Genomic DNA, 144,179 nt, shown 5'->3' with positions numbered 1-144,179 from the left:
TGATTAAATCATGAGGATAGAGTCATCACTGAAACTGCCTTTGCAAAAGTTTTAACAATAAAGGCAATCTAACCTAACTGACTTCATCTTGCTTCTAACCGCATAAGCTAACTGCATTTGTTAAATTTAAAACAAAGATAATAATAGTTCCCTCCTGAAACTGACCCTTCCTTGCTGGGGGACAAAACCACCTCTGTAAGACTAATACAAGACCACAAGTTTAGAATTACAGAAGGGGCCTGAATTCTGCTAAAATGTAGGCATAAACATTAATCAGCTATTGTTTCCTAGCTTGCCTCTTTTCAATAACTCCCCTGATTGCTCCTATAGATCACATCACTATTGTCTAAACCTAAGATTGGTCTTTGAAATATTTTTCAGACTTTGGCATTCTGGCAACCAACTGACTCCAATGGGACCCATGACTCATACCGATGTACTGACTCTACTGTGACCTCCAACCCCACAGGAACTGACTTAGCACATGAAGATGGTTTGTACACTCCTATGGTTTCATCCCTAACCAATAAGTCATACCAAGTCTCTAGACCGCTACCCTCAAATTATCCTTAACATCCTGGCCTCCAAGTTCTTGGGGCAAGGGATTTGAGAAATGTTTCACATCCTTCTGCTTGGCTGGACCTGCAATTGTTAAATTCTTTCTTTGCTGCAAAACCTGCTATCTCAGTGCATTGGCTTTTTTGGGCAGCAGGCAAGAAGAACCCATCAGGCTGTTAAAACAGTAATAGGATTAGTGCCCTTACAGAAGAAACCCTAAAAAGCTCTCTCACCATTTTTTCACCGTATGAATATACAATGAGAAGAAAGCAGTCAGCAGCCTGGAACAGGGCCCTCGCCAGAACCCAACTATGTTGGCACCCTGAGCTTAGACTTCTGAGCTTCCAAAAGTATGAGAAATAAATTTCTGTTGTTTCTAAGCCACTCAGTCTATGGCAATTTGTAATAGAACCCTGAAAGGACTAAGATATGGAGGGATGTCAAATACAAATTCCAAATAAAAGAACTCCTAATGTCCAAAGTGCAAACAATTTGAACAGTAAAATTAAAGAGTATTAATCTATATAATGAATATCCATATATCTGTTCTGATCTAAAGGAAGAATTCAATAAATAAGGGAAATGGAAGCAACAAATCTCAGTTGCAAAAGAATCCCAAATTATTTCTATAGCTATTGTTCCCTAAAGATATTGTATCACAAATCTCCACTCCTTAAGTCTAGGCTCTCCCAAAGAGTCTAGATACGAAAAACTGTCTAGACTTTCTAGAGTCTAGCATTCTAGAGTCTAGACAATATACACAGGAAAAAGTGTACTTCACATTGGGGAAATCTGACAAACACTGCCCCAGCCAGGTGACCAACATCAATATCAAAAGTGTTAAGTCATGTTGATATATGTACCCTTGATACAATGTGATGAAAATGTCACATTACCTCCATGGTCTTCCTACTGGAAGACCATAACCCCAAGATAATCATGAGAGAACATCAGAGAAGTCCAGCTGAGGGGCATTCTATGGATTATCTTACCCCATACTCCTCAAATCATCAAGGTCATCCAAAACAAGCAATGTCTACAAAACTATCACAGCCATTAGGAGTCCAACAAGACATGACTACTAGATGAAACAAGATATCTTTGATGGGATCTGGGGACCAAAAGGGGACATTAGATAAAAACTGAGGAAACATGAAAAACGTATAAACTTTAGTTAATAACAATATATAAATAATGATCCATTCATTATAACAGTGATATATACTAATGTAAGATATTAATAATAGGAGAAACTGAATATCAAGTATGTGGGAACTTTCTATACTATGCTTATAATTTCTCTGTAAACCTAAAACTGTTCTAAAATAAAAAGTTTATTTAAGAAAAAGGCCTCTCGTTTTGTGAACAGTTCCAAAGTTATAGTAAAGTGATAGAAGCAAAACAAATGTTCTCAGATTTTCCTAAGGAGGCTGAATTTAGTGAAATGCACAGTGAAAATGCTGAAGCACAGGGAATCTACCAGGAACTGAGTGGCCATAACCCCAATCCCTCCAGAGGACAGAGGGAAAGGAAGAAGAGAAGTCACAAATGTTTCTGGACAAATGCTTGCAAGAAACATTAAAGAATGCAGAAAAATGATTGTTGTTGCAAATGAGTTTGACCATGACTTGAACAAAAACATCACATTAAAGATACAATTTCAAGTACAGTTGTGTTCTCAGAAATTGTACATTCACAAACAAAGGCAATGCAAATACATGCTGTCGTGTATTGAATTGTGTCCCTCAAAAAAGATGTTGAAGTTCTGATCCCTAATACCTGTGAGTATTTGGAAATAGAGCCTTGCAAATGATTAAGTTAATATGAGGTCATTAGGATGGGCCCAGATATAATATGACTAATGTCCTTATAAATGGTAAATTTGGATTCAAACAGACACACATACAGGGAGAATACTGTGTGAAGCTCAGTTAGACTGTCCAAGCCACAGAACTCCAAAGATTGCCAGCAACCTCAGAGAGCCAGAAAGAAGGTTCTCCCTCACAGCTTCAGAAGGGACCAACCCTGTCAACACCATGATTTCAGACTTCCAGGCTCCAAGGCTGTTAGACCATAAAGTGGTGTTGCTTAAGCCACTTGGTTAGTGGTACTTTGTTATAGCAGCCATGGGGAGTTAGTACACATGGCTCTTTCGTTCCTTCCTTCTTTCCTTCCTTCTTTCTTTCCTTCTTTCCTTCCTTCCTTCCTTCCTTCCTCCCTCCCTCCCTCCGTCCTTTCTTCTTTTCTTTCTTTTTTCTTTCTTTCTTTTCTTCCTTTCTCTTTTTTCTTTATTTTTTCTTTCTTTCTTTCTTTCTTTCTCTTTTCTTTCTTTCTTTTCTTCCTTTCTTTTATTCTCTCTCTTTCTCTTTCTCTCTCTTTCTTTCTCTCTCTTTCTCTTCCTCTTTCTTTCTTTCTTCCTCTCTCTCTTCCTTTCTTTCTCTCTCTCACTCTGTCTTTCTTCTTAATGTTTTGCCAATTGCATGCCTCCAATTATTCACTTCTAGGACACCACATATGATGAAGAGAGATCGCCTACCATTTCTGTGAATTCACATGTGGACCAGCCCCAAGTCATGGACACTCTCTCTTTCACCTGCTTACTCTTGTCGACATTCGCCATCCACCAAACAGCAACAGTGACTACAGACTGCTATCTCTTTCTCCAACAAACCCCAATCAACAATATTTGAATTCATAAAAGAACTTTACTTTAGTATTTCTTTGTTTATACATTTGATTTTGCAAAGTCTTTTTGTATTAATTATGTATGTTTAACATATTTTTTATTATTTTTGTTACACTACATGTTCATTTCAGTGTAGAAGGAAAATATAATTAGCATCTTGATCTTTATGGTATCATTGCATACTGCAAACAAATGCACAATCTAATGAGTTCGTTAAGTGTTAAATAACTAGGTACCTGGTATTTTAAATTATATTGTGGAGAAAGTGAAAGTTTTTTTTAAAAGTCTTTAAGATTTAAAATGGTGACAGTTTTGGTTAGCTGTGATACAGTATTTTGGTCCCATTGTGGCTACACTGCTCTCCAACATGAGTCTTATGAATCAGCAGATCCAATGGCACTCAAAGAATCTGTGACAGGCAAGGCTACTGAACAGGCACTAAGGTCTACTCCAACCAATGACTCAAATCACAGAACCTTAGGTTTCCAAAATAAAACTTCAGATAAATATTCTGCTTTCGATGTACATCTTCCAACATGCTACTGAACTCTCGTAGTCTCCTAGCCATAGGATTGGGTGTCAGCAGCAGGAAATCCATCATCAAGTAGAAACACATGCAAGATATAGGGTGCTGTAGAGTCCTGAAAGCACAAGTGAACAATATGACCATTTGGCACAGATCTCATGGAAATCACTTCCTCTCTCACTCCTGTCCCTCAACTCACACCTATGACCTCATGCAGAGTTCCCTATGGATTAGTTGACTGAGGAAGAAAAATAATACTCGAGCTTTGTATATAGATCGTTTTTACAATATGGTGGCAACAACCAGTGGTTGACAGCTACAACATTATGGCATCACACAGGGATGTCCATAAATGTAAGAGGTGAGGGAAAATTATCCCAGTAGCCAGAATTTTGAGCAATATAATTTGTTGTCCACATGTTCCAGACTAAAAGACAGAAGAGAAACAGCTGTATATTGATTTACAAGCTATGGTTAATGGGTTGGTTGTATGGTCAGGGACTTGGAATGAACAGTCTTTTGGGGTTGAAAGACTAGGTAACAGGTGCATAGAAGGATATTTCAGGATAGGCACAGGCTGTGAAGATGTTTGCAAGCTGTACGAATGTCTACCAGAGGGCATCTCTGCAGAGGAGGAGGCTGTAAGAACCAGGTGAGCTGTTTGTTCATTGTCATTCTTCCTCAGCCACACCAGTGCCAAACCAAAGGGCATGATGTCTGGTATGAGACCATCCATGGGGTCAACAACACGGAATTTTTCCCACCAAGATGGATCTGGGTCCCGTTGCTGTTGAATTCCATTCTGACAAGAGCTCCATGCTCTGGCATGGTCATCTTTCCTTGAGGGGCCATCCAAGTACCTTGCTCCAAGCTGATTATGTGAAACAACTTCTATGATGAAAGGCACAATTTGTACTTCTGAAAAATGCACATATTTTGCATATGAATATGGATATGTATTTGCTTTTCTGATCTTTAATGCTTCTGTCAGCAAAATCCTCTGTGGTGGGGAAGGGCAGGATGAATAGGCGGAGCACAGAGGATTTTTTAGAGCAGTGAAAATATTCTCTATCATACTATAATCATGCAAACACACCGTTATACATTTGTCAGGACTCATGGAGTGTACAACCCAAGACTGAACCTTAATGCAAACTGTGGACCATAGTTAATCCATCAGTATTGGTTAATAAATTCTAGCAAATATACCACACAGGATGTAAATAATAGGGCAAACTGTGTTGGAGAAGAGAAGGGTACAGTGGAACTCTATTATATGATAGATTTTTCCATAAACCTAAAATTGTTCTTAAAAATCTACTAATGTGGCTGGGCGCGGTGGCTCATGACTGTAATCCCAGCACTTTGGGAGGCCGGTGGTGGGCACCTGTAGTCCCAGCTACTCGGGAGGCTGAGGCAGGAGAATGGTGTGAACCCAGGAGGTGGAGCTTGCAGTGAGCCGAGATCGCACCACTGCATCTAGATAAAACGAGTAGAAACATATGCACGAGTGGGAAGATTACACAGGAAATCAGGAGTTCATGGCGACAGAGCGAGACTCTATCTCAAAAAACAAACAAACAAACAAACAAAAAATCTACTAATATTTGATAAAACTGATAACATTGGAGCTATACGTGTTGATGCACAAAGCTAGGGGATGAACCCCACAGAGTAACTGTGTGCACGAGAACCAGAGTAGAGAATGAAATCAAACAAATATCCATAAAGATGAGGATCAACCTACCAAGTCTTTATCGTTGGTTAATTTGGTCTAGTTTTTCATGAAAAATGTATTTGAAACATTCGTAAGGATCTACTGTGTGTTATATGCCAGGTTAGGCTTAATATAATAGAAGTAAGCAAGCCATCATCCAGCCTTGAAGATCTGACCCATGAAAACCCAACCCACCACATTCAAGTGCACTGCAAGCTGCAAAAGAAGCAAAGAATTCTGATGGTGTGGGTGAAAAGCCGTCACAAGGAACTGCGCGCATGCACCTCCTTTTCGTGTTCTGAGATGGTACGGATGACGATGGGAGGCTAGTCATCCATTTGCATATTAAACGAGCTCATAGATTAGACTCTTTTCAGAGCTGCAGGTTGCTTGCATGATTCTCTCCTGGGAGGGCTCTCAGGCACAGAGACAGATCAAGTCCTGATTTGATAAGACATAGAGAGAAGGAGAGCCTGGGCTCACCCAAAATGAAATCAACCCAGGAACAAAGCCTTGATTCTCAGAAGAGATGGAAAATTCCACAAAGGGCAAAGCATCCCCATATTTTGTTAGATGTGGGTCTGAGCTCTATAGAGGGAAGAATTTGCAATGAAAAACAGAGGTCTGTTTTGCTAAAATCACTGCAAGAGAATGAAACGCAGGCCACGTTGCCAGGGGACCCATCTAGCAAGACATCCTGCATGAAGAGCCCAGGGCTCTTACCCCACACCTCATGACACAGTAATGTGAAGCTCTGCTTGCTTAAAGTCTCTGCTGTTGGTAGCAATGAACTGTAGTGCTGGGCAGAGCAGCTGTCACCCCTGGCTAGAGACTACAGTATTTGTGGCAGAACAAGCCACAGCCAGCACCTGGCAGAAATGAGTGTGTCTGCAACAGCACTAAGTCCTATGAAACATACAAGGTATCTCAAAGGGATGCCCAGAAACAGTTGGGGAGGAAGCTCTGCATGGAACTGGAGGGCCCTCATCAGGTTGGAGGAAAGCTAGTAAAATAGGGTTCCCCTAGGCTATGGGGGTCATGGGAACTCTGGTCATCCTTTAATAAATCTGTACTTATTAAGACTTAAAGCCAAGAGATTTTAAATGCCATATACATTTATAATGATTACATGAACAGGAGTTAGGTTAAAAAGTGTCAGGACCTTTCCAATAACACAAAGTGAAGACCATAGGCAGCAAGAGGTAGCTGAATGTCAGAAAGAAGGAATAGGGAGCCCAAAAGTCAGCAGGGATGATTCCAAGAGTGCAGGAAATCAAGCTCCCTCTAGGTCTGGTCTTAAGGGATCAACATCTCTTCTGATACGTCTACTGAAGGCAATTTCTGGGGCTGTCCTTGGTTATCTTTGAAAATCATTGCTTTCTGTGGCCTCAAAAGTACATGATGTCTGTATGGACTAAGTGACCCTGTCACACGCCAGACCATAGGTAAAACGAGTAGAAACATATGCACGAGTGGGAAGATTACACAGGAAATCAGGAGTTCATGGCAGACACTCAATACGACCTGGAAGTCTTACTGGGCCTGAAAAATAGAAATAGAAGTTTCTATTAAGACAACGGTATTTTAGATGCTGCTCTCGAAAAGGCAGAATTTCAGGATTCCTACCTCCAGGGCAGCGTCCCCCTATACTGTGGGATTCGAGAAGGTCCTGGAGCTGCAGCCCATTTCCACGCCCCAGATCCCATTTCTCTCCTCCTCTCCACCTGCTGAGATAGTAGGACAGGTGTGGCTTCCTCTCCTAACAAGAACACCTTTTCCCAACACACACACACACACACACACACACACACACACACACACACATATCCCTGAGTCTTCTTGCGATAGAGAGGGTCACGTGGTGTCTCACTTCGGCATTATTCTTGCCAAAAATGCAGAACCTCAATCTAACCATGAGAAAACGTTAGGCAAACCCCAACTGAGAGAATTCCAATTTAGCAATTCAGAACACTGCCACTGAAAAGAGAGAAAAATGTTTTTCAGATTTCCAGCTCCTGCTGCAAAATACGAGACAGGGTACAACAAATTGTTACATTGTTATTCTAAAACACAATGTTTATTGGAAAAAAAGTTAATAGTTAAATAGGAAAATAATAAAAGAAAACAATAAACAAACTATTAATTCCCAGCCCAAGCGGATGTTATTTCTCATTGTATGGTCAGCCGTAGCAGCATTCTGTTTACTCAAAGATTCATTTCCAGCAACTTCAATTTTGTGTTAGCAAACAGCTGTGACAAAGCCCATGAATTCAAAGCTTTTGAACCACCTTGGAATGGAAAATTGTGCATAAAATGTAAAATCTTTCCCTTTATCTTTATTTTCACTGTCTGCATGCACTCTGTACACACGATGCTTTCCTGTGGGCCACTGAGCTGTGTGTGTGCTCTGTAGCAAATTAATCACAGATTTAGCAACTTAAGACAACACAATTTTATAATTTTACACAGTTCTGGAGTTCGGAAGTCTGACATGGGTCTCATCATGCTAAAATCAAAATGTCGGCAGGACTGAGTTCCTTCCTGGAGGCTTTAAGGAAGCCCAATTCCTTCTCATCCAGGTGGTTGACAGGATGGAATTCCTTGTGATGGGACTGAGGCCCCTGTTCCTCACTGGCTGTCTCTTGGAGGCCACCCACACTTTGTGGCTCATGCCTGTTCCTCCATCTTTGTGGCCAGCAGCACTGGGTTGAGTCTCTCTCACACTTTAGAAGCCTCCAGCTGTTTCCTCCCTCTGGAGATTCATCCCTCTGGGGATTCTGCCTCCGTCTTCCACTTTTAAGGGCTCACATGATTACACTGAGCCTGCACACATAATCCAGGATAATCTCCCCATTTCAAGGTCTGGTACAGGCCTTAATTCCATGTCCATCTGTGATGTAACACATTCCCAGGTTCCAGGGATTAGGACATGGACATCTTTTAGGGGAGCCCAATTCTGCCTGCCACTCCCTCCAAGTGAAGGCAGGATTTGTGTGGTTCATTTATGTCAAAATTCATGCCCCTGTCCTTCCACACTCTTCAGACACAACTTCATCCTTCCTCCCTCTGCTTTTTACATACAGGAAACCTTTATCCCCAGGACACGAGCAAAGGCAAAGCACTCTCACTCTTGCTAATGTGCCATTATTGAAAGCAGAACAAAATCCAGACAGCCCCTTTCTCCTTCAGATCCTCCACAAACTAAAAACTGCTCTGACCTCTGCCTGAATGCTCTCTTACTCCCCCTGCTTGTTGTCTCTTCATGGTTGGGGACAGAAAATGGACAACTTCTCAGTTCAGTTGAGTGACAAGTTGTGTTAGACTTTCTGTGGAGCAGACTTCTTTCTCATGGACACAGGAGATGGAGGGAAGGGCTTCAACGATTTTTTCTTTTTGATGACTGGAGGGTTCCTTCTTTTATATGTGTTTGGAGGACTCAAAGATCACAACTTTTCCTTTCCCAATTGCCAACTACTTATTTATAAAAATCGTCATGACATCACAAGGGAAAGAGCCACGTATACCACAGAGGAAAGGCTTTAGGTTGATGTTTTTGTTCATAGGGTCTTCAAAGCATTTTTCATGCTCAATTATAGCTGGTTAAAGGCAATGCCAGTGACCTACAAGTGTCAAGGAAAAGGAACGTTGTCCATGTTCTAAAACAAAAAGTAAATGCAGTGCAGTAGAAAAAGTAAGGTAAATTCATCACATATGGCTTCCATGCTTGGAGTTTACATGAATCTATGACCTAAACAAGTAAGGGCCACATCATCTAAGCTAAAAGAGGCCTCACAGATTCACATTTTACCTGACCACTAAAGGAGGTAATGGGAATTGGGGGTTAAAAAAACAAAACCTAGAAAATCTTGAGACTCATTAGAGAAGGAATTGGAAGGCTTCAATAAGGAAAGACTCAGGGGAAAAAAATCAGGGGGCTCAGAAGAGACCTGGAAACAGAAGTTTCTATTAAGACAATGGTATTTTAGATACTGCTCTTGAAAAGGCAGAATTTCAGGATCCCTACCTCCAGGGCAGCGTCCCCCTAGACTGTGGGATTCGAGAAGGTCCTGGAGCTGCAGCCCATTTCCATGCCCCAGATCCCGTTTTTCTCCTCCTCTCCACCTGCTGAGATAGTAGGACAGGTGTGGCTTCCTCTCCTAACAAGAACACCTGAACACCTTTTCCCAACACACACACACACACACACACACACACACACACACACACAACCCTGAGTCTTCTTGCGATAGAGAGGTTCACGTGGTGTCTCACTTCGGCATTATTCTTGCCAAAAATGCAGAACCTCAATCTAACCATGAGAAAACGTTAGGCAAACCCCAAATGAGAGAAGTTCCACAAAGAGCCAGATTACTGTAGCCACACCTTGGAAAATGTTTAGCAAGAAGCAGTAGAAGAGTGCTCCCCAAGGCAGGGGTTTGGGGTGTTGTTGCCTTCAAGGCTGCTGCTATTGTTTTTATCCTGACACAAGAATCTTGCCTTAAAGGAGCTGATAGAACAGTCTGGGAGGTAAAGACTGTTCAACTGCATGCTGCAGATATAACCACTATGTAACTCAAAGAAGAGGAGCGGAGAGGTCATCTTCAACTGTTGGGTTGGGAACATTGGGAAGACATTGTTAGATGTGCAGAAGCTTTCTAGGGGGGAGATGAAATGAAATCTGAGTTTGGACAGAAAGATGTATTGTACTGAGTTTGGGGAAAAATAAATATTCTAAGAGATAAAAACACACAGTGGTTTAGCAGTGTGGAGAACAGCCCGTGGGTTTACAGCAGAATGATTTGAATTTAGAAGACAGCAGCACCTCATAAGCAGGTGTGGAACAAAGCACAAGAGTAGTCACCCTCGAGCTAATCATTCCTGCCTCTGAGTCATGCATTCGTTTCTAGGGCTGCTGTGACAAAACTCACAGAGTCTGTGGATTAAAACAACACAGGTTTGTTTATATCAAAATTGCGGAAGTCAGAAGTCCCAAATTAGTCTTAAGGGGCTGAAAGCACTACTCCTTCTGCAGGCTATGGGAGACCATTGGCACCAGCCTCTCCCATGGTCTGCTTCGGTTGTCCGTCATTGCCTCTCCCCCACTGGCGTCATCCCTCTCTTTTATGAAGACACTGTGATTACATTCATAGTCCACTCAGATAATCCCAGATAATCTCGAGCAGCAAGGGTGTTAGGTAAAAAAAATTTTTAGAGGATCTCACAAGACCAGCCCTGTGAGTTAGACTTTCTGTGATAAAAAGCCGGGAGCAACTGGACAGCAATTTTAATAGGAAAGATTTGTTTGAGAGCAAACAAATGTGTGTCTGTCACCTGCAGGTCTCTTGAAGCAAGGACAGACGGGACACCTGGACACTGTTGCAATAACCCAGGCACAAGTAGGAAGGAAGAAACAAAGGGAAAGACAAGTAAGAGGAGAGTCAGCTTGTAGAAGGGGCTTCCGAGGATGTTCATTGCCCCAGATGCTGCAGCAGGCTGGCAGCCAGCGGCCCCAGAGGCTGTAAGGAAGGGCATCTTCCCAGCACAGTTCCGGGAGGTCTGCTCCCAGGCACTGGTATCATTTAATGTATTCTTGTTCCTTTATAACTAATTTGTCGTACTTTTCTAGCTTATAGTTTTTCATGTTTTAATTTTGGAACAGTGTGAAGGGCAACCACACTTCAGCATAGAAACAAGGGATTTTCTCGCTAATGGATCTGAGTTTGTTTTTCGTTTTCATGAAATGAAGGTAGTCTTAAACCAGTGACAGTGAACACTCAAAAAGAAAGTGAAGAGCAGGGCCCAACCCCACCCACAGTACCGGTCCGTGGCCTGTTAGGAACGGGGCCTCACAGCAGGAGGTGAGCAGCAGACGAGCAAGTACAGCTCCATCTGTATGTACAACGGCTCCCCATTGCTCACATGACTGCATGAGCTCCACCTCCTGTCAAATCAGCAGCAGCATTAGATTCTCATAGGAGCATGAACTCTATTGTGAATTGCCATGCAAGGGATCTAGGTTGCATGCTCCTTATGAGAATCTAATGCCTGATGATCTGTCACTGTCTCCCATCATCCCCAGAAGGGACCATCTATTTGCAGAAAAACAAGCTCAGGGCTCCCCCTGAACCTACATTATGGTGAGTTGTATAATTATTGTATTATATATTACAATGTAATATATTCTAGAAATAAAGTGCACAATAAATGTAATGCACTTGACTTCTCCCCTCTAACCCCCAGTTGGTAGAAAAATATTGTCTTCCACAAACCAGTCCCTGGTGCCAAAAAGGTTGGGAACTGCTGGTGTAGAGAATTGTGCCTAGAAATGCTACACATAGAAGATAATTTAAATAGGAAGTTTGATAGAGTTGAAACAATTGTCAAAATTAATAGGTATTCCCTAAAGCCTGTTCCCTGCCCAACTTTCACATGACATTGACTTGCACACACTGTGATCCAAGAGTGAGGTTTGTTCTCTCTTAAAAAAAGTCCTGACAGAAATTTGATGTTACAAAAAAGTGAAACTTACATAATAAAAAATCAGAACATTTGTTATAAAGGCTATAAAACTAAGTAAGAGTTTTCTGAAATGTAACATCTATATTTGCACTTGCTACAAAACACATTTTACTATTCTCATTTGGATAACACTCAATTCTATGCACAAGTTAGCCGGAAAAGTCAATTCCAATTCACTGTGGGATCACATGGTAGATATTTAAGATTACCTAATTGCTTTGATTTGAATACTTTAAAAAGAAATGTTATCACTTTCAACAGCTATCTAAATTGATCACTATTGCATATTCAGATGTTCATGCGAAAAACCAACAAGCAGAATTGCAAAAAAGAATTCTTATTCAATCTCTTGGAAGTAAAACTGATAAACTCAACTTACTTTCATAGTAACACAAATTACTTAGCCAAGCTTTATTTTTCCCCATCTATCTTCTTTTCTGGGTAATATATTTATATGTTTAGTATTTTTTCCTGAATTTTCTTTTCTTTTCTTTTCTTTTTTTTTTTTGAGACGGAGTCTCTCTCTGTCGCCCAGGCTGGAGTGCAGTGGTGCGATCTCAGCTCACTGCAAGCTCCGCCTCCCGGGTTCACGCCATTCTCCTGCCTCAGCCTCTCTGAGTAGCTGGGACTACAGGCGCCCGCCACCACGCCCAGCTAATTTTTTGTATTTTTAGTAGAGACGGGGTTTCACCGTGGTCTCGATCTCCTGACCTCGTGATCCGCCCCCCTCGGCCTCCCAAAGTGCTGGGATTACAAGCGTGAGCCACTGCGCCCGGCCTGAAAATTTTTTAAAACGATGAAAAGAGTAAGCATATTCAGGGAAAGGGCAGGCACGGTGGCTCACGTCTGTAATCCCAGCACTTTGGGAGGCCGAGGTGGGTGGATCACGAGGTCAGGAGATCAAGACCATCCTGGCTAACACAGTGAAACCCCGTCTTTACTAAAAATACAAAAAATAGTCCCAGCTACTCCAGAGGCTGAGGCAGGAGAATGGCGTGAACCCGGGAGGCGGAGCTTGCAGTGAGCCGAGATCGCGCCACTGCACTCCAGCCTGGGCGACAGAGCGAGACTCCGCCTCAAACAAACAAACAAACAAACAAACAAAAATTTCAAATACAAATAAACTTTAAAAATATATTAAGAGCCCTATTTTGGGGAATACCAGCATGAAAATTTTTACCCATGCTATTGTGTTCTTTACTTTCAATTTAAATAGAATAGTTTAGCTCAGTCAGATAAATAATAAAATTGTGAGAAACTCTTTTTGCCTAAAGTGATTAAAATGCATCCATCATTTTCCTGTCCTCTGCTCCTTCCCATTCCCACCCCAGGAAGGGCCTTCAGGACTTTCTTCCATGACCACCTCCGCAGAGGCCAATGGAAGAGGTTCGTGGAAACAGCCCTATTCTTTTCATCCGTGTCAAGAACCCTGGAGCTTTGGCTCAGTAAGAAACATATTGTCTGGTACCTTGACAACCTGAAACACTTTGAAAGCTAATTCCAGTTTTTTTCTAGCTATATGTACTCAAAGTGACTCAGAACCCCCAGGTCGTGTGCTAACAGCAGAAGCTCTCAGAGTAGGTGCAACCTGGAGCAAAATGAAACAAATAGAAACAAGAATGCAGCTCACCTTGTTGGAATAAATCTTAGTCCTCACTTAAAACAAGAAAGCAACATAAAAATGCAACCCTAGGTAATATCTAGTGCCTACACTGAGAAATCCCAAAGCGTTCACCTCTGTCTCTCCTTGCGTTTCCTTTCCAAACCAAGAGCATTTTTCAGAAGTTAACTAATAGCAAAAGTATCTCACTCTTTTTATAAAAAAGAAACTATTTTCCAAAAATAATTAGGAGAAAGGTTAATTTTCCTGTTTTCTCAAAAAAAAAAAGCATTTTAGAGGCATCTTTGATTTCAGTTTTGGATCATAGAGTTTAAATCAAACAGAGAAGCGCATCAGTCCCTGTATCAGTCCCTCAGTGAGTGGGAGACTTCCCAGGGACCTGATGAAGGCAGCCAGTGCGGTGACACCTGCCCCAGACTGCATGTCCAGGAACTAGCCCAGTTAGCAGGACCCAGAGCCTGTAACTCCATCTTCAGAGCACTTTGGAGGAAAACCATAGGCCATTCCTGAGGTCTGGTGGGGCTGTCTGTTGGTGATGGGAGCAGGGCTGAGTTTGAGGCATGGACCTGTGCTGTCTCACAGAGCCCTGCTAAGGATCTTGCACTCTGCTTATACGCCGCTGTTGCCACCCTGAAATTCTCAACAATATAATTGACAAAGTCCTACATTTTCATTACGCATGGGCCCCATGAAGCCTTTAGCCGGTCCTGGTTAGAGTAGAAGCAGGATAACATCAATGAAAAGCATTGGTGTGAATCCAGCTTCAGCCAGCTTTGGCATCTGGAGCAACTAATAGGATTTTCTGAGCTCCATTTAAACCTAGGAGAATCATACTTGCTACCTCAGAGGTGAACAGGCTTACATACGTGCTAAGGCATGTAAAGCATCAAGCTGTAGTAGGCATTTCATGTATGCTGTCACTCTGAGAGCCCATTTACTTGCTAAACTGATCTAAATATTATAAATGTGGAGTGGAGATGTTTGGAAAAATCAAGAGCTTCATTTTAAATCAATATTAATACCTCCATATTTTTAGATCCTGTCTCTAAACCATATTTTTACTTCCATCTTAAGAAATATTCCATCATTTAACCTAATCTAATTGCATTTTTGCTCTCAAATTCCTCTTTAAAAAATAGGTAACTAAAATAACTTTTTAAAATGTATGAAGAAATGAATCATCCAGGCACAGTGGCTCACACCTGTAATCCCAGCATTTTGGGAGGCCAACGTGGGAGGATTGCTTGAGCCCAAGAGTTGGAGGCCAGCCTGGGCAACATAGTGAGACCCCATCTCTACATTTTTTAAAAAATCAGCCAGGTATGGTGGTATGCCTGTAGTCCCAGCTACTAGGGAGAATGAGGTGAGAGGATCACTTAAGCTTGGGAGGTTTTCATTGCAGTCAGCTGAGATCATGCCATTGCACTCCAGCCTGGGCCACAAAGGAGGGCCCTATCTCAAAAAAAAAAAAAAAAAAAGGAAAGGATCAGGGAAAACCCTAAGTAGGCCATTTCTTTCCATACAGGGCTGTAATTTGTTTTCTATTCTGCAGCACCTAGAGCCAATACCAGCATAGATGGGAGTCACAATCCATGGCTTTGTAAGACAAGAGAAAAGATGTGTGGGACAGTGGCTTTTAAGCCTTCCTTGGCCGTGGGTCCAAAGTGAAGGGTGCACAGATCGCTGCCGTCAGTGCACATCACACACGCTCCTGAAAGGCAGGTCATACACAGCGTGGAACCATCCTGACTCTGCCACTGTTCACTCTCCAGTCTGATGCTTCTGTTCTACTTTGATTTTTTACAGGCTGAATTGGGTTGCTCCAAAGTTCATGTGTTGAAGCCTTAATCCCCACTACCTCAGAATGTTGCTGTCTTTGAAGATACAGCATTTAAAGAAGTAATTAGGTAAAAATGGGGTCACTGAGGTGGGCCATAATCCAATACGACTGGTGTCCTCATAAGAGAAGAGACTAGCACGGAGAAGGAGAGGCACCCGGGATGTGCAGGCACAGAGGAGAGGCCGTGGGAGGACACGGCGAGGAGGCTGCCATCTGCAAGGCCAGGAGACAGTTCTCAGAAGAAATCGCACCTGCCAACACCTTGATCTCCAACTTCCAGCCTCCAGAAATGTGCAAAAACAGATTTCAATCGTTGAGGTCACACGGCCTGTGGCACTTTGTTATGGCCGCCAGAGCAAACAGATACCAGGCCCTTCGGATGAAGACGGCTGATTGAACAAGGTTAATCACCTCCCCCTGAACACTCTCTTACATGATGGTAAAAGGGTTAACATGCATAAACCACAAGAAGAAAGAGAACGTGAGGAAAGGTGAGAGCCACGCTATTTTGGAAGCTGAAAAGCAGACGGATGAATGAAACTGCCTTAGCAGCCCTAAGAAAGGTGAAACCTAAGTGGACAGAGTGGTCCCTAAGCAACCCACTATGCCGCAGACCCAGACTCACTCGGGAACTGAAACAGCGTAGGCCAGCTCTTGAGTGGCTCATAGGGCACAGGAGAGCCGTCGAGTGTGGCTATGAAGCAGTGAGCCTCTCGGCTGCCCAACCCAGCCCACATCAGCCCACTCCCTCCTGCTGCCTTGAGCTTATCCATGGCTAAGTCTGCAGAGCTGTCCAGAGGACCTCTGTCCTCCTATGCCAGGCACAGCTGGGCACTGGGAGCTGAATGAAAACAGGAGATCCAGGGAAAAGCCAGGCTGGATGATAGGGAAGATAAAAATATACAAAAATACAGTGCAGAAACAAGAACATTTTTTCAAAAATACATAATTAAAGTCCTCAAAAATAAGGGAAAACTTGGCATTGATTGAAAGAAGGGGCAGAATAATGTCCCATAGTATAAAGATATTTATAAAATATAAATTTATACTTTACAAAGTATAAATGTCCCATAGTATAAAGATATTTATAAAGTATAAATAGTATAAAGATTATTATTTATCAATTAAAAATTAGCTATGGATGAACATTCAGATTATTGGCAGATTTTAAAACTTAGCTTATATTTCAAGATAATTCCAGATTCACACGTTGTTCTAAGGAACAAATTACAAAAACGTCCCCCGTACCCTTTACCCAGTTCCCCTGATGATAATTTATTTTAAAACCATAGTACAGGCTGGGCACAGTGGCTCACACCTGTAATCCCAGCCGTTTGAGAGGCCAAGGCACGCAGATCACCTGAGGTCAAGAGTTTGAGACCAGCCTGGCCAACATGGTGAAACCCCGTCTCTACTAAAAATACAAAAATTAGCCGGGCGTGGTGGCACATGCCTGTAATCTCAGCTAATTGGGAGGCTGAGGCAGGAGAATCTCTTGAACCTGGAAGGTGGAGGTTGCAGTGAGCTGAGATTACACCATTGTACTCCAGCCTGGGCAATAAGAGTGAGACTCCGTCTCAAAAACAACAACAACAACAAAAACCATAGTACAATCTTACAACAAAAATGATGACAGCAATACAATCAAGATACAAAGCAATTTTATTGTTCATTGATCTCTCTTGTTGTCTCCTTTTTTCCAGCTTTATTGTTGTATGATTAACAAACAAAAATTACATATATTTAAGGTGTACACTGTGATATTTCAATATATGAATACATTGTAAAATGATTACTACAATCAAGCTAATGAATATATTCATCAATTCCCATGTTTATGACAGCACTATTCACGACAGCCAGAAAACAGAAGTAACCTAGTTGTTCATCCAGGGATGAATGGATAAAGAAAATGTGGTGTGAATACAAAATGGAATATTGCCAGTTTTGAAGATGCTTGACAATGCTTTGAAATATTACTACACCTGTCTTTCTTTAATCTAAGGTGCTTTTATTGTAATGAGATAGATTCTAAAAATATGGGCTTTCTGGGCAAAGGATATATGTATATAACATTTCAAGAAATATATTTCAAAAAGTTATAGCAATTCTCATCTCAATCAGCAAGGGCTTGCTAGCATTGTTTCTCTCAATCCTTGTCCATGTGGGAAGTTACTGTGATTGTTATGGTTTGCAGATCTGCTGGGTGGGATATATTAACTTATTGTTACTTAAACTTTCATTTATCTTGTATGTTGGTGAGATTGAAGTGTCTAGCTATTTGCGTTTCCTCTTCTATGAATTGTCTTTCTATATTTATTGCCCATTTTCCCACTGTGCTGTTCATCTTTTTCTTGTAGATTTATAGAAGCACTTTATACTGGCTCTATATGATTTAGCCAAGGGTGATATTCAAAATATTTGGAAGAGTGGGGATCGAATGAGCGAAGAGTACGTGATCGCAAAGCTCAGAGAGGTAATGGCTGGTTTTCAACCTGAGTGCAACAAGGAACTGATGTGGGGATTGAGCATGAAAAATAGGGTCTAACTCACCTTTCAGGAGAACCATTCTGATTGCGGGGTGGAGAGTAAACAGAAGGGACAGAAGGGAAATAGAGATGGCTTAGAAGGCAGTTCAAGTATTCTCCTAAATCGTCATGCCTACATGGCTTTTTCCTCTTCACAAATCCATGTGCAATTAAGTCTATGTATTTCCACCCTTTGTGAAACGGTTGTGCATATAGGGAGTTGTCTATTTATCCTTCCACCTTGAATCCACCTCATCAAGATTTTCCCAGCACCTCGACAGAACAACCCTCATCAAGGCCACTGATGACTTCTGTTTTGCTAAGCCCACACATCCATGTTCACCTAACCTTAAATCACCCACAGATGCTTAACTCACCTTACTTAACTCTCACCAGCATATGACACAATTGTGAGGCAGGTTCACTGTACAAAGGTTACCAAGTTGTCTGAATACAGTGAGACAGAACACCCATGCACACAGGTTACATGCAGCAGGTTTATTATTAATACTTCCAGATAGACTGCAGGAACACAGGAGCCTGGGATGCAGGGTGAGCCAGTCTCCCCAAGGCCCAGGAAGCAGCCTGGGGCCAAGGCAGTTTTGACTGTGTGTGCCCTGTGTTCACTGCAACTGAAGGACCCAGGACCTGAGAGAGCAACTCACCCTGGGTTTTATACCCTGAGATGATGAGAACCTCTGGGCTAAAGCATTAAAGTACATCCTGTTTCCAGGGGGCACCTGGAATAGAGCCTGGCCTGTTCCAGCCAGTCTGTCCCTATTTCTGAGTGTTATATTCCCAGCATGTTCAAGTCGTTCTTGAGAACTACAAGCAAAACAGTGGGGAGAAATGACCACCCACAAAACCATGAATCATTCCCTCTGCCTGGAAACCTCTCTCATCCCTTCAATTCTAGAATGCCAGCTCTCTGGTTCCACTCCTAACCACTGGGTGCATCTCTCAGCATCCTTCTTACTCTTCCTCATCTCCTGAACTCCCCCTTTTCAACTGCCCGAAGCCCCTTTCCTCTCTATCCATACTCGCTCCTGCCAATCTCAACCTGATTCCTGATTTTTGACAACTGCCACATTTGTACCTCTACCGCAGACCTCACCCTTGGACTTCAGAGATGGGTTTCCAACTACCTGCTCAATATCTCCACCTACGCATTTCCATCTGTTTCTTGGGGCTGCCAAAACATAATGCCACAAACACGGTGCTGTTAAAAAGTACAGAAATTTATTATCTCATAATCTTGGAGGCCAGAAACCAAAATCATGGAGTTAGAGGGCCCTGTTTTCTCTGAAAGCTCTAGGGGAGGATGCATTCAATGCTTCTCTCCTTGTGTCCGGGGGTTGTAGGCAACCCCCAGCATTCCATGGCTCGTGGATGCATTGCCTCAGTCTCTCCCTCCACCCTCATGTCACCTCCTACCCTTTGTGTCTGCATATCTGTATCTTCACTTGACCTTCTGAAAAGGAACCATCCATAGGATTTAGGCCCCACCCTAACCCAGCATGGACGGCTTCAATTTAGCTTAACTAACTATATCTGCAAAGATACTATTTCCAAAGAAGGTCACATTCCTAGGTACTGGGGTTTATATCTTCAATGTATTTGAGGGGAGACAGCATAATCCAATGCCAGTGATATCTATCAGGGATCTTAAACCTGCCATGCCCAGAACCAGGTCTCCATCTCTTCCCTCAAGTCAGGATCCTCCCCGACAATTTCTGCACCCCAGAAAATGTCCCTGCCATCCTCCTAGTTGTTCAGGCCAAATACCTCGTCTTTATTCATCCCACATCCAGCCATAAGAGAGCCCTGAAGACTCCATCTTCAAAGTACATTTCACTAGCGTGAGCAGAGCTCACCTGGTCCACTGAGACCATCTGCCCCAGTTGCTGCCATTTCTGGCCTTGATTATTGCAGTGGTTTCCTACTTGTCCCTCCTGCCTCCATCCTGGTCCTCTTCAGTCAGATCTGCATCAAGGAGCCAAGCAATTCTTTGAAGCACAACGGCAGAAAATGACATTGGCTTACTCAAAACCTTTCAGTGCCTTCCCATCTCAAAGTAAAAACCAAAGTGTTCACAATTCACTACAATGTGCTGCAACACTGACATCCCACCCCACCCCTCTGTCATTTCCCCGCCCTGCAACCCTGCCCCACCCTACGCTACCCACACTATCTTCCTTGCTCTTCTGCCATTTGGTTATCTCTCTAAAGTATCTTCCAAATTTCTCCTCGATTTGTGACAAGTGAGATTGTGTGAAATAAATAGATAGCTGCTCATGGGTTTCTACCCACTGGAACATAAGTTCCCTGTGGGTGAGAATTTTTATCCATTTTGTTTCTACCCAATCCCCAGCACTTAGAGCAATGACTGACACACACTTGGAGCTTCATAATGATGTGTTGATTGTGTGAAAGGCGCAATCAGGATATTCAGCTAGAATAAGCCCTCTCCCGTGAGAAAGCATAAAATGCTCAACAGGAATCAAAAGCAAGTTACTATTAGGGAAGGCAAATGAATAATTAAGTTGGAGGTTTGGAGACACATATTGGAGACAAGTGAACTCATGCAAGATTTGTAGTCAAGATCCATAAAGGTGGCTGGCATGCCTCCATGGCATCAAAAGCTCATCTACTGAAGAAAAGCCCTGAAGTATTTTACGATGCAAAGAAAGTGATGCTACCTCCTCAACTGCTGTCTGGTTTCAGGCTTCTTGGGCAGAATTTAATGAAACACTAGGAAAGAAAATGCTCATGGAGGTGGGCCAATGCAGGCTTCTCTTCACATTGGATGGCAGGTGGCACATTGGCATTGGGCCTGCCAATCACAAATCAAGGAGTCTTTCTGGAGAAGCGAAGACCAGCCCTGATGTGGCTTTAGGGACTTGGGTTCCTTACCTCCATCCAAGGTAAGGATTAGTCTCCTTGAGAGGTGTATTAGTCCATTTTCAAACTACTATAAAGAACTACCCGAGACTGGGTAATTTAAAAAGAAAAGAGATTTAATTGACTCACAGTTCTGCATGGCTGGGGAGGCCTCACAAAACTTGCAATCATGGTGCAAGGCAAAGGGCAAACAAGGCACATCTTACATGGTGGCAGGAGAGAGAGAGAGAGAGAGAGAGCAACAAGGGAAGTGCCACATTTTTAAACCATCAGATCTCATGAGAACTCCATCACTATCATGAAAACAGCATGGGGCAAATCTGCCCCCAAGATCCAATCACTTTCCACCAGGTTCCTCCCTCAACACGCGGGGATTAGAATTCGAGATGAGATTTGGGTAGGGACAAAGAAACAAACCATATTGAGGGGGAACTACAAAACAGTTTTTATTCTATTTTTAGTGTCCTTTAGAGTACAGTAATATTTCTGAAACTATGTAGATGATACAATATTTTAGAACTAGAGATAAAGACTGTTGAAGTTATGAAACTTTCCTATCACATATTAGCATAGATAAGAACATGCAATCTTGATGTTGATGAAGTAGATCTTTTTCCATTCAATGCAACTACTCTGAAAGTGGACAGACAGAGGGAAAGCAGAGTGGATTGCATGCCATGCAAATGAGAAGTGTCATTCCTGAACACAACTACCTTTCTATTACCGATTACCGGAAGGTACTCCGGGTCCTTACGATTGAGAAACTCATGTGCATGTGCACGTGCATGTGTGTATAAGTGTGTGTGTGTGTATGTGGGTGTAAGCTATGAAGAGTTTATTTAGCAGAGATATATCTTCATTTTGGGAACCATAAAAGAAGACTGCTATATGACCTTAAAAAAGCAAAGATGACTTTTAGAAGGGAACACCGCGAGCCACCAAGTGGCTCACCCCTGTGACTTGGCCAGTACATGCTGGGTGGCTCGTTAGGCTCATCTTCATGACTTGAGGCCCTGGCTTTTCCTGACAGGGTCACTGGGATGGGAATCCAGGCACAGAGGGCTCATCTCACTGCATCCACCCCCACGTGCTCCTGGGTCTGGTTCACAGTCTATCAAGTCTCAGATTCCCCAATGCTCAGTCTCAGTGTGTGCAACTGGACACAGCACATCTGATACTGCACTAAGCAATAATTCACAAATTCAGATTTTCTCTGGGTACATTTCACTCACACTTTCGCTTCCTCAATGATATTCTTTGCTTCTAAACTAAATTGTGTAGGGGGTAGGGTAGAGAGATTGGCCATAAAGATACGGGATGCCATAACTGCAAGAGTTTGCATCGTGAATGCTGGCATGCCACAAGATGCTGTGTTGTTCCACCACTGCACCTAAGCCTAGTGGCACCTGTTGTACCCCGGGCACCAATGAAATCCTTGATAACCGTGTCTCTGCCCTGCCTCTGAGCCTCGACCTCAGTTCCTCCTGTCTGGGCTTCTCTCCCAACAGTGATGGCAGTGGCTGCTGCCATCATGCCGGCTGCAGCAGAGAAGCGCAGCTGGGGCTGCACACTCCATGGAGCCAGCGGGAGATCGGCCTCTTCTGAGTTGGGATGGGAGGTCCCTGATCCGCTGCCGCCACCTAAACAGCAGCTGCAGACTCAGGCTTCCTGTTCTATGGAGTAGCCATGATCCCCGATCTCCTGGGCCGGGCTACAGTCACCTAAACTGCAACTGTGGATCGGGGTCCCCTGTGCTCTTGAGGGAGGGCCGGGAGCAGGCAGGATCTGCCTTCCTGGGTGCAGCTGTGGCCACCCTCCCATGTGCAGGAGCTGGGTGTCTGCAGCCTGAACCCTCGGGGTCCCCAGCAAGGAGCCTCCCCATCCCTGCAGGCTTAGGGGTGTCTTCTCCTGCTGCCTGGCCTCTCTCCACTCCCAGCGCCTGCCCCAATCTCTGAGTGGGAGGTTGGGGCCCAATCTGGGGGCCATGAATGGCAGTGGGAGGCAGATTGATTCCTGGGTGGAAAGGGGCAGGTCCCCAGTAAGGCTCTACCTTCAGGCCAGAGAGGGCTTGAAGGCTGGGGACGAGCTGACGGTCCAGTGGAAGGGAGTGGGGACTTGTAGTGGCTCTTCTGGGCCACCCATGGCCACCCATGGGCCAATTCACAAGCACTTCCTCCCCTCCGAGGAAGAGCGGAGGATGGCCAGTGGATGAAGAGGGCAGAGAGACCGCAGGACAGGACTATCAGCTGCAGAGATGAGAACCTTCTCCACTGAGAACTGCAGAGACCACCTGCCGGCAGAGAGGAGCTACCCTCTCTGCTGAGAGCTTCAGAGCCGTGCAGCACGCCTGAATGACTCGCCTGCGGAGAGGAGCCGCCCTCTCCAGGGCCTCTTCTCTGCTGAGAGCTGAACAACTGAAGGGAAGACCTGCCTACAGACAGGAGTTACCCACTCCTCTGAGCTGTTCTAAAGCTAAATAAAACTCTTCTTCTTCACCCTTCACTTGTCTGCATACCTCATTCTTCCTGGATGCAGGACAAGAGCTCAAGCAAAGGCACAGTGGCCCCAGAGGTTTCCAGCCTAAAAAATTGACACCCCAGAGAGCCCATAACGACAGCACACACCACAACCCTCTTTCTTGCAATCTTTCTTCTCCTAAACCATCTGCAACGGAAATGTATTTTAGCATATTGAATTAATTGAACCAGAAGTGATTTTCCATGACTAATGTGAAAAAAAGATAAATAGGATTATTCTATTCCTGTCCTAAAGATCAAACAAAAAAAATACATTACCTTTTAAATTTACATGGTGAAAAAATTGTGTGTGGTGTGTGTGTATGACCCTCAACCAAAGAGAGCTTCTTCCTTCTTATAGAATGTCTGCATGTTGGATTAAACACTCTTCAATGATAAAAGAGGCCACGTCTGAAGACCCACTTTCCCCTACAGTCTGCGTTTCCTGGCCCATAGCAGGCAGTCATTTAATGTGTCCAACTGAACTGAAACGTTGTTGAGGTTTCTTGTTTGTTCCAGTTAGGCTGCAAAGCCCTATTTTAAAAATTCACTTTCACAGTGAACTAGAGTCTGGAATCGGAAGGAAACAAAAGGCATTCAACCTTTAAAATAGTTTTTCTTTTACATTATATAACGAGTAGAGGGCAGTCCATCTTCACTACTAGTTCAGGGTTTAAGAATAAAAACTTTCTTTAAGGAATTACCGCATTTGGATGTGAGATACAAATCAATTACATACAAATTATATTTCCAGTGCAGTTTCTCACAGGAGAAGAGATTAACAACAAGAAATCAAAGCAGAAGTTTTCCTGTCTCTAAAAATGATGGATGCTGGCAGCCACAGCATCAGAAAAAAGGTTCTAATTGCTATTTCTTGATGTTTTCATACAGCTGCACTGGAGAGAAACACTTATGTTAGAGTTGATAAAATCTATTTCCCCTAGAGTTTTTTATTTTTTTGTTGAAAGAAATGGCCTCTAGTTAATGGACCTGAGTGTTTACTGTGCAGTTTGCAGAGTCCACATGTATTCAACAAAGACAACTTCCACATTTCCCTCTTGATTGGGAAAATTACATTAACCTTGTGGAGGACAAAAAAACTGTTGTTGCATAACTTTTAAGAGCAAAAGAGAATCTAAGAGCAGTTTAATTTGTGAAAACAGAAGATAATGAAGCTAAAACAACCTAATTTATCTCTAAAGCAGATAAAGTAATTTTAAGGTTGGTGTTTTTGTAATCAGCCAACTGTTGGAGCTGTTTTATGATTTTCGAAGTTAAAAATCATAAAATTTGATTATGCTTCTCAGAAGCCAAGAAGCCAGGCAAAACCTTGGTTCTGATCCAGGGGAAAACTGACTTTGCTGAAAACTGGCTGATATAGTTCAGTTGCCAGACTAAAAACACTTTCTCAAAGACACATTTTCGGGAATGCCTATTTATTCCCGTGGCCATCACATCAATCAGTGAAGACTGCCACTAGAAGGGTTCCGCCGTCCTTGTGCCTGTTCCTCCCAGGCGCAGCATGGCTCTGCTTCCAGGCAGCTACTGGTTCTCCCTTCACTGTGTGAGGGCGATCAGATCGGTGCAATTATCAGCAATTCTGGGTCCTGGAAGAGACTGAATGTCTTGGGTATGACTGGTGTCTGCTTTGGAAACTCAAATAGCTAGAGGTATTTGTCAAGCTCTACAACACAGTACAGAGCAGCGAGATGAAGCAGGCTTCCCTCCATCATTCACTGTCTAGTTCCATCTTGGGGACTGCTGCAGGTACACGAGCCTGCCAAATAATAGAAAAATTGCTCTTTCATTACCCAGGCTCTCTAATCAAATGGCAGACCTATATTTTCAGGGTAAGCTACTCTATTTTAAAATGGAGAAATATCTACAAGAGTCATTACTTATCCCAAATATTCTGAGATTTATTTGCTTATGTGTACTTTCAACAGCATTGCCATAAAGATACAGGAACACTGTAAGACTTTGCTAAACATAAACTGCAGAGCTTGATAAATTGTCAAAAAATCAAGACTCTTTCCATCCTCTACTTTGATTTTTTACAAAATAGAATGTTACAAGCTTCCTGAAAGTACTTCTTATGTCCCTTCTCAAAGCCCACCTGCCCTCCTTCTGAAAGGTTACTATAGCCTGACTTCTATCACCACAGATGATTTGTACCTAATTTTGAACTTCATATAGATGGAATCATTTGGTTGGTAGTTTTTCTTAATGTGGAGTCTTTTATCAATATTATATTTGTGAAATTCATTGATATGGTTGCATACAGTAGTAGTTGAATTTTCATTGCTTTGTAGTATTTCTTGGTATGAGTATAGCATAATTTATTTATCCATTCCACTGTTGATAGTCATTTGAGTTTATTTTAGTTAGGTTTACTATCAATTATATTAACATTAATAGTACACACGTTTCTTTTGGTATACACGTGCAGGTGCATTGCTGGGCATTGCATTACTTTCTGATGCTACATGGACAAAGAATCTCCCCAAAATGTAGTATGTTGAACAATCGACAGTAATCACTTGTTACCTCTCACAGTCTTGATTGGTCAGGAATTTTGAAAGGGCACAACTGGACAGTTTTTGCTTGTGATCCCTCCTGTGTTTACAGGCAGATGTTGGCTGGGACTGGAGTCATGGCTCACATGGCTGGCAGGTTGTTGTTGGCTGCTGGCTCGGGGGCTGTGTTTCTCTCCACCTGGGCTTCTCCATGTGGCTGCTTGAGTGTCCTCATAACTGGCTTTCCCCAGAGCATGTGATCCAGAAAAGCAGGAATTTCCTACGGATCTGCTTCTGTTTTCTGTTTTACCTGTTGGCTTTTAGTAATTTGTTTCTGCCTCCTGCTAGGCCTGATAATTGTTTATTGAAGGTCAGACATGAAGTATGAAAAAGCTGTATGAATAACTGGAGTCTTGTGCTGCAATCACTTTCCTCTAATGAATATTTGCTTTTTAACTTGATCGATTTTCATAAATTTACAAATGAAAGTTGTATATGCTTATGCTACACAATATGATGTTTTGATGCATGTATATATTTCAGAATTGCTAATTCAAGCTTAATAACATTGTATTGTACACTTGACAATTGCTGAGAGTAGATTATAATTGTTCTCACTACAAATAAATAAGTATGTATGGTAAAGATCTGTTTTTCTTTGTTTAGAAGGCATTTGGGTGATGAGGAGGTTACTTTAATCAAGTCTGGGATTAAGCTGCTAGACACTGGGCTGTCATTTTCACAAAAGGGCGGTTCTATTTCTGGTTCTAGGGTTCTTCCTGGAAATCTGGAGGATTTATGAGGGCACCCCGTTTTTTTCAGGCCCTGAACTCCAAGTTTTGTCCCTTCTGATCTCTTCCCCTGACCATGGCTGTCTGCCCAGAGCTGCTTAAAAATCAGCAAGTGCCTGAGGGACACAAGAAGTCATGTTCACCTTTACACACTTCCTTCCTCTCTAGATTGTGGCCCCTGAAATCTTGAGTGCCTTAATAACCCTTGACTCCACATGTTGTATCAACAGCCAACCTTAGCTCGGGTTCTCAAGCATGCGTCTGCTGCTTTCTGTTCAAATCCTTAGCTCACGAATTAACAAGTGCTGTGAAGAATGAAGCCTCAGAGAATGTTGAACTCATCTCATGAGTTCTTCTGGGAAATTGTATTGTAATTTCTAGCTACCGACGCAGTTCTCTGATGCACTTAAACCCATTCAAGAGGATTTTTATCTCAAGATTTTCTAGTTCTCAGGAGGCTGGTTGGTCTGAAAGAGGTTGTTACATCATCATAAGAAGCAGAACTTGTACAGATTTTTAAACGAGACAAGCATTTGGGATGTAAGGCTTTCAAAGAAAAGAAACATAAGGGTATGGTAGGTAGGCAGATTAGTGTCCCCACCCCCACGAAAAGATGTCCACCTGCTAATCTTCAGAATCTGTCACTATGTAGCTTACACGGGAAAGGGGAATTAGGGTTTCTAATCAGCTAACATTAAGGGAGGGGGAACATCCTGGATTATCTGGTAGAGCCAATGTGCTCAAAAAGGTCCTCAGGAGACAGGAGAGAAGTCAAGCGTCAGAGAGCTTTGTAGATGCTACACTGCTGGCTTGGAGACGAAGGAAGGGGCCATGTGCCAAGGAATACAGGCAGCGTCTAGAAGCTGGAAACAGCAAGGGGACAGATTCTTCCCTCAGCCTCCAGAAGGAGCTCAGCCCCACCACTACTTTGATCTTAGTCCAGGAAGACTTTTGATCTCTGGAACTGTAAGATAATACATGCATATACATATGCATATATATATATATATATAGAGAGAGAGAGAGAGAGAGAGAGAAAGTCTTGATCTGTCACCCAGGCTGAAGTGCAATGGTGCAATCTTGGCTCACTGCAACCTCCAGCTCCTGGGTTCAAGCGATTCTCCTGCCTCAGCCTCCCCAGTAGCTGGGATTACAGGCACCCACCACCATGCCCAGCTAATTTTTGTATTTTTAGTAGAGACGGGGTTTCACCATGTTACCCAGGATGGTCTCGAACTCCTGAGCTCAGGTGATCCAGCCGCCTCTGCTTCCCAAAGTGCTGGGATTACAGGCGTGAACCATCACGTCTGGCCATATATGTTGTTTTAAACCATGAAGTTTGTGATTGTTCATTATAGTTGCAATAGAAAACTAATACATGCATATCTTTTGATGTGTTATTAAATGTAAGGTTTGTTTTTTTAATTCCCCCCCCCAAAAAAACAGTGTAATTCAGCTCTTATTCCATAGAAAAATGCATGACATAGCATCCAGGCTAGCAAAACTAAGGGTATATTTAGTTAGTGCTGCAGAGACACTAAAAATATGAGAGGACCAAATAAGAAGTCAAGTTTCTATTAAAATATCCTAGAGGTAGAGCATCATAGTATTTCTTTTCCAAGATGATTGGATGGAAGGGAGAAGGGGGTAAAAGTACATTCATCTGAGAATTAAGGCCATCGCTTTAGGTCTTGGCTCAGACACTACTTCCATAGAGTCCAGTGGTGGCTCATCTAAGTCCACTCAGGGTGCTATAAAACATACTCTAATCTGGGCGGCTGGTAAACAACAAGCATTTATTTCTCACCGTTCTGGAAGCTAAGTCCAGGATGAAGGTGCTGGCAGATCTGGAAGTTCCTAGACGGAGACTTCTTTCTGCCTCCTCACATGGGGTGGCAAGGGTGAGGGTCTCTCTGGGTCCTCCTTTTAAAGACACTGAGTCCATTCATGAGGACTCTGCCCCTGTAACCCAATCACCTCCCAAAAGCCTTACCTCCTAATCACATTACTTTAGGGGGTTAGGATTTCAACATATGAATTTTGGGGAGACACGAAGATTCAGACGGTGAGACAGCTCAACCTGGCTCCATGTGTGGCATTTTATTGCAGTGAATCCTAAGTGAACATTTTCCAAATCTTTTCCAGTCGTTAAACTTGTAAAGGGCATCCCTTTAGAAAGGATGACATTCTTGGTGACGTGTTTCAACTGTGGTGAGAGCTACAGAATGGATCATCAATAAAGCTGAATTGAATTTAATTAAGAAGAATGGAATGGATGGAGGAATTGAAGACCTTACAAGAAAATCGTTAGGGAAACTTAGTAATATTTTGTGTTCACCACATTAAATAATAAAGACATAAATCACATGAAAAAGAATATTGGTTACAGTTCACTTTTAAAGAGTAAACCCTCTGCTAATTATATTAATTATGATTACTTTTACAAAATTATCTGCGCACCACTTACTGTGTCTGTCTTCCAATGCCAATGCCTGGATCTGCTTCCCAGCCCCTCTCTCCACCATGGACTGAATTGCAATTTGAAAATGTCAAAATTAAAATTCTCATAGATTCTGGAAATTATAGAGGCAGAAATTCATAAATGCTAAAATATTTTAAGGAGAAAGGAGCTCTTGTTTGAGGATATATATTAATATTTAGTATATTAATATATATTGGGGAATATATAGCAATATTTTATATATAGAGAGAGAATATATGTATATACTGGGAGTATATCTCCCTCTATAGATAAATATAGCTATACATATAAGTATATATTATATATTATTATAGTTAATATATGATATAATAGATATTTAATATTATATTTAATATATGATATATAATAAAAGTATATATAACATTTTTGTATTATATTTATATATTATGCATAACATATTATGTATTATATATTATATGTTACATATAACATATTTAGATATTATAAATATATGACATATAATATATATTAAATATAATATATCTTTATGTTATAATATCTTAATACGTTTCTGTAATACATAGTATACCTATGCAATATTGTTGTGGACTAAATGTTTGTTCCCTCCCAAATTCATATGTTAAGATCCTAACCCACAATGTGATGGTATTAGGAGGTGGGACCTTTGGGATGTGATTAGGTCATAAGGGTAGAGCCCTTATTAACAAGATTAGTGCCAGAGAGAGACCCCTCATTCCTTCTGCTCTGTGAGGACAGTGCAAGAAGGCACCATGTGTCAACCAGGAAATGAGCCCTCACTGAACACTGAATCCGGCAGCCTCTTGATTTCGGACTTCTAAGCCTTCCAAACTTGAGGAAAATTTTCTGTTGTTTAGAAGCCACCCAGTTTAAGGCATTTTGCTATAGCAGCCTGCATAGACTAAAACACTTATGTTTGATACCTGTTTCACGGACCCATTTCCTACCTCAAGTTTAGGGTAATTAGGATGAAAAGAAGGAACATTAGGTTCATAACAACCAATTACTGCGGGAATGAAATGAAACCAGAGAGGACAGTGGAGCATGAAGGTAACGTGTCCCATGGGAAGTGGGGGTGTGGGATATTTAGCAAAGGCTGGGAATGAATAAGCGAAAGTCGGAAGTCAGAATGAGGTGAAACAGGAAATGCAGTGCTAATTGGGGTCGAGACAAGTGTTAGGTAGTAAGTGAGGAGGAAAACTCGTTCTAGGAACATGTAAGGACAAGCCACAGCCCGGCAAGGCAGGAAATGAGCAGGAGTTCCCGAGAAAGGTCAGCAAGGCAGGGGGCCTGCATGACCAAACACCCTTTCCTCTGTACGCCATGTTGTAATGTCTCCTGCTGTGGTAGAAATCAATTTTTGCAAGGCTAACATTCGCTCTGGGGAAGGAGAGTGAGCAGGTATCTGGCAATACCTGATACGGTTGAGGCAACACGTTTGGGAGAAGAGATAGGTGCCCTGGTGAAAGATCCAGGGGCAGTGACCCCAGGTCGAGGAGCTGCTGCTCAGAGCACCTTGCAAAACTCACCGTGGAGACCCATGCAGGTGAAGAGTCTAAATTCTATGTTGACATGTTTTTAGGACAACGGAGATCTCAATAACAAAATAACGTTCAAGATAAGCAGAGAGAGACCTGGCATGTAAGCAACAAAAGGACATTTCACCAGGACAAAAAGCAAGGAGCACATAAGGATTTTAGGCTAGACATAAAATAAAATGACCATGTTCACTCTGCAATGAAACATTTAGAAATTGCATTTCAACCAAGACAGTAAAAGAACTAAAAGATCGTGGTAAAATACAACAGATCCGAAGTGCCTGAATTTTTTTCTGAATAAAATAGGCAGAAAGTCTGTAAAGTAAAAACTGGTGTCAGCAATATTTGCAAGACAGTATTATGAGCTCTTTGATGGGAGTGTTTCTGCAGTGGCTTCACATTAATTAGCACAGTTCCATCAAAGCAGGCCACATAATCACATCAGTAGACAGACATGACAATATTTTTCTTTCTTAGATGTCTATTCATTTTGAAATAAACTTGTGGTAAATGAAAGCAATTTGTGTTAATCCATGTTCCATCTATAATTTATTTTTGTCAGCTTATTGTAGAATTAAACATTCATAGCAAAGTTGCCATCATTGTGTGAGCACATTAATAGGCAATTACAAACTTTTGTCATTGGAAACCAGATCTGTTTCAATAATCAACCTTTCCTTGGCAAAATTTAGCTCGGTGTTACTTGCATAGCTGAAGAAAGAGACATGACACTGTATCCCCCGGTCTTTTCCCTCTTCCCTTCCCCTCCTAGTCTATCATGAAAGGCACTTGAAAAATCCAGTCTGATTCTGAATGAGACAGCCCAAGAGGCAGAGCTTTTTCTTTTCAGATGCAACTCACATTGATGATTGACAATTCTTCGGGCATGCTCTTGGCCACATGGCAAAATTATCTCTGTGCATGGTATGCCAGGGAGACTTTCTTCTATCTGTGTTATTTCTCCACTGTGGGAATCTTACTAATCCAGAGTTAGTGATTGAATTGGAGCTAACACTCAAATTTAATCTCGTGCTTTATTTGAAGAGCATCTATTAAATAAATGTATAGTAGAAATAATATTTTAAGTAAATACTAAAACTATTTCCATGAACACAGTTTTCAAGCACTTCCAAGTGTCTAGAAGCATCTGTTTACTTGTAAAAGCTTGACACACTAATTGGAAGTCACTCTTGTTTCTTTATTAAGGAAATTTCCTTGTGAACCACTTTCAGATAAATTGTTTCCAATGAGGCTGTTTTTAAAATCTGTACACATGAAAGTACCAAAATAAGTTTCTTCAAAAACTTGCAATTCCTTCCATAAGTTGACTTCCAACTGGATACAATTAAGGCTATTATACAAATATGTATTAATGCATTCCATAAATATGGGCTGGTGTCTGCTGCGTATACAGGGACTCTGTGTATACAGGGACTTGGGCAGCTGTTGACTTCACTGTCTCCTGGTAACTAAGTATATAATGTTTAAGGCTCCAGTGGTGATGCAGAGAAGGAAGTGAGAAAGTCTCTTTCCCTGAAGAAGGCTGTAATCCATGAAGAGAGAAAAATCCACATGTACAAATGATTCGAACATGGGCTTGGCCTTATTTTTTATAAACATTTTTTCCAGCACACACTATGCTCTAAGTACTTCCTACCTTCAGCTCTTACAGGCCTTCGACAAACTAGATGAGAGCGATACTCTTAGTTTCTCATTTTCAACATCAATACCTGAGACCAGAGAGGTTAAGAAACCAGTACAAGATCACACAGCCAGTAAATTCTAGAAAAAAGCCAGAGTCCAATGCAGGTGTTTTAACCTTCATATGAAGTTGCCCATTCTTATGTGATAAATAATTGCAGAGACTTTCACACATTATGTTCTCAGGACCTCTCCTTCCCTTCGCACATCTTGAAGATCCCCTAACTTCATTTATGCAAATAAAACTGAGCTAAACTTTGCCAAAGGAATGCTCATGATTAAAATTGATCTAGATTTTAACTACTACTGCTAAGAATTGTTCTTTATTATATTAGTAATTAAAACTGTGACATTTTAAATTTAAATTAATTTAATATATAAAATTAATTTAATTTATAAAAAGTAGGTATTGACACATTTTAAAATTGCAATGTAAAACTATTATCATGTTAACATAAATAACAACTTTCTGCTAAATAAAAGTACATTTTCCAAAACCAACAAAAATTAGTCAAAGATGGAATTGTTTTACATTTTTGCAAATTTTTTTATGGCCTGGCTTAATAAAGTCAGCTGGATTCTCAAAAGACTTCTGTAGTTAATCGATTGAGATACAGCAAATCATGCAGCCTCTAAACATGCCCACTGTATACTTCTAAAAGAATGATTTTTTAAATGTAAATATCACCTTACTATTATTATGAAAATGATTTTAACCTTGCAGTTCCCTTGTAAAGGTCTCAGGGCCACCATAGGGTCCTTGGGTTGCGTTTTATAAACCACCCATTTATTGATTACTATAGTGCCTGATATGGTTTGAATCTGTGTCCCCATCCAGATCTCGTGTGGAGTTGTCATCCCCAGGGCTGGAGGTGGGACCTGGAGGGAGGTGATTGGATCATGGCGGTGGTTTCTCACGTTTTAACACCACACTTCCTTGCTGCTGTCATTGTGATGGTGAATTCTCATGAGATCTGGTTGTATAAAGATGTGTAGCACCTTCCCCTCACCCCCTGCACTCTCTGTCTCTCAGTCCCGCTCCTGCCATGTAAGACGTCTGCTCCCGCTTTGCCTTCTGCCATGAGTAAAAGCTCCTTGAGGCCTCCCCAGAAGCAGATGCTGCTGTGTTTCCTGCCTGCAGAACCATGAGCCAATTAAACCTGTTTTCTTTACAAATTTCCCAGTCTCATGTATTTCTTTACAGTGGGGAAAACAGACTAATACATTGCCTTAGGCACTGTGCATTGGGAGCTAAAGAGCAGTCAGGAGAGACATCAGAAATCTCAAACTTAGTGAAAGAAAAGAGCTGTAAAATTTTATTTCCCAAATTCTTATTACAAAAATTCCCCAACATACAGCAAAGTTGAATTTTATCATGAATGTCCATATATCGACAAACCTCCTAGAGTCTACTACTAACATTTTACTGTATTTGCCTTTTTCCATATCTAGCCATCAATTCATCCCTCCCTCCATCCGTCCATTTTCATGCATTTCAAAATACACTGCACAACATCATCACATTTTTCCCTAAAAACTTCAGTATTTATAGGATTAATTGAAATTTAATATTCATATACACATTTTTTCTCTTGCTGTAAATTTAAATATAATGGAACACGCAAGTCTTAAGTATACATTCAATGAGATTTGATAAATATATGAACTTGTGTTACCCAACCTCTCTCAAGGTACAGAATGTCACTATCTCTCAAGAAAGGCCTTGATGTTGCTTCTCAGCCAGCCCTCACCTACATCCCAAGGATGTAACCACTATTCTGATTTTTCTATCATAGATTAGTTTTGCCTGCTATAGAAACTTCGTATAAAATGTACTCTTTCGTGTAAGACTTATTTTTCACTGCATAATGTTGTTAGCCAATCGTACATGTTTTGCATATATCAATAATTTGTTTCTTTTTTGCTGAGTAAAATTCTATTGTATGAATGTATCAATTTGTTCACTTCTTCTTTTATTGATGATCACTTAAACCATTTCCAGTTTTTGTCTATTTTGAATATAACTGTTATGAGAATTCTTGTGCAAGTGTTTTTGTGAACATACATCTTCATTTCTTTTGGGTAAATGCCTAGTTACAGAACAGCTAAGATTGTTTAGTTTCATCAGAAAGCTGCCAGAACATTTTCTTGAACTCCCAGCCTCAAGTGATCCTCTCACCTCAACCTCCCAAAGTGCTGGGATTACAGGAGTGAGCCACTGTGCCCAGCCTCAGGAATTTTTCTAAAGTAGATGCACCATTTTTCTAGCACATCAACGAGGTATGAGAGTTTCTGTTGCTCAACATTCTCACAGACATTTTCTATTTGTGGTCTTTTGAATTTTTGTTATTCTAACAAGTATGTAGTGGTCTCATCATAATGGTAATTTGCAACTTCCTGATGACAAGATGCTGAGAACTTCATGTGCTTGTTTGCCATTTATCTGTGGGGAATTCTGATTTGTTTCTGCCTAAAGGGAGTCTGAAAAGGCTGCATGGAATAGTGGAAGAGGCTTTCACAGGACAGACCAGCCAGGAAGACATCCATGCAGATGAGGACAGATGAAGTGCTAAAGCCCCAGGTGTGTTCAGAGAGGAAGAAGAACAGGATTTGGCTGGAGAAGAAGGTCCTTGGAGGTAGGTCAATGATCTATAGAGTCATGAACTGTATTAAATGGGAAAATTAAGAAACATAAGTTTATTCAGTCATTCAGGATGAATTAAAATCTTGAACAAAAGAAGTACACAGCTGGATTTGTCTGTGTACAAAATAGATGGAGGGAAGAGAGACTACTAAGTGGCCAGGTAGGAAATTAACGCAGGAGTTCAGGTGAGAGAGGTGAGGGAGAGTCTGAGTTAGATTTAAGCAGGTCTCAGCATCTGGAGTGGGAGGGAAGTGATGGGTCATCTGGAGAACTTGACTCTGTTACTGGGGTATTTGGGGCAGAGATGGAAGTAAAAGAGATAAATCTGAGTCTTTTATTCTACATGTCGGGTTCAACAGTGGTATCATTTCCTTAAACAAAGGAGCAGAATTGTTTAAAGCAGAGGACCTGATTCAAACCCTGCTCTCCTTTCTGGTTGGGTGGCCATGGGAAAGTTATTCAACCTATCAGTGCCTCAGTTTATTCACTGTAAAATGAATGCAATTAGAACATCTACTTCATAATGTGATGGGGACTAATTCATTTAGTTCATTTATTCCTTCAACAAATATTTTTACTCCTGAAATGTAGAGAGGAATACATGACATGTTATAAGCAGTCAGTAAACATCAGGTCTCATAATAATAAATAGGATATTAAGACACGGTGTTGAGGGGAGTTCATGCATATGCTGTAGGACTTTCTCCTTATTTCAGCTAAGAGCTGGGTCCTTCTCACACAGCCATGAAATACTAGGCTCGCACACACTTTGAAAGGTGAGAAAAATGGAATTTATTGGGTGAAAAGGGAAAAAGGGGGAAACAGGGACTCTAGCAGAGCAAGAGTCCTGCTAGTCTAGGCTTCCTGCCTCACAGATTGAATCCCAGGTTCCACAACCTAACAGGAGAGGCCGGGCTCCTCCCCAGCCGCAAAGCGCAAACTTCCCGAGGCTCCACCCCAATGCACACTCCTCCCAGTGAGCAGGCCAGTTGGAGTTTCTCCAGGGATCCTTTCCCACCTGGCTGTCTCATTCCCCCTCTAAAGAAGGAGATCTGACTGCCCGTAAATTAAGGGTAAGCGCAAGGACGAAGACCAGTCTTAACTGCCTTCTGCGGGTAGGGGGCGCTGTTTTGGGGGAAATGGCAGTCAGTGTTCCCTCTGAGGTTGATCGAAGGGGTCCCGGAAGAAGGCGCCATTGTCAGAGGCTTTGGCTGCATGACCGTTGGAGTTCCATGGCCTGAAGGCGAGAAGAGACAAGCTGGGTTATTAGAAAACATATACCAAACCAAAACAAAACAAGGCGAGGGGTAAGGACAGCTCGCAAGTCCCGAGGCCTTTTACCAGTCTGCACAGGGAGGGAGAGGCCAAAAGCCCACCTGACAAAAAAACAAAACAAACAAAAAAAAACCTTTGCCCTTTAGCCAGCATCTTGGGCTTCTTGGTTTCCTTCCCCTTAGCCCAATCTTAAGTCAACCAGTTTAAGGTTTGGGAAATTAACTCTTTCTAGTTTGAAAGATGCATCTGGGAGTAGTGTCCTGTAGTACAGGGACACAATTACCTATTAGTGAAAAGAGAGCCAAGGAGGAGAAAGGAAAAAAAAGAGGGCATTTCTCAAAGGAGCCCCAAGGGTTCAGGATGCATTTGAAAGAGGTACAAATTGAAGATGAATGGCTACCCATCTAGAAAGAGGGGAGCAGTCATCCCTGGTTGCCTTCTCCTCCTAGCAGCTACATGAGGGGGACAAGGAAGAGCATCCTCTTTCCCTCTTCCATTCTTGCATCCCTGAGTCTGGGTGACCTTGGTAGGCACCTCCCATGGGTGCCAACGTGGCTTACACCCATCAAGCAGGAGGGCCTGGAGAATAGGAATTATCTGCTCTCACCTATGTCTTTATCCCTCCTACTGCATTTATGCCATGGGTACTAGCATGACTTTTACCAAGGAAATGGGAGGCTTGGCTTAATCTGCAGTAATTAACCATACTCATCTGTGCTGTGCATTTTAACCTCTATTATCATCTGCCTCTGGATCACTTAGATCCAGTTTTCTTCCTAGGGCTTTGACCCAACGCTTGAAATTGAGTTTGAGACAAAAATGCGTCTCCTGGGGGTTGCGTGGACTCCTTATCACAAGCTGAATGCTAAGGTGAAGCTGTGGGATTAAATCCTCCTCCAACAAGGGAGAAAAAAGATATCTTGTGACACACCCAGATAACTGGTGGCTACAGTTATGCTTGCTAGGACTTGGGTGCATGGTGCTTGGCTTTGGTTAGTTCCCTTGATCTTACCTCCCCAAACGAAACCTCCAGGTGATAGGCATCCTATTTATACCCATCACTTGGCAGGATTTTCAGGAAAATTGCACAGTACTAGAATATTGATCCAGATTTTTACATTACCCATCCTTCTTTTTCTTTCTGAGCTGCAGCCAGAGATTGCTGGTAGGTTCACAGGAATAAGCAGGGTTAGTCTAAAAATGTAAGCAAAACTTAAAAAAACAACTAGTGAGTTTAGAACTTAATGACAAACATATGGTAAGTTTTGAAAGATAATTTTTCTCTCTCCAGTCCCCATTTTTGTTAAAAAAAAGAAAAGAAAAGAAACAAATCATGACAGGACTGAGTCATTTGCAAAATAGACTTTAGTCTTAAACTTGGCCTGTTTATTTGTATAAAGTGCAGCAAGAATAACTATTTCTACATAGGCCTTTTAGATTGGCTTTGATGGAACTCTGTTCCACAAGGAGTCTCAGGTAAGACCTTTTAAAGCTGAGCCCAGCCATGGGTTTGTATCTTCAAATACCTGTGATTTGGGTGATCCTCTCCTCTTGAGGTCCCAAGATAAACATGGAGCTCCTAGGCCTATTAGAAAGTGACATTCTTTATTGAACACAGGTCAGGAACCCTGTACAGGGAGTGTGTAGGCAAGGGTAGGAGGCTGAGGCTAGTTTCTCCTAAGGGGCTCTTATCAGCTCTACAAGTCAAGCTTGACTCCTTTAAGGGGAAGCATACACTTCCAGTCCAAGCCTTGATAAAACAACCAATTTCTCCAATTGCATCCTGTTGAAAAAGAAAAGTGAATTCTTACTGCATTGATGCAAACAACTATATTTCCGTAAGTGATGAATACTCACAGATAGTTTCCAAATTCTGGAGAAGCCAACCAGAGACAGAAAATATGCTACAAATTTTGTTCACAAGAGTATACCTTACTCAATTATTAATGGCCATAAATAGTTCAAAATAAGTTTCCTTGACTCTGAAAATCAAAACAAGGATCAGCAATACTCCAAGAAAAAGTCAAAGAGTTTGCTTCAGCTTTCTGAGTTCAGTCCATTTAGTTAACACTTGTTTTGCTTGATATTCGTGAACATTTTAGCTTTCATGAGTCCTGTACATTTTCCTTTATTCCAATGTCACAACCTCCAAAGTTACCAGAAACCTGTATTTGAGAGTATGTTTCAGAGTGCAATCACTTATTATAAACTATCTTTTGAAAAGGATTAAAACAAAACACCAATTGTCTGTGAATAACAAAACGTTCAGGGTAGTCACAGTTAGAAACACAATTGACAAGTTTGCTTATCTCTGTGGCTTACAATAACTTAAAAACCTTAATTGTGTTTGATAGCATATACTCAGAGATTAGAATTTTAGAAATCCCATACAATTTTGGAACATATATTAGCCTTATTCACAAAAATATAACCTAAAGAAGATTGAACATCATTTTGGCAATCTCATGTACCTAAACATCTCAAATAATCCTGTTTACATCTCTTTTCTGGGCACTCCAGGGGCCCTTCTGGAGCTTCCAAAAAGCAGGTTTCAGGAAAGACTATTTTGAAACTGCAGTTTGATTTTGGGAAGGCTCTGAAATGTGTTAGAGGTTTAAAACACTTGATGTAATGAAATAGAATTCCAGATTGCCATAAGTTATTTATTCTGCCAAAACGATGACTCGGAAATTTTAAAGAAGCAAAAACCTTTTATAATCCTTTACAAATTTTGCTAAAGAGCAGACCAGTGCCTTAAGAAAACCTTGTTGTGCTTTTATTTCAATGCTCAATTTACAGAAAAACTATATAAAACCCTTTTGAATTTAGTTAATGTTTACACACAGAATTTCTCTGCAAGACTAATTTTTAGAAACCTTTCAAGAATGTGTTTGAATCTTCAGCTTTATCCTAATTCAAAACAATTCTTAACCCTAGGTAAGAATTTACATTTTCATGCTTTTTTATATTCTCTTACTAAAAACACATTTTACTGTTTTTACACACTTTGCATATAAATCTATTTTCAGTAGTTTCAATTATATGTCATAATGGTAACTTTTACCAATGTTAACTTTAATGTAAAACCTGGTAAGTTGTTTTAATTGAGTGCTAAGTACAGCCAAAGTTTGACTCCTTCCAGCGTAATTAAGGATGTGGTTAGTTCCGTATGTCCCTAGGCCTTACCAGTTGTGGAGCTAACAAGTTAAATAGTTCTCAAAACCCAAAAGGCAGCCGGGCACGGTGGCTCACGCTTGTAATCCCAGCACTTTGGGGGGCCGAGGCAGGCGGATCACGAGGTCAGGAGATCGAGACCATGGTGAAACCCCATCTCTACTAAAAATACAAAAAGTTAGCCGGGCGTGGTGGCGGTTTCTGTAGTCCCAGCTACTCGGAGAGGCTGAGGCAGGAGAATGGCGTGAACCCGGGAGGTGGAGCTTGCAGTGAGCCAAGATCACGCCACTGCACTCCAGCCTGGGCGACAGAGCGAGACTCTGTCTCAAAAAAAAAAAAAAAAAAACCCAAAAGGCAGTTTATAACCTTAAAACACTTAGCAAATCTTGCATCTGACCTGCACAATTTAAGCCCACCTGTTTACATTTTGATGGCGTCTGCATTTTACCAATAATCTTTAAGGTTGTTTTTATTTCTCAGAGATTAAAGTCCCGTGAACGGAAAGGTACCACAGCTCTTCCTTTTAAAAAATATTCTATCCAAGCACATGTCTTCCTTTAGGCCAAGTTAATTAGAGCTCTTTTTACAGATATCATTATGCACAACACATGTGTAACTACACAGACAGGCAGAAGAAAACCCAGTTGCTGCGTGGAGCCCTTTAAGAGAAGGGGCTAGGAAAACATGCAGATATTAAACCAGAAAGGAATCATTTCCTAAGGCAGGATATCTAAACAAAACCTTGCCATGGGGCTATAGGCCATGGCCCCAGGAAGTAAAACAAGATGGAGGCCTGCAGTGAAGTTTGCTGCAAACCATATAGACATGCAAAGTACACCAGATTGACTATAGCTTAAGACCAGCCTCACAAATCCTTTTTCACAATTAAAACTTTACAGAGGATATAACAGTGATTCTTATCATTCCTAGCCTAGTAAAATGTCTTCTAAAAGGAAAAACCTTGCTTTTTCCTTTTTAAAAGTTAACTGCTGACAGAGTGGAGAAAGGGATGAAAAAAAAATGCCTGGGGAAGAACTTCTTATTCTTATGCAACTGGTTTCTCCACCCGGGAGAAAAGCTTAATTGCTTTGGGATGGAGCTGGCCTCCCTGGCTAGGGAAAGTGGAAACTCCATGGGCACGGGGGAGAAAACACCAGCCAGCAGCCTGGGGTGCCTTGGGCCATGTGCCCCAGCCCCGGGAGGGAGGAGAGAGTGGTAGGGAGCTGCTGCTGCTCACCTGGCCATTCCATAAAAGGAAGAAAAAGGTCGTCGACAGGCCCCCAATCCCCAGTGGAGGTGGGGGCATGGTTTCCTCTGCCCTCAGATGTCCAAGGATGAAAAGACTTAGAAATGGGAGGGAAAAAGATGTCTTGGTTTACATCTCACTCACCCTTCTCAAGTTCCACATTATGAGCACCAAAAATGTTGTAGGACCTTCTCCTTAGTTCGGCTAAGAGCTGGGTCCTTGTCACATGGCCATGAAATATTGGGCTCACAAACACTTTGAAGGGTGAGAAAAAAAGAATTTATTGGGCAAAAAGGGGAAAAAGTGGAAACAGGGACTCAGCAGAGTGAGAGTCCTGCAAGTACAGGCTTCCCACTTCACAGACTGAATTCCTGCTTCCATCTCTGAACAGGAGAGGCCAGGCTCTTTCCCTACGGCAAAGGGCAGGAACTTCCCAAGGCTCCAACCCAGTGCACGCTCCTTCCAGTGTGCCAGTGTGCAGGTGGGTTGGAGTTTCTCTGGGGTCCCCTTTACACTTGGCTGTCTCACGTACACATTCTGCCTTTAAATGCGCTTTGCTGTTAACAAAACACTTCTGCACATATTATTCCATTTACTTCTCCTTCAAACTGTAAGATCTGGATATTGTTATCCAAATCTAACTCACCCAGGGTAGAAGCAAGAGATGGACCTGTGAAAATCATCTGAAACCAGGACCCAGAGGAAGCCCAGATGTTGGGAATGTGGAAGCAGAAGAAAGAACCTGAGGAGTTCTCCAGGTGAGAGTGTAGGAAGCTGGGATCTGAAGACAGAGTTCAGGTTAGAGGGATGCACAGTTTCCTCCTGCTACACAGGCGACCCTTGCACATTAACATTTCCCAGTTCCACCTCCCCATCCCTGACTCCCCTAGCGAGATCCAGTCTCTCTTCACTGGACCCAAGAGTTTCTTTGTTCCTGCATAGATTTTTCCTCTTGAGATCTCCTTCTCCTTCTCCACGGATGCCTGTGGCATGGGGATATATTGACATTCCTAGGAAGACTGTAAGATCCTGGCCATGTGATACTAACTAATAAAATAACCACATAATCTACTAAGTGAGCGTGCACTAGCATTACCCAACTAGGCAGTCGATGTAAAACTGTCAAAGAAAGTTTTATTCAATATGAAAGAACTTCAGCACATAAAATAAATTTATGTAATCCCTTGGATTTTATAGAAGGCAGTTATTAAAATAGAGGTTTCTGTAAAAAAAAAAAAAAAAAAAAAAAACAACTTTTCAAACCTTAGGTTGGAGCACACCAAAGAGGACTCTAAGACAGACAACCACTGATAATGACTCAAATGTGCCATTCGTTATTTATGATTTCTGAAAGCCAGAATGGTATCCTCAACTAGCACTTTGAAATTGAATTCTCTGAAAAACAGAAAAACAGAAGTCCCAGTTAGTGTTTTCCAGGAAATATTGACTGAGATTCAGATTTAGAAAAAATGGTTTTGTACAACATTTATTTGACAATTAAATGTCTATATGTCTGTCAGGGAGAAAGTTAAATATTTGTTTACCTGTTCAGATAAATGTTACTTTCTGCCTCAACTTGGAACACTGACATGCATCCTTATTTCCTGAGTGGAAGTGATGTTTCTCCAATCTTCTGCCCTTCATGGCAGGAGGATTTACTGGGAAGCACATGACCTTTCTTTCTTTTCTCATCTGCCTTCGAGCCTTGTAATCAGCAGAATAATTATCCAGAAATAGGTTGTGTGATCTTGCATCTTTCATGCAAATAAAAAAGATTTATTTTTGCAGTAAACTTGACTTACCAAATAGAGCTGCCTTCGCCTGCCTTGGGATTCTATAAAGAGAAAATTGGCCTCAAGTTTAAAGGAAAAGCATCTTTATCAATTTCAGATACTATTATGATATCATATTTCAATATTTCAAGTTAGATTAGATTAAGGATCTTGAAAAAATTACTACTTAAATGTATATTCAAGCGGTCTCTTAAAAATTAAGATTTTAACTTCCTAAATATTTCAATGGGATTTAGACCTTCCTTCTGGGTCCCAGAACTTGCAGCTTGAGGTCATACATATTATTTTTCCACAAAAGTATTTATACAGTGGGCAATGGAGGAGGCACATTTTCAGCCTGCCAGCATTGGAACTACTTTCATCAGCGGATTTGCTGCCGGTGGACAGTGTCCAGGTTCTTGGCATCTTGAACAAAGAATTGGACAAAACACACAAAGTGAAGAAATAGTTTTTAAAGGAAAAAAATGAGAAAGATTACATACTAGTTATGAAATAATTATCCTCGGCTACAAAGATGAATAACAAGAGTGACACCAGTCTGAGGTTGGACGGGCAGTTGTTGGGTGGATGTCCTTCCAGAAGTATCATTTGTGTGAGGTTGTGATGGCCTTTGTGCAAGTTCGTGATTTTTGCAGTTTTTTTTTTCTTGCAAGAAATTTTGTTATTGAGCATATAAGCGTAAGAACTCTCTCTTCATGGCTTTTTCTGGGCTCTATTTGTCAGGAATTTTTAAATGAGAGTGACTCCATTTTTATTTTGACAACATTCAAATGAGCTTACTTACCCACCTGGTACCTGCTGTGAATTTGTGTGCCCTTCTATTAAGGGCCACCTGCCCCAGACTTCAAATGGGGTGCTGGCAATACTTCTGTCTGTTATCTATTGGCATAATGATGCCGCATGGCAAACAGCCGTGAAAACTCAGAAAGACATAATAGCATTTATTAGCGCATGGGCTTGTGGGTTAGTGAATTAGAACTTCAGCTGGGAAGTTCTGATCTTGGCTGAGGTCACCCAGATGTGGAGTTAGTGAATGAGGATCGGCTGAGGAAGAGCTGGCCAACTCCATGCTGTTCCCTATTCTTCATCCTTGGAAAGGCCAGCCCCAGCACATTGTCCTGAAGACAGCAGAGCAGCAAAAGCCAAGTGTGAATCCAAATGCACTTTTCAGCCACCTGCACACATCAAACTCCCAACAAAGCCATTCCCAAAAGATGGGGTCTTTCCCGGTTGGGTACCACAAAGCCAATAGACGAAAGTAAAAATGAGCACCAGCAGTGCAGGCTTTATTCAATGGCCATGGCATTGAAAAGAGGACACATGGCTCACATATCAACTTCTAAGCTCATGAGAGCTGGAAAGTTATGGATATTGGGCAGCTTTATTGAAGGAGTTGGGTGTTAGAAGCAAGGGGAGCAATGTTTATGTCTTTTCTGGGAACAGATAAAGAACTTCTTGAACTGAGTGTCATTCTCTTTTTTGTCCTCTCTTGGTTTCTTCTTGCCATTGTAGTGGTGACTGTCAACTGTCATGGCTCTGGAGGGAGTGCCATTTTGCATGGAAATTAGATTATGATAAAGTTAGGTGTTCTTTTTTTTTTTTTTTTTTTGAGACAGTCTCACTTTGTCGCCCAGGCGGCTGGAGTGCAATGGCACAATCTCGGCTCACTGCAAGCTCCACCTCCTGGGTTCACGCCATTCTCCTGCCTCAGCCTCCCGAGTAACTGGGACTACAGGCGCCCACCACCGCACCTGGCTAATTTTTTGTATTTTTAGTAGAAATGGGATTTCACCATGTTAGCCAAGATGGTCTCGATCTCCTGACCTTGTGATCCGCCTGCATCAGCCTCCCAAAGTGATTGGATTACAGGCATGAGCCACCGCGCCCAGCCTAGATGTTCTTTAGAGGTAAAGTGAGCTGCCACTTTGGATCTCACCAGGGGAAACCTCTGACCTCAGGCATCCTGTTTCCTAAAGATAAGCAGAATGAAGGCAGGTTAGAAATACACCTAGGTCACATAGACATCACACTGGGTAACAACATCTGCTGACATTCCATGACCTGAACAGCTCATGGCCAGAATCCAGGGGTATGGAAACAAATGAAATACATTGTGCCCCTTTAGCGAGAGGAAATGCAAAGTTCCAGGGTAAAGGACTTGAATACGGGGAGGGGTGTGGAAAGGAAAGACCAAGGCACTCAATATCCTTAGTTCACTCTCTGATCAAGGCTATTCACATACCTCCTGTCTTATGTAGGTTTCACCAAAATAGACTCTGAGATACCAATTTGTGTTCAGGAGATTTCTGGGGAGTGCTGTCCACACTGGGGCTCAAATAGGATACCCCAATATGTGGTGCCTTGGCATGCTGAGTATTTAAATGAAGGACATTGAAAGAGCTCAGAAGAAAGGTCTCTATGACCTTCTTCTACCTCTAGCCGTTCTTTCTCCTCCTAAGCAAGCCATGACCAAAATTTCTCTTCCCCTAGGTGGGCTATACAAACTAGTGCTCCTCCACCCCACAGCAAGCCATAAAACCTAGAGAGGTCACTCTCTCCCTTTCTCCTTCTCCCTCGAAGACCCTCATTCCAGAAAGACCCTGCCACAGATCTAGGCAGAAGGAAGGCTGCACAGAGAGGCCAAGAAGAATCTGGGCAGACAGGCCTGCTGGGTTTCTTCGTGGTCTATGACCGTCAGATCACACACTTTTGTCGAATCCACGTCTACACAGGTGTCCACTCTTCATTGAACCTAAGCATAAAAACCGACAATGTTTGCTGGGTCTTTCAGTCTTCATTTCTGAAGGCTCCTGTGTCTGTCCTGTCAAACTTTGATTAAATCAGTACTTCATGCTTTTCTCTTGTTAACCTGTCTTTTGTTACAGGAGTGTCGGCCATGACCCTTATGATGGGTAAGGGAAGGCATCACCCTTTTCACCCACTCATCAGAAGCAGGCCCTGAAGGGGAGTGAGGGAAGTGAGGGAAGCAGGGCTAAGAGAAAGAAAATGCAAAATGCACTGCATTTTCAAAACGGTTACCTGGGGATAGGATGACCCTTCAAAGCTGTCTCATTTCAGGGAAGGGAACATGGCCTTTCTACCTCCTGGGTAAAAAGCTCCCTTCGGGGGAACTCCTGAAGATTAATACATGTGTGAGCCAGCATCTCACACTCCAGGCGGCTGAGTAAGGACTTCACCCCTGATGGAGAAATGGAGACAGTGGACACAGCATCCCCTGCAGCCTCCCTCCTGCCCTACTCAGATCACTTGGCTCTTAGAGCAACTTCACCCCCATAATCTGAAAACAGCTCTTCCAGATTATGGTTCATCTAATTTCCCAAGGAACGTGATACAGGAGTTAAGAAGAAATTATTTAGGCAGATAGCGAGGGTAGGGAAGTCCTTGGAAAGGCTTTTCTTTTAATGAAAAGCAGCCCCCAAAATCATTTTCTTTTCTAACAAAGAGCAACCTGTAAAATCAAGCTGCAGACATAGACAAGCAAGCTGGAAGCTTGCACGGGTGAATGCTGACAGCTGCGCCAATAGGAAAAAGCTACCTGGGGTCTAGGCATGTCCAACACGATGGCTGCATCTTCCCCTTTCCTTGTCAATCACGTGCACAGTAAGGAGCAGGCAGCATGGTGTGGGCCAAGTAAAGACCCCGTTTGCATAATAATATTAGGGTGAGGTGGCCAGCTTCCTGATGCTATGAAAAGGTCACACCTGGTCCAACCAACCTTTGGGCCCTATGTCAATCAGACATTACCTCCTCAAGCCTGTCTATAAAATCTGGTGCACTCTACCATGGTCCAGAGGTCCCACTCAGGTGTCCCTCTCTCTCACAGGAGAGAGATCTGTTCCCTTTTTTCTTTCTTTTGCGTATTAAACCTCCACTCTTAACCTCACTCCATGTGGGTCCATGTCCTTGATTGCCTTGGCATGAGGCAACGCATCCTGGGTATTTATCCCAGACAGTGATGCAGCTTCAAAAGTAGCACGACCAGCTAAACCCCAACACTGTAGCAGGTCTAAGACCACACTGATACTTTCATCTCTTTCTTCTAGTCTAGTCCTTCCCTGGGTGGCTTCCTCGGAGTGTGAGCAGACCCTCCTGTCCAAGGCTGTGACGTGTCATGTGGCTGTCTCAGGTTGTGGCTGCTGTAATTAATTATCTGTTACCATTAAAACCGGGCAGAGATGGGTGCCTCTGGAAATGGCAAAGCAGTCATGTGAATTCCTTGCAGGTATCGATGGTAAAACAGAATAAAATAAATAAAACAGCTGCTTCAGGACACTAGAACTCACCCAAAAGCAACTGGAAGAAATGGTGGAATTGCAAGTTCATGGCTTCCTGTCCAAGAGTGCTGTCCTGGCTGCAGAAAGTGATGTGGGGAGTAGGGAAATGGGGAGGGACAAAGACGCAGCTGATCAACTGAAGGTGATAGCACTTGGAGCTTAGGGCCGGGAAAGCAGCTGGAAATAGGAAGAGGAAATCCTGGCAGCACAAGAATCACAGGAGTGAAACCTAAAATCAGAGCACAAGCTGCCCAAATCCCTGGCTGACAGCTAACACACACACACACACACAGAAATGACCTTCCACAGGGGTGGCAGAAAATCAGGCAGTAAAGAGAAACCTGCTATTACAAGACGGAGAAATGCCAGCCAGATCTGTGAGCCATATGTGTTCCTTAGTGGAGCTCATCCCCCACCATTGCACTGGATAGTCCTCAAGCGGCAGGAAGCTTGAGGAGTCTGAGCGGAGCGGCCAGGAAATGAGGGGTCACCCTAGGAGCAAGGCACTTACAGACAGCGTGAGCTCCCTCTCTGCCCAAATCCTTGACTGATCACCACATTTCATTTCAAAAAGGAGGCTAAAAGGTGACAAGGGGTCAGGCTAAAAAAAGCAGCTCCAGGAAGTACTAAATCTGTTTCAGGACACCTTACACATAGCTATTTGCAATGAACAGACTTCTACCTCTTTTGTTGGTCAAAATAAAGTGCTTTCCTTTCCTTCCCAACTATTAAAAGAGCTTTTCGTCACTCCTAAATCATATACCTTACACTCAAATCTGCATTGCAAAGATTTTTTAAAAAAAAGAAGTCTAGAAATATATTTGATATTTTTAGAATATTTAGTATGTACTAATCTAGTGAGTCCAGCAGAAACACAATGCTAATGATATATGTAATTTTAATTAATTAATTTTACCTCATTTTACATTAATTGATAAAATGGTACATATTTACCATGTACAACATGATGTTTTCAAGTCTATATACATTGTGGAATGAATAACGTACATACATATTACCTACATTGTTACCTGCATTCCCTTGATGGTTATAATTTTAAATGTTCTAGGAGCCAGATTTAAAAATTTTAAAGAAACACGGGAAGTTATTTTCAAAAATTGATTTTATTTAACCTATTCCAAATATTTTCATTTTAACACAGAATAAATATAGACATTATGCCTATTTTATATACCTATTTCTGTTCTAGGTCCTCAAGATCTGTTATGTATTTTTTACACTTGCAGTTTTCTTTTTTAATTGAAGTGAAAATGCAGTTCCTTGGGCACACCAGCCACATTTCCTGTGCTCAATACCCGCGTGTGACTTACAGCTACCACCCTGGACGGTGCGATGCCATTCTGTGGCATATTTAATTCGCTTTAACGGGGGAAAGGTGGGGTTGGCGAAAAGTGGGTGCTTGCTGCTAACTGGTTGGGGTGGAGATGAAATCATCGGGGGTCGAAGCTGTCCTCTTGAGCTGAGTTGCTCTTGGGTGGGGCCGTAGGAGCGGGGTTGGCAGTTCCAGGGGGAGGCATCAGGTCCAGGTGGAGTCATGGGTGTCAGACATGAAGAGAACCTGAAAAGACCTCTCAGGGGCCAGTCAGCAACAGAGATATCATCTGCAGGAGTAACTGGAGAAGCTGCGTATCTTGTGACCTGTCCATAGGGTCGCAGAATTCAGGCTCCTCTTCTCCCCCAGCCTAGTGGTTTCTTATTAGCTTTTCAAAGGTGGTTGAGTTTTGGGGAAGAGCTATTTTCGTTTATGATCTAAATGTCTTCCAAAATTAGCTTGGCCCAAGCTCAGGAATAATTGAGACAGCTTGAAAGCTAAAGGCGAGAAGGATATTGGCTTGATTAGATCTCCCCTCCACTGCCATAATTTTCTCATTGATATAATTTTTGCAAAGGTAGTTTCAAAGTTGTGTTTTTTAAAATCTTTATAAACATAATTGCTTTAAGAGTAGTTTGTACCTCCATTCTTTATTTCTTGCCTGAACTAAAAATCTATTTGAAACTAAAATCTTGGCCACGGGCAAGGACAGAAGAAAGGCCCTGTTAAATAAGTAGAGGGGAAAAAGAGGCTCGGGCCCTTGAGGCTGACAAAGAGTTTTACAAAGGCCTAAAGACAGGTGTGTATTAGAGGACCAAAAGCAAAAGTTCTTTAAGATCTCAAGCAGTTGAAGGAAATTGAAATGAAGAGAAAAATGAATCCAATAATCTGTGAGCTATATAATGGACTAAATGCAGGGAGGAAAAAGAATAAAGGCTACAATTTGAGTGACTGAGAGGACAGTGGTGTCAACAACTTAGGTAAATCAGGGGAAGAACTGATGAGATCAAGATTTCATGAGGGTCTACTTATTCAATCCCCATTCTAATAGATGAGCATCTGGCCTGCCTGAAAAACTTCCCCACCCAGTTGACTCACAGGAAGCATTATGTACCTTGCTTCACTCAGGTTTAAAAAAATATATTTTTCCTAGCATCACTGGCAATTTCCACTTTGATGGGATGGATGAAAATACGTCACTCCCTTCACCTTCCCCTTCCTAGTGTTGTGTCATGGCACCCAACTTCAAAGTACCAAGAACTACGTGCAAGATGATGGAAACTTGTGTTCCTTGAGCATTGGCCTGCACAGACATAAGCTACCTGTCACATGTCTGAATGATCCCTTCAGCCCAGCAGCTCCTAGCACTGAGGTACCTCACTCAGGCTCTTTTCTCACCTGCCTGCCCCTATCCAGGCCTCCTCAGCCCACATGTCTCCTTTGCTACTGGACAGTGGAGATAACCCTCAACCATAGTTTTCTTTCATACTGATGGGCTGCGTGATATTGAACAGTCATTCTACCAGTTTGTTATCGATGTATTATGTGAGCAAGTTACACATAATAATTTCCAAATTTCTGTATCTAATCTTTTTTTTTTGAGACAAGATCTCGCTCTGTTACCCAGGCTAGACTACAGTGGTGTGATCATGGCTCACTGCAGCCTCAACTTCACGGGCTCAAGAGATCCTCTCACCTCAGCCTCCTGAGTAGCTGGAAGTACAGGTGCACTTCAGTGACTGGCTCATTTTTAAATTTTTTGTAGAGATGGGGTCTCACTATGGCGCCCAGGCTGGTCTCAAACTCCTGGGTTCAAGTAATCCTCTTACCTTGGCTTCCCCCTCATAGTGTGTGCTAGAGCACACACTATGACACATGCTAGAGCACATGCTACACATGCTAGAGCACACACTATGACACATGCTAGAGCACATGCTACACATGCTAGAGCACACACTATGACACATGCTAGAGCACACACTATTACAGGCTGGGGAGCTGCAACTCCACTGCTTTTCACTCCCAGTGTTTAGAAAAGAGCAGAAGACCCATGTACAGTGGCAGAAGGGTGGTTAGAAGGACCCTTAGAGAGAGAGGAAAGGTATCATCCTCCCACTACAGCTGAGAAAACTGAGGCTCCCAGAGTTCTGCTGCCCAGTGTCTCACCACAGCAAGGCAGATGTGTGAGACCAGGACCTAAGTCTTACTATGGGTCTATCGTTTCAAATCAATGTGAAGACGAAGTCATATGTGCAAAACAACGTGCAGGCTTTTCTTTCAGCTGCTACTAAATGTTACTTGACTGAAAATATAATGAAAATGGAAAACTTACTTTAGACACCAGAAAAAGTAGAGCGATTTGGAAATTTCAAAGATTTGCATCTTAAAAATATTTATATCTCTATACCCAAGCACACAAATATATATATTTTAATATAATTTCTAGATATAGTTTCACCCCATCATATTTTACATAAGAAAAAAGTCCTTGAGGCAACCCAAAGTGTGTTGAAGACTTTCTGAGGCTAAAGTGCTTGAAGCTGCTTCAAGATCAGATGCCCCCCAAGGCCCTGGGCTTCAAGGCCTTTGTCCTTGCTGAGCCCTCTGCCCAGAAGGCTGCTCCCCGAGGCAGCCTCAGCACCCACTCCCCACCTCCTCAGGGAGGCGTTCCCTGCCACCTGCGTAAGACCACGATGCTTGCCATTCCCTTTCCTTGCTCATTTTCCTGCTTTGCCCTTGTCATGATCCCATACTTCATATTTTATTAATCTTGCTTATTTCCCCTCTCACCCTACTCGAGTGTAAGTGCCATGAGAGCATGAAAATTTATCTGTTTTTTTCCTTTTTTTATTCCCAGCACCTTAAATTGTGCCTGACATGTAGTAAGTGTTCTCCCAATATTCGTTTCAATTAATAAACCCCAAAAGAACAAAGGCTTTAGAATAGGACAGACCTGGGTTTAACTCTGTCTCTCCTTACTGCCTCTCTGAACTTAGATGCACCACTTAGCCGAGCTCCCTGAGCCTTAGTGTCCTCATTTATAAAACAGAACTAATAGCACTCTCATCTGCACATCGTAAAGAGGAAAAATAAGGAGGAGGCGTGGGTCAAGCATGGGTTGGAGAGCTGCAGTAAACAGCTGTTCTCCTCTTTCCCAGAAGGCCCCGCATGACTCACAAATATTTCCTCAACATCTCCTAATAAAGGTCCAGAAACCATGATGCTAAGTAATAATGGACCTAAAAGTGCAGGATCCACAAATGAACCAGGGGTGCAGCCCATGGCCAAGGTATGTTCCAGAGATGGAGACCTCTCGGGGCAATGCTTTGCCTTGCACAGGCACCAGGCCCACCCTCCCAATAAAGAACTCACCTGTATCCCAGGGGATTCTGTGCTGTCTTTCAGAAATCACTGTGCCTTTAAATATATACTTGTTTCATATGTATAGATTTCATGACATGTAAATTATATTACATGCATCAGTTTATATGTATGTATAACAGGCAAATACACAATACACTACCAAATGCAGGCTATGTAAGTAGCTAAACAGCACTTAACCTAAGTTAAGGCCCACAAGCTTTAACTGCGCTAATTCTCAGAGGGACTCCCTCTGACGCCATCGCTTTCTACCCGGTGCAGTTTCCTTGGCCGCATTATCTGTAAGAGGATGTTATTTAATTCGTGGGTAGGACTATCCAGTTTGGTAGAAAGACCCACAGCCCTACTCCTTCACTGAGGACCTCAGAGCCTCTGTGGATCATGGCCTTGGATCTTGCCTAGTGGACTGTGGCTGCTTTCCCAGAATCTTCCTTCCTTGTAAATCATGGACTACAGGAAATGTTCTGATTTTAAAAGAGCAGCATTTTATTAAATTTGTCTGTCTGTTCTTATCAGCCTCATCATGTGTTAGCCTCTAGCATTCAATGTTTCCTGCACAATGAAAAATTTATTGATATTAAATTTTATCTTAAATGCTAGCTGGCTAAAATGATCTGAAGGAATACTTCCCTAGCTAAGAGCCCAGTGGATTCTACGAAAAGAGCAAATTTTTAACCTCTTGAGTAATTGACAGTAACATGTCAGCATCCAGTGAGCTCACTTTAAAGGAAGTTCACATCCAGGCGTATGCAACTTGTTAAGGAAAACAAAACAAAACAAAACACCTTTAATTCAACTTACAGATCATCTGCACAAAAATTCAGAACTATATCCCATCAGAGTTATACGCCATTTCATTTATTAGAGGAGCTAAAATCATCCAACCATTCACAAAGAGTTTGCAGAAGTCTACAACATGAAGGTCGAGGTGTATGAGCATGACCACTTGGTCTCGTGCCCACGGTCTACTGGGAAGCATGTATGTAGTGTGAGACACTGCGGCTCTCCTCCTGGCCTAGCATGAGCTGGACTGCATTCGTGAGTCCTGTCATCCTCCCCATCCTTCCCATCCCTGGCCTCATATTCCACAGAGAACCTGGGTCAAAATAGAAGCTGCACAGAAACTGCCCATGGAAATTAAAACATATTTTGTTTGAATAGGCCAGATATGGTTTGGCTGTGTCCCCACTCAAATTCCATCTTGAATTGTACTCTCACAATTCCCACGTGTTGTGGGAGGAACCCGGTGGGAGGTAATCGAATTATGGGGCTTTCTGGTGCTGGTCTCATGATAGTGAATAAGTCTCATGAGATTTGATGGTTTTAATAATGGGAGTTCCCCTGCACAAGCTCTCTCCTTGCCTGCTGCCATCCACATAAGATGTGACTTGCTCCTCCTTGCCTTCTGCCACGATTGTGAGGCCTCCCCAGCCACATGGAACTGTAAGTCCATTAAACGTCTTTCTTTGTAATTTACCCAGTCTTGGGTATGTCTTTATCAGCAGCATAAAAACAGACTAATATGACACCTTACACTTTTAAACTAAGGAAAAACAGTGGTGAGTTACAAAGCTGAGACTTCAAATGCCTGATCCATATTCTTCCGTTTTCACTGAGCATTTTAAGGGAAAGATGGAATTTTCAGTAGATGTTCTGTTGCCAGTTACTGGAATCATGAAAAATATAGGTAGATTCTTATTTCTGACCCAGTAATTGATTTGGTAAATGACAGCGTATAAGAAAAATGAAAAGAAAAATGAAAAAAAAAGTCTTTAAAAATGTCAAATGGCTAACTATAATTTAAAAACGAAATATAGTCCTTTTTAAACTTTTTAAACTTAAATTATGTTATTATTGTTGAGTTTTGAGGGTTCTTTATATATTCTGGACACAAGGGCTTTATCAGATATGAGATTTGCAATATTGTCTTTTAGTTTGTGGCTTTTCTTTTCTTTCTCTTCAGACTGCCTTTCAAAAAGCACATGTGTTTGATTTTATGACGTCCAACTTATTAATTTGTCATTTTGCTATCATGCTTATTGAGTTATATCTTAAAATATCTTTGCCTAATTCATGATCATAAATGTTTATTTCCTAAAAGTGTATTGTTTTAGATTTTACATTTAGATACAATAAAGAGAGTATCATTAACTATTACTGTGGGACCACAGGTGGACGCTGAGGTATTTGCCCAGGAGAGGTTGAAGGATGAGAAGGATGAGAAAGATAATGCAGGTCAGTTATGTTCTATTGAATTCATTTTTAATAGGGTACAAGGCATAAAATGTTTATTTTGCAGTATTATTATTTCTCTACTGTGTCACCTTTGCACCTTCGTTGAAATTTATTATCCATGTACGTGTGGGTCTGCTTGTGGACTTTGTTCTGTCCCATTCACCTGTTTGTCTACCTTTACACCAACATCATACTGTCCTAATTATTGTATCTTTATAATGAGTCTTTGAGAAAGGTACCATTTCTTCTCCAACTTTATTTAAAGAAAACAAAAACAAAAACGAAAACCTTCTATTTGCGATTCTAGATCCTTTGAAATTCCATATGAAATGTAGAATCAATCTGTCGATTCACACAATCTAAAAAGACGCATTGATTTTTATTGGAATTAAGTTGAATCGACAAACCAATGTGGGCAGAACTGACTTCTTAACAATTTCTGACCTAAGGATATAGCCTAGACACCTATCAATTTCTTTAGGTCTTTTACAATTTCTGTCAACCATGTTTTATAGTTTTAAATGCAAAGGTATTTCACATCATTTTAGGATTTATCACCAATTTTTTTTGCATACAGTTTTTCTATTTTGAAATTTTATTAAACTTGTGTATTTGTTCTAAAAGTTTTCTGGGGCTGGGTGCGGTGGCTCATGCCTATAATCCCAGAACTTTGGGAAGCCAAGGAGGGGGGATCACTTGAGGCCAGGAATTTGAGACCAGCTTGGCCAACATGGCAACACCCCATATCTACTAAAAATACAAAAATTAGCCTTAGCTGGGTGTGGTGGCACATGCTGGTAATCCCAGTTATTCAGGAGGCTGAGGCATGAGAATCGCTTGAACTTGGGAGGCAGAGGTCGCAGTAAGTGGCGATCGTGCCACTGCACTCCAGCCTGGGTGACAAGTGAGATTCTGTCTCAAAAATTAAATAAATAAAATAAAATAAATAAAGATTTCTGGTACATCCCATCTAATTTTTTACACAGACATGACATTCATGAATAGAGACATTGTACTCTTCCCTTTCTAATCACAATGTATTTTATTCATTTTTCTTGCCTTACTGCACTGTTTTAGAACCTTCAGTACAATGTCAAATACAAATGGCAGAAGAGGACACCCCAGTCTTGTTCGTCAGTTTAGGGGGAAAATATTCAGCCTTTTTCTTCCATTAAGCATGATGCTATCTGTAGGTAGATAGATAGACAGAAGATAGATAGATAGATAGATGATAGATAGATAGATGATAGATAGATAGATAGATAGATAGATAGATAGATAGATAGATAGATAGATAGACAGATACATACATACATACATACATACACATATACATACACACATAGCTGTATTTTATCAAGTAAAGAAACTTCCCTTTATTCCTAATTCACTGAAAGATTTTTTTTTTAATCAGGAATACATGTTGGATTTTGCCAACTAGATTTTCTATATCTGTTGGGATTATCACATATTCTTTCTTTCCTAGTTGCTTAACATGACTGATGACAAACAAGCTTTGCATTCCTGGAATGAACATTACTTGGTTTTCTGAGTAATATTGGCCTCATACAGCAAGTTGGGAGAGATTTTCTTCTTAAGATATTTAACAGACACTTTCATAAAAATTATAGATGTAGGTAAATGAACACATAAAAAGATTTTCCACATCATTAGTCATTAAGACAATGCAAATTAAAATCACAATGAGATACCATTTTTACTTATATTAGAATGGCTAAAAGTTAAAAAGACTGGCCACACCAAGTGCGTGTGAGGATATGGAACAACTGGAACTCTTTTTCACTGCTGTTAGTGAGGCAGGATGAGTAAGGTTGGGAGGCCATACTGACTTGTCCCCTTGCGTGAAGCCCCTTGGGCCCCTTTCCCATGCAGCAGGCTCCTTGCACTTGCACCCTCATGGTGTGTCGGCATCTAACTCTTTTGCAATGTAAGCAGCCCTGCAGGACACCAGGTAAGCAGCCCTGAAGGACACCAGGTAAGCAGCCCTGAAGGACACCAGGTAAGCAGCCTTGTGAGACACCAGGTACGCAGCCCTATAGGACACCAGCTATGCAGCCCTACAGGACACCAGGTAAGCAGCCCTACGGGACACCAGGTATGCAGCCCTGTGAGATACCAGGTATGCAGCCCTGAAGGACACCAGGTAAGCAGCCTACAGGACACTAGTCAACCGCCAGATGGTTGCACATTCCTGATATCCAATAAGGGCCCAAGAAAGAGAACAAAAATCCCTTATTTCTGATTTAGCTTCCCCAGTATCTAGCCAATCAGCGCAAAAAGCTCAAAGAACTTTTTGCTATAAATTCCTATCTGGGGGGAGGGTGGGGGCAGGGACTTCTCTGGGTCCCATATGTGCAGCTAGGCTCAAGGTTTAGCTTATAGTAACCTTTTCCTCATCTTAGTAGTAAAAAGCACACCCATAGGTAGGGATTTTAAATGCTAATGATATGTGTGATGCATCTTAGAGTTTGTAGTTACTGAGCACATGCACCAACTTCAGGTCCACCTTTGCATACTTTGCACACTTTGACCTCACAGGAATTTTTTGAATATATATGAACAGCTCCCATAAAAGGAATTCCTCTTAAGGCACTAGCTGCTGCCTCTCACCTTAAGCAGCTTGCTCTGTCTCTCAGCATTTACATTTGTTTTGCAATAAATTTATTTGCTTACTCTTACTTTGGACTCGCTCTAAAATTATTTTGTGTGGCAAAGTCACTGGGTAAACAAGCTAGCCATATGCCAAAAATTGAAGCTGGACCCCTTCCTTACACGTTATGCAAAAATTAACTCAAGATGGACTTAAATGTAAAACCCCAAACTATAAAAACCCTAGAAGAAAATCTAGGAAATACCATTCAGGACATAGGCATAGGCAAAGATTTCATGACGAAAACACCAAAAGCAATTGTAACAAAAGCCAAAATTGACAAATAGGATCCAATTAAACTAAAGAGCTTCTGCACAGCAAAAGAAACTGTCATCAGAGTGAACAGACAACCTACAGAATAGGAGAAAATTTTTGCAATCCATCCATCTGACGAAGGTCTAATACCCAGAATCTATAAGGAACTTAAACAAATGTACAAGAAATAAACAAACAACCCCATTAAAAAGTTGGCAGAGGACATGAACAGACACTTCTCAAAGGAAGACGTACATCCAGCCAACAAACATATGAAAAAAAGCTCAACATCACTGATCCTTAGAGAAATACAAAGCAAAACAACATCTCACACCAGTCAGAATGGCTATTATTAAAAAGTCAAGAAACAACAGATGTTGGAGGGGCTGTGGAGAAATAGGAACGCTTTTACACTGTTGGTGGGAAGGTGAATTAGTTCAGCCATTGTGGAAGACAGTGTGGCAATTTCTCAGAAACCTAGAGGCAGAAATACCATTTGGCCCAGCAATTCCATTACTGAGTATATACCCAAAGGAATATGAATCATTCTATTATAAAGATATATGCACTCGTATGTTCATTGCAGCACTATTCACAATAGCAAAGACATGGAATCAACCCAAATGCCCATCAGTGATAGACTGGAGAAAGAAAATGTGGTACATATACACCATGGAATATTATGCAGCAGTAAAAAGGAATGAGATCATGTCCTCTGCAGGGACATGAATGAAGCTGGAAGCCATTACCCTCAGCAAACTAACACAGGAACAGAAAACCAAACACCGCATGTTCTCACTTGTAAGTGGGAGTTCAACAGTGAGAACACATGGACACAGGGACGGGAACAACATACACTGGGGCCTGTTGGGGGTGCATGGGGAGGAAGAGCATCAGGATAAATAGCTAATGCATGCTTGGCTTAGTACCTAGGTGATGGGTTGACAGGTGCAGCAAACCACCATGGCACACATTTTCCTATGTAACAAACCTGCACATCCTGCACGTGTATCCTGGAACTTAAATTAAATTTTTTAAAAAAAGAAACTCAACTGGCCTACTGACAACAGTAGAAATATAAAAAGGTGCAAGCCCTTTGGCAACAAATGTGGAAGTTTCTTAAAAGGACTGTACAACTTCCATGTGATTCAGCCCTTCCATTCCTAATATTTACCCACGAGAGCTGAAAGCATATGAAGATTTATGCACTATTATTGATGCTAGCCTCATTTGTAATGAACAAAATTTGGAAATAACTCAAATGCCCACCAAGAGGAGAAGGGACAAATAAACTGGTGTATTCATGCAATAAGACACTAGTGAGCCATAGAGAAGAATGATCTATTAATGCATGCCACAACTTGCAATAATCTTGAAATAATTATACTGTGTGAAAGAACATAGGCAAAAGAAGCACAATACTGTACGGTTCCATTTACATAAAATTGTAGACAATGCAAACTAGACTCCTGTGACAGAGCAGCAGGAAGCAGATCAGGGATTGCTCAGACATGGGGCTGGGGCTGCATAGGGAGATGGGAGGGAGAGTGCCGATGGGAGTGCAGACACTCAGCAGTGATGGATGCACTTGTTATCTGGATTGTGGTGATGGTTCCTCAGGTATATATATTGGTCAAGACTTCACCAAATTGTACTCTGTAAATATATGCAGTATAATTAATGTCAATAATATCCTATTAAACATAAATAAATACTATACATAAAGAAGTTTATTTTCTGTATAAAATCTATTATTCTTCGCTAACCAAATTTAATGCTTACATATTATAGACTGGAAAAAAAATTAGAAAGTTCAAGAAAGAAAAATGAAAATAATCATCAAACTATCCCAAAATAATCACTTAAAAATTCTGAACGTTCTTTTTTCTTTGATGGCATATGCACTTTTCCTACAACTTCCAGAATGTAAAGTACATACTGTTATGTAACGTGCTCTTTTAACTAAAAAAACTATGCTAAGAATTTTACTGTATCATTAAGTCTTCTCCTGCAATGCATTTTTAATTAGTTTATGATGTACTACTAGTTATTTAATCAGCCCTGTTAGATCTATATATTGTTTCTAATTTTTGCTTTGTAAAGACTGTAACAATTATCTCTGTGTGTACAATTCGGAATATGCCTAATTACTTTCTAGAGTAAATTTTTAAAACATTTCATATTTAAAGAGAAAATAAATTGTTTGGTCAAAATATGTGTTAGTTTTCAAGTCTTTCTGTTCATGTTGCCAAATTTCAGGAGGATTTATTTTTAACAACCTAGTACTTTCCTGATTAAACATCCATGGATACATGGCCATTATTTATATATACTCAGTAATAGACACGCACATAGCTCAGAAATAAATACAGAAATTTATTTTTAAAAAATAAAATTGATTTAGGTTCACTGAGATTATTTTATTATTTAATGAAAATCAACATAATATGTTAGAAAAATCAACAACTTTTTAAAGAATTACTTACCATAGGCCCAATTGCCAAGAAATTGTTTCAACATCTAGTTGTTGTTCTTACTGCTTTTTTCTTTAATTTTACTTGACATATAATAATTGTACATCAACAACTTATTATATACTGTTTTTTCTTTAATGCTGTAAAGCATTCAGAAGTCTCAGTGCTGTCCATACGACTTTGTGAAAGTGTGCCCTGACTGGTGGATGTAGGCCGTAACCTCATTTCCTCCAGTCCGCTGTGATTTTCTCAGGACCAGGAGAGAGTGATAATTGGTCCTTCCGGGGAGCACACAAAGGGATAGCCTGGGATCGCACAAGTTAATTAATGCCAAGGCCACAGGCCGAGATGATAACTGACGTGGGGGCTCTTTCTTCTACACTGGTGCCTCACACCTGACCTCGCTGGACTGGAAACTCTCAGAGTCCCTCATGTCCTCGAAGGAGAAGGCAGAGAGTTAGGCTGCACCCTCTTCTCCTTGAAGAGGTACATTTAAGTTGGTGTCTTTGATTTGCCAAGAGGCAGAGGAGGCCCAGCAGGTGACTGGAGAGAAAAGGTGAGTGTGCTGCCTCGGATGTGGTCACCTGCTTCACTGTAGCCTTGCTCATGGTCTCTAAGACGTGTGAGTCTTGGAGGTGGAGCCTGGGACTCCCCGGCCAGTAGCCTCCTGGAGGAGGCACGCACAGCAGGTCCTCTCCCTGCCTGGCCAGCCTCCTCATGCCACCAGTCTCTGCCCCAACAAAGTTGCCCATGACAGCCCACCAATGATCTCAAAACCTTCACCAGTCTCCTCTGTGGTTCTCTTCACTCCCCCAGAACATTCCTCACCAGAACTTGGGCTGCAGGCGTGGTGGTCCAGTGTGCACTGGTTTCATCTGAACGTTCTGAGCAGGGAGCAGGACCATGGTATTTCATCATCCACATCCAGAAATAACTTGTGTCCATTTGCGCCTAGTGCACAATCCAGTTTACACTGATGCCTACAGCTCTCATAGGCAGGAGGCACTGAGGAAGCGAAGGCAGAGCAAGGGCCTTTGTGAGGCGAAATGAAAGGCGTCCAAAGCTAACCCTCAGGTGACATGAGAGACTTGCTCTGCTTGTTGCCTGGGCATGGGAAGCAAAAGTGAAGGCCAGTTTGGGAGAGCCCAGGGAGGTCTCTACAGGAGCTCAGGGAGGGTGTCCTAGCCTTCAGCACCATGGACGTTTCCTCGAGAAAGTAGACACACCAGGCAGGAAGATGGCATTGCTGGTCCTCCACGCAGCACTGCCTCCCGAAGGCTGGGTCTCCGTAGCCAGGCAGCAGGCCCCTTGTTGCTTTGCAGTTGTAAAGGAAAATAAAAAAAACTTCAAGACTCGCAAACTTCAAAAGGGAAGCTTGAGCCCGGAGGCTGAGTCATGCAACCCTTTCTTCCAAATGAATGACTGTTACTAACATCATGCTTCAGCCAAATCTCCAAGGAAAGGAAAAGGCCTTGGGCATCTAGAAGGGCGGCCCCATCAATCATTCATAAGCAAATGCTTTGCTGGCCTCCCATAAACAGGGCATACCAAGTGTAACTTTAGGCCTATAATCTAAGTCCAGATCCTGAGAGTAAAGTCTGTTGATTCCACACTGAAACTGTTGATTACAAGCTTATTTTTCCTTATTTTGCAGAGAAAAGACAGGATGTGATCAGTCATTCCTCCACCTACCCAGAGACATCTGCATGATTACCTCTTTCTTTATCCCCTTTTTCTCTTCAGACATTCACCTTATGTAAAATTCACTGGGCAGTAACTAAAGTCTCAGAGGAATGTTTTACTGCCTACCAGCCTCTCTTCTTACATTCCTTTCCCCCCTTTAAGGAAATGTATAAATAAATACTAAATCTCCTGAAAACCTCTTCAGAAAAACAGCCACAGATGTGTCTGCAGCTCTTGTTTTTCCCAGACGCACCCTAAAGCAGGTGTCTTCATAAACCTCGATAATTGAGACTTACGTCTCAGTCACTCATTTTGGTTGTCACAGTCAATGGAGAAAAGACCAAGCAGAGTTTCTGCATTTTCTCCCGGCTAGACTCAGGTGACTGCAGCCTCCAGACACAGATGTTAGGCTTACGGTGCCATGTGCAGATTTTCACCTCCCAGGAATGATCATTTCCCCGATGTTGGTGCAGAGATGTACATTTCTATTTCCTGTTCTCTGCAGTCCCATGGGGATGCCGACACAGGATGCAGCCTGCAATTAGGCAGACGAACACAAGCCCTCTTTGCCCCTTTCCTTCGGGCTGTCTGGCCAGCCTTTCTATTGAGCACTCAGAAAAAGCTCTGATTGTTTTTTTTTTCCATTTTGAATCATTCTGCTCTGTTGAGTTCATTTAACAACTTTATCTGACTCTTTTATAGAAGGTGAATTAGATTGGATACTTATGCAACTGTAATAGCCCTGAATCAAGTTTTTTTAAATTTGCACTTGAAAAGATGTACAGAAATTCCTGGCAGTTCCATAGAAGATTTCCATTGTATGAGGTGTGCAATTACAACAGGAGATGATTTGAGACGGAACCCAAAGACAGCAGTAAAGAAAGGCCTTATGTCTGAAAAAACAAGAAGAAAAGAGGTATTGGGTAATTTAAACACAGGAAACTTCAGCGCCATATTTATATGGTGTAACAGAAAGCTTAGACACATTGAAATGGAATAAAGTAGGCCAAATACTGCCCTTAGGTATGCGTGCTCTGCTGACATTAACTTTCTAGAAATCCCGTTTACTTCACTCAGGCAAATGCAAGCTGAATTGCTTGGGTCTGAACTGGAGCACACTGGCAGAGAGGCAGCAACCAGACCCTGGAGCTTGACCTAGATGGTTTCTCAGTCATCATCACGCTCAGCAGCTGTGGCAATCTCAGTCCAGTGTGGTCCCTCACCCCTCAACGGTACCGAAACAACTGAACTGAAACAGACCCGACACTTGGCGCTGTCATACTCATTGCCTTGGAAATTCCTTATCGTCAGCCCATGCCTTGGTCCCTCCACCTCCTGCAGCTCCTTGTAGCTGGGTGCAACTGCAGGCTAACCTTCCTCCTTGCATCCTGAGTGAGACCTGGATGTGGATGAAAATACATCAGCAGCCTAAACCTCAGTAACAATTTAGGCCTTGCAGAGCTTCAGTTGGATTGCCTGCAAATGAAATTTATCACACAAGTGACAGGGAGAGTCACTTAAGTTCTCATCCCATAAATTTTACCTGGTCTCCTAACCCAACACTCTGGTCCCAGATTTGGAGGTTTAAATTTAAAGGCCTGCATGCCTCCACTCCTGGCTCCTTGCTGAAGCTCTGAAGCTGGAGGATCTCTCTAGAGCCCCACCCACTGACAGATACAACATTCTTGCACACCTCCCAGGTTGGACTCTGGGCCGCAGGTATCTTTAATTCAGGCTTTGCTTATAAGCTGGACCTCCCAGAGCTGGCAACAACCTTATCATCACTCCTGCTGCCCACTGCCAGGGCAGCCTCCAAGCCATGGGCCCCCATCCCTGTCATCTCAGGCCTCTGCCTCCCTTCTACTGGCCCTGTGAATATCAACAGGGGCCTGGCAACGACCGTACCTGGATGACAGGATTTACCCTAGGACCTCCTGGCGACTTGGATGAATGCAACCTTGGGAATGGCAAAGCCAGGCTTTGTAAATTTTGGTATCAAGTCAAGGGTGACCACTAGAAAACAATCTCAAGTGAAAGGGCATTTTCTGGTCCACTGGTGGACCCAGCCTCGGGCTGCCTGGCTCAATTTTAGCAAGAATCCCGCTAAGGCGGATTAGAGAGGATCCCCATGCCCTTGATATGTGATCAAGTTCCTCATCTCCCACCCTTGATGACTAAGTCCTTGGTCCACCTTTAGCAAAAATCCCTGCTACTGAGGTCTCCTCTTAGTCATTTGCCAGCCACTGACCCCTCTCTCTGCTCCTTGGCCATCAGTCTTTAGCTGGCTTTGCTGTATCTGGAGGTGAGCTCAGTTAACAGAAGTGTCTCTCCCTACTGCCATAACACCAGGTAAAATTTGTCTTTACTGCCTTTAACTGGCATGTGGCTCTACCCTCTCCAACAGTAGCTATCTCACCCTTTCTGCCTTCAGAGTCTCTCTGCTGGGACAGAGGCAGCCTGGGGGACAGGCCAGGGAAGAGGAAGAGGCAGCACCCCTTCCAGCCCCAGTTCCTTCCTCCCAGGAGGCTGACCTTTCTTGTTCTGAATCTGCTTCTCCTTGGAGACAGAATTCCACGTTCCTGATGCGAGCCTGGTGTCCACTCCTACTCCCAATAGTTCCTATACACCTTTGCCAATCCCTCTGATCTCTGGCCTGTACTAACTATTCGATGAAGCTGAAGCTCAAATTGTAATTATTCATTGCCTCCTACTGAGTACAATTATATATTCCTCTTCCCTAATTAAACTGTATCTTATACTTTTGTAGTTTCAGTTTTCAGAAAAAAAAGTCTAAAATAGTGTCATTAAGGGACTTATACTTGGTCACCAATTGATTTTATTTTTGTTACAGTGGATTGATGTCCCTAAATTTTTAAAAAATGGAGTCTCAAGAAGGGTGAAAAATAAAATTGTTTTAGAAGCTACAAAAAGAAAGTAACCTGATTCCTAATTTTTGCAAGTGAACCAGCTAAGCCTGTCATTATGTTAAAAAATAATATTGTATTTTAAAGGTATCTGTAATCCCAATGCTTAGAAATATATAGCATATTAATGGAAGGGAACAAATGTTTCTCCTTTAGCATGTATTATGGTAAACCCTGTTCACTTTCAATGCAGGCTATGAGTGGAATGCAGACAACCATCAAAAAGTATTTAAAAGGTACAAATAAGAAAAGAAGGCTAAAAAGTGACACAGTCCACAAGGATGGCCAACTTAGCTTGCCAATCTCGGGATGATCCACATTAGGAAGAATTAGCATGCTTTATTACCGGCAGAAGTTGAAAACCTGACATGGAACCGGAAAAAGAATTAAGGAATTCAGAAACAACGTAAGGAGAAGAAAAGTATAAAAATAATAAAATTCCATGCCGGGTGCAGTGGCTCACACCTGTAATCCCAGCACTTTGGGAGACCGCGGCAGGCGGATCACCTGAGGTCGGGAGTTCAAGACCAGCCTGGCCAACATGGTGAAACCCCATCTCTACTAAAAATACAAAAATTAGCCGTGCATGGTAACATGCACATGTAATCCCAGCTACTACTTGGGAGGCTGAATAGAGTGAGACTCTGTCTCTAAATAAATAAGTAAATAGATAATAATGAAATTCCTGTTCCAAATGTACTACCAGGAGAATTTTACTGAAAAGAGAAATTCAAGAGATTCCAAACACCAAATTGCTTAGCATAGATAAAAATAAAATTAATAACATTTTATATTACAACTGCAGTCTGCACAATATGGGAAGTATTTATTCAAGAGAAGGATACATTAGAACATGGTCATAACAACTGTTTAGTATTACTTTTATAATAGGTGGAATAAAATATTAACAAAGACTCAAGCACATAGGTGTAAAAACAATAGTTTATGAAACACACACCAAGAGCCTGTGAATTTATATACAAATGCATATAATACAACTGACTAAAACAGCATTCTCTATGCTTTACTAACATGCAGAGCTGGTTTGAAACATAATTTGTAACTGTGCAGAACTCACAGCTTTTTTTTTTTTTTTTTTTTTTGCAGCGGAGACAGCATCAGGCTTTGTAAGATTTTCTAACTGAATAGTTAAGATTCACCCACAACATAAGCATTTACTAAGCACAAGTGATACACCAGTTTCTACAGTTATTCTAAAGAACTAGAAATCATAGTTTCTCCCCTCCTGGAGTTTACAATGTAATAGCACAGTCATCATCATAGAATAACATCAGAAGTGAAATAACCACATTTATTTAGGGCCATACAGGATCAGGGCCTTGGTGGTTTGACAGCAGTGGGTGGGTGCCAAAAGGCAATTCTGCCTATAGGACAGGTCAGTAGGAATTTCAGTTGAGGGGTCAGTGAGGGAATGAGTGTGGACCAGCAGTTCAGGGGTTGGGTTGGAGGAGGAAAGGAACTGTGTGCATTGTGTAGATGTGTGCACATGCCCCCTGTCTGTCTTCTTCAGGGTTGTGTTCCTGGGTGGAGGCTGAGCTGACTCCAGATTGAGACAGCAGAGTAGAATGAGTTAAGGGGGACTGGGAAAGGGGAGATAATATTTTCCAGTGGAATGTCAAAAAGATTTCATGACCCCAGTGTTTGCGTAGGCCAAAAGGATGGACACTCTGGGTATCCAGGAGAAAAGTCGAAAAGGAGTCTAACCGTAAAACTAAAACAGAGGGAGGAGGCCAATAACAAGAACAATTTGGAAGCTAAACCAACATCCTTCAAAGCAGCAGGTCCTTCAATCGGGGCTGGAATTTGGGAGACAAAAACAAAATGCATTAATCTTGTTCTATAGGTCCATCCAGTCAAATGCTGTTGAATAGAGCAAGGAGGTTGGGGTAGAGGAAGAAACCTGGGCCATCCTAGAGAGGAGCAAGGGAACCTGCAGTAAACAGTTGGGTGGTTCAGTAAAGTGCCAGTGCCAAGCGTTGACCCTGTAGATGGAGACAGGCAGCCAGGTGCAACAGGCCGACGCAGCTCCAGAAATCCTAATGATGCAGGGAGTCACGCCTTTCTACCTGAACACAGTGGCTGGGGTCATTGGCAATGGGTGGTATCACACCTGAAAACAAAAACGGAGGATAGGACTTCTGGAGAAACAGACACAGCACACGGGAAGACAAGGGGAGATTGGGATCATCAGGAAACCAATCCTGGAATAAGCATTTTGCTAAACCCAGATAAGAAAACAGGCTGTCAGTTAGAAGGGGCTGGAGAATGTCCTGACCTGACACCTCGGGGCACTGTGACACATGCCTGAGGTTGGATCTGGGTCCTGCCATTGGCCGGAGTTAAACTTCTGCAAGTTACATAACTTCTGAGCTTCCATTTCCTTGGCTATAAAGCTTTATAAGACTAGGAAATTATTATCCCCCATTTATATAGAGGCTAATAATTCTGCCCATAGTGTTATTGTGAGAATTAAATGCCTGTTTGCACAACACCTAGCCTATAATGAATGTTCTATAAATTCAGTTCTTAAAGAAACTATGGCATAGGAAGAGAATCAGATCATCAGCAGGAAAGAAAATGCCCAGGAACTCAGAACCCATTCCAACTCAGCCAGCTGACGTCCATCTCCCAGGCTTGGTGCTGGCCTTCCCTGCACAGCCAGCCTGCTCCCCTCCTTCGGGGCAGCTACAAAATTTGTGAGGCTCAATGCAAAATGAAATCACATGGCTCCTTATTTAAAAGCATTTTCAATTTTAAGATGACAGAGAAGCAAGTCCAAATATTTGAATAGAGTTAAAATAAATGGACTAAACCCAACAGTGAAAATTAAAGATCGCCAGATTAGATTTTTAAAAAAATCCAATTGTATGCTATATGTAAGAGATACATTTGAACTTACAGGCACAAAGAGCATTAAAGTAAAAAAAAAAAAAAAAAAAAGTACATTTGGCAAATGCTAATGAAAAGAAAACTGAGATCACTGTACTAATATCAGTTAAAATAAACTTTAAGGCACAAAGAATTTTAATCATAGTCGCTAAAAAATGATTTCTAAAAATAATTCAATAATAGAATTTAACAATTTTAAACCTCTGTGAAGTCTGTCAACAGTTACTAAATACCTGAATTAAATATTGACAGATATATAAGGAGAAAATGAACAATGTATCATCCTAGTGTGATCTTTCAACACCTTCTCAATTATGGTATGTCAAACAGGAAAAATTATCAAAGCTATAGAAGTTTTGAGCCACATCTTCAGCATGTTTTAATGGACATATATAGAATTCTGCATCCAACAGTTATGGAATCACATTGGTCTCAGAAACATACACGAGACATTTACCAAAATTGGCCATGTTGGAAAATGTAAGACAAGTCTCAACGATTTCAAATAATTTGTATCCTACAGATTATATTGTGTGACTATGATGCCATTAAGTTAGAGATCAGTAAGAGAAAGGAAAGTAAAAGGGCTCTACCTATTAGAAAATAAAAGACCCACTTTTAAATTATTCATAAGACAAGGAAGAAATTGAAATGGAAATTTAGAAATATTTAATGATAATGAAAATACTACATTAAAACTTGTGAGATGCAAATAAACTAACACTTACAGGGACTATTTTAGCCTTACACTCTTTTATTTAAAAGAAGAAACTCTAAATATTAATGAGTTAAGCATACAGCTTAAAAAGTTAGAAAGTGAATCATTGAATAGACCCAAATAAAGTAAATGTAAGGAGATAACAGAGGGGACTGGAAATCAATTAAATAAATATTCAGTAGAGAAATAGAACCAAAAGTTGGCACTTTGAAAAGGTTAATGCAATAGACAAATGTCTAGTAAAACTGATCAGGAGAATAAAAGGGCAAAATAAGCAATACTAGGAATGGAAGTAGACATGACTGCAGATAAAGCAAAAGTGAAAATACAACATGAATAACGTTTTTCTAGTCAATTTGAAAACTTAAACAAAATGAAGACATTCTAGAAAAATATAACTTAGCAAAACTGAATCTACAGAAAATTCTGAATAACATCAGAACTAGCAAATATTTTGAGGCATCAGTTAAAAATCTTCCTGCAGAGAAAAATATCAGGTTGTCATGATTTTATAGGACACTTCTACCAAACTTTTAACCTTATACAAATTCTCCCAGTGCATAGGAAGGAAAAGTATTCCAAACCTTTCTATGAGATCAGTATGCCTTGATACTCAAGCCAAACAAAAATAGTACATGAAAGCAAAGCAAACAACAAAAGGAAAAAAATATTACAGGTCAGACTCACTCCTGAACACTGTTTCAATATCCTTTAAATAAAATATTGGCAAACTGAATCCAACAGTGTATATAAAAAATGATAATCCCAGTGTCTACATTGCACTTATTGCAGGAATAGAAATAGGATTTAATACTAGAAAGTGTATAAATATTATTCTCAACATTAACAGGTTAAAGGACAAAAGCCCAACGATTTTCTCAACAAACTGTAAAAACCACTCTGTTTTCTCGTAAGAGCTATGCAAAGAAATTCACCTTTTTAAATACATATTTTTAAGGTTCTGTTAGATTTAAAATATTAACAACTGCTGTGGGAATAGGGGTAAGGATCATTTGCACTCCTTTTGTGTTAATGTTATTGATTTACAAGATTTTAATAAAAGCAATGCCTAGTGCAAAGAAGATAATTAATACTAATTGATTCCCTGTCTTTGAGATACACGTGCTCTCTGTTTGGGTGCTGGAGAGCCCAAGACCAAGCCTGAAATGGTCCATGCAGTCCTGTACCCTTGCACCCATCCCTTCCCTGCACCCACCCAGTCACTGGGTCCCTGGCATCTGCACCCCATTGCCCTGTGCATATTCTCATGTCCTGCACTCTCTGCGTATCAGCCCTGCCTCTGCCACCATGACCCTCGGCCCCTGCCACCATCACCCTCGGCCCCCGCCAGTAGCTGAAATGAATGAAATCTCAGCTCCCTATACGGTTTCTTCTGCCTCTCCTGCATCCATAATGTGGGTGGTCACCAAGCAACCAAAGGCCCTCAGCTGTGCCTTTCTGTCCCAGGACGGATGGGGGAAACCCCACCTCCCTTGCTCCAGGGTATCACTTTAGACAGAGAGTTTCCCGGCCCTGCTGAATCACGGAATTGCTTTCTCTGCAGAACTACGCACAATGGAATGTCGCCAGCCACAGTCTATGTACAGTTTATTGGATAAGACCACAACTAGGGCAGAAATAATCAATATCTAGTTATTGTTAGGCTGATATATAAAATTAAGGGTAATGACTAAGAGAATAGAAAGGCATCGCTACAATAGTACTACCAACAAAGCTTTACCCGTCAAGCACAATGGTTTTTCTTGCCAAGAAGGCTGGGAAATGATAGTTCAGCAAGATTGCTATACAAAATATAAACATATAAAAATCAGTTGCATTTTTGCTTTTACCAGTAATAACCAATTACAAAATGAAATAGAGAAATTACATTCACAACTACTAAAATCATAGCATGTCTATGACATAATCTAGCTGATAACGTGCCAGGCTTCCCTGGGTTCGAGAGAGGCTGCCTTCCCAGCAACACTGTGATTCAGAGGCACAGGCAGGATCTCAGATCCCTCAAGTATTTCTGGAATGGGTGACGGGGTATTAAATGTGTTCAGAACTCAGACAGGACAGCAAGACTAAGCCACTCCATACCCGCTCAGGGTTTTGCTTTTGTTTTTGTTTTCTTCCTTAGCCTCATGTTGAGCTTCAGCCTTTTTCTTCTGGTCACCTGCACAGAGCTCCTCTGCTTGTATCTTCTCCTCTGACATTCTTGAAGCTTCCGGGTCAAAGCTACAGGGTATCTTCTGCAGGGAATGGGAGGGAAATTGTTCCTTTTAGCATTCTCCTCAGCTAGCTAGCAATATCGAGACAAGCAATAAAGACAAAAGATTTTTTTTTTTTTTGTAGAGCTGCCCTTTTCACTGGTGGAACAGAAGAGCATTTTACACTGTCAAACAGAATACACAATATTAGCACCTGAATATCCAAAATGAAACTCAAGGGTAAAATTACCCTTTCTAATAAAGGAGTCATTGGTTTATGAAATGACAGCAGGGCTCCTTTGCAAACATTTATTTTGAGATCACTAAATAGAGCAAGATATTAAAAGCCGAATATTCCAAACTGCTGTTGTTCAAGTATTATTCAAGTTCAATCAAGAATTATGGTGAAACAAAAAGTTAGTTACAATAAGAAGGAACACGACTCTCTAGGGTTTGGTTTGGTTTTGTTTTTCCTCGTTTTCATTTCATCGGCACGAGTCTAAAATACCAGACTTGCTGCTTCAAAGTAGAGGTACCTGATAATGCAGTCGGACGATTTTATTTTTACTTTCACCATCAGCCGTGTCCTCCACAGGGTTCAAACAAAGCGAATTGGTTTTAGCTGCATCAAAAAAAAAAATCAGGTGACAGGTGCTGGTGCAGGACAGGTAAGCCCCCAAATTGGGGCATAGCCCAGGAAGATTCTTGACTTCACCCAGGAAAGGAATTCAAGGGCAAGCCAGTGACATTAGACAGCAATCTTACTGAACGGCACTGCTCCTCACACAGCAGGGCTAACACATAGTCACTATTCCCACAGTCAGCAGTGTATGGGCTCTTGGCAACTGTATTTATACCCAGTTATACCCATTTTCAACTACATGCAAATTAAGGGTGGGGTTATTGCAAATTGAGGGGTGGGTTATTTAGAATTAGCTAGGAAAAGAACAGTAACTTCCTGGTCGTTGCCATGGCACTTGTAAACTGTCATGGTGCTGATATGAGTGTCCTATGCTAATGAACAATGAGGGCAACTAGGGATAGCTTTCATTGCTACCTGCTTATTTCTGCTGGTTTTTCACTTTATCCCATAGGAACCAGGAAATTACTCTTACCAGTCTCTTACCTCCACACCAGAGTTCTCAAAATGATCTAACCTCTGTGACTATAGCGCCCTGGTATTGGGTTGAGCCAATTAGATTAATCTGGAAGTGTTAGATTAACTCTCTTTTCTCTTGGGAAGAGCTCCCACTCGGGGGCTCCTCAGGTCCTCCTGCAAATGGCCTCCTTACAAGTTCTCAGGGGAGGATGAAATATCTTCACCGTAAATTTTGTCAGCCCTCTTCTGAGCCAGTGTTGTCAGAAACCCAGGTAGGCTGATCAGATGGCCATGATCTTAGATGCCATCAGAATCCACTAAGAAGAGCATGGCAGCATGATTTATTTTTATTCTATCCTTGCTGTTTCTTGAGTCTTCTAACTAAAATAAATACTTTTAGAGGCTGTAATATCAGGTTCTATATAACATTTACTGGTAATGCAAACATAAATAAGACACAGGAATTTGTCTTAAATTCATCATATAGAAAAAATAAGATGCCTAGGTTGCAATACTATGTTACAACAGAGGCATGTTCCAGAAACACGGGGGCCCTGCAACAAAGGGCCCAGCTACGTGGGAGACCTGCGGGGCACTCAGGAAAGATAAGTAGATGGGAAAAGAGAGAATGATCTTCTAGGTGGGGTGTCCACACATTCATTCATTCATTTAGTCATCATCCCTTCAAAACACATATTAAGAGCCAGGCACTGTTCTGGGTACTGGGAATGAGGCTGTGTGGACAGGAAAGGGCTTTGGCTCCTAGACCAATGCCTCATAGGTGTTTCCACCTCACAGTATCTTCTGCTGATCTATTGATTCCTCCACAAGGACAGAAACCCTCCAAAGGACACAGTAGCCAACTTAAAGGGGGTCTTGCTGGCCAACCCTGGGAAAATTTGTCAAAATAAATACTACTAGTTACAGATTGTAGCCCTTTGGATAAAATAGAAATCCATCAGTCTATAGCTTCTAGGCAGATGGAATAGCAATGCAAAACCAAAGACTAGAATGAGTTTGATGTGCTTGAGAAAAACTTAGAGAAAAAAGTACTATATCTGATGAAAAAAGCAAAGGTCAGGATCATGAATATATCAAGACTTCACCCAGGTCTATAGAAAGCAAGCAGGATAATCCCCCCAAAATATAGATAAAAATAGGTCATCACAGAGGAGAAAATAAAACAGGAAGATGAAACATAAAAGGATGTTCAGTAAAAATAATATCAGAAACAATCAAATCAAAACAAATTTTTACAAACAAATTAGCATTTGGGGTTCTATTTTAATTAAATAGTTATTTTGACATCAGAAGCTTTTTAGATAATTTCAATCTTTTAGAGGTAGGAGGTACATATGCAGGTTTGTTACAGGAGTAGATTGCATGATGCTGAGGTTTGGGGTATGGATCCTATCACCCAGGTGGTGAACACAGTACCCAGTAGGTAGTTCAACCCACAACCCCTTCCATCTCTCCCGCCTCTAGCAGTTTCCAGGGTCTCTTTTTTCCACCATTATATCCATGAGCACTCAGTGTTCAGCTCCCACATATAAGTAAAAACATGTGGTATTTGGTTGTCTGTTCCTGCATTAATTCACTTAGGATTATGTCTTCCAGCTGCACCCACGTTGCTGCAAGGGACATGTTTTCATTTTTTTATGGTTGCATAGTATTCCATGGTGTATATGTACCAATTTTCTTTATCCAATCCACCATTCATAGACACCTAAGTTGATTCCATGTCTTTGCTATTGTGATGAACATACAAGTGCATGCGTATTTTTGGTAGAAAGATTTATCTGAGAGGGAGGGCATATACCCAGTAATGGGATGTGTCTTTTTGGTAGAATGATTTATCTGAGGGGGAGGGCATACACCCAGTAATGGGATTGCTGCATTGAATGGTAGTTCTGTTTTTAGAAATCTTTGAGAAATCTGCAAACCGCTTTCCACCGTAGCTGAATTAATTTCCACTCCCGCTAACAGTGTATAAGCATTCCCTTTTTCCTGCAGCCTCGCCAGCATCTGTGATTATTTGGCTTTTCAATAATAACCACTCTGACTGGTACTAGATGCTATCATTGTAGTTTTGATTTGCATTTCCCTGATGATTAGTGGTGACAAGCATTTTTCATACGTTTCTTGGCCACTTGTAAGTCTCCTTTTGAGAACATGAAAACCTAAACAAACCAATGAGAAGTTCTGAAATGGAATCAGTAATAATAATTTTAAAAACCCTACCAAATAAGAAAAGCCCTGAGCCAGATAAATTCACAGCTGAATTCTACCAATGTACTGAAACTATTCCAAAAACTCAAGGAGGAGGGGTTCCTCCCTAAATCATTCTATGAAGCCAGCATCAGCCTGATACCAAAGTCTGGCAGAGACACAACAAAAAAAGAAAACTTCAAGCCAATATTCCTGATAAACATAGATGCAAAAATCCTCAACAAAAGACTAACAAACCGAATCCAGCAGTATGTCAAAAAGTTAATACACTATGATCAAGTAGGCTTTATTTCTGAGGGAAAAGCTGGTTTGACATATGCAAAGTAATAGATGTGATTCACCACATAAACAGAATTAAAAGCAAAAAACACATGATCATCTCCATAGATCCAGAAAAATCCAACATTCCTTCATGAGAAACACCCTCAACAAACTAGGCATCAAAGGAATATACCTCAAAATAGTAAGAGCCATCTCTCAAAAACCCACAGCCAATGTCATACTGAATAGGCGAAAACTAGAAGAATTGCCCTTGAGAACTGGAACAATAAAAGGATGCCCACTCTCGCCACCTCCTATCAGTGTAGCACTGGAAGTCCTAGGCAGAGCAATCAACCAACAGAAAAAATTAAAGCCATCCAAATAGGAAAAAAAGAAGTCAAGCTATCTGTCTTCACTGATGATATTTTATAACTGGAAGTATTAATATATTAAGAGTATATGATGATCTTCCAGATACCTTGTGCTTGAACTGTGCCACATTTGCAGAGAGAAAGAGAGAGGCAGAGGCAAGGGCAGGGAGAAAGGGAATTTACAAATATTATACTATTATTGGCAAGAATTTTAATGAATTGAAAGCCTGAACTGTCAGAAGACTGAAATGCATTGTTAAATACTTTATGAAATATAAATTATTAAAATTGTTTGTCAATTTGGGAATATTTATCAAATTTTTAGATACAAATACACTTCCTTCAGCAATTCCACATCTAGGATTCTATCCTAAAACAATGCTCATAAATCATTCCAAATAGCAAATGTGCCAAGATTTCATTACACTAATGTGCTAACAGCCAAAGTCTGGAGACAACCTGAATGCTCTCCAGGAATCTGCTGTTTAAAATCCACTATGATACCAACATCATAATGAGATACGACTTCACACTCACTAGAATATTTTTAAAACAATGGAAGATAATATGTGTTAGCAAAGATGGGGAGAAATTGGCCAGGCATGGTGGCTCACGCCTGTAATCCCAGCACTTTGGAAGGCCAAGGCAGGTGGATACCCTGAGGTCAGGAATTCGAGACCAGCCTGGCCAACACGGCAAACCCTGTCACTACTAAAAATACAAAAATTAGCCGGATGTAATTTTTCATGGCAGGTGCCTGTAATCCCAGCCACTTGGGAAGCTGAGGCAGGAGAATCGCTTGAACTCGGGAGGCGGAAGTTTCAGTGAGCTGAGATTGCACCACTGCACTCCAACCTGGGTGACAGAGCGAGACTCTGTCTCAAAAGAAGAATAAAAGAAAAAAAAAAGAGGGGGGAGAAATTGGAACCCTCAGACATTTCTGGTAGGATGGTAATACAGTGCATACAGAGCTGGCAAGTGATCCAGTAATCCTACCCTTAGGTATGTACCCCTAAAGAATTGAAAACAAGTACTCAAACAAATACTGGTACCCAAATGTTCATAGCAACATGATGCACCATAGCCCAAAGGTGAAAATAACCTAAATATGCATCAGCTGATGAATGGATCAACACAAAGTGGTATATCCTTTATGTCATAATACATTTTGCCCCCCTCAAAGACACTCTTATGTTGAAGTCCTACTCCCCAGTACCTTAGCATGTGACCTTATGTGGAAATAGGGTATTTGCAGGTGTCATTAGTTAAATGAGATCATGCAGAGGAGCATGAGTTTCTAATGCAATACGACTGGCGATCTTACAACAAGAGAAACCTGGAGACAGACGCACACACGGGGAGAGTGTCGTGTGGAGATCCACCTTGTGCTGCCACAGGCCGCTTCCAGCAGACCCCAAAGCTGGAGGGAGGCTTGGCACGGAATCCTCAGAAGAAACCCACCCTGCTGGCACCTTCATATGGGGCTTCTGGCCTCCAGAACATGAGTCAATAGGTTTCTGTTGTCTAAGGCACCAGTTTCTGGCAGCTCCAGAAAACACGCAAAATACACATACAGCAGACCGGTATCCCGTCATAAGGCGAATGAAGTACTGATACATGCTGCAGTGGTAATGACCTCAAAAACATCAGCACTCTCCAAGTTTTTTGGCACCCGGGACTGGTTTTGTGGAAGACCATGTTTCCATGGGCTGGTGTGCGGGGCGTGCTATAGGGATGAAACTGTTCTACCTCAGATCATCAGGCATTAGTTAGATTCTCATAAGGAACACACAACCTAGATCCCTCACATGCACAGTTCACAATAGGGGTTGCGCTCCCAGGAGAACCTAAGGCTGCGGTTGATATGATGGGAGGGCGGAGCTCAGGCTGTAATGCTGGCTCACCACTGCCACCTCCTGCGTGCGGCCAGGTTTCTAAACGGCCTCAGACTGGTACCCTTGGCAGCCCAGGGGTTGTGGACCCCTGTAAACATTATGCTGAGTGAAAGAAACCAGACACAAAAGGTCACATATGGTATGATTCCATTTGTATGAAAGAAATATCCAGAGGAAGCTAACCCTTGGAGAACGAAAACAGATTGGTGGTGGCTATAGCTACGGGGAATGGGAAGTAACTATTTAATGGATGTGAGACTTTCTATCGGGAGAGTGTGAAAGATACTACGATGAAATCACTTTTCTCACATCCAGGCAAAATCAGGCCAGAAAGGCAGGAGGGAGGGGCTCACGCTTGCGTGTCTGGGATCAGAACTGTTTCCAAGCATGTTCTAATACACCACAAGAAAGCCTCTCTTTTGCATCCTTCACACGTCTCCTGCAGTGTATGGCTTGCACATTTCACACATATAGACATATTATCACTAGACATTCTTGAGGACTGCAGTCATTCAGTTAAGATGCTCTCAAAAGAACACGTGCCCAGGAAGGGCACCTCCACCTGTGAACCAAAAGCGACTCTGGCTTTGGGCCTCCAGAATGAACTGTGCTTCTAAGCAGCCTGGCAGAATTTTTCCTTTTTGCCAATAAAAGCTCCCCTTTCCAGATCATGAGGTCAGGAGATCGAGACCATCCTGGCTAACATGATGAAACCCCGTCCCTACCAAAAAAATAGAAAAAATTAGCCAGGTGTGGTGGTGAGCGCCTGTAGTCCCAGCACTTTGGGAGGCCAAGGCGGGTGGATCACGAGGTCAGGAGATCGAGACCATCCTGGCTAACACGGTGAAACCCCGTCTCTACTAAAAATACAAAAAATTAGCCGGGTGTAGTGGTGGGCGCCTGTAGTCCCAGCTACTCAGGAGGCTGAGGCAGGAGAATGGCGTGAACCCGGGAGGCGGAGCTTGCAGTGAGCCAAGATAGCGCCACTGCACTCCAGCCTGGGCAACAGAGTGAGACTCTGTCTCAAAAAAATAAAAAAATAAAAAAAACTCCTCTTTCCCTTTCTGTCACTAGCGCACTTGTCACTTGCCACTATGTGCATCCTGGATTAAGAACCTCTTTCCTCATTCCCAGATAAATTCCACATATTTGGAGACATTTCTTTCTAATGTCTTTTTTGTTATATTGATAGGGGATGAAAATGTGTTGAAACTAGGCAGAGGGGCGGGTGATGCAATATTGTGAAGGTGCTAAATACCACTGGACTGTTCACTTTAAAATGGCTAATTTTGTGTTATGTGAATTCAGTGTAAAAAAAAAAAAGACTCACATTATAGGAGACTCCCAATTTCATAAAGTAGTGGCCAGTTAGATAAGAGAATGGAATGTCTGGATGTATACATATGGAGAATACACAGCCTGCATTCAAGGTCAGCTTAAACCAACCGCATGGTATGATACCGTTTATAAAGGATGCACGTGTGTGTGTGGGTGTGCACATGTACACATATTTACTTAAAACATCTATATATGAGCAAACACACCAGACTTTTAAGAAGTGGTTACCTTGGAAAATAGCCATCAGGAATATTAGAGGAATCCAGAAGGGACTTCCCCATTTTATCTGGTTGATGTTTGTGATGTTTTTTACATCATACTTTACTGTGGTTTTAAAACCAATTTTAAAAATTAAAAACTCAAAATCCAAAACCTAAACAGCAGCATTTGACATCAGAAATGTAATTCACCTATAGTATACATAAAAACATGTATAATTTTAAGTAAATATTGCTTCCCATGTGGAATGAGCCTAATTCTCTTGCTCCCCCTTGTCTGTCAGTAGCAAATAGAGAACATTCTCAGCATTGAGAATACAGTTCCTCCTCTGTATACCACAACTACCATGTGACCTTCTGTTGCATGCCAGGAATGTATCTGTGTTTATATGCATCACTCTCACCCTAGGCATTTAGATACCTGAGGGCAGCATCCGTTCCTTATTCACGGTTGTATTTTCAGGCTTAGTACAGAGCCTGACATCTACCACATGCCTGGCAGCATACACAAAACAAACAGGCAAACGCACAAGTAAGTAGATAACATTTCATAAAAGTCAACAGTATAGAGTTAGAGTTGACCAGCTGTGACTCTCCAGTTTATATGCTTACAATACAATGTGCCAATTTCTAAATTTCTACCAAACGGAGTAAATTTATATGTTGTAGTATTTTTAAGAGTCACAGCTGTCATTCTAAATAAAACTAGAACCTGTAAGTATTGTCCATAGAACTTTGTAGCAGAACTTGATTACTCCTGCAGGAGAGGCTTTTAAAAGAATCTTGAGTCAGCACCCCCTATTATCCTATTATTCAAAATAGGCCTTTTATTACTGATTTGGTAAACAAATGAACAGCACATAAACAAGCCTCTGAAAAGTCACGGTCTGCATTTGCCACTGGCCACAGCAGAGCTGGTGCCTGACAACTCTTACCTGCAGCGGCCAAGCCCTTATCCTCACTGCGGTGGCTTCTTCGTGATGCCTCGGGAAAGCTCTGCCCCTGGAGATTCGAGGCTGCCAGGCACTCTGGAGCCCTGTCTGAGAGAAGGAATGTGATGTGAACAGCTCCTTTCATTTGGCCCTTTTCCTCTCCAGCAGCCAACAACGTGAGCCATACTCTAGGGCTGACAAAGGAGCCACAGTGAAGCGCTTCTGTTTCCCAGAGTTCATTGTCCAACAGAAATAAAGCTCTTAATCTCTGCCGAACCGGGTGATGCCAAGGTAGGTGACTGTTAGGACCTCTGGCCAAATTCAGCAGGAGAGGCCTCCAGTCACAGCTGGGGCATCAGGGGTTTTCATGGAGCCCTCCTCTGGCTTGGCAATGGCCTGGGTACTGAATGCATCCTTGTGCCACATTCAGCGTTGGGTTTATCATTCCCATTTTACAGATGGAGAGACAGAGCCTAACACAGTCCATGTAACTTTCCCAAAGTCATCTATGTAATCAGCAGTGCATGGAGCTGAAACCCTGAGCCCAAGACCTCTGAACACCATGTATTATCTTCCTGCTACTTGGTGTTGAGCCCAATAGGGTGCAAGATACCTTTTCACGAACTGTTGTTTGCTGGGAACCATTCTAGCTCTTTCTAGAACTTTCTGGTCTGCCATAATTGCTTTCTGTGTGAATAATAATACTAATCACGGCTTATCGATCCCTCCCTACCTGTGTGATCCATTGGGAGGTGGGAAGCATTAATGATAGGAGGCGGAGCAATCTATGATGAAGAAAGAGAGAAACAATATTGAGTTAATGAGTAGAAATGAAAGAAGTTAATAAACTAGGACTAAACTGTTTAAGTCAGCTGGATCTTGAGATAAGAGACAAAAACGGGGAGAAACCATTCATTTACGAACAAGATTGAGTGTGGACGCAAAGATAGCAGGAGTGTAATTAAATGGAAATAAAGGTCTAAGACAAAGCTGACCTCTGCATTTTCCACTCCCAAAAAATCCCATCAGCGGGACTTGGGGCAGAGTGGCTGTAATGAGAAATCACACACACAGCATGGAAGGAGGCAGTGATGGTGGACAGACCGTGCTTGGTGTCATTGACTCTGCCCACACAAGGTCAAGGAGGCACTCTAGAGCCCTTTGCACCCAAGATAATGAATGATGGCAGAACAAGGAAACATGAGGCTTCTGTGTGCTTGGAGAGCCCTGGGTACTGCAACCTCGGGCTCTTTCTGCTGAGGCTGCTCCATGCCTGGCTTGAGTTTTGAGCCCTGCAAATCATCGGCACCTACCGTGCCCCTCCCTGCTGCGCGGGTCTCTCAGGTCAGGAGCCCTGGACTTGAAGGAGCAGCTACTCATGCTCTGGGGGCTTTGAAAGAGCAATAGCCCTAGTGAGCCACTGCCTGGCCACCACTCAGCTCAGAGGGCCTGGATGGGAAAGTAGGGCATCTCCAGGCGTGTGACCTCAGACTACAGCGTCATTACACCCTTTACAGATGAGGAAGCCCAGGGAGGTTAACTCCACCCATGTCACGAGGAAGGAAATGGCAGCGCCAGGAACCACAGTGTGTGCTCTTAATACCCAGGTGATAATAGTAACAGCAACAACAACAGCCAATATCACCACGGCTTACTCCGTGCCAGGCACTGTTCTGAGTATCCTCCCATGTTACTGCACTTCACAGCAAGCGTCTGCAGTGAGCCTGTGGTTATTAGCACTCACAACCACGTCATAGACCCGAGACCTGAGGCATAGAGGAATTAGCCTGCCTGGGGTCACACACAGGTAGTGGTCAAGCCAGCATCTGCGCCCCAGAAGTGTGACTCCAGAACCCATGCCCTTGACCACCATCCCTGCTGCGCCTCATCAGCAAGGCGGAAAAGTGGCTGTTACAAGGCATTTCCTTGCCCTTTATTGTTCAGATAGGGTTTCTGACCCACTAAGCCCTTCCATCCACGCATAAGGGTCTTCGGAGAGGGAAGCTCATCTCCACCCAGCAGAAGGAGAAACTGAGGCTCGGAAACATGAAATTGTTTGAGCAAGGTCACCTCACCAGTCTGCCAGCAGCACTGGGCCTTAGACCCACACATTCTGATTTCAGATCCTGAGTACCTTCTGTCATCATTTTGTCTAATTTTTAATTTCAGGTGCAATGTGTGTCCCACATGCCCAAGGGCTGTGGCAGAGACCAGCAGGAGTCCTGGGCCATGTAATTCCTGCCTTGAGCCATGCAGAGTCTAATGTAGCACAGAGACTGAGCTTGGCCAAAAGCTAAGTACGCAGTTGCAGAGAGGCACAAGAGAGTCTATCGAGTCCATAAATGGGACACTGAGAGCTGACTGGTTGGGGGGAAATCAAGAAAAGCTCATCAGAAAAGAATAATCCTCGGCTCAGTCCTGGAGGATGAATAGATATTGGCCAGGGAATAAAAAAAGGAAAGTGTATGTCAAATAGAACAATACTTTTACTCAAAAGCATGGATAAGAGAGAACACCAGAGGATGCAGAGAAGGTGGTGAGCATGAGTTCAGTAGAAGGACTAGGCTGGGTGAATGAGGAGAGGAAGAAGAGGCATGGTTAGTCCATTCTTAGAGCATTTGTAGAGTATGTTAAAAAATTTGAACTTGATAGGTAGGCTATAGTGAAGAATTTCAAAGAATGGTGTAGGGTGGTCTAGGGAAAGTTGGTATGAATAAGAATAAAGACTTCAGGTGAGCTAAGAGGTTGTTGTAACAATGCAGGCAAGTAAGGGATGACTTTGCCGAAACTAAATTGACCAGAGAGAGGGATGAATTGGAGACACATGAAGAAGGTGCGTGCAAAGGTTAATTTTACGTTCAACTTGACTGAGCCATGGATCCCCAGATATTCAGTCAAAAGTTGCCCTGCGTGTTTCTGTAAGGGTGTTTTTGTATAAGATTAGCATTTAAATTAATAGAGTCAGGAGGATCATCCTCTATAATATGGGTGTCCCTTGTCCAATTAGTCTAAGGCCTGAATAGATAGAAGTTTGATCCTTTCCCAAGTAGGAGAGAAATCTTCCTCTCTACCAGATTTAGGATTCAAACTGAGATATCAATTCTGAAAACTTTGGACTTGTCAACCTCCATAATCATGCGAGCCAATTCCTTATAATAAATCCTATTGGTCTGATTCCCTGTAAAACCCTGAGAAAACAGTGCAATTGACAGATGGAGATTTGGTTTCTCGTGAGATGCTGGGGAGACGAAGGGAGGGTGGAGGTGGTTCTGATGGTTTGGATGCTGTTCAGGCGAGTGAGCTGACACCCAGCTTGGTGGTTCTTCATGATGGGCAGCTTGGGAAGAGGAGCACGTGGGTACCAAGTGAAAGATGATTTCAACTTTGTCAAGAAGCTTGCAACTGCTGAATGTCCTCACATGCTTCCTTTACTTGTAGGGCCCCAGAAATTTGCTAGGTGACTGCAGTGATATCAGACAGTATATTTGGTTAAAGCACAAAATTAATTGTTCCGTATACAGGCTGTTATGTTGGCTCCATGTGGAAAAACACCCTTCTCCTGGGCTACCAGATAAACCCATCCACAGTCAATATAAGATAGAAAAAGAGAAGAAAGGTTTACAGCCTAGGACAAATCTATTTGTTCCACAGGGAAATGCCCATAATCAAAATGACTCAATGAAATGAGTTTAAAAGAGCTGCCCAGAGGCCTTCCTTAGAGAAAAGCTTTGGCATCAGAAGACCGAACTTTCCAGCTCTGCCAGGAAGGCAGGTATCGATGGCTTTGTGAGTCACTTTCTGGCCCACAAAGTCTACCCAGCAAGATCTTCTGGTCCTGCGGGGCAGCCAGCCCTGCCACAGGCATCCTGACCCTTCAGTTTTCAATGATCTTGGGGTTCACCACCTGCCCCTGGCAGAAGGAATCCTCAATACAAAGGGAGCATTTGCAAATCCCCTTGCATAGGTTTGGCACTCTCCTGCTCACAACCCTGGCATGATCATGCCACCTGGATTGGGTCAGGACAGAGGTCATGCGTTATGATGTCCTTTGCCTCCTCTTCCCCCAAAATCTTCAACATCATTCTCAGCTCCATTAGCAGGAAAGAAGCCTTCTCTTCTTCTACTGGTCAACCTCTGTCCTCTCCACACCTCTATTTAGATATAGCATCTTTGGGATGTTCAGTGAGGAGTACCCTCTTATTCTTTCTCACCACAGGTGCCCATCTGGCCTGTCCCTCAGGGTGACTGCACTTCTGCATAGGATTTACAATAGCTATTGCCTGGGCAAGGCAGAGGGTCCACTGGGGGGCTACTCCTGTCGGTGTTCCCACCCACTGGAGGTGACATGCTCTCTTCTCAAGATAGAAAAGATGTTCTTGCTTCGTTGGCCCCATGTCTCCACTGACTGCCCAGCTCTCAGCCAAAGGCCTGCAAGTAATTATCAACATTTGCCTGGTAACCTTGCCCAATCTTAAATGGGAGGACCTGTGGGTATAAACAGCTGTGGGTAGGAATTTGACTGATTATCTTCTTATCTCATAGAGTCAATGAATTATAATCTCACCATCTCTGCACCTTGCTTTCCTTTTTGCCAGGAATGATCTTACAGTAAATTACTCATAATCTGCTGTAATTATTTGTAAAAGAGGAGAAATAAATTATAACATGGAGAACATATAGGGAATGATTTCTTCCTCCTTCTAAGAGTTCATTAGATGTTTAGTTTCTGCCTTTTAAGAAAGATTTCCTCATCCAATAAAGATATTAATATAATCTCATTACATTTATTGCTCCCAAGGATAAACTAACAGGGGAAGAAAACCTCTCTAGCAGATGCCCAGTGATAGAAGCGCCTGCCAAGAAAAGAAACATAAATATTTTCATCACTTTTCCAGGGGCAGGAGCCATTCTGAAAGGCGGGTAGCCATTCTCCCCATAGTCAAATATTGGAAGAATTTTTGGTGGCTATTTGTTGACGGTTTTTACTCTGATCTCTCAATTTTCTATAGTCTCCTCAAGGCATCTTTAAAAAATCAATCTCTGTGACTAAGACTATGGTTTGTGTTGGCAGGGAGGGGCTGCCCCTCGCTTTGTACCTGATTCAAAAAGGAAAGTCTGGTACTCAACCCTAGGAGCGTCTCATCTATATTCCAAAAGGTCAAAATGTCACATGGCCGTAGAGTTGGGAGAGAGCCCTGCATGCCACAATAGAAGCATGGGCTGTCTTTGCACAAACGAGGCAGAGGCCCATGTGCTGTCCCCAGCTGTATCCCCAAAGAGCATTGTGACTTTGAGATACAAAAGATGCCAAGTGACTGACATCATGTCTGCCGTCTGGAATCGTGGGGTAACAATATTTGTCACCTACACTCCTCCTGGGGATTTGGGGAGGAATTAACGAGGCGGTGTTTATGTGAGAAGTTTCCTCCATGGCTTAGGACTGTGCTACTTAAAATAGAAGAGCTGAGCACTGCTGCCAAATGTTTGCAGGCGCCCATTCGTGCCCTGTCTCCTCTGTTTTCCAGCCCTAACAGATGAGCCATGGTGCTCATCTCTTGGAACCTAGGGGGAGCTGAGCCCATTTTTATCCGTCTTAATGGGAAGCCATTTGCACAAGATCGAGTGTGGTTTTCCTGAAGAGAAACAATACCAGGATGCAGCAAATAACCCTCCAAAGGGGCTGTGCTCTGGAAAAAGGCTGATTGGGCTTGGTCTTCCATGTCATGTGCTTGTCCCGTACTCTACACCAAAACTAAGGGCAATAAGAACAGAGAAAAGCAGGAGAGGACTTTAGCCCACACAGTCCCCTCGATGTTCGCAGGCGATCATGATAAGCACAAAATCTAGGTAAAAACATTGCGCTCAAAGCTTCACAAGGTCTAATCCTCTCTCCTACCCTTCCACCAAGACAAGCCTCCATTATACAGAAAATCTGGAGGCGCCACAAGGAAAGGAGTTGATTACTAGACTATCCAGCTGTTTGGGAGTTTGCCGGGAGGAAGATATGTTAATGCGGGGAGGAAGTAATTAATATGGTTAATTACTAGAAAACTCCTTCCATATGGAAAGGGTGACTCTGGGTCAGGAGGCTGGGATAACAGAGCGGGAATGAATGTATCCTCGTCACACGCTGCATGTGCAGTGCGTATCCAGAAGGGGCCAAGTGTCATCCACATTCTGTTCTCTGTCCTCAGTGCCACATAGTCTGTCACCTTTGGAGAGAAGGAGCATTAGAAACCCTGGGGAGGTGCCATATCAACTCTGTGCCCTGATTTTTCCAACTGGAGCACATATTCACACCTCCACCCACAGAAATGACGATTTACAAGTCAGTGGCTCCTGCTGAGGGAAACCACACAAAACTCTGGGCACAGAAAGCCAGATGATAATGTGTTCATTCTCTCCGGTCTTATGCCATATCTAATAATACTGGTGTCTAATTACTGAGAGCATTCTCAAGGTAACGTGCCATGTAGATGTGCATGAGACAATGCAAAATTTAATTAAAGTTCACATTGTCTCATGCACATCTCATAAGAGACCCAGACAGGTGAAGAAATATGCACAAAGGTGTATAGTTTTTGTGAGCCAGGGTTTTGGATTCTAAAAACCAAGATTTCCTTTAGGCCAATGAGAAGGTGTCACTCAGATGAAATTGTTCGGTATGAGATCAAAAACTATAGTTTCTTTCTCCATCTTAAGGTTTTGTTCTCTGTCCAAGTTTCCACATTGGCTTTGAATGTTTGCACTTTATATTTCTGGTTCTTGAGTCAACCCCTTGTTTTTATAATCAGGCCTGGAGACTGCTCTACCACTCTCTGAGGTCATGTTTCCACCAAAGTTGCTAAGCTCACGTTTCCTTATGAGTGCTGGGGTGTTCCGTGTTTATTAACATTATTTTCTCCCTCAGGAAGAACTTCATGGTGATCTCTCCTCATTTAATTTAGACGCTGACTTCCTAGCACTTAATCAAAATCAGTTCCCCGCTTGAATATTCCTTTCAGCTTAGTTATTTTTGGGGTCCTAAGATTTATTTTCCTTTCACATTATTTACTCATATAATTCACCCTTTCCATTCTTCTGCATTTCTTTCTGTACTTCCAGGCTTCCATCTGTGATCAGCATTCTTCTCTATGAAGAATTTCCTTTAGAATTTTTTTTTTATTATACTTTAGGTTTTAGGGTACATGTGCACAATGTGCAGGTTTGTTACATATGTATCCATGTGCCATGTTCATTTCCTGCACCCATTAACTCGTCATTTAGCATTAGGTATATCTCCTAATGCTGTCCCTCCCCCCTCCCCCCACCACACAACAGTCCCCGGAGTGTGATGTTCCCCTTCCTGTGTCCATGAGTTGTCATTGTTCAATTCCCACCTATGAGTGAGAACATGCGGTGTTTGGTTTTTTGTCCTTGTGATAGTACTGAGAATGATGTTTTCCAGTTTCATCCGTGTCCCTACAAAGGACATGAATTCATCATTTTTTATGGCTGCATAGTATTCCATGGTGTATATGTGCCACATTTTCTTAATCCAGTCTATCGTTGTTGGACATTTGGGTTGGTTCCACGTCTTTGCTATTGTGAATAGTGCCGCAATAAACATACGTGTGCATGTGTCTTTATAGCAGCATGATTTATAGTCCTTTGGGTATATACCCAGTAATGGGATGGCTGGGTCAAATGGTATTTCTAGTTCTAGATCCCTGAGAATTTTTTTTAGCCTGTAGTCCCAGCTACTCAAGAGGCTGAAGTGGGAGGATCACTTGGGCCCAGGAGTTTGAGGTCGAGGCTGCAGTGACCCATGTTGCACCACTGCACTCCAGCCTGGGCAACAAAGTGAGACTTCAACTCAAAGGAATGTCTTTTAGGGAGGATCTTCTGGTAATTATTTCTCTTCATTTTTGCTTATCTGAACATATATTTATTTTGCTTTGTTGTTGAAGGGTGTCATCACTTGGTCTATAAATCTAGATTAGGAACAATCTTCTTTAATCTATTTAAAGGTAAAGTTGTTATTCCACTATTTCTTGCTCCAACTATCCCTGTTAAAAATCAGCTTTACTCTTGCTCTTTTGAAAGTAACGTGTTTTTTTTTTTTTCTTTTTTCCCTCTTTGGTTGTTTGTTATATGCTATATTTTCTTTTTTTTTTTTTTTTTTTTTTGATGATGTTATATCTAGATGCTTGTTTTGATTGTTTTTTTTTTCTATTGGTATAGTTAGAGACAATCTCTCTCCCTCTCTCTTTCTCTTTCCTTTTTTTTTTTTAAACTGGGAGGAGGCATTGGTTTATCTCATTTTTTCTTGTTTTTTTTGTGCGTGTTTTTGTGCAGATAATTGAATCTGTTGATTAATGTGTTACATCAGCTTTAGAAAAATTTTTGCCTGGATCTTTTCAGATAATGCTTCTCTGCCCTATTCATGGCCTGCTCTTTTTTGGGGAATCTCAATTATATATTTGATAAACATTTTTACTTTGCTCACTTCTCCTATGCTCTCTTCTTTATTTTGTAAGCTTTTTTCTCTCTTTTATTCAGTCATTTTTAAATGCTTGTTGGTGGTGGTGGTGGTGGCGGTACCAGATCAGAGATAACAGTTGAATGCAGAGGTGCATGCAGGGTTTAGATGTAATTCAAGCACACAGTCTTCTGTTGGTATAGTCAGATGCTATCTATCATCTGTCTGTCTGTCTGTCTGTCTGTCTATTTATTTCTTGCTGCAGGGAGGCATGGTGTCGCTAATGTTGTTGTGCTTCTCTTGTGTTTCTGTAAGACCTTGCTTTCACCTCTTGCTTTCCTTTTTTCTCCGCAATCAGGTCTGAATTCTGTCCCCTTACTTCTTCGAAAGTAGTTTTTGGTATTTTTCCAGCCAGGGTGGGCTTTCTTTCCTAGACTTCCTCTCTTCTCCCTACTTTTCTACACACCCTCACCGGATTGCTTCCTCAGGGATGAGCTCAAGCTCATGTCCTGAATCTGGCTGTGTACATGAGGTACAGAGAATTCCTACCTCCTAATTATACTATAGATGTGTATTGCGGGTAATGGTATTTGCTTTTCTAGTTTGACTGTATTATTTTGTCAGAAAATGTGTAAGGAGATTTGAATTTCAATGGCCACCGACATTCTATGGACTTTCTTCAACGAAGTACTCAAGGTGGCTATTAGAAATTATTTTGAATGGAAATATTCCTACCGTATTTGCATATAAGTGTTCTTATGACGGATTGCCGTTTTCATTGTTCTGATTGTAATTATAATCTCTAGAGAACACACATGTTACTCCTTCCAAACTCCTGCTCAGGACAAGTCGCTGGTCGACAACTCTTCTGTTTTATGTGTCTTTGTCTCAGATGCCACTTTCCGTATATAACCCAGTAGCTCATACCCTGGCATGGACACTAATCCCAGTGTGATCAACAGCTTGTTTAAATGCCAGTTCCAGGAATGTATTTCCAGAAATTCTGAATCAGGGAGGCTATTGGAGAACCCAGGCTGTCTGCATTTCTAATGGGCATCCCACATGATCCTGACACAGGTGCCACTGGGACTACCCTTCCAAAAGTGCTGACATAGACTTGTGTCTTGGGCCCATCCTCAGGGAAGGAGGAAGCCACCTGTGAGGGATTTGTGTTAGGACTATAGAATGACCTCACGGCAGTCAGGAGTCAGGGCACCCAACAGACAGGAGGGCTGGGTACATCAAACAGGAGAGCTCTGACTTCTCAGAGGCCGATCAAAGTAACGCAGACCCCAAGTTCTTGAAGGACTAAAATCCTGGGAGGGCGCTTTATAAACATTTTTATAATATATCACCTCTTCTTCTCATGTCAGAGCCAGGTGTAATGACCATAACAGATGAAGGCATTGACACAGGAGAAACAACAGGAGGCAGATTACTAGACTGGAGACTCAAGATTCTAACAGTATTACATCAAGTCTAATAAAATTCTTCTGATGAAGAGGACCAACCTCAAAGCCAGAGATGTCCCAGAGCCTCAGGTCAAAAGAGGTTTCCTCTGTGTCTAGAAGACAGAGGAAGGACCTGAGGAGGACATAATATTAGTTTCCTCTCCATTCCGTGGGGATTTTAACCCATTTTGTTTGCAAAGGGATAACTTCTTTTATGACCTCCTGAGATTGTTATTAAGCTCTAATAACTTAATGATTGCAAATGTTCACCTGGTGGTAGGAAGTGCCAGAAAAAAAAGAAAATGGATCAGTCATCCTGAGAGGTAAAGGCCTTTGAGTAAAACTTCCCTTCCTTGAAAAAAAAAAAAAACGGAAACAAAAACAAGAAACAGTAAGATTATGTATTTCTTCTGTTCTAAAGACATGAAACCTATGTTGGTCAAGCAGCTATTTCAACTTCCCAAAACCACACACTGTTTCTTGCTCTTGAACATGAGCCAACACTATCAAGGCAGCACGTCTGGAGCTCCTTGTGCATGCTCACCTTCTGTTGGTATACACACTGACTTCACTCATCCTTTGGACACTGCCAAGCATTGTGTAAGGAAGACCAAGGCCTTTGTTTTTAGACCTGGGATGGAATGGTTTAGCAATTTTGTGATGGTACCTAAAACCAATTTTTCAATTGCTTTGAGAAGTCAATGCTACCATCTAGGACAAAAATTACAAAATGTATCTTCATTAGCAGTTGAAGGAACTGTCTTCAGCTTCTTCTGTTGATGTGTAATGTGAAGTGTGCCTGCAGAATCAGCAAGGATCCTTTTAAAGAGAGAACAAAGAATGATGCTCACAGTACTTGAGCAATCTTGAGTAGCTGCTCATGAACTACTGTTTATCCATTAATTTTACCAAGAAATTATATTTTACATCTCTTAGACTATGGGAACAGTTTTTATTTTGGAACTGAAGTTTCCAGGCTGGGCACGGTGGCTCACGCCTATAATCCCAGCACTTTGGGAGGCCACCACGAGGTCGGAAGATCGAGACCATCCTGGCTAACACAGTGAAACCCCGTCTCTACTAAAAACACAAAAAATTATCCGGGCGTGGTGGCGGGCACCTGTAGTCCCAGCTACTCAGGAGGCTGAGTCAGGAGAATGGTGTGAATCTGGGAAGTAGCTGGCAAGTAAGTCGAGATCGCGCCACTGCACTCTAGCCTGGGTGACCGAGCGAGACTCTGTCTCAAAAAAAAAAAACAAAAAAAACTGAAGTTTCCAAAGTTCCATGCACAATTTTGGAATCACTTCAATTAGCTTTTATTAAATTACAACGTCAACTTTGGTCTCTTCTTTGTCTCTGCCAAGAAATGGTCATTTCTGGGATTTGATTCACTTTCTTCATGAAGGAGCCTGTCTCTAAAAATGAGGGCCAAAGGCCTAGAGCATTGGGAACATATCAACTATATTTAATTGCACTACTGTTACTGTTATAGCATGGTGATAGAATTTTAAAAAGCAGATTTAGTTATTCATAATGTAAAACTTTCAGCACACTTTAAATATTTCAGTAAGTTAATTCCTGTTTGTATCATTATAAGGTTGTATTTTCTCTTTTTGATCTTCTAAATAGAGATAAAGGCATTGTGACCCAGAGAGAACAAGAAATTTGACTTCAAATTGTAGAGTTGCATTTATAACCCTTTTTCTTCTAGTCTTTGGATAAACCTACTCACATCATTGATTCTTGGAGGACATAACAGCTCTGAATATTTTTCACTCCTCCATGGCCCAACTTGGTCCCAATTTCAGCTATAAAAAACTGACAACAAGCACTATTTGTATATGATTAACTAGCAATTTTAGCAATGCTGCTTTTTGTTACTATTCAAGGTGCTATAATTAATACCATTCCAGTATATCAGTTTTAACTCATATTTCACTCCAAGCAAAAACTTGGCAGCCATGGTAAGGGCATAAAAATAAGCAAAGGGATAGGTTATTTTTAGAATACCAAGGAGTTTGTGAAGTAAATTCCAAAATGATTATGTAAAATACACGGCAGCAGTCACGACCACCAGATCCTGTGCTCAGGAGATGTATCCTGAGTGCTTGAATGCAGAGGCCACAGCCAGTGAAAATAACCCAGGACAACAGAGCAAAGGCTGAACTTATCTCCCAGGACACAATCTTCACAGATAAGCTTGGTGGAGCTCCCTGAAAGGCCACGATTACCAGTAGATGTGGTCTGTGCAGTAAGCAGGAGCATGCCAATTAAGTAATAAGTAATTTACTGTGTCATTTATATTGTGTTAGGTGGAGGAATTGGAGCATGGAGAGGTAGAATGAATTACTAAAGGCTACACAGGGAGGGAAGTGGCAGGATGGGATGGACAACCCTAAAGGGATCCCTGTCGCATGGTAGGCACTGGGAGACTCAAATTAGTGATTAGATGGAAATGAACTGGGAAAGGTCTAGAAAGACTTGCTCAGGCCTGGATGCTCTCTGGAATCCAGCAAGAGGCCACTCTAAATGGATGGGTCGGGGGTAAGGGTAGGCTCTAAGGACAGCCCAGGGTCCCGTGGAGTCCAGATGCTATCTGGAGGGGCCCCAAATCTAGGCACAACACAGTATCGGTACCACCTTCAAGGTAAGTATCCCCTTGGGTTCTTGCCAACATCGATTTCTAGTCCTTTAAAGATGACAAAACTAAAACCAAGCTTAGGAATGAAGCAGAAAGAAAGAGAGAGAAGGAGAGAGAGAGAGAAAGAAAGAAAGAGAGGGAATTATCCGTCTGGCCCTTAGCCTCACTCTAGCCAGCTACATGAGGTATTGCTGTATACCTGGCTGTCATTCTCAAGTATCCTATATGTCCTAAATATGGCATACACTAAAATGGAGAAAAAATAAGGAAGCAAGGCATTTTCATTTATTAAACCTAAGTCCTCTTTTCTTCCTGAAAATGTCTTTAATAAACATTTTTTAATAAAAATTGAGATTTTAAAAACCTTTAAGCACTCTTAAGATGTAGACATTCCTTTCTATCCATGGCAAAATATGGCTCACCTACAGAATAGCTCAGCTTTGTGTTTCTCTCGTCCAGATGGATTTTATGTAGCATCTGTGAGTAATTCTGTTAGTAGATATCCACCCCTCCATCTGGATAAAGCTTCATTATTACCAAATCTAGTTACACAATGATATAGAGACAAGGAGAAAAGGAGGGAAAAAGGGATATTTTATATCACACATTTTGAATTTCAATCTTTTTTCAGCAATGATATGTTTAGGTGAGCAAATAAAACTAGATTAAAACCAGGTGGCCAAAGTGAAAAAGACTCTTGAAACTAAACATGAAATTATTTCTTCTTTCAAAGAATAAGATGTTATCTTTGAAGCACATGAGGCATTTGGTTAAAATTTTCACATCTTACATGTGTGTCCAGATTTCATACTGCCCTTTACGGAAAGCATGCTAGAAGGTATTTATTTTAAATATGAGCGTAAGTTTTATCTTCTTGATTTTTTTCTAAATCAAGTATAAGTCCCTAAACTTCTAAATCATGTCTATCCATGTAAAAAGTTTTCTTTACACACACACACACACACACACACACACACACACACACATCATTGATTACATTTAATCAACCTTGGTAGCATTGACATTTGGGGCTGGATAATTCTCTGCTATGTGGGCTGTCCCAGGCATTATAGTATGTCTGTCAGCACCCCTGATCTCTACCCACTAGATACCAGTAGTACCCTCCAGTTATGACAAACAAAAATGTCTCCAAACATTGCTAAATGCCCATGGTTAGCAAAATCGACCTTAGTGAAGAGCCCTGGCTCTAAATCAATGTCCCTAATAAGAGATCCTTTGGATTTGAGAATTAAAATAATACTAAGTTCCCCAACTGACTGAACAAATGCCCTAGGGACCAAGGGGACCCCAGAGAAACCTTAAAAACGGAGTTCCTGGCCATGACGGGAGGAGAGGTTAGATACGCCTCCTTACACCCCATCCTTTCTGTGGTTTAGACACAACTGACCAGCATTAATGTTAAAATAGAGATCATAAGACTAGCAGAATAAACTCTTGTGGCAATAATATATCAAACTATACACAAGACTCAAGGCCATGCCAGGCAAGGGTTAAGTCACGCACCCCTACACTTAGAGAATAAACTATGTTCTAACTGCACAAGGTTTCTTTTCTCTAGCAGCTAAACAAGAATCTGTTCTGCATGAAGCTCCTGCCCCAACCCCTCCTCCTTCAAAGTGCCTTCCTTCTGGGCTCTGCCAGAGGCTACAATTCTCAGCCTCTCCGAATGGCAACCTTGCAGGCCGCAGCCCTTTATAAGAAATGAAATCGCCTATCCTAATTTATGAAGACTGTCGTTTTTTAGTTGACAGATTGAAGCTCTCATTCTGCTCTGGGGGAAGCTGAAGGCCACAGTCCATGTCCCGTGTCCTGAGCTAGTGGCAGAAGCCTCTATCCATTATTGAGGTTTCTGGTGCATGAATTCATCAACTGTATTATTACCGTAACAGTTCAGGACCTGGTTCCTCACCTGTTTCCTCTCCCTCTCCATTCTCAAAAATAAAACTCCAGAAGTCAGTATTTTGTGAGAAGAAATTAAAAATCAATAAAGTAGCCATACTTGAAATGATGTGATAAGCAGTGTCATTCACAAAGTGCATTCTACGATGACTCAGCCATGGTGTGGGGGCCTCACATTTATTTGTAGATGGTGTCTTTAATCCCCACAACTCTGCCATGCATGTTTTATTGTCCCCAAATGGTAAAGAGAGAAACTGAGGCTCAGAAAGGGGCATAACTGACTCCAAACAGCACAGAACACAATGGTCTAAGCCAGAATTTGAAGTCACCCTCAGGTCTCGAAGCCCCTGCCTTTTGCTGAGCATCATGTCGTAGCCATTGAGCTCCATGACTTTCTCCAAGCCCTCAGTCATGGTCGCTGGAGGTTTACAGGAAACACAGGTGCTTCAGCACGGCCTTCAGCCTTAAACTCAACTCGAGAGCTGAAATCCATCCTATTTTCTGTGCATTAATTTCCATGTTCTCCTTTTGGCTTATACTTCTATTTTCTCTGAAAAGGTTGATTTGGTTTAGGAAATACTCTTTTCCCATTAATCTGTCCTCCTTGAAAGATTTTTAAATGCTAAATAGTGGACATGTGGAATTCCTTAAGAGTCTTCTACAGGTATCTCTGGAACACCCAGTGGCATGAGCTCCCCACCTCGTTCTCCAGTAAAAAGGTAAATGTGCCCAGTTCCACTTGCCCAGCCTTTGAAGCGCCCAGTTCCACGTGCACCCAGTTCCACATGCCCAAAGTTCCACATGCCCAGCCTTTGAAGCTGGGACTCAGGGTCCCAGTTCCACATGCCCAGCCTTTGAATGCACCCAGTTCCACATGCCCAGCCTTTGAAGCTGGGACTCAGGGTCAATGGGAAGGTTCAGGGAAAGTTAAGGCTTTCTTATAAGCATTCAGTCTATGTCCCTGCAGCCTCTGTCTTATCCCATTTTTCCAGAAGCTAAGCAAAAAGAAAAGAAAACCCACTTTGCTGTTGTTTCCTAGCTCTCTCTCGAGGAACGGTGCCAGGCAGTTCCAAGCACTCTATCTGGTGAAAAATAAACACCCACATAGAAGCATATGCCGTGCACACCTGTGATGGCTGCAGGCTTTTGTCTTGACAGTGTCTATACACTGACAGAGAGAGGAGGACAAAGCAGTGTGCGTTCCCAGAGGACTTTCTCAAAGACCCTGGACAATCACTGTTTTGCTTATGCCCTCCCTTGGATGGTAGGAAGGACCTGCTAATTCCCGCAGTGTTAGAGAGGGGCGTGTCAACCTCTCACCATTACAGTGGTCCTCAAGGTATATTTCAAGGTGTTCTTTCTCAGGCGCTCTTCTCTCTCTCTCTCTCTCTCTCTTTCACACACACACACACACACACACACACACACACACACACAACCCTAGATGCTATATTATAACATATTCCGCCCTTTGCCTTTCCATGTGAAACTTTGAAGAAAATGACTAAATAGCAAAGAATACAAAACAGGCAGAGGTTTTCTACCAAGCCACACAGGACTAATAAAAAAGGAGCCAAGAACCAACGTGAGTGGCAGCCATGCAGCTCTTCCAAAATTATAAGGTGGACCCAGAGCCACAGCTCACATGGTCCTGAGAGCTGGGAGGGAGGTTGATGATAAACCCTTTCACATAGGAAAGCCACCCTGATACTCTGTCTGAACAGCACAGGGCAGGACCTGAGGAAGCTCTGGGTCTCCAATGACAGAGTTAACAAGATGACAGAAACTGCTCACCGGGAATTTACCTTCATTTGACTTTCAATATTCCTATTACAACTTTTAATTCTTTTGATCAAGAGCAAAAAAAAAAAAAAGTCTTTCGTTTAGGTGACAGCATGAACTGAAAATGAGAGAGAAGGGCGAATATCAAGTCCGGGAACAACTACGTCGATGTCTAAAATGACTGTCATCATTCACAAAAATCTGGAGATAACCCTAGGTCCAAGGTTCAAATTTAAAAATTGGAGTTAAAAAAATATTTTCTCTTCACCATTCTCTAAAGTATCAAGGTGAAATCTCTTCTAACATTTGGGGGCTTGCTTACATAAAATGACAAAGCCAGGGTGGTAAGTGTGGGTGGGTGGGAAACAGAATGGGAGATTAAAAATAAAGTGTGATGAAATTATAATGTAAATTGGAAATATATCTAAGTTAAATTCAGGAAAAGAATTCAATTTATAAGCACATTTCCAAGTACTTCTAATTTTAGACTTTCTTCACTACAAAGTCAAACTCCTTGGATCTCCCAGGCATCTTTAGATGCAAATATTTGCACAGTGCTGGGGAAGTCACCTTGACTTATCGCCTAATTGCCCTAGAAGTGCTTCTCAAGGCTTGCTCACCACTCAATGGAATTTGCTGAATAGAAAAACTTAAAATGATGATAAATAGTTGGCATAAAGAGAGCTATAGACCTTTGATGTGAAACAATGTTTAAAAAAAAGTGTATGTGACATCTCTGCCCTCCCTCTGGTGGATTAAGGCTCTGTGTCACCAATGTCATCCACACTTGACACCTGAGACATCCTATTTGAAGCTCCAAAGCTTTTCTGTAGCTATCCCTTGTTTTACCGCAAATTCCTACCCGAGCAGCCCAGTGTTGCTCAGCAACCTTTAATCTACCAAATACTGAGTTTCTGGGAGACGTGTTCCATTAGCTGTTGCCTATGCTACTCTCTTTCTATTTACTGTGATCCCATCCCCAATCCCTTCATTCTCAAATAGTCTTAATTTATACTTCTTAGGAACAGGAGTAGGAATTTCCCTGCTTCTCCCCACTTGTTAAACTCATTTTTATTCTCATCCTCCCTTCGCTTATATCCTTTCTCCTCTTTCCAAAGAAAGAACAGTTCACCTCTTTTCTCTGTTGAGTTTATCTTTATAGGACTTAATCCAACCAATCGTCCTCTCTTTTTAGTATTCTTCATTTTCTCTCTCTTTCTATGGAATTGACTCTCTTATTTGGTAAATATGCCAAATCTTCACATCCCTTAAATTAAATAGAAAGCTTATCTCATCTTTGCCATAGTTCTTGAGTTTTATCTGAAATAATGTTCTCACCAATTTAAAAAGATTTCCTCAACCATATTTCTACGTGATCCTCATCTTCATCCCGACATTTATTTACAAGAATGCTGGGTCACTCAGGATCCAATTAAGAAAACAGAAAGCATGCCAGTTATTTTAACAGTGAGAATTGAGTATAGGGAATTGATTGACTAGGAATTAGAGGGCTAAAAAGACATAGAGACACAGAGGTGGTAGCTGCAGAATCAGTTAGCCTTCAAGGGCTGAGGAGACAAAGGGAAGTGGTTGGATTTGTTAGAACAGAAAACTTGGGTGAGAGGTCCTGCAGAGCTGAGACCCAGGTCTCTGAGGAAAGGGGGCTGTTCTGTAGATGCTGGTGCCACAAAATCTTGGAAGGGATCCCATAAGGCTCAGGTTATGGGAAAAACTGGAAACTGGGATCAACTCATGCTGAGAGTAGGTCATAGACACTGATGGGAAACATAAACAAAAGGAAGGAGCGAGTAGTCACTTCTCCCCCTCCAGCCTTCTCACCTGTCTCTTGTCCTTTGGGTGGAGCCTGAACGGGAGCATATGGCAAAGGTAAAAATGTCATTTACAGAGTACAGAACCTGAGCAGAGTAGCTTCATCACAGACCATTCTTAAGCCACTACTCAACATCTCTACATATCTTTCAAAGTACATGTGAACTGGGATAAACAACACTAACAACTTCATGTCTTTACCCAACAAAAAAGAGAGGAATCAAGAGTTTTTTGACCCTAAGGTCCTCAAAATGGAAAAGATAAAAGATCATCTTCGAGGTCTAAAAAACAATGATGAGTAGAATTTCACAGATGAAAATAAAATAACAAAAAAATGTAAGCATGCAGCCTTAGGATCCAGCCTGTTGTACTTTCTTTTTTAGCTAAAAATCTCACAGATTACTTCACATTCTGCAAAGATGGAATATTCTGGATGACATTCAAGGGTGGTGGGAAGTGTAAGCATCAACCTGAAAGACATGTCATGCAATCTCAATAGAGCATGAAGAGCATGAAAGAAGAGGAGGTCTGAAGGAAAAACAATTTAATCCATTTGGGGACCTATTATTGTGGGGAGAGGGTGTCGTGAAGGTGGATGAGGCTCTGGCACTGCCCTAAATGCTGTGTCCTTGTAGGAAAGTGCATGATAATGAGTCCAGCTACCTGCTCAAGGGCTCTATAACACCCTCCTTCAATCCTCCTCTTACTAGAAAATCCTGGGAATCATTTAGGAAGGGTATTTGCTCATGGAACGAAAACAGTTGTTTAGAACAAACATCAGGAGACACAGTGATGACAATAGCGATGCCACTAAAATACCTGCCTGGGGAAATTGTGAGAGACCTTCTTCCATAGGCATTAAAGCAACATCAGAACAATACAACTTGTGCCAATTTAAGCAAAGTCTAGCCTCGGGCATGGCATCCAAATGAGCTGTCTTGGTCCATTTCAAGCCTAGGCTCCAGACGAAGGTCGTGCTTTCAAATGAACAAATCATGTGGAGTCATTTGTTGGAGTTTCCTTCATCCTAAATCTAAACAGTTAGGCCAGCCTTGTCACACTGCACCCTTAAGCAGCAGGGCTCAGAGAGGCTAGAAGTGGGTGTGGCAAAGAGGCCAGAAGTGAGTGTGGCAAAGAGCTCTTCAAGGTGAGCCATCTTTGGTTCTTGAACAAAGTGATCTCCTATTTTTATAGATGTGATTGAGAATGCCACATTATGCCACATGGACTCAGGAAATGAATGTAAAATTCATTATTTGTTATTAAAGGGAGTCCATGAAGATTCATGTGTCTGTACCCACAGTCAAGTCAGAGCAGGTCTAGGAGTTAGGCCAAGGTCTAGACAAACCTGCCCTTACACCACGTAAATTCACCCACATATAGGCACACACACAGCAATGTAGATATACGCACACTCACACATGCAAGCATAAAGACATGAATACACACAGACATGCATATACTCATGAACACATACACATCCCCACATACAACACACAATGCATGCACACATACATATCACACACACATGCACACATATATACCACACATGCAGGCACATATATACAGAAATACACACACCGCTCACCCAAGTGAGCACACGAAGCCACATGCATGTGTACACATACAGGCACTACTATGTTCAGGATGACAGTTGGTTTAAATGACCAGGAGGCAAGGGCACCTCCAGTTCCCTCCCATGCACCTGAGGAGCTTTGCACACCCCTCAGCCCTGCACTGTCACAGGGCACTCATTGGGTCCCCTTATAGGACTATCCCCTGGCCAGCCTGTGTGGCCCTGGAGGGCAAGGCCTGCCTTTACCTCTGCACCCCTAGCTCTGGCCAAGGCTGCCCTGGCTCTTGTAGAGCTGTCTTGTGTTGGAGAACCCCTGAAGGTGGATGTCACCAGACCCCTGGAAACTCCTTTCCTTCTCAAGAAAGCACAGTAAAAGTAACTCAACCACTGTTCCTGTGCAGAAGGTAGGAGGTTGAGGTAGCCCAGGACTTCAGCTGTGGCAACTAGAAAAGACAGACCAAGTTTAAAAAAATGTATTTTGGGGGCTAAGAGAGCTGAGTTGATGTAAATGCCCAGTATCTTTGTTAAGAGAAAAAGACATGAGCATTGTTATTTTTCAGTAACTGAGGAAATGCCCTTCTCCAGGCCTGATCGTCACCTGCTAGGTAGGGTAGAACTCCCCGAGCTCTTGCCTCTAAGCCTCACTCCCATGCAAGGTTCAGCCACTGCTCTTGGGTGCATGTTCTGACCTGCGAAGAGCTCTATGTTGCTTTGGATCGTCTTGCCGTTTCCTTCCCCTGGCTGCTCCCTGCCATGGTGCAAAGATTTATTCAGCTTGCCTGGTCTCCCTGGATGTTGAGGACACCAGATGCCTGATGGGACCTCAGAATCAACACTGTAATAAAATGTATCATCGCTGTCCCTGAAGCAAAGCAAATTCAAGCCCCAGCTTCCACCAGCATCTAGAGCTGAGGTCAGCCAAGGATGCTAAGTGATTTCACCTTTGCTGTCTCCTTCTCTGCAACGTTTGCATTTGTTGGGTGCTTCTGGGGCCTCAAGAATGTCTCTCGTGAGGCCCTGGATCCTTTTAATCAATGTGCTAAGTGACAATTCCTGTGGCACCGGCCCACATTGCAACAACCTGCCACATCAACAGCAATTGAAGGTGCCTGGCTAGAAATGTGTGACTCAACCTCATGAATTTCTTGTACAGAAAATGTTGCCTTACACATCCATCCTCCTCAGCCAGCCACATGTTTGTCTTTGTGCTCTCTCGTGGCTGGTTAGGAGAGGGCAACAGAAGGAAGGGAGAGAGCTTGCACGGAATGTATCCCCACAGCTTGGGTGAGCTGCAACTTTATTTGAAATATACAACAGTAGAATACTTAATTTTCATTGTCATCACAAAGACTTATACTCACAATACCCAGATTAAATTTCCTCATAATCAGAAGAATGCAATACATATTCAGAAAGAGACCATGGGGTGCCAGAGTGGATCTCATGTGTACATTTGCGTGTCTATGTATGCTAGGATGAGACACTATGTTGTAATAAAGGATGACTTGGCCACGCTGCTGGAGGAAAAGGTCCCCAAAGTCCAGGGTTGCGGAGTCCTAATGGGTCTCTGAAAGGCCTTGGGTGTCTGTGCAAGCTCCTCCAGCTTTGTAATCGCACATTCTGACGGGCATAGAGAATGAATGAAGTCACAGAATTGGTGTCTGTGAGAAAATTCACACCTGAACTGAAAACCACCACTCTAAGGTGATCACAATGAAGCATGTGTTTGACTGTCCTAGAGAGTCAGAGGAAGCCCAGGCACCGTCGCAGTTGCGAGTGTCAAGAGTCAGCTCACAGGCTCACGCTCCGCTGCGGGGAAAACTGCAGAAGCAGCCATCTGCACTTGCTCTAATCCTGTGCTCCCCTGCCCAGCCCGGCACTGCACCCCGGATTGACCATCAACCCAGGCAAAGAGTCAGAGATGCTGGAGCCTCTGGCCAGAGTCTGGGAGGTATTTGGGGGTCAGAAGGACTCTCCACCCAACCACTGGGTGGCCTTTTTATTCACCATGCGTGAAACATGAATTCAAAGGGTTAAAAGCAGGGATGAGGGGAGAATGGAAAGGCAAGAGGGAGGAAGGGAAAGCTGAGGGAAGGACAAGGAGAGGGGTGGGAAGCAGAAAGAAGGCGGCACTCGGGTTGGGCACAGTCATTTCCCACATGGGGCCTCAGTCCCTCCTTGGACCACTCCTCCCTCCCTTGCTCCCTCACCCAGGCTGTGGAGATGAAGGTTCACCTGGACTGCATCTCCTCCTGTTTATGCTCAACATTTTGGCTTGAAAATAATCCTGAGGGATGACGGAGGAAGCATTGCTGAAAACACGCATGTGTTCTGGAGGCCGGACACAGGCTCAGGCTGTGTCTGTACAGAAAAGGCCCTCTTGTCCCTGGGCAAGGCAGAAAAATGGTCCGGGCCTCACACATGTCCATCTTTCCCTCTTTCCTCCTCTGGCCTCATCTCCCTGCATACCCACCGCCTGGATTCTCCTGTGAATTAGCCCTCATCACTATCTCCTCCTCCTCCCAACCAGCTGCTCAGTCTTAGGGCACTAGGACATGTGAGAAACAATTGCAGTGGAGGGCTGCAGCGGTGCCACACAGAGGCAGAGTCCTCGGGCACACCAGGGAAGGGAGGTCTCCCGTGGGGGTCTGCAGAGGTCTTGACTGTGCCACCCCACGGCCTTCCACTCTCCTCAGTCCCTTCTGCTCCCTCTGCTGAGCCTCCAGAATGCCTTTTTGTTTTTTTCTTTATAATTTTACATAGACTTTATTTTGTAGAGCAGTTTTAGGTTCAAAACAAAATTGAGAGAAAGGCCCAGAGAGTTCCTATTTACCTCCTGCCCCCAGGCCCTCCGCTATCAGCATCCCCTGCAGTGTGATGCCTTTATCATGAACAGTGGACCTGCACAGACACATCGCTATCCCCTGGAGACTGTAGTTTACACCAGGCTCACTCATGGTGCCGTACATTCTGTGGGTTTGGACAGATAGATAGTGACATGGATCCACCATGAGGGTATCATAAAGGGTAGTTCCCAAATCCCTTGCACTCTGCCCACTCACCCCTCCCTCCCCACTCACATCCGGCACCCACAGACCTTTCTCCTGTCTCCATAGTTTCTCCTTTTCCAGAAGCCATTGTCTGGATGTACCACAGTTATCCACTCACCTACTGAAGGGCATACTACCAAGGTTGATTCACAGTGACTTTTAACAAACCCAGATTTGTCTTTTCACTCTCCAAGTCCTTAAAGAGCATGCAGGTCTCTGCCCTTCAGCGCCCTCCTGTTCCTGCCCCTCCGTGGCTGCAGCCACACTGACCTCCAGCCCCCCCATCTTCTTCCAGCAGCCTAGAAGTGACCCCCACCTTGTAGGTAGCAGAGGCCTTTAAGTCTCAGCTTGAATGGGCTTTCTTAGCAAGGCCTTCCCCAACTACCCAAAGGAAAGTCTCCCTCAGTTTCTCAAGTACCTTCTTTGTTCCCTTCACCACACCCTTCAGGGTTTGTATTCACACACTTGATTCCTGCTTGCTGCTTTCAAGCCTCTCTCCCTGTGCCATAACTCTGTGCAGGCAGGTAAGGACCTTGCCTGTCTTACACACACTGTGCCCCATGCCAATCACGATTCCTCACACCCAGAAGCTGCCAATAAATAATCGTGGAATGTGGAGGGAGTCTAAGTTTAATCACGGACAAAGGGAGTTGTCATGGCCGGGAGACTGCGTTTTCAATAGGGATTGTTGATGAAAAGGATAAGAAAGACTCATCTAGTATAATGCACACGTCAGTATTTTATAATATAAAATATTAGCAAAATCTGTATGAAGGTACATAGATATACAGTTGTATAATGTATTTCTGACATAATGAAAAAAGAAAGAACTCTCCCCATTAGATTTTCATATAAAGTTTACTCATTTTTATTTGTTACCATATTTTATCGTACCTAAGATGTATTCTAACTTCAGAATTGCTAAAATATTTAAATTTTTAAAAAGACACAACTGATTGTAAGACTCATGTTAATCCAGAGCTGTTGTTCCATTTATCCAGCCTGCATAACAAACCATCCAACACTCAGGGGTATAAAATAACCACCATTCATTCTGATCTTGGATTGTGTAAGTCAGAAATTTTGATAGGGCACAGCAGGGAAGGTTTGTTTCTGCTCCACAATGCCTGGGGCCTCAGCCAGAGGACATGAGATTCTGGAGGTGATTTCAACAGCTAGGGGCTAGACTAACATGGAAAATTTTTTATTTGCCTGGAGCTCTCTACTGCGTGGTTTTAAGCTTTTCAAAGCCATGGAAGCTGGGCTCTGAGAGGGATCACTCCAAAAGGAAGTGTCTTAATCTGTCCAAGCTACTATAATGAAAATACCATAGACTTGGGAGCTTAAATAACAGTAATTTATTTATCACAGTTCTGGAAGGTGAAGTTTAAAACCAAGAAGCCAGCAGATCAGTGTCTGTTGAAGGTCCTCTTCCTGGTTTGCAGATGGCCATCTTCTGGTTGTGTCCTCACAAAGTGGAGAGCAGAGAGAGACCTCTGTAAGGGCACTAATCCCATCATGAAGGCCCCATCCTCATGGTCAAGTCACCTCCCAAAGGCCCCTCCTCTTATCACTTTGGGGTGAGGACTTCAACAAACGAGTTCCAGGGGACAAAAACAGGCAGAGTTCTGACTTATCCTTAGAAGTGATCCAGTGTCACTTAGGCCGTCTCTATTGGCTACAAGTGAGTCTCTAAGGCCAGCCCAGATTCGAGGTTTGGGCAAGGAAGTCAGCCCAGTTCATGATAAAGGTGAGGAGAGGGGCAAAGTCACCGCAGAGGAGCACGTGGAATGGGAAGTAGTTTTGCAGCCATTCTTGGGAGATTCAATCTGCCACAAATGTTAAAATGTGAAATAATGGTAGCATAAAATTGATTACATAGGGGTTTTACACAATGGATATTTCAAGTGTGTGCATATGTGTGTGCATGAACACATGCGTTTATGTATAATTATTTATTTATAACATATTTGAAGCCTACTGTGGCAGATGCATTGACTGTGCACCAAATGTGAATGTGCTTTGCCACATTTCCCAGGCTCCTGCCAGGTACTCTGGGCTGTGAAACGATTTCTGGCAAGTAGGGTATGAGCAAAAGTGACTGTTAATTTCAGGTTGATGCACTCAAGAGCTGTTGCACAGAACTCCAGATCTCTTTTCTCCTGCTGTGGCTACATTTTCCACATGTGCACCTACAAATTAGTAGATTCCAATTCAACAGGTGACCCCCACACACTCTGTCCACCTCACCATCTCACTGTTTTTCCCAGTGAATGTTGTGGAAGCAGAACATCAAGTTTCATGTTATTAAACCAGTGCAACTTGAGGATTTATCTGTTACCACAGCAGAGGATCACGTGATTAGAATAATAATAAATACTGTGCAAAGTTGGTGAAGTCCTACTGAAATAAAAACCCAAAACATATGGCATTGATTCAATGAAAGAGTGTGGCAAGAGGACTGATTTCAGAAGCTGAAACAATGCAGATCCATATTGTAAAATGGCAAAGCAGTAGAGTGTACAGTTTATTTCTGGGATTCAGAAAGGTATTGCGAGAAAGACAGATGGGCAGAAAGCACTGGCCAGTCTGCAAGCACAGATGAGCAAGAACAGAGAGAGCCCAGAATGTGGAGCCCTTCAGTGTTAGACAACCTGATTATTTCTAGACCCCAAATAACACATGGGATGTTAAAATACTTGGAGTGATGAAAATCCAGTAAAACCTCAAAGCAGCCAGCACTAAGGAAAGAGAGATTTATGAGAATGATAAAGAAATACAGCACACCTGAGAACCATGTCTTGCCAAGAATATCCTCCTTGACCAAACTTTAGTCAGACTCCTCTGAGCCCCCTTGTCCTGAGTCTGCTGAGTCAAGTTTTAGCAAGAATCCTAGGTCAGGTTAGCACAAATGCCCTTACCCTTAATATCTAATCAATGTCCTCTTCCCCAACACTGGTATCTCATCAGTTCCTCTTAGTAATTTCTATCCACTGACCCCCTCACTCTGATACTTGGCTATAAATCCCCAGCTGTCCTTGCTGTATTCAAACTTGAGTTCAACCTCTCTCCTGTACTGCAATAGTCTCGACTCTATTGCAATTGTTTTGAATAAAATTATTATTTTCTCTTACATTCTGTCTGATGTAGTTTTCTATGATAGCCTAGAAAGGAATTGTGTAAACTCTATTTACAGAAAACAGACAAATAGTCTAAGTTTTCACAGGAATTATGTTGCCATATGAATTGTGAACTAGCTCTTTTAAACAACCAGATCTCATGTGAACTAACTTAGCGATAACTCATTTATCATCAAAGGAATGATGCTAAACCATTCATGAGGGATCCACCCCCATGATCAAATCACCTCCCGCCAGGCTCCACCTCCAATCCTGTGAATCACATTTCAAAATGAGTTTTGAAGAGGAAAACACCTAAGCCACATTGTTCCACCCCTGGCTCCCCAAATCTCGTGTTGTCCTTCTCGCATTTCAAAATATAATCACACCTCAGCAATAGTCTCCCAAAATCTTAACTCATTCCAGTATTAACTCAAAAGTCCCAAGTCCCAAGTCTCATCTGGAGATGAGTTCTCTCCACCTATGAGCCTCTGAGGCCAAAAACAAGTTATTTACTCCCAAGACACAATGGTGGTATAGGCATTTGGTATACATTCCCATTCCAAAAGAAAGAAATTAGCCAAAAGAAAGGGGCAGTAAGTCCCACGCAAATCTGAAACCCAGCAAGGAAGTCATTAAATCTTAAAGCTGCAAAGCAAGCTCCTTTGATTCCATGTCTTGCATCCAGGACATGCTAGTCCAAGGGGTGGACCCTCAAGGCCTTGTGCAGCTTTGCCCCTGTGGCTTTGCAGGATGCAGCCTTGTGGCTTTTTTCATGGTTTCGAGTTCAGTGCAAACCATGCAACTTTTCCAGGCGGAGGGTGCAATATGATGGTGAATCTACCATTCTGGAGTCTGGACGGTGGTGGCTCCCTTCCCACAGCTCTATTAGGCAGTGCCCTGGTGGGGACTCTGCATAGGGTTCCAACCTCACATTTCTCCTCTGCACTGCCTTAGTAAAATTTCTCTGTGGGGGCTCCACCCCTGTGGCAGGCTTCTGCCTGGGCATCTGTGCTTTTCCATACATCTTCTGAAAGCTAGATGAAAACCACCATGGCCCTCCTTCACTCTTACATTACGTGCACCTGCAGACTTAACACCATGTAGAAGCCACAAAGGCTTATGGCTTGCACCCTCAGGAACTGCAGCCTGAACTGTACCTGGGTCTCTTTGAGCAAAGGCCAAAGCCTGAGCAGCCTGGATGCAGGAAGCAGTGTCCCAAGGCTGCACAAGGTGGTGGCACTCTGGGCCTGGCTCCTGAAACCATTCTTTCCTCCTAGGCCTCTAGGCCTATGATGGGAGAGACTCTCCCAAAGACTTCTGAAATGCCTCTGAGGTCTTTTTCTCATTGTCTTGGATATTAGTACTTGACTCCCTTTTAGTCAGGCTACTGTCTCTAGCAAGTGGTTGCTCCATAGCCTGCTGGGATTCTTTCTCTACCACAGGGCCAGGCTGCAAATTTTCCAAACTTTTATATTCTATTTCCCTTTTAAATATAAGTACCAACTTTAAGTTATTTCTTTGCAGGAGCAGCCTTCTGATAGTAGGCTCTTAGAAGCAACCAGACTATATCTTTAATACTTTGCTGCTTAGAAGTTTCTCTGGCCAAATCCCCTAGGTCATCACTTTTAACTTCAAACTTCCACAGATCCCTAGGTCATGGAAACAATGCAGCCAAGCTCTTTTCTAGGCATAACTGGGGTAACCTTTACTCCAGTTCCCAATAACTTCCTCATTTCTATATAAGACCTTGTCAGCCTGGCCTTCACCATCAATATTTCTATCAGCATTTTGATGATGACCATTTAACCAGTCTCTAAGAAGTTTCAAGCTTTCCCTCATCTTTCTGTCTTCTTCTGAGCCCTCCAAAGTCTTCTAACTTCTGCCCATTACCCAGGTCTAGAGCTGCTTCCGCGTCTTCAGGTATCTTTATAGCAATTCCTCACTCCTCAGTATTAATTTTCTATAGTTGGCCCTTCTTGTGTTGTTATTAAAAAATACCTGAGGCTGGAAAATTTATAAAGAAATTTTATTTTTATGTTTATTTTCACTCACAGTTTTGCAGGCTGTTCAAGAAGTGTGGTGCCATCATCTGCTTCTGGTGAGGGCCTCAGGAAGCTTGAAATTATGATAGAAGATGAAGAGGAGCAGCATGTCACACAGTGAGAGAAGGAGCAAAAGAGAGAGAATGAGGAGATCCCAGGTTCTCTTAAACAATCAGATCTCATGTGAACTAAGTGAGAACTCACTTATCACTGAGAAGATGGTGCTATACCTTTCATGAGAGATCCATCTTCAAGATCCAATCACCTCCCATCAAGTTCCACCTTCAACATTGGGAATCACATTTCAACATGAGATTTAGAGGGGACAAACATCTGAACTATATCACTGGCCTAAACAAGCATGTAAAACTTGAGGTCCAAACATTTTGTAAGCAGAAAGTGACCTGACAAAGCTATATAACTCTCAAAATAGATACAGTCCACAAAACCCACATCTGATCTAGTCAAACAGAATAGTGTACAAGAAGGTCTTTCCAGAAGATGGATTTAGGAATGAGAGAAAACAAGGAACAAGAAAAGTTCTCCCAGAGATCAGGATCCAGAGCTAATGAACAAATAGTAACACTCCCATCTCCAGAATAAGGGTGTTTGCAATGAGACTGTCAAACATTACTATACAATTGACAGGAACCGTTAACTTCTGTTTCTCTCATCAATTTTTAAATAGGATTGTTTACTGTGGTTGACTTGTGGTTCCATTATTGTTCATTGAGTGTGGACAACCTCCCTTTGTAGTTCTTAGTGTGGGCTAAGAGGAGCCATGTCTTGACCTGATACAGGATGCACTGTGTATCCTGCTGAGATTCTGGACTTAGAACTGACATCAGCACTTGGATGGGACTTGTGGTTGTCTTTCTTGGGGAGGGTTTGGTGTAGTTCTATGTATGAGAACAAAGGAACTATGTCAATTAGAGCCCCAGCATGAAACATATGGAACCCGCAAAGGGGCAATTTTAAAAGGTCAATTAAAATGAATAAAGGCATGGGCAATGTTAAATAATCCTACCAGAGATGGCTATCAAGGAAAAAATAGCAACAGTGGAAATCCATGACCTACTCTAAGGCTATAGAGGTCAGAGGATATCCTAAGGAGAGTTGTAGCTATAACGAGAGGATTCCAACATGACTTGGTCAAATCAGGGTTTGCTAGAGAAAATGTTGAGTGAGTTAATACCCAGCTTTGTGATCTTGATGGTGCTTTTTTGGTCAACTCCAGCTGGAAGCCAAAAGGTAGAGAGTACAGATGACACAGCCCGTGTGCTGCCCTTCCTCTCTCTAGCTTGGCTAATGAGTTGGAAGGAAAATGAAATGTGACTCTGCTGGACAAAACATTCGAGGGCAGGCACATGACCCTCAAGCTGCAGCAAATGAGAACGATGCAGATATAAGATGTTGTCACTCTTGTAAGCCTTGTTCCCTGAGTTACTATGTGGAGTATAGTGTCCTGCCATCATGTATTAGATATGTAACTATGGTAGAAATAAACTATTGTTACACTGTCTTTGAGATTTCATAGTTAATTTGTTCCTGTAACACTTTACATAAATATATCATAATTTTTTTTTTTTTTCTTTTGAGATGGAGTGTCACTCTGTTGCCCAGGCTGGAGTGCAGTGGTGTGATCTCAGCTCACTGCAACCTCCACCTCCTGGGTTCATGCCATTCTCCTGCCTCAGCCTCTGGAGTAGCTGGGACTACAGGCACCTGCCACCACTCCCAGCTAATTTTTTTGTATTTTTAGTAGTGATAGGGTTTCACTGTGTTAGCCAAGAAGATCTCGATCTCCTGACCTTGTGATCCACCCACCCTGGCCTCCCAAAGTGCTGGGATTACAGGCGTGAGCCACCGCACCTGGCCATATATTTCTATATGTGTATATTTATTTCTACATATGCAAATTTAAAAGAGTTATATATATAAATGTATTGATTATTATATTTCTGGAATGTTATCATGCTATCAATTGGCCTGTGTTTGTGTGTGTGTGTGTGTGTGTGTTTTCTGTGTCTTGGGATATAGGAGAGAAGTAGACTGCGGATTTAGATTATCCTTGGAACAAGCTTCCCCTAGAACCTGATACTCAGCACTACTCAAGCACTGTGATCACAGAGTAATAAGTGGAAATGGAGTCATGAAAAAGATGGTGTTATAAAAGATTTCAGACAGGAAATACATTTCTTGATCATTGGAATACATCTGCAAGTTCATCTTGCCTTCACACTCAAAGTGTATTGCATGCAGCCCTCCAAAGGAGGTGCTCCCTGAGGGCCCAGAGAGCCAGTGTTCTCCCTCTGTACGCCGTCCTGCTCACCCACCCTCTGATTAATTCATCAAATATGCTCTTAGCACCTTCCATATGGCAGGCACTCTACTGGATAACAGGGACCCAAAGGTGAGTCAAATCCAGTACAATCATCGCCTGTGAAGCCTCAGTCTAGGAACAGTGACACGCCTAAATCAAATGCTCATTGAAGGTTTCAATAGATTGCTCACAAGTATTTCTGTAATGGGGCTAAGGAGGTCAGCGGGGGAGGGGGAGCATAGCCTGCCAAGTCTTGTGGGTGGGGTCCCAGTTAGAAAGGAAAGGTCCTGATTATGCCTGTTGCTCTGGATTCCCATTTGACTTAACATTTGTCTTAGATTTTCTCCATTTTTAGCAAAGTATCTTTATTGCCAGTTTGCACCAAAAAAAGGCAAAATGAGTTCAGTAGTACCCTTTTTCATAGTTCCAGCTAAGGGCATGATCTTGTCTAACAGTGAATGAGTTTGGCATGACCTTGCTTACAAGGACAGCATGCAGGGCATTCTCTGATAAAAACGCTTAGACAAAAGTAGCTACAAATAGCTAAGTCCTTTTCTCTCAAGTACTAATGAGAACATTTTTAAATCAGCTGCCCCTGCGATCTATTGATTTGCTAGCAAATTTTGCCACAATACTTGCTGAAGCCTGCAAGATACATTGTATCATCATGCTACAATCAGCAAGGTTAGTGGCAAATGTGGGAAAGCATAGGCTTGGAGTGCAGGAAATAGAGGCAGAATAGAATGACTCAGAGCATCTGAATGCTTTTGCTACTGCAGCTCCCAAATACATTATTTTGTAAAAATTAAAATTTTTATTTATTTGACATCTTTTCATTAAACACATTCAGCAGCAATGAGCGAATAAATGAAAGTGCATGTTTAATGAAAAATTATTTCTGTTTTTCCAGAATGATGATGATAAATGTGTGACATGTACAAGATACCCATCAATTTTGCTATCCATCCACCAAGCACATATAGGACACTGTGACATCACAGAGCTCACCCAAGTCAAAAGAAATGAACCTTCTTTGGAAATATCAGTGATTTTTACTGCGATGATGATGGCTGAAGGTGACAATATAACACAAGTCGCTGCAGAAGGTGAAGTTGCTTTCTATTCTGAGTAGCTTGACTTTGAATGAAATGACTATTTCTTTTCATCTTTTTCTTTTCTTTTTCTTTCTTTTTTTTTTTTTTTTTGAGACGAAGTTTTGCTCTTGTTGCCCAGGCTGGAGTGCAATGGCGTGATCTTGGCTCACTGCAACCACCGCCTCCCGGGTTCAAGGAATTCTCCTGCCCTAGCCTCCCCAGTAGCTGGGATTACAGGCATGTGCCACCATGCCCGGCTAATTTTTTGTATTTTTAGTAGAGACGCTGTTTCTTCATGTTGGTCAGGCTGGTCTCAAACTCCTGACCTCAGGTGATCTGCCCGCCTCGGCCTCCTAAAGTGCTGGGATTACAGGCATGAGCCATGGCACCCAGCCGAAATAACTATTTTCTAAATTATAGTGGCCTATTTTAAATTTCAAGGTTTCTTGTGCATGTAAAAAAAGTGAAGAAATAGCTATTAATAAATGGCTTCATAATAGAAAATCTTTGCAAACAGATGATGCAGATCAATATCATTGGTTGCTTCAAATAGAAAACCAGATCATTATAATTGTTGAATACTTTATGTAATTAATGGAGCCAAAAAAAGCGTTTGGAAGCTTATTTTAATGAAGGTGGAGAAACAGTTTTGTTAATTTCACTATTGTTAATTGTATATTCAGCTAAAAATTCCATATGGAACATAGAATTATTTGTTTTGTGTAATGGTGTGAACACAAATTTCGGTGGAATAAAATATCATGGCAAAAGTAATATTCTTGCTGAATTAAAAATCTATGAATCGGAATCTTACTTGGAATTGGCTATGGTACTTCCACAATTCTTGGTTACATTCAAACCAGCTGAGGTATTCCACTAGTCAAAATAGAAACTTTATTATTTTATGTACAAATTTTTAACATATGCCCAGACATGGAATAACTAAACCACAGTTTTTGGCTGAAAATGCTGTTAAATGCAAAAAGGTACTGATACAACAAACAGTGCTGGGACAGTTAGATATTCATAGAGATAAAAATAAACCTTAACCTCTACATTATACCGTATAAAAAAGTTAAGACAGCTTGTAGACTTGAATGGAAGCTGAAACCATAAAGCTTCTAGAACAAAACATGCACTTTCATCTTCAACATAACTCTTAGAACACTAAATAAAGCACTAACCAAAAAAAAAAAAGCAAAATGATGAATTGAACTTCAGCAAAATTATAAACTCATGCTCTTCAGAAGACATAGCTAAGAAAACAAAAAGGCAAGAGAAGGCAGGGGAAAATATTCACAATATGTATATCTGACAAAGAATATGTATCCAGGGATGAAAATCCCAAACAATGAATAGTAAAAACAATCTAATCTTAAAAAGAGGCAAAAGATTTGAAGGAAAGCTCACAACAGAAAATATGTGCTGGCCAATAAACCATAGAAAGGAGCTCAGCAGTCGTGGGTTAGCAGGAAGATGCATGTTAGAATCACAATGAAATATCACTTGACACCCACTGCAATGGCTGCCATTAACATGACTGGCCACACCAAGTGTCATCAAGAATTTGGAGCAACTGGATCTCTCATACTTTGCTGGTGGGAATGCAAAATACAGGGCAATCACTTTGAAAAAGTGATTGGCTGTTTCTTAAAGGGTTAAGTATACTTTCGCCATCAACTTCGCAAACTCCTTCTGAGGCACATATCTGAAAAAAATCAAAGGATGCAACCAGAAATGACTTGTAAAATAATATTCGTATCAGTTTTATTCATTATAGCCAAAAAACTGGCACCCCTCCAATGTCCACCAACAGGAGATTGGATAGAACATTATGCTAAGCAAACAAAGCCAGACATCAAAGAATACATACTTATGATTTATGATTTCATTTGTAAGAAGTTCAATAACAGGCAAAACTAATTTATGCTGATAGAAATCAGAATAGTGGCTGTCTCTGGAGGTGGAGGCAGGACTAGCTAGAGACTAACACAGGGAACTTTCTGAGAAGAGGGAAATACTCTGCTGATTGGGCTGCGGGTTACACAGGTGTCTCTATCTTTGTCAGATCTCATCAAATGTATGCTTATGACTTGTACAATTTGATTTAAGTCATACCTCAACAAGAAAGCAAAAGTAGATCAATTTAATAAATGAGGTGTATTGGTTTCCTGGTTTTCTATTTTTGGTGTAATAAATTTTCACAAATTTAACGGCTTGAAACAAAACAAATTTATTCTCTTACAGTTCCAGAGGTCAAAAGTCCAAAATGGACATTCCTGGCTAAAAATCAAGGTGATGTCAGGGCTGCCTTCCTTTCTGGAGGCTTTAGAAGAGAATGCATTTTCTTATTTTTCTAGCTCTTAGACACTGCCTGTACTTCCTGGCTCCCGGCATTCTTCTTATCTTCAAAGCCAGTCGCAGCCAGTCGAGTCTCTTTCATAGGGCATTACTGCAACTCTGACTCTCCCTCCCTCTTCTGTCTTTAAAGACCTTTGTGATTACACTGGTCCCCACAGATAATCCTGGGTAATCTCCCTCTTACAGTCAGCTGATTAGCAATTTCATCTGTTACCTTAATTCCTCTTTCCACTTAACATCACATATTCACAGGTTCCGGAGATTAGGACATGGACATCCTTGGGGACGTTATTTTGCCCACCATGTGGGGATTGAGGTCAAATAGGGGAATGACATCATGGGAGTTTTGACCACAAGGGGCATATGCTGGGAAGGGACTCAAAAATACGCTAAATCTTTAAGTTATGTTTATATGGATATGTCACCTTTAAAAATTAATTAAGATTAAGCTGCATAGATTAAATGTATGCACTTTAAGTACAACATATGTCAATAATAATTTTTCAAAACAAAGGTAAGTGCCTGTAATCACTATACTTGTAAATCAGTGAGTGTCCTGAGAAAAGACTGAATGTTTTGAAGTCCTCTGAATAATACTGAAAAACTCTAAATCCAAATATTCAGTAAGGCAGGACAAGAAAACCTCAGCTTTGGAAGCTTTCGGCAAATTTCAATTATCTAAAACAAAGCTAGCAAATAGATAATGAAATTTGGCCCTAAAGAGCTATTAAGGAACTAAACAAATCAAAAGATGAGAGCTTATATGGAGCTTAGAATATAATTTTGAAGTGTTATGTCTCAGCTTTTGTGAAGAATTTTGGTGGAACTTTACGTTTTAATTATGTAAGTATATATTTGGCACGAGAATAGGGTAAATTGAGGAGACCATGATTTTCAAAATCAAAATTTCCCTCTTCTCAGAAAGTTCCATTTGTTGCTCTCTAGTTAGTCCTGCTTCCGCCTCCAGAGACAGCCACTGTTCTGATTTCTATCACCATCAATTAGCTTTGCCTGATACTGAACTTTGCACAAATGAAATAATAAATCATAAGTATGTATTCTTTGATGTCTGGCTTTGTTTGCTTAGCATAATGTTTTATCCAATCTCCTGTTGGTAGACACTGGAGGGGTTCCAGGTTTTGGCTATAATGAATAAAACTGCTATAAACATTATTTTACAAGTCATTTCTGGTTGTATCCTTTTATTTCTTTCAGATACGTGCCTCAGAATGAGGTTGCTAAGTTGATGACGAAAGTATACTTAACCTTCTAGGAAACCGCCAATCACTTTTTCAAAGTGACTGTCCTATATTTTGCATTCCCACCAGCAAAGTATGAGAGATACAGTTCATAAATAGATAATTTAATAAATTTTATCTTACAAAAATATTTATCAAAGATGGACACTCTGAATGGAGGTTAAAAGTCAGAAAGTGTGAAGAGATTTGGCCTAAAACATGTATGTATTTCAATATAAAAATTAGAATTGAGGGGCCGGGTGCAGTGGCTCACGCTTGTAATCGCAGCACTTTGGGAGGCCGAGGAGGGCGGATCACGAGATCAGGAGATCGACACCACGGTGAAACCCCGTCTCTACTAAAAATACAAAAAAATTAGCCGGGCGTGGTGGCGGGTGCCTGTAGTCCCAGCTACTCGGAGAGGCTGAGGCAGGAGAATGGTGTGAACCCGGGAGGCGGAGCTTGCAGTGAGCCGAGATTGCGCCACTGCACTCCAGCCTGGGTGACAGAGCGAGACTCTGTCTCAAAAAAAAAAAAAAAAAAAATTAGAATTGAGGGGTTCCTTCTTTAGGAATTTAGGAATCAGCGCCTGTTAAGAATATTCTCTCAGTTAAAAATGCTACGATTGTACGGAAGAGTAAACTAAAGACATCAGTAACTTCAAATTTGTTAGCCATGAAATTCAACTTTGTAGAATATTACAGCTAATTTTGGAAAATATTATAAAAAAATAAGACCTTATTAAAAACATACTCTATGGGCTGGGCAAGGTGGCTCATGCCTGTAATCCCAGCACTTTGAGAGGCCAAGGCGGGCGGATCACCTGAGGTCAGGAGTTTGAGACCAGCCTGACCAACACGGAGAAACCACGTCTCTACTAAAAATACAAAATTAGCCAGATGGGGTGGCGCATGCTTCTAATCCCAGCTACTCAGGGAGCCGAGGCAGGAGAATTGCTTGAACCCGGGAGGTGGAGGTTGCAGTGAGCCGAGATCATGCCATTCCACTCCAGCCTGGGCAACAAAAGCGAAACTCTGTCTCAAAAAAAAAAAAAAAACTCTCTGGAAAAATACCAGTGGCTTAATAGTAGATATAAATATGCTAAATACCTGATAAAGTTTATAAACATGTAGCCAAAATGACCATTCTGCTTATTTTATTTTAATATTCAGATTAGTAATGTGAAGATTAAATATTGCTTTAATGTATGTGTTATTTTCATGTTTTAGGCCGTCTTTTAATCACTTTTATTGAACTATTTTAGAGGTCTACCAATGTAATAATGTCAACCTGTCATTCAGCAAATAAACATTTCAAAAATTGTATAAGATGAAATAATTTTTTGTTCTCTCTTGTACTTCCTAAATTGTCCTAATATGGCTGGCAAATCTGATGGTCAGACCACATATCAGCCACATGAAGGAGGCTACTCTTTGTCTCTAAGAACAAAGTTAAAGCAATGGAGGATTCCAAGAAGGGATGACATGATCAAACTAGCATTTGGCAAGTATCACTCAAGCTACGTTTTAGAAGGAGATAAGGGTCAGATTTTTTGAGATGTAGACTCCAAGCTGAAAGTAGGGTGAGTCCTGTGAGGCACATTTATTGTTGCAGGCTGGGTTCCCAGGGAGCCGGTTCTGAGGTAAAGATTAGCACAAAAACAATTTCTTAGCTAGTGCTCCTGCAATCACAACTCATAGGAGGGATTGGGCAGAGAAAGAAACTGGGCTATGCTGCAGTGTCTCTAGAAGCCCTAGCCCACCTGTGGGGAGTCCTGAAGCTGGGATGAGCCTTCAGCATTTTTCCAAGTTGGGACACTTATCAGTCCTTGAATACAGGTCACAGCAAGAGGGGCATGACCTCTCTCAGTTAAGGCAGTCTCCAGGGAGGCTGACAGCTGGGCACTCTATCCCAGCAGCATCCCCAGCACCTGAGGAAGGAGGTGCTTCATTCCTGAAAGTGGCTCTGAGCAATGCATCACAACATCCAGCTGTCCTGTGCTGGGTCTTGTGCTGGGCATATACTTGCCTAGAGATGGGCAAGTGTGTGCCAAGCCTAGGACCAGGTTCTAATGCAGGGGAGATTGTTTCTCATTTACATACAGGCACCACATCAACTAGAGGCAAACCTATTTCTATTCAAGAAGAAGTTAGGAGAAACAATGACTGCACTGCCTTCCAATGTAGCCATGCTTCCTAGCTTCTTGATCTGGGAGGGCACCCAGATGACAGCCTCCTAGGAGGAGCTAACAGCACCTAGGACTTGCATGGGTACTGCTAGGCTAGGAGCACTGTTGGGAATCTAGCTCACCCCAAGAAGACAGGAGGGTCTTCAGTCTGCCTGTGTCTCTCTGAGCTCTGCCTTCCTTGGTCCTGGAGTCTTTATAGACATTGGAGGGGAAATGAAAGCTGGCGACCCACGCAGGTGCACAACACAGCCACCTCCTGGGTGGACGTTAGCCAAGAGCCAACTAATGCCAACTAATTAGGACTACCAACTAATGCTAGCAAGTTAGTGGTCAATAAAAACCTCTAGCTCTTCATAACGCCCTGCCTCTTGAATAATAAAAATGTTTGGTGGGTTATAATTCAGGAAATTCATTTTGTAATCACACTGGAGGCCAGCAATTTACCAAAATGCTATTTAACAAAATGCTGTGCACATTAGAAAAAAAAAAAAGAAGAAAAATGATGAATTATCCTCACAAAGGGAACCAACCAAATTCCCAAAATAGCCTTCGCTGTAAAAGCTTCTTTCTGCTTTATGTGCTTCCTCTGCTGATTCATTCTATTCTCAAGGTCTGTTCTTTCAGTACGTTTTGGTGTGAAAGACAAAAAAAAAAAAAAAAAAAAAAGCCCAATTCTCTAAGGCGAAGATAATAATTTGGTAAATACCATTTTCCAAAATTCAGTACTATAAATCCTATTTATCAATCACAAGCAATCAAAAGCATTTACATTTTCAAGTTCTACTCCCAACTCTGAAACTGTGTCTAGTTTTTACTTATAGATATTTATTTTTAGACCAAAATTGCCAATCATCATAAAGAGTGATTCTGGATCAGAGTCTAAGGAAGAGTTTTATGTCAAAGAAAGAAGTCAGGAAAGCAATTCATAAACTGTAAAATCTAGGGAATATATGGCATTAGTGTTCCTCTCTCAATTAACAGTAATGACAGTGGTAAGACGGTTGCCTGCCATGGTGTAAGGGCAGAGAACAACTGTAAGCAAGTCCAAGAGCGTGACATTGCACACACATGGTGTTCCATGAATGTTCAACTACGTCCACTTAAGTGCATTGGCAGGAACTGAATGGAAAAGGCTCAACTCTCAAGATCTCTGCCTAAGAAGCTCCGGCCCAGCCAAAAGAGAGGGGTAAATTGAAATGCTCTCATCTGCCTGTGAGAGCAAATCAAGGAGGCTGTTGGACCAGTAAACTGGACTGTCAGGCCTGAGGTTCCTGGTTGAAAGTGAGAGCAATCCCCTACTGCTTTTGTGCCCAAAACAAGGCCAAGAACTGCTGCCCTGCCAGGCTTGGGTGCAGGTGGTGACAACACCAAGGGGAGCCCAGCTGTGGCCACAGCCGCTGGAGACGTGAGCTCTGAAATGGGCAGAATGGAAGCCACAGGATCTGGAGTTGCAGGAGCCTTGTCTTGGACTTAGTGTATGACCTCAGACTCCTACTCAGACTCTCCTGAACCCCTGACAGGAGCTGTGTCCATGTGCCTCCAGAGTCACTGAAGACTGAAGAATGAATTGATAGAAGGCTACCAGCCAACACTTGGCAATTAGAAGCTCTCAGTAACTCTTAATTCCTGTCTCTTCTCTCTCCTTGGTTATAAAACCTATCTAGATAGCATATTTTCCATCATGGATACCTTGCTATCTTCCTTGTTTATTTCCTGTCTCTACACTTGCTCTTAAGTTACCCACAGAAGCATCACCCCCTCACAATCCAGTCACATCTTCTGTAGGTCACGCTCCTCACACAAGCTCTCTCTGGACAAAAGGAAGGTTCTTACTTAGTCCAGCGAGAGCACTATGCTTCTCCATCTGCTCAAACTCCATCAGTAAAAGCCCACACTGAAAGATAACTCAAGGAAATGTGGGAGGGCTGGAAAATTAGTAACAGGTTCACTAGCTTAAATCCAACACGATTAAATTTCAAGCTGCTTAAGTAATTAGGATACTCTTTGGAATATGCAATAATGGGTTTGGTATATATATATATATCAAATTTATATATAAATAATAATTGTCTAAATCTCATTCAGTTAGTTTAGTGAACCAGGGATTATCACTCTCTGAGCAATCATCCAGTCCATTGCTGTGCCTTAGAGTGAAAAGACATTGAAGTTCTTCAGTGTTGCAAAAATCAAACATGAGACACTGTGCTTACAAAGAATTCATTCTTACCCAGAACTTTATGCCACACAGCCCATCTGCACACTGCTCCTGGCTCAGCCCCCAGCTGCTTTTAAGAGCAAGCCATTGGGTCCACCTCAGTATGTGGAGGATGAAAAAGAGACTCTGCTTCAAGCTACCAGATACACCGCTGGATGTCCCTACCCACTCAGGGCCGCCGTGGGGGGTACTCACGTCCTCCAGGAGGTGGCTGGATCCAGAAATGGATATGATTTATTTTAAGGGACATCCCTAAGTGAGATGCTTTGTCTCCTTCCTCCAGCCTGAAGGAAAATAAATATTTACCTTATTTGTGTAACACACCCTGCCATGCCAACCCCTTACAACTTGATTCAGAGACACAGACCAAGCTAGACCACTAGTCCAGTCATATCACTGAGATGCTATGAATTCACACAGCAGAGAGAAAAAGTAGCCCATGCCATGTGCCAGGCGAAGCCTCCTCCTGCCTCCTGTAGGAATGCATGTAGGAAAGGCTCACCCGCAGCCCATGCCATGTGCCGGGGAAGCCTTCTCCTGCCTCTGGCAGAAATGTGTGTTGGGAAGACTCACCCACAGCCCAGGTCTCCATCTGCCAGCAGCAGCTTCCTCTCTTCTGCTATGGCAGCAACTCCCTGAAAAAGTGGGCCTGGGCCACCAATGTCAGGTTCACAGAACCCCCAGCGTAGAAATGAGATGGTTGGACTAAAGGGGGCCAGGTGGATTCAGAACCTTGGGGGCCCGGTGCTCCCAAAATGCCAGTCCTTGCTTTTTGTGCTGTGTTCACAAAAAGAGAGAGTAAACTTAAAGAGTACCCTTCCCTCCATCTGTGGCGCAGGGTGCAAAATCAAATATTTTTTGCCATGGCAGCACTTTCAGAGAAGCGGGTGGGAGTTCCGGGAAGAAAGGACTGTGTCTGCAGTATAGAGGCTTCCAGAAGATTCTGTGTGATTCCTAGAGCTAGGTGGTTTCCACAACATAAACAGCAAAATAACCTCATACCCGTGGAAACAATGTGTGTCCAATATCACACAGAAACTCAGCTCATTGTAAAGGCTACTCAAACCAATACAAAGGAACCGTGTGGGCTTCTGTAAGGAAATAGAAATCGTGATGTTAGCAAGAGTGTCCACCAGTCAGTGACCACAGTAATGAGGTGAGGGGGCCATGAGCGAGACAATGAACTGTGCCTTGCTACTCATCAGTGCTCTGCTGGCCAGCGATGGGAAGGTGTCATAGAAATCACTACTCAATTGTCCTAACTGCAGTAGACTCCTTATTCTCCTATGCAGAATGTTTTCAAACATGTTACTAGCACCTCTTTCTTAAGGGAAAAATGTGCATCAGGAAACAGAGCACATTTCAAGAACCACTGATCACATTGCCACCCCAGCCACCACTGTGAGTCACTCAGATTCCCAGGTGGTGCGGGGGTTCGTGACCATCCCTGCATCGAAGAGATCAAGCAGAGCCCCTGAGGGCAGCAATAGAAAGGAGGATGGCCAGTATTAGGATTGCAGTGACGCACCTGCTTAAATGGCAAGGAAAATCTTTGGCACCACTGTGAATAGATCTATGTGGAAAATCACTACAATACGTGGACACATTGAGTGTATCGTGAATTAACAGCTTCCCTTTGAAATTAATATCGCAGATACCCAGGAGAGTGGTCCACTGGAAGCAAAAGTGAAGGAAGGCCTTCTTGGCTCATTTCTTAGTGCCCTCAGCTGCCTTCTTGTTTAAAATGCTTGCTTCTCATCCTTTGAAGTTAATTTCATAGTGGGCCTCAAAAAACAACATGAAACAAATCTTTTAATTGGTGAATGACTGCATGATTGCATGCATACATGGCTACAAGTAAGAATGGTTATGTTTTTCATTTAAAAAATGAAAGAGTAGACCCATTGTTCATAATAGGAAGCTCCTCTTCAAAAATAGAACTAGCCATGAATATTTGTCTCTTTGTTCTTGGTTTTAAAAATACCTTTAGTTCTTATTACAAAATAGTATATGTGCATTGCATAAATTTTTGCACAAGCAGACAAGATAATGAAGATGAGCTGAAGATATTACAACAGACTACTGTTTAATATCATTGCCTTTCTCATCTTTGTTACATTCATTTGTTTCTTTTCATTTCACAATATTAAATTCTATTTTACCTGCTATTTGGTAGACTTTATTACTTAGCATAAAACAAACATGATATTCCTATAATTAAATACTCTTCTAGTGAAAAAAATGTAACTGAAGGCATCTGATTAAAATACATATAAAATCAGCCTATGAAAGTTACAAAAGTAGTTTCTGGAACAATGAGCATCGTTATGGGTAAGTCAACTTGGACAAGTAAAAAATATTTAATTGATTTTGGAAGGCCAAGGCAGGTGGATCACCTGAGGTCAGGAGTTTGAGATCAGCCTGGTCAACCTGGTGAAACCCCGTCCCTACTAAAAATACAAAAATTAAATGGGTGTGGTGGCACACGCTTATAATCCCAGCTACCCAGGAGGCTAAGGCAGGAGAATTGATTGAACCCGGGAGGTAGAAATTACAGTGAGCCAAGATTGCACCACTGCACTTCAGCCTGCGTGACAGAATGAGACTCCACCTCAAAAAAGAAATTAATTAGTTCTAGGTACTTCAATTCTATTAACTCAGACTAGGAAGCTAAAATTGGAGAATACTTTCTACTTTGCAGTAACACATACACATATGCCAATTTCATTTCGAAGCAATGACATCTTCTAGAACATAAACTTTGTCTGGAAGGGAATTTGTTTGCTGCTATATAGGAATAATTCTAGAACACAGTAGGCGCTCAGTTAAAACTTGTAAATGGACTCATTGATTGTAAAGTTGCGGACCTGGTCGGTAATTAATCAATGATCACATGTTTCAACCACAGGAAATGCAAATAAGCTAATAAGCAGATCCAGTTCTGTGAATTTTTTGAGAACTCTGAATATTTTGGGCTTCTAAATTTCCAATGAACCATCAACTCTATGTCTATACCATCCGCTCTCAATTCCAGCATCCCTTTTGCTGCATGTGGTTGTAATTCATTCACTCATACTGCTGTGTAGTATTCTGTGGTGTGAGTATGCCAGGTATGTTGATCCATTCTGCTTCAGGTGTATTGTCTCCAGGTATAGAGTACTGTAATAGTGTACATGTCCTACATAGTGTTGGGGATGGATGTGGTCAGAGTAGATCTTGATGAACAGATTTGCAAAGTGGTTCACATTTGCATTCCTACCCTGAGTGTGACAGAAAGCCAGTCTTCACACACTTCTATCAAACTTGATACTGCTTTGTCTTTTAAAATTTTAGCATCATGATATTTGTTTTGCCGTTTTCATTTGAAAAAGAAATAATCAGATTGCATTGCATCAAACACATAGATCAGTTTGGGGACTGATATGGTTAGGCTTTGTGTCCCCATCCAAATCTCATCTTGAATTGTAATCCCCATAATCCCCATGTGTCAAGAGCAGGACCAGGTGGAGATAATTTAATCATGGGGGCAGTTTCCCCCATGCTGCTCTCATGACAGTGAGTGAGTTCTCACAAGATCTGATGGTTTTATAAGCATCTGGCGTTTCGCCTGCTTGCACTCACTCTGTCCTGCAGCCCTGTGAAGAAGGTGCCTGCTTCTCCTCAGCCTTCTGCTATGACTGTAAATTTCCTGAGGCCTCCCAAGCCATGTGGAACTGTAATCAATTAAGCTTTTTTCCTTTATAAATTACCCAGTCTCGGGTATTTCTTCATGGCAGTGTGAGAATGCACTAATACAGGGACTATTGACACCTTTATATCTCATCCATCCATGAAGATGGCATATGATGTTTATTTAGTTCTTCTTTAGTTTCACTGAGTAAAGATTTACAAATATCAATGTACATATCTGACACATCCTTTGTACTTTCTTCAACTCTGATGGTTATGTTCCTTGTCAATAGAATATAGTTCAATCTTATTTTTAAATTTTTATTTGTTTATTTTTTTTTTTGAGACAGGTTCTCACCCTATTACCCAGGCTGGAGTGCAGTGGCATAATCAGAGCTCACTACGGCCTCTACTCACTTGAGCCTCAGCCTCAAGCAATGCTCCTACCTCAGCCTCCCCACTCACTGGGACTACTATGCCAGGTTAATTTTTGTATTTTTTGTAGAGATGAACTCTCGCCATTTTGCCCGGGCTAGTCTCGAACTCCTGGGCTCAAGTGGTCCACCCACCTTGGCCTCCCAAAGTGCTGGGATTACAGGCATGAGCCACCTCGCCTGGCCAATGGGTTTTTTATTTAGTCTGAGAAAGCAAGTCTTTTAATTGGAGTATTTAGTGCATATATATTTAAAGGAATGACTGATATATTTGATTTTATGTTCTATCATCTTACTGTTTTAAAATTTGAACAATGTATTTTATGTTTCTTGTTCTCTCCTTTATTGTCTGCTTCTGAATAAATCAAATGCTTTAAATTTTTTCTTTTTTTCTGTCTATTTGATTACCAATTGTATACTGTTTTAGTGGCCACTGCAGAGTTTATAACATGCATCCTTGATTTATTATACTTTTAACACCACCCCACAGTGCTAGAGTCTTAACTCTTTCAACCCCTTCCGACTGGTATTGCCATCTTGCATTTAATTCAACATATATTAAATTCTATAATATAATTACTATTACTATTATTTTATTCAGTCAAAATTGATTTCTACTTGTCCAAATATTTACATTTTCATGTGCTCGTTCATTTCTACATTTGCATCGTTATAATTTTAATCATTATCTTTCTGCTTGAAAAACTCTTTTAGTATTTTTAGTGCATGTTGTTGGTGATAAATTCTTCTAGTTTTTGTTTGTCTTAAAATATCATCACTTTACCTTCCTTTTTCCTAACATTTTATTATGAAAATGTTCCAACCTGCAATAAAGTTGAAAAAAAATGTTAAAACAAACACTTGTATGCACACTATTAGCTTCAACTGTAAACATTTATTTGGATTTTATCACATATGTAAATTTGCATGCATACATTTCAATATCAACCTATCTTATTTTTGACATATATTACAGTAAATTTTAGACATCAATACGTTTGTTTTGAAATACTTTATCATTACCCCAGCACTATTTATTGAAGGGGGAGTCCTTTCCTTAGTCACAGAAGTCCTCCATGCTAAGATTAAGGGTTAAGATCAAGGGTTAAGATCAAGGGTTGTATCCTCTGGTCCAGGCATTAGGTTGACTCCCTTCTTCACTCACGGAGCAAGCATTGATTACATCCAACCACAGCCAGAATCCAGCAGAATAAGGTGCCTGCTTTCAAGATTCTTCCAGACCCACTGTGGAGACAGACAAGACCATGCACAACCACAGGGCAGAGCGTGAGAGGCAGCTAAGAGCAGGTACTCTTCTAAGTCAGCCTAGCCAGAGAGCGGGTGTTGCCATAGGGGCTCCCCTAGCCATGCTTCCTGCAGAGCTGGGACTCCGGAGTTCTAAAGAACAGTTTTGAGTGAACTGATGGAGGACGAGATGGAGGCGGTGCCAGGGGAATGAGGATGGCTGAGCCCACATGTTCAAGGAGCAGGAACCAGAAGTGGCACAATATGATCACGTGGTCAGAGTCAATGACGTGTGGGAGAGGGGCCCTGTGACCCTGCCAGTTAACTCTCGGAAGAATGCTCCATGAGAATACTGAAAATATGGAGGCTGAGTCACCTCCTGAAGCCACACAGCTGTTACGTGACAGAGGGAAGCTCGGGTAGCCTGTGACAGTGACTCAGAGGCTCCTTCCGTGACCCGAAGGACAGTGGCCATGGATGACCCTGGCTGAGACTTTTGAGAAAAGATGCTGCTATTCTAATTCCCTACTGGAGAAAGGTCAAGGAAGTGGGGTCTTTTGCCTTCATCAACAAGATTCGTTTATCCCATCTAGATCATTTTTCATAGCATTAATAATTTTAAATGATGAGAGAAAATTGAATCTTTAAAGTTTAAATAAAAGATACATTTCTTAATGCAGGAATTCTTTGAAAGAGCAGTCATTTTTTCCACCTAACATATGATTAGCAAACACATTAGTCCTCTATTTTCACAGCAACTCCTAGAAAGTAAGTGAAAATATCACTGTTAATGTCTTCCTGCAAGAATCTGATACTAAAGACAGTTTAATTGGCTATTACATTCCTGAAATAAGATGTAAATTATATAAACAATTATAATCCTCCAAGTATATGCAAATCATTTTAAATGAACTGTTCATAGTTAAAAGGTCTAGTTCCCCAGCAAGGTTCCCCAGTGAAGTCCACTTGAATAATCCAGGATAACCTCCTCAATCTCAAGGTCCTTAAATAAATCAAATCTGCAAAGTCTCTTTTGCCATGTAAGGTAGCATATTCACAGGTTGCAGAGATTTCAATGTGGATATCTTTGGGGGCCCTCATTCTACCTGCTACAGAGGAAGAATTGAGTTTCATGAAATCTCAAGATTCAGTTGCCAATTTGCAGGAAATACAGAGGACAGAGGAATATGTTGAACCGCAGCAGGAGAATGCAATTCTCAAAATCCAGATCAATTGCAAGGAAGTAAAAGATTGATGGTGGGGAACCCTAAGATTAAGAGAAATTTAAAATACATTTCAAAAATCCTTCGTACCCAGATATGCACATGAGTAATAAGCTGGGGAGAAATGGAAGGAGCTGATTCTTATAAAAAGTCAAGGAAGTAATTACTTTAGAAAGGAAGGAGAGATTGTGTTTGGAATGGAGAAGCTTTGGGGGAAAATGAAGAGGTTCTATTGATTGGGTGGAGATGATGGGCTACTGGTCTTATAATAATTTAAGATTTAAAAAACACAAGTGCAGGACCCAAAACTGAGCAAAGTGTTCTAACTATATCATGCTTCATTTATTGCAGTTAAAGATCACGTTTGATTGTTTTCACAGCCATATTATACTGTTGACTCAAGATAAAATTTCCTGTTGACTAAAAGATACAGGCTTTGTCTAAATACTTATCTTCTGCTGTCTAGAAAAATATGTTTGTATTTCACATGCAAAGGAGTCAAGCATTTCCTCATTCAGAGCATACTACCTACATGATCATGGCACTTAATACGTACAGGTTTCTTGAAAAGAAAAGAGAAATTGTGTTTTCTTGTCATTTTGTCTGTAACAGAATCTACTCTTCTTCTTGAAACTTTTATTAATCAGAAATACATTGATTAATAAAAGATGAAAAGAAAATATCAACTGCCAAAAATTCATGTTTCTTTTTTTCCAGAGGCTGTGCCTGTGAGGTTCCACTACTGGAACCTCACATGAAAGGAATGGAAACCACCAACACCTAAGGCCAAAACTAACAAACCAAAACACTCAAGTACCACTACAATACAGCACACAAACAGAAAAGTCCACGTATATTGAAGAGCTAAGCCTCGTTTCTCACATTTATCAATAATGTAGACTGAGGTCCAGGGCTTCCTCTTCAAAACAGCTGAGCTCGCTCACACATCTACCTTTGTCTCTATCAAAATTCTACCAAATTAAAGAGAATATATCAAAAGTAAGAATAAATGCATATCAGTAGTGGAAAATAAAATGATCCCATTAGAAGACCAGAACATTGAAGAATTTCTGGAAACTGAGCCAATTGTGATGAGATTGATGGAGAAAACCAACAGAAATAAAGAGCTCCCTACACAATATAAGCATCAAGCAAGACCATTAAAAAAGTGGAGTTTTCCCAGCAGTATTCCAGAATGACCACCTAACCTGAGGCATCATGAATGATTATGGGGCTGTCCATGGAGAAGTTAATTAAAGACGTATTGAACAGCCGCTCCACCTCCTGGCTCTTGGACAGTTGGGCTAAAGCTGGAAGAATTATTTCCCATATGCAGGGGAGATCTGCTTTGGGAGACCCAAGAATGAAACTTGGCCTAAGGTGAGACATGGGCCATTGTCTCAGTATTCTCTGGTAGTGGACAGGGACTCCTCAGAGCCAGAAGGTAAGCTTCCTAGGCACACAGAAGAAACACTTGCTCACACAAGCTGGTGTGATGACCATCTACCATCACAGCATGGGGATCAATCATTGTTACCCACTTTAAAGAAAACCCAGTATTGATAAGTCCTAGAAGAGCTGTGTTGGGGCAAGGACTCTTTCTTCCGTAGACCCTACAAGAAATAAGGCAGAGTTATTCCAGCTTTGCCTTCCCAACTGCAGTGCTGGAAAGTAATCTTATCTCTCTCAACCTCCATATCTATAAGATGAGGTCATCATACCTATCAACAAGGTTACCATGAAGAAAGCAGGCAGCTCCATGACTGCATGTGGTGCAGTCTCAATGCAGAGCTGGTAACCAGCATTTCCCTTGCTATGCTTAACTTCCCATTCACCGCCTGGGCCATCTCCAGCTGCAGCTGATTGGACCTGGGCAGGCCAATGCCTCATCATGAGCCAAGATATTGCCTGGGGAGCTGCCAATCAGATTCTGTTCTTGAGGATTGGAACTAAGAGACCCAGAGACTGAAAGAGTTAGAATTTGAATTGTATTCTCAAAGATATATGAAGACATTCATGATGGTGAAATCCTGGAGACATCTTGATTTCCAACTTCCCTGGGACAATTTTTAAGCCATTCTTTGGATTTGATGAACTCAGAACTCTTTTCTTGCTCTGGCTTAAATGGCTTTCTGTTTCCTACAGCTGACCAGCCCCAGTTCAAGATCACACTCCTAGATGTCAGTTTCCTCCCTGTCACCATTTGATATGAAACCCACAGGGGAATGGAGATGGATGTCATCTTCCCAAGGTCTTACAGTGTGTCAGGAATGGGTCTGGGCATGGGACCAAGCTCTTCTGACCTATAAGCCAGACCTGTTGGTAGATCTCATATTTATCTCCTATGTTTAGCTAATAAGAAATTTCATTCAACAGGCCATTAATTATTTTACACAGCATGAGTATTGAGCAATTGTATCATCTTACCAAAACAAATGAATATGGGCCATTTGAGAACTGACCTTGTCACTGTTAATTGTGCCTTTCAACAGTACTTAGTAAAACTGTAATATTTTTATCTCAAAAGATTTGTTCATACTCAGCATCTTGAAAATCACTATTAAATAGTAAATAACAATGCCAACAAAATAAATAACAATAATAATAAAAGCTAACATTATTGAAAGTTTATTATGTAGCACTTTATAGATTAGAGCACAGAGATGAATTTGCCCAATTTACACTACCAGTGTGTGATGGAACTAGAATTTGAACCTACAATGTGGGTGTAGTGCCTCATCCATATCCTCTCTACCAGGCTGGTACCTGCCCACCAACTACCGTGAGTGTTGGCTGCTAATGGCACCTCACCTAGGAAGTTATATGGCCCATCACCAATGGTTCACAGATATGAGGTACAAAAGACTGGCCCCAGCCTCATCCAGGTATCAACTTGGTATGATCTAAGTTCCAGAGCCCTCTCCACATAAACCAAGTACTACAGACTGAATGTTCATGCCCCTTCAAAATTCATATACTGAAATCTAATCTCCTGTGTGATGGTATTGGGAGCTGGGACCCCTCCAGGACAATAAAGTAACAGAGGTGGTGCCCTCATGAGTGAAATTAGTTCCCTTATAAAAGAGACCCTAGAGAGATCTCTTGCCCCTTCTACCATGGGAGATTACAGTGAGAAGATGGCCATCTATGAACTAGGAAGCAGTTCCTAACAAGATACTGTATTTGCCAGCAACTTGATCTTGGACTTTCAGCCTCCAAGACTGTGAGAGATGAATGTCTGTTGTTTGGAAGCCACCCAGTCTATGGTATTTTGTTAGAACAACCCAAATGCACTAAGATACCAAGAGAAGATTTCCATAAGAACATATCCTTGTCCAGCTTTCTCCTTCTCTGTCCTGAGTCACTCTGTGCTTTGCAGGTATTTCCTGAGGAGCATTGCCTCCGCAGTCATGTGTACCTGAACCTCTGTCTCAGACTCTGCTTCTTAGAAACTCAACCTAAGACTGTTGGTACCAAAACTAGACCCAAGAAGCAAACATTAAGAACTGGATGTTGATGTGTGATCACCTTCCATCCAGTTGGCAACAGTGACCCCATCACTGTTGGTTGGTGGATTAATGATAGTGGCACACAGAAGCAGTGAAACTGCTAAGGCTTTTCACCTGCAGTGAACTGACATGAGACACAGGTAAAGAGGGTTGTTCTGATTTGTGCAATATCTTTGCCATTGGGAAGACAACGGAGAGATTATAATTAGAAGACTATGGAATTGAGTGACTATTGCTGAGTGCCAGTGATACTCTGAAAAGAGAAAATGACAGTCTAGGACCGTCAGTCACTTAAAGCAATGTGTGAGAGTGAGAGGGCCTTCTGGGCATCATTGCAAGAGATCTCCACCTTCTACAGCAAGAGGACAAACAGAGCTGAAGCCCAGGCACAGGACTTGATTGAAAGAATGACTGAAGGTAAAGATGGGTATAAATCCACAGACAGTGGCAAATGGCTTAGCTGGTTGGCCAGGGTCCTGGAAGAAGAAATATTGGAAGACTGGGGACCAGAAGGTCAGAAAGAGACACGTGTGAGGATCTGTGAGAGTGGGGAAAGTGTGATGATCTTCATACTCGACACCAGAGACAACTGCTGAGGAAGAGACCTTCAACAGCCAGTGGGCAGTATGACTCAGGCAGTTGATGGCAGTCAGCCCATGCCCTTGACACCTGGTGCTTGTGCAATGATGTCAAGATTGGAATAGCCATGTTGTAGAGACAGGGGCTAGTCATGGAACCAGGCACATAAGGGCCTTCTCACTAAAGCTGATCTACCTATCACCATTGCTGAATGTCTAATAGAGTCAGCCACCAAAGCTGATTCGAATCCCCTGATATGCACCTCTCTCAAGAAGACCACCACACCATTTTGGGGGATAGTCTTGTATATCATACCCAGTCTTCCTAGAAGAGCGGCAATTCATGCTAACTGAGTTTGACACCTACTGGGATTGGATTTGCCTTTCCTACCTGCAGGGCTTCCCCCAGCACAATATCCAAGGCCTCACTATGAGTCCGATTGACCGACATGGGATCATGGGTAACGTCATCCTAGTCCAAGGAATCCCCCTGACAGCAAAAGGTCTGTGGCAGTAGGAACAGGACCTTGGGTCCACTGACCCTACTACATACAGCCACCAGGAGATGGAAGCCTGATGAAATGGCCTCTGAAAGGTTGAGCTGAGGTTCCAGCCTGGAGATGATGGCCTGTGAGGATGAAACACCATCCTTTAGATGGGATGTTCCCATTAAACCAATGGTTTTCACATGGTGTCATGTCCTCAAAGGTACAATTGCTGGGTCTGAAAAACAAGGAAAAGATTAGAAGTGGCCCCACTCTCCACCACTCCAGTGACCGACTAGCGGAATTAATATTTCCCATCTCCAGAATTTTAGCTCTGTCACCAGTCTTAGTTAAGAGTCTAGGGGCTCTTTTACCGAGGGGCGGTGATGCCGCTGGCCAGGAAAATGAAAAGAATCCTTCTCAATGTGAAGCAATGACTGTTGCAGATCACTTGGCGCTCCTCATGCTAGAAAATCAGCAAGCACAGCAGTAGCTAATTCATGAAGTCCATGTCATCCTGACCGCCATGAGGTCCGTGCAGCACTCCTGCTAAGTGACGCCGCCCTCAGGTAATCCACCTGGGCATCTCTTAGTGTCCAATGCCCTGTTTTAACGATAATAGATGGATAAAGAAATCAGAGCCTGCTCAAGGTTTGGTCACCAGGGTTTCAGATCCATCAAGGTTGAGAGCTGGGTCAACCACCAGGCAATCCACCCAGACCAGCCAAAACACTAGTGAAGAGTACAAGGAATTTAGCATGGGTCATAGAGGAGGGAAACATTTGCAGTGCTGGCCTCAGGGCCATCTGTGACAGTGGTGCATAGAATTCCCCACCAATCCTCCTTTCATGTTTTCCTGAGACTTGTGAGCATGGAATCATGGGCAGTGTGAAGTTAATAAAAGGAATAAGTGGATTTGAACACTGCATTAGGTGGAGTGTCATAGACAATGTGATACCCCACCCAGTTTCCCTTCACAAGGCTGGCAGCCCCACCCCCAGCTGTTCTGTGTGCTGGCTGTTAGCTAAGAGGGAGGCGGAGCTACCCTCTTTCTTTGACGAATTGTCCTCTATTGATAGAAACTGCATCATTGGGAAGTCACACAGCCCCCACCTGAGTGTGACCCACAGTCAATGAGCGATTGATATGAGGAACAGAATCCGGCCCCTCTGACTCAATAGGGTACAACTCAGAGGCTGATTTTTGCCCTGCAGCTTACTGTCCGGGCTCAGACCCCAGACCCCAGCTAGGATCTACCTGTGACCACACTCTGGGTGAGCTCTTTCCTTTTCCTTATTCTTCTCCACTCTTGTCCTTCCATGTTTTCCTGCAGAACCCTCCCTTAATAAATTGTGTGCTCCCGAGTTCCTGTTTTGCCCTTTGTGCTAAAGGAATCCAACCTGAGCCACTGGGTGTTAGGTTAATCCACATTTAGTTCTCACCATCCCCATAAGAAGAAACACACAACTTTTGGTTTTGCATTTGGCTTTTATAACTCATCTCCAAATTTTGCTGGGGCTAATACAACTATGAACTATAGCCACATACAGTGCACAAGAGTAAAAGAAATAATTATAAGGTTCTGAACAACTGAGGTGGCAGAGTTACCAGAATGATATAATTGCTTTATTAGAAAAATCAGTATGTGCCTACGCATCACACTGAGTCATCAATAAATGGCTTCCTAATTACCCAAGAGTCTGTACAAATTGTCTTAATTCATTTGAGTGGTCACTTGCTAAAAATTGTAACCTGTTGAAGATGTGGGATATACTTGGGTCCATCGTCTCAAAAGAAAAATGTCTCCTATTTTCTATTGACAAGACGTATAAACCAGATCTGTTGGTTTGACTGACAAGATTATTTCCTTCTTGGTCTCCAGGCACTTGTCATCAAAGCTTATAAGGAGCATTTTAATTACATTTTAGATATATAATTTCTCTCTTACCAACCATAATTGTGACAACTTGTCAATTACATAGTTTCGCTTATGGTTTAGGTGCATGAACATCTTAGCAGAGCTTTCCCCCAAAGCCAAGCCTTTGTTGTGTTTGTATATTCATATACCTGTTTTCACTTTACACAGATCAAAGGCTGGGTTGGTATACCCAGGTCACAATCGCTGAAACAGAAAAAAAAAATGCCAGCGTAGAGGCTTAATTTAAGAAAAGAACTCTTAAAATCAACTCTGCAACCTGCCATCTCCAAGGCCCAGCCCAGCCCCTGCACAGCCTTGCATTCCCTGGAGGTCTTCAGCAGGAGCAACACAAGTGCCTGGAGGTGGAGCTGGGATTCCAGTTATTAAAGAGAAGCAAGGCCAAGAGAAAAATCTGAAACCTCTGACCTTACACTAGACTTTTCTGAGGTTATAATTTAAAGGTGGGAGAAGAGGACAAGGAGTACAAGATACACAGAATATGTGTTATACATCCCAAAGAAAGTCACGCTCCATCCAAGGACGCAGTGCCCATGACAGCCATCACCCAAGGGCCCTAATGGGGCATCTCCTGTACCCAAGGCCTGGGAAGAAGGATACAATATGGAATTGACACATCAGGCTGAAGCCACTGCTGAGCCACATTTCACCATGTTTTAGATTCCAAGAACAGCAACCAACACGGCCAAGGATCATGTTAATCAAACAGCCTATCTTCCCACTACAAAATGAGGAAAAAGTTAACCCAAGTTTATGTGAATTTTTAATATTTCTATTTTTTAATACTGAAATATTTAAAATACACAAAAACAAAAAAGATAGCAAACACCTAATTAAACATTACCTTGTTACAAAATATTGAAAAGTTGACTAGTTACCATAATTATTTCAAATCTTTAAAAAATGATTTAATGTCAGCTTTTACAACTGATCTCTGATTCCATTTTTAAAAATCACTACTTTTCTGAAATTTATGTTTATAATTCCTGGCATTTAAATTTTGTATGTGTTCATGTACATAAATAATAGAGTAGTCTTGTGTGATGTTAAATTTACATGAATGGCAAATTACTCTGAATGTTTTCTTTAGCAACATGTTTTTCCACTTCAATAGAACAGAAAAGCAATTTTTAAAATTATTTTTAAGAAATTCATGTAGATATATGTGGATATAATTTATTCATCTTAACTACTCCATAAAAATTCCATCACATGGGTGAATCCCAATTTTTTAGCAATTTCCCTAATAATAGAAAAAAATTTAGGTTGTTTCAAAACATAGAATTATTTATACTAGTAAATTCACAATTTTCTAATATTTACCACCCATCTGGAATACATTCTACTGAGGATATAGGTATCTATATCTCTCTATATATACACATACACACAATAATTATATTGATATGTAATATGTACTCTATATATTTATCAAGTGATATATGTGTGTGCACGTATATACACATATGTATTTATATTTTAAATATTGTATTAGTTCATTCTCACATTTCTATAAAGAAATACATGGAACTGGGTAATTCATAAGGAAAAGGGGATTAATTGGCTCACGGTTCCACAAGCTACACGGGAAACATAGCAGCATGTGCTTCTGGGGAGGCCTCAGGAAACTTACAATCATGGAAGACGGCAAAGAGGGAGAAAGGCATCTCACATGGCTGGAACAGGAGGAAGAGAGAGTGAGGGGGAGGTGCCACACACTTTTAAACAACCAAATCTCATGAGAACTCACGCACTATCTTGACACAGTTCCAAGGGAGAAATCCGGCCCCATGATCCAATTGACTCTCACTGGGCCTCACCTCCAATATTGGGGATTGCAATTTGACATGACGTTCGAGCAGGGACAGAGATTCAAAGCTTATCAAATGTAGATTTTATTTAGCATTTATATTTATTTATAATTGAATTTGGTTTGCTAACATGCTGTAAGATATTTAGGTCTATGGTGTTGACCGAAACTGGCCTTTACTTTTCTTGCACATACTGTCCTTGTCCAGTTTAGAGCTGGACTATCCTAGCCTCCTAAATGTTGAGATGTTTTCCTGCTCTTTTAATTTTCTGGAATAATTTGTACATGATAGGAATTATCTAATTTCTGACGGTTTAGCAAAATTGCCAGTAAAGTCATTTGTCCTTGGTACATTTTGGGAGTAGTTTTGAGAATTAATCTAGGGCTTATATTAGGTTTTGGTTTTTCCTTGTGTCAATATTGGTGATTTGTTTTAAAACATTGCCATTGACATAAAATTGTTCCTTGATATTGGCTTATAACTTTTAAGTTCTGTTCTATCTTTAGCTATGTTTCTATTTTTATTAAATTTTAATTTGTAACTGCCTTTGATTGGTTTTGCCTGAGGTTAGCCAATGTTCAAACATTCTTTACAAAGCACCAGCTACACTTGTTGCTCACCCTCTTTAAGGGTATTTAACGTAAATTTCATTAACATCTTATCTTGTTATTGTTTTATTTCTTCCACTTAGTATGTTCCTCTATTTTTTTCCTAATTCAGATTCAATGCTTGGTTCATTAATTTGTCATCTTTCTTCACCATAGATTTGAGACAATAAAGTTTCCTATAGGAATATGCTAAACTGAGTCATAAGTGTTTTAGTATATAACATTTATATTATAATTTGGTTCCAAAGTTCTTAAGTTTTATTATGATTTATTTTTTGACCTATGAGGTAAATAAAAGTGTGTTGACAGCTATTTCCAATCCATGACTGTTTTTATCTGCATGTTGTTTACTGATTTTGAGTTTTTATATTAGAGAGGCAAAAAATGTGTTTTCTATAATATTAAAAAGTCTTCTATATTCAGATTGTCTTTATCCATTTATCTGTTGATGAACACTCACGTTGTTTGTACCCAGAAGTGGAATTTCTATTTTATATGGTGGTTCTATTTTTATTTTATTTTGAAGAATCTCCATGTTGTTTTCCATAATAACTGCAACAATTCACACTCCCACGACAGTGTATCAGGGTTCCTTTCCTCCATGTCCTCGCCAACACTTATCTTTCGTGGTTTTTGTAATAGCCATCCTAACGCATGAGATGGTATCTCATTGTGGTTTTATTTTGCATTTCCCTAATGATTAGTGTTGTGCATTGTTTTATATAACTGTTAGCCATTTGTATGTGTTCTTTAGAAAAATGTCAGTGTAGATCCTTAGCCCATTTTTAATCAGGTTGTTTGTTTGTTTGTTTGTTTGTTTTGCTATTGAGTTTTATAAGTTTCGAATACATTTCGAATATTAACCCCTTATGGTCAATATGGTTTACAAGTGTTTCCTCCCATTCCATAGGTTGCTTTTTCATTTTGTTGATTGTTTTCTTTGCTGTACAGAGGCTTTTTTAGTTTGCTGTAGTCTCACTCATTTATTTTTACTTCTGTTGCCTGTGCTTTTGGCATCAAATCCAAAAAATTATTGCCAAGACCAACATCAAAAAGACTTTCCTCTATGTTTTCTACTGGGATTTTTATGGTTTCAGGTCTTATGTTTAAGTCTTTAATCCGTTTTAAGTTTATTTTTGTGTATGGTGTAAGAAAAGGGTCTATTTTGCATGTGGGCATTCAGTTTTTCCAACACTGCTTGTTGAAGTGTCTGTCTTTTCCTATGGTGTATTCTTGGTGCCTTTGTTGAAAGTTAGTTGACTGTACGTGCTTGGGTTTATTTCTGGACTCTCTATTCTGTTCCGTTGCTGTATGTGTCTGGTTTTATTCCAGTACTATGCTCTTTTTAATTATAGCTTTTTAAGCATATAAACTCCTTAAGAAACTGTTAGAACTAATACATTCAGTAAAGTTGCAAGATATAAAATCAACACACAAAAATCAGTTGCATTTGTATAAATTAATGTTGAACTATCTGGAAAAGAAATCAAGTAAACAATCCCATTTACAGTAGCATCGGAAAGAATGGAATACCTAGGAATAAATTTAACCAAAGAGATGAAAGACCTGTATACTGAAAACTATAAAACATGGATCAAAAAAATATAGATGACACATATAAATGGAAAAATACCTCATGTTTGTAGATTAGAAGAATTAATATTGTTAAGATGCCCATACTAGCCAAAACGATCTACAGATTCAATGCAATTCTTATCAAAATTCCAATGGCATTCTTTATAGATACAAAAAAAAAAAATCCTAAAATCCATATAGAACCACAAAAGACCCAGAATAGCTAAAGCAATCTTGAGGAAAAAAAGAAGGAAGCTGGAGGCATCTCACTTCCTGACTTCAGTGTTGTCCTTTTAAATAGTTCCAAGGCCAGCCAAGAAATTCTGAAATAAAATGCTTCATCACAATGCAGTTCCAATCGAGACAGTATTTATCTTCAAGTTCCAAAATTTTTGGTTATGTCCAATGGAAACTACCCATCAATTAATAGGCAAAGCTTGGTCTCCACCACATAACCAGGCGGTGGAAGGAGCCGGGCGGCGATCTGCCGACCTGGTGGGTTCCTGCGCACCTCATGGGTTCCTGCGCCATGCTTGATGCTGGGACCCTTGCCCAGTATGCTGCAAGTGTTTCTGCCATGGACGGGCCCCGGAAGCTGCTCCTAAGATGGTCAAGCAGACGCCACAAAGCCACAGTCCGTGACTAAGGGAGGAGGAATCTATATTATCAGCTACTTAATAGCCAAACCAGAGCAAGTACTGTTCCTGAAAACAGAGCCCTATCCTCCCAGGAACATTGAAATCATCCTCTGGTGTGTGTCCCCTGAACTTTCTGAATTGCAGTAAAACTCTCCTGCAAAAATGGGGCTACTGGTCCTTACTGACCTATTGGGTTTGGAGGATAACATGGTATAATGAAGGAAAGGCGGCTACACGTAGCAGCAGCTGATTTCCAGTCCATTTCCTTTCTTTTGCTCACCAAGCCTCATTCTCGGCACAAATCAGGTAGAATTATATAGCGTTCCTGGGCTGGGGTCCTGGCTTATGCCCGTAATCCCAGTACTATGGGAAGCTGAGACAGGTGGATCACTGGAAGCCAGGAGTTCAAGACCAGCCAGGGCAACAGGATAAAGCCCCCATTTCTACTAAAAATACAAAAATTAGCCAGGTGTGGTGGTACATGCCTGTCATCCCAGCTACTCGGGAGGCTGAGGCATGAGAATCTCTTGAACCCAGGAGGTAGAGGTTGTAGTGAGCTGAGATCATGCCACTGTACTCCAGCCTGGAGAACAGAGCAAGACTCCGTCAAAAAAAAAAAAAAAAAAAAAAAAAAAAAACCCCTGTTAAATTTAATAAAAAAAAAAAAAAAAGAAAAAGAGCATTCCTGGTCTCCACTTCAAAACAAGCACAAGAGACATGGTGAATGTTATCATAAGGGGAAGAAATGAGACCTAAACATGCATAAGAGGCAGAACCATCCATTCTAAAGAAGGAAGGGATAAGACCTGGGGCTACAACAAATGCTGAGGATCTTCTTCCTTCCCCAAGCACAGGCATCTCTGGGTTAGACCCTGGGCAGAGCAGCACTCCTCCCTCGTGGAGCCTCACTCCGGGGTGCATGGGGCTCTCTGCTGTCTATTGTAACCCTTTTTGTCTAACATTCATTAAATGGTGGTTCAGAAATTGGTTCTTGGGATAAGGTTAAAAACATAAGATTTGATAGCTCAGGCTGGGATGTATTTAGGAGGAAATGTTCTGAAAATATCTATATTTGAATTTTTAAATTTAAATTATAATTTGAGAGGCTGCCTGAGTTTAGAAGCAATGAGGCTCAGTAAGAAAATGAAAGGAAAGGGACCTGAACTGAGCTGCTGTTGCAGGCAGCTGCCTTTCTTCCATTATCCCATGTCATCCTCCAAGCCCAACAGGTCAGTAAGAACCAGAAGCCCCATGTTTGCAGGAGAGTTTTACTGTAATTCAGAACAATCACGGGACACGCCCCAGGCACAGCCTGGATATGAACTCATCTGCCTGCCTCCAAAAGCCACTCTTTTAGACCTATTCCCAAAATTCAGAAAGATGGCAGCCATATCCAATTCCAGGGTGTAGAGAAATAAGACCTCCCAGGTTTCCTCTCGGCACTAAGATTCCCCAGAGGGGTGTGTAGAGAGGAGCTGCTTTACCAGATTGCATCACTCCTGGTCCTGTCTCTCCCCCTGGCCTCCAGGCTGTTTGGCTCACTGTGAAAACCCTGCTTGCTTTCATTTCCAATCTCCACCAGCCTCCTGGATGCTTCCCCTCAGCTGAGGGGCTGCCTCTCTGAGAAACTAGCACCTCCTCGGTGACTCCAGGGCCTCCCATGTGCAGTGGGGTTGAATGATGCCTCCTCCAAAGTCATTTCCACAAGCTCCGAATGTGCCTTTGCAGACGCAGGTAAGGTAAAGATCTGGAAGTGAGATCAGCCTGGATCAGGGTGGGCCCTAAAGTCAATGGCTGGTTTTCTTACAAGAGACAGAAAAGGAGACACAGAGTCCAGGTGCGGTGGCTCAGGCCTGTAGTCCCAGCACTTTGGGAGGCCGAGGTGGGAGGATTGCTTGAGCTCAGGAGTTCAAGAGCAGCCTGGGATACAGTTGAGATGGTTTGGCTGTGTCCCCACCCAAATCTCATCTTGAATTGTAGCTCCCATAATTCCCAGGTGTTGTGGGAGGGACCCGGTGGGAGGTCATTGAATCATGGGGGTGTTCTTCCCCATACTGTTCTCATGGTAGTGAGTAAGTCTCATGAGAGCTGATGGTTTTATAAGGGGTTTCCCCTTGTGCTTGGTTTTCATTCTCTCTTGTCTGATGCCATGTAAGATGTGCCTTTGACCTTTTGCCATGATCATGAGGCCTCTCCAGCCACGTGGAACTGTGAGTCCATTAAACCTCCTTTCCTTTGTAAATTACCCAGTCTCAGACATGTCTTTATTAGTAGCATGAGAACAGACTAATACAATAGTGAAATCCTGCCTCTACAAAAAATACAAAAGTTAGCTGGACATAGTGGTGCACACTTGTAGTCCCAGCTACTCAGAAGGCTAAGGTAGGAGGATCACCTGAGCCCAAGAGGTCAAAGCTGTAGTGAGCCGTGATTGCACCACTGCACCTCCAGCTGGATGATAGAGCCAGACCCTGTCTCCAAAAAAAACAAAGAAGATACAGAGAGGAGAACACCAGGTGACAAATTCCCGAAAATTGCCAGCAGGACCAGAAGGCAGGGGCGGGGCCTCGGACAGATTCCCCCTCACACTGTTACCCCTGGTCATCTTTTACCACCTGGTCACACACAGCCCCCCCACATCAGGGAGCTCCTGCACCCCTTGCGGTTGTCTTTCCAGTGACTCTGCAGCACACGGCACATCTTGGATGCTCAGAAAATGCCTGTCGATGGCCACCCTCACTGGCCTGGTTTCTGCTACTTTAAATCATTCTCGCCTCTGACTTCAGACCACAGTAGTAGCCTCTCCCATTTGCCGTAAATAACTACACACCTGGAAGTCTGCAGACTGTGCGGAATCCCAGTTACTCTGTCTCGACAGCTCGTGGCAGCTAATGCTGTCCTCATTCTGCAAATGAGGAACAAGAGAGGCAGTGAGGTTATACACCCCTGTCAAAGTGTCCTGGTGCGGGGCCTGTGAGGGATTTGAGTCACATTAGCCCAATTCCTGAATAGGTCACTTCCCTTCCTCTAGTGGGAACTAAAGACAGAGTGAGTGAGTTATGTTTGTCCCCTGCACTCAATCACCTTCATCTGTCACTTTGTCTTACATGGAGTGGGGCCAAGCCTCCCTGATAGGAGGAGGCAGGGCACACTCAGGAGCTGAGGAGCCATGTCCAGCATGAAACTGACACTGCCTCCTCTTGACACAGACTCTTGATGCCCCCACAGCTGCACCAATCTCTGCAACGTCACCCAGACCCCCAGATCTGCGCAATTTGACAGGTAGTAAGTCCAACCCGCCTACATCACACCAGGGCATACCCGCCAAAGCCCTTCACACCAGGGAGCTGCTGCCCAGCATCCTTCCTGGTGCTCCTCGTAAAATCCTTCAACTCTTAAAGGCCTTTTCCTTATTGTGACTATGTCAGACTCTACCTTCTGTGTACAAATCTCAAGATGATTGATGCAACTCATTGCAGTTAAATCGATACCTTATTCACTGTTTGCACATAGTTTGCAGGGAAGCAGGCACTAAAACAGAGCATCCGCCAATATTTTTTACTGGGTGAGAGCCAGAGTGGTGGGCAAGTGTCTTTTAATGTTCCTTATTTATGAGTTTCCAAGGAGACCAGGCAGATTATGAAGGACGTGTTCTGCTGAGCAGGTGCCCTCTGCCTTTCTCAGTCAGTTTACTGCTGCATCACCACTCACGCACCGCTCTCTGTGTTGGCTGTGAATGCGCCCTGGATGGTGCAGCTTCTGTCATGCTGTCTGGATGCCCTGGGCTCTGGTGGTGGCTCTGGCGGTGGCAGCCACCCTGTTCTCAAAGAAAAGAAGCCTAAAAGAAAAGGGTCAGGTGAGCACTCTCAAGGAGAGTCTGAGCCCCATGTGGCCTATCAAAGTGATGGTAAATACCAATAATCTTTATTAACTCTTGCATGGAAAATCCCAATCCTAGACACCAAATACAAAATCTCCATTCATCTCAAATGTGTCAGCGAGAGTCACGATTGACCTTGGTGAGCAGGAACTGGCAAACAGCTCTCAGGCCAGATTGTACCAGCTTATAAATCGCCTCCCAAAGGAAGCTGACACTTGGGAAGCTGCATGAGCCAAGAGACCAAGCTGTCCCTAATCTCGCCTCCCACCTGAACATCAGGGCTCAGTTCCAAACACCCATGGCCCTTCTGGGGCTGCCTGGATCCTGCAAACCCATCATGCCCAGAACACATCATTCTGTATGGCCTCAAGTGCTTCTCAAAGTATCCAGGGACACTAGGGCACAAACGCTGGGCTGTGTGATCTGATCTCAGAACGGGTACCTGGATTCCTCACTCTCAGTACCCATCAAGGGCTGGAAACAAAACTACAGCAAATTAAAGACATCATTACTATTTTAATGGGTTCTGCATATCTTTGGAGACCACTGACACAGTCTTTGAGTCAAATGTGACCTGAACATAGATACTTGGCTTAGGGTTGGAAAACAGCAGAGAAGCTGATGTTTCTTTTTAACCTTCTACAGTGTTATCTCCCCAAACTGCACCTATCTTGTGCTCTTGCCTTTCAACTGCTTTTTTATTTTCTATTTTCCCTCTTCTTCCCATGTCCTATTTAACCTGCCTTCAATAAAAGAATGTCGTTTTTAGAAAGGATCATGAGGATTAACTTCTCACCCCAGCCATTGAAAGTTTCAGATGCTTCAGGGATGGCCAAATGGATACCTCCAGCCAACACACTCCTGGCTTCTCCCAGCTGCCTGCCTTTGACTCCCTCCTCCTTCCTCCAGAGCTCATGACCCCTCGGGTTCCTTGCCCTGGCCTTAGGGCTCCCGACCCTCTACGAAAGGGTGACTCTCCTGAGTCACGTGCTGTCCCCTGCCCTGTCATCTGGATGCCCATGAGGAGGCCAACACCAGCTGCACCCCTGCCCTGGTCTATCCCCTTTCTTACCTGAATCCATGGACGTTTAGAGTCATTGCTGCTTGGAGCTCAGGCCCTGGACCTCTATGAGTAAGCCGCAAGAAGGGACCTCCGGCTGAGGCATTCCCAACACCAGCTGACCATGGCAGATTCTGACCGACCGCCTCTAATCTGCCTCCCGCCCCAGCCCAAGCTACAGCACTCAGCCCTCCTCTAGTGGCCAGTGTAGACAGAAGGCATCTGCCTTTCCTGTGATCAGAGTAGGGATCTTCTTGTTTCCTTAATTTGCAGTGGTTCTGAGGGATCATGGCAAGATAAGGGAGGTTGTCATGGGACTTTCAGCAGTGAGATTTTTGACTCTTTCCAATTGGGCATAATTCATAGGAGAGAAAACAAATACAACCCAAAGTACAAACACTGGAGAGTGTCAACGGCCCTTGCCTCTGCTCTCAAAGCATGCCTTGTGTATCTTCCTCCTGATGCCTCTTCCCATCTTCGTTTTCCATCACGTTTGTATACGTCACTCTCTCCAATCTCTTCCTCTCTAGACAGCGCCCAGGCCTCCCTTTCTCTCCTTGTATCAGGGATGCTCAGCCCTGCAGAGCAGAGCCACAAACCCAAGGCTTGCAAGTACAATGCATTTTTTCCTACTGGGCTTTAACTCTGTAAATTATTTGCCCACATTTAAAATCAAGGATATAAATATGTGAATTTCCAGCTTTTCTTCATAAGTTAGAATATCTGGCAACCGCCTATCTGCATTCCACATGACACCAACCTGCTGGAGCCAGGGGGTGGCCGCTGGGCGTGTCTGGCCCTGTGTAAAGTTTGCTTCTCCCCCCACCAGAGGCAGCCTCCATGGTTTACTAACAGTTATGGACTGGAATGATCCTGCCCCCTCAGAAAACTCCTATGTGAAATCTAATTGCCGGTGTGATGGTATTTGGAAGCAGACCTTTGGAAGCTAATTATGTCATGGAAATGGAGATCTCTTAATGAGATTTGTGCCCTTATAAAAAGAAAAATAAAAGGCCGGAGAGCTTGCTTTTTCCTTCCTCCATGTGAGGACACACTGAGAAGTCATCTGTCTATAGCCTGGAAGAGGGCCCTCACCAGAAATCAGCTATTGTGACACCCCGATCTCAGACCCCCAACTTTTTGAACAGTGAGAAATAAATTTGCTCTGTATAAGCCACCGATCTATGGTACTTTGTTACAGCAGCCCAAATGGCCTCAGACACAAATGAAATCATCAACCAACTGGCAAAGTGGTGAGCTCCTTGCAGGTAGGATCCTTCATAAAAGAGAGACTGATGAGCAATGGAGACGAGATGCCTCTCTAAAGTGCAGGCCCATGGTGGACGCCCACCAGGATTAAGGTAGGAGACCATCTGGACTTGCTTTCTGGTCAGAACCCTGCTGACCAAAACGTGATCTGGTCTGGACAGGATAAAGTAAAGAAACTGGTGAAAACTAGCAGATAGCCAGGGAGGTGATTCCCAGCTGCTCTCATTGCTCATTAGCACAAGATATTCCCACCAGAGCCAAGACAGTCTACAAATGCCATGGCAACAACCCAGAAGTTGCCACTCCTTTCCATGGCACCGAGAAGTTATCACCCTTTTTCTAGAAAGATCTAAATAATTTGGACCTCACTTTGCATTTACCCACCATGTAATTTGCATGTAATTGAAAGTGGGTTTATGTGAGTATAAATACAGTTGCTAACTGCCCAAACATTGCTCTGGGCTCAATGCCTGTGAGTTAGCCCCACTCTGCATGGTGCAGCTCTGGTTCAATGAAAGATTTCTGTCTAACGCCATAGGCTTGCCCTTAAATTCTTTCCTGGGTGAAGCCAAGAACCATCACAAGATTATTGCATCAGAATCTTGCAACAGAATGTTGCATCAGGATCACTTTGGACCTTGTAATATTTTTGAAGCTCTAAATTAACAGGTCTGGGGTGCATTCTGGGTGTCAGGACTTTTAAGAGGTCCCTGGCTGATTCCAATGTCAGCAAGATCATGAGCCATGGCCTTAAGGATTCCGTCATTTGCTGGATAGTGACACATGTGCCTCTTGAATCTCTTTCTATTTTGAAGCTCCCTAATTGTCAGATTGTTTGCCTAGTCTGTTGGGCATCTCAAGAGAAAAAGAAAAGGTTAGCCTACGTGGTTTTACAGAGGCCTTGAGTTTCCATTTTAGTTCAAAGGAGCCTTTCTAGAAATGGACAGAAATTATATTCCTTTTAGAACTTCTCTGGTTAAAAAAAAAAGTTATTAGTGAGATAAAAGCGCCAAGCTTATGGAAGTAACATTTGCATTTCAATGGTAGCACTAAATTGCTTAAGGGCGACATTTAGGAGTTAATTATTTGGTAGGGAGAACAATTTCTTATATCTTGAGCTACTGCCAAGAATGACTAGAATTTAACAAAGTTAAACAACCAGTAATAGAGGCTTATATATAGGTTAAAAAAGGAAAAAAAAGCCATTCGTCAGATAGTGTCAATAGGCCAGTGAGTGAGGGATGAAAAGAATTAAAGGACGTAACATCTCTTCAATGGCTAAGTGACAGATAAACTTCTCTATGTGACTTATCTCATTTACCCCCACATCACCACCAAGGGGTTCTAGAATCACTTCCCAAATGACAGGCAAGAAAACAAACCTTGAGAGGTTAAGTAATTAGCCCAGGGTGACATGGCCAGGAAGGGATAGAACTGAGACTGACCCTCCCAGAAGCTGGGTTTTGAACACCTGTGCTCCCCACCCGCTGAGAGATGTGAGAAGAGGGCTGGACAGAAGCCCGTGTCCCCACAAGGCTGGCATGGCTCAGTCCCACCTGCTAGCCAGGGGCTGTGTCCACAGAGATGCATGCAAAGCTGGAGCCCAAGGCACCAGAGGACATGATCTGCAGCCAGAAAAGCCGCTGAGTTCACAAGATCTGTATGCTTCTCACAACCTAGAAATATTTGCTTATTTACAGTTCTAGCAACCAAAATATCTATCCCCCTGCTCTTAGGTGGTGAGGTCTCCCTGGAGAAAAGCTCATCCTGGTCACACTGTACTACCCTGTCCTTGCAGGCTGCTGACAGCAGGTTCCCTACAGATGGCTTTATCTTTCTGCTTTCAGCTTCACTCTGCTCCTAGGACCAAAAGTCTGAGAGGCGGTCAGCAGCCACCACACACCACCTGGACATCTCTTGGCTGGTCCTCAAATTCCAGCCATCTGCACACCCTTCATGCATCCAAAAGCACCCTTCAGTGAGTGTGGTAATGGGACTTGGTAGCCTTCTCCCTGTCTCACCCACACTGGAACAGCTCTGCAAGCCTTGTGTCTTCAGGGTCGAAATAGCTGCCACAGGATAATGGCATTTGTGCTAGAAGGTGTTGTTTCTTAGCATATGGCTGGTAAGCAGAATACAAAGAATTTTAGAGGACACAGTTAAGCTGCCCACAGACACTGTCTGGGTCTTTGCACAGTAATCACATTAGAAAGATGCAAGAAGTACACAATGAAAATACAGTGAATGTAGGCACTGCTCGGTGACCTATTTATCCCTTGTGGTGGCAATTTAATGAAACAGACATTTGGGGATTTTCCATTTAACTGATAGGAGCAAAATCTGTCCGTGTTAGGGTGACTTGAGTTTGGGGATGTTTGAAGCCCAGCATCTGCCTGGGCAGCTAGTGGGAGATAAGGTGAAAAGGCCAGAGGAGCTGAGATCCTGCAAGTCCATCCATATGGTCTCCCATTTTCTGACTTCTTGGTCTTCTCCTCCATTTGCATGAATGGCTCTGAGAACATTCCTAAGTGGGAAAACTGGCTCTGAAAACATTATGGGGAGCTCAGTTTTCCAAAAGGGGATGGATCTTGACCCACCTTCTTACTCAGAAAACTAACAGAGTATTGGAAATCTTCCCATAGAGGCTTTTAAAAGTTTATAATGTGGATATCCTATTCAAGGTCACAAAATTCAACTTTAGGGGGGAAAAAACACCATCACCATTGAAAAAGCAAAATAATATCCATGAACAATTAGCGGCTAGAGAACGGGGCAGCACCTCAGACAGCTCCAGCTTCTCATTCCTTCTCATCGACAAGGCTCCGTCTGACTTGCTTCTCATCCACAAGCACTGCATTGAGGGTGACCCTGCAGCTCAGCTCTCAAGTCCACTTCTGACCAGCCCATGGCTTGTGCTTAGTCTTCATTTCACCTCTTCTCTCTGTAGTCTTTGGCATC

This window comes from Hylobates moloch, unplaced genomic scaffold (genome assembly GCF_009828535.3).
Source record: "Hylobates moloch isolate HMO894 unplaced genomic scaffold, HMol_V3 SCAFFOLD_17, whole genome shotgun sequence".
Lineage (NCBI taxonomy): Eukaryota > Metazoa > Chordata > Mammalia > Primates > Hylobatidae > Hylobates > Hylobates moloch.
The sequence above is the reverse complement of the archived record's forward strand: the minus strand, read 5'-3'. Positions refer to the sequence as shown.